The sequence below is a fragment of the Mesocricetus auratus genome, unplaced genomic scaffold (genome assembly GCF_017639785.1).
Source record: "Mesocricetus auratus isolate SY011 unplaced genomic scaffold, BCM_Maur_2.0 Super-Scaffold_6723, whole genome shotgun sequence".
NCBI lineage: Eukaryota > Metazoa > Chordata > Mammalia > Rodentia > Cricetidae > Mesocricetus > Mesocricetus auratus.
Genome location: NW_024429183.1, coordinates 392,561 through 514,456, shown reverse-complemented (window position 1 = coordinate 514,456; position 121,896 = coordinate 392,561). Strand labels below are relative to the sequence as shown.

General features: G+C 46.2%; 6 protein-coding genes across 10 annotated transcripts in view; 5 read left to right on the top strand and 1 right to left on the bottom strand.

The window, feature by feature from the left end:
- Window positions 1–521: 521 nt before the first annotated feature.
- Window positions 522–33,101, top strand: Tcf25 (transcription factor 25). The gene is given in 20 exon segments (XM_040735108.1): window positions 522–664; window positions 666–827; window positions 8,759–8,920; window positions 10,151–10,225; window positions 10,917–11,035; window positions 11,915–11,980; window positions 17,261–17,343; window positions 18,419–18,549; window positions 19,676–19,775; window positions 20,716–20,809; window positions 22,136–22,228; window positions 22,354–22,459; window positions 24,452–24,611; window positions 25,834–25,921; window positions 26,498–26,656; window positions 27,915–28,005; window positions 28,673–28,752; window positions 29,964–30,036; window positions 30,399–30,512; window positions 32,460–33,101. Coding segments are annotated over 20 exon segments (1,995 nt in total). The 5' UTR covers window positions 522–634; the 3' UTR covers window positions 32,469–33,101.
- Window positions 33,102–33,432: 331 nt separating this feature from the next.
- Mc1r (melanocortin 1 receptor) lies at window positions 33,433–39,888 on the top strand. Its single transcript, XM_005073162.4, has one exon. The coding sequence runs from the start codon at window positions 36,645–36,647 to the stop codon at window positions 37,596–37,598; it is 954 nt and encodes a 317-aa protein (XP_005073219.1). The 5' UTR covers window positions 33,433–36,644; the 3' UTR covers window positions 37,599–39,888.
- Window positions 39,889–40,672: 784 nt separating this feature from the next.
- On the top strand, window positions 40,673–50,363 carry Tubb3 (tubulin beta 3 class III). The gene is made up of 4 exons (XM_005073161.4): window positions 40,673–40,823; window positions 46,855–46,963; window positions 47,721–47,831; window positions 48,938–50,363. Exons 1-4 carry the CDS (start codon window positions 40,767–40,769, stop codon window positions 50,011–50,013), a joined length of 1,353 nt encoding a protein of 450 aa, XP_005073218.1. The 5' UTR covers window positions 40,673–40,766; the 3' UTR covers window positions 50,014–50,363.
- A 9,615-nt stretch (window positions 50,364–59,978) lies between these two features.
- Window positions 59,979–79,174, top strand: Def8 (differentially expressed in FDCP 8 homolog). Of its 4 annotated transcripts, none has more exons than XM_005073163.4 (13): window positions 59,979–60,072; window positions 63,176–63,233; window positions 65,187–65,320; window positions 66,356–66,453; window positions 69,665–69,814; window positions 70,981–71,122; window positions 72,440–72,604; window positions 73,600–73,727; window positions 73,858–73,971; window positions 75,339–75,419; window positions 76,187–76,327; window positions 76,485–76,594; window positions 77,414–79,174. In XM_005073163.4, the coding sequence occupies exons 2-13, from the start codon at window positions 63,226–63,228 to the stop codon at window positions 77,514–77,516; spliced, it is 1,374 nt and encodes a 457-aa protein (XP_005073220.2). In that variant the 5' UTR covers window positions 59,979–60,072; window positions 63,176–63,225; the 3' UTR covers window positions 77,517–79,174. The 4 variants fall into 4 exon arrangements, with proteins under 4 accessions (XP_005073220.2, XP_040591030.1, XP_040591025.1 ...); XM_040735091.1 differs by lacking the exon at window positions 59,979–60,072 and adding an exon at window positions 60,412–60,474; XM_040735093.1 differs by lacking the exon at window positions 59,979–60,072 and adding an exon at window positions 64,354–64,536 and having other exon boundaries at window positions 63,178–63,233.
- Window positions 79,175–82,577: 3,403 nt separating this feature from the next.
- Window positions 82,578–112,395, top strand: LOC101844656 (AFG3-like protein 1). Of its 2 annotated transcripts, none has more exons than XM_040735075.1 (17): window positions 82,578–82,750; window positions 86,448–86,535; window positions 87,206–87,280; window positions 90,117–90,211; window positions 91,230–91,379; window positions 92,536–92,604; window positions 93,446–93,570; window positions 94,359–94,629; window positions 98,329–98,466; window positions 98,676–98,829; window positions 100,480–100,587; window positions 101,290–101,415; window positions 107,775–107,885; window positions 109,411–109,526; window positions 110,391–110,591; window positions 110,668–110,862; window positions 111,031–112,395. In XM_040735075.1, the coding sequence occupies exons 1-17, from the start codon at window positions 82,613–82,615 to the stop codon at window positions 111,247–111,249; spliced, it is 2,379 nt and encodes a 792-aa protein (XP_040591009.1). In that variant the 5' UTR covers window positions 82,578–82,612; the 3' UTR covers window positions 111,250–112,395. The 2 variants fall into 2 exon arrangements, with proteins under 2 accessions (XP_040591009.1, XP_040591015.1); XM_040735081.1 differs by lacking the exon at window positions 82,578–82,750 and adding an exon at window positions 84,437–86,273.
- A 2,502-nt stretch (window positions 112,396–114,897) lies between these two features.
- Dbndd1 (dysbindin domain containing 1) overlaps window positions 114,898–121,896 on the bottom strand; it is a 10,011-nt gene continuing 3,012 nt past the window's right edge. Inside the window, 3 exon segments of the mRNA XM_005073167.4 lie at window positions 114,898–116,038; window positions 118,502–118,642; window positions 119,403–119,552. Coding sequence (XP_005073224.4) covers window positions 115,881–116,038; window positions 118,502–118,642; window positions 119,403–119,552 — 449 coding nt within the window. The 3' untranslated portion in view covers window positions 114,898–115,880.

The window sequence follows — 121,896 nt, the reverse complement described above, 5'->3', positions numbered from 1 at the left end:
TTCCGTCCACCTTATGCAGAGGAGATATGCAGGGATCTGTCTCGAGGAAGTCCTCGGTTTAGACTGTTTATTAAGGCAGAAACTGTCCCTTTGCAGTCTAGTAGTAGTGTGAAGGTGGGGAACATAGGGCAGGTGCCAAGGGTAAGCTACGCAGGCAGGGGTTCGGGACTTGGGTCGTCGCCCTTCTGTCCTATCAGAACAGTCTGCGCATGCGGATCGTGGCAGTGTGCGCACCTGCCCTCACTCCCTCCTCACCTTCCCCCACCTAAAAGTCCCCCTGCCCCGCCCGCCCGCCAGCCCGCCCCGGGAATCACGTCAGTGGCCTGCAGAGTTCTGAGCCTGCGCGTTCCCACCCGCGTCACAGCCAGCTATCCGCAATCCATGCACCGCGAAAGCTGAATAAATACTGCACTACAGTCGGAGAAGCGCCGCCGCTAGGGCCCAACTCTCGCGAGAACTCTCAGGTCCACCCTCGCACCTTCTCTGACTCCACGGGTAATTGGGAGGAAGTTCCGGAGAGCCGCTGCGCGCAAACGCGACACGCCAACCTTGCGCCAGCGCGCCGCAAGTGCGCAGGCGCCGCCGCTCTGCTGCTCTTCCTCGTCCCTCTGCCTACATCAGGCTGTCGGGTCCTATGTCGCGCCGGGCCCTCCGGAGGCTGAGGGGGGGAACAGCGCGGCCAGGAACCCCTAGGGCCCGACGCATTGCAGTTTGTCCTCCTTGATGACGATGACGCGGAGGAAGAGGGACCAAAACAAGGATCGGGTGGCCGGCGCCCCGGGGGCGCAGGGAAGGAAGGAGTCCGTGTCAACAACCGGTTCGAGCTGGTGAGGAGCTGGGCAACCAGAGGGGACCGTGTGGGAGGGGATGACGTCATACGAAGGGGGCATAAAGTTGAGTCTAGACTGCAGGCGAGTGGGCGGAGTGAAGGGACTGCGCTGCATCGGGGAGGGCGGGTCTTCAGTAGGGTGGGTGGGGTGACGAGGCTGTGCTGAAGAGAGAGTCGGGGTGGTGTCGAGGGGCGGGGTTCCCCATCCTAGATACAGTGGAAGGTGGGATAAAATGCCGAGCGAAGGGGCTACTAAAGGCTTGGGGGGGCTGCTGTCAAGGGGTTGAGCGATAGGACTTCGCTGCAGTACAGGGCGTGTCTCAGGCCAGTGTGGAGAGGCGTGGTGTGACAGGGGCATGACAGGGCCGTGACGTCAGGGCGGGCGGGACATGACATCTGAGACAGCTAAGGGGAGGGGCCAGCAGGGATGGTGGAAGATTGGGGTTCAGTTCGGTCTAGGCTTCAGTGAGAGAGTGGGGTTGTGCTGTCTGGGTAGGCACTGTGGTGGGGAGGACACGGCTTCATATCTGCGACTTGATGGGGCTCTCGATTCTCGCTCTTTACAAACATTTCGGTTTAATTGTCACAGCGCTTCTGTCTGTCCCAGAAAGTTGTACCTAGCTCATCCCTTGCAGCAGGTCTCTGACACAGAAAATGTGTAGCAAGCACTCTTGAGTCCCATAATGTTTCTCCTTAAGACTGACTGACCGTGTCTGCAGTGCTGTATGTGTGTGAGCTGTGATTCTGACTTCGTGTGCGGGCAGATAAGTCTCCCTTGCTCATTTTGTGTCTCCAGCGTGCACATATGGTAAGGCTTCAGTGGCCATTTTTGAATGGGTGAAAAGTTATCTGAAAGTCCTTTGTAATAATCTTGCAGTGGGTTGGCTCCAGCCCTTTTTTCTGCTGACAAGTTTAAAAGTCCATAGCAAAGGTATTGAGGAGTGTGGGAAATGTCATAGACCTTTTAGAAGTTTGATTCAGAGATTTTCAACCTCTCCAGGAAGGAAAGGGAGGGATTCATTGTATAGTCTGTGGTGGTGGTGGGACTGAAGTCTCTCCTTGGTTCTGTCAGAACTCTTCTACCTTCTCTGGTGTCCAGCCTGAAAGTAACTCTGTTTCTTGTTCTTTCATTTTAACTTTTTAAATAGGTTTCCTTCCCACCCACTCCCAACCCCCAAGAAAAGGTTTCTGCCCTCCCCACCACAGTGCCTACCCAGACAGCACAACCCCACTCTTTCACTGAAGCCTAGACCCAACAGCCCTAACTGTCCTGGAACTTTATAACTTTATAAGCCAGGCTGGCCTCCGCCTCTCAAGAGATCTGCCATACCAGGCTATTTTTTTATGCTTGGGGTTTTTGGAGTTTTTTGGGGGGGGAATGAGGCAGGGTTTCTATTTGTAGCCCTGGCTATCTTGGAACTCAGAGATCCACCTGCCTCTGCCTCCAAAGTGCTGGGATTAAAGCCACAGGCCGCCACCTTGTGGCTATGTTTAATTTTAAACACACAAAATGTAGGGGTATATGGGATGGAGAGATGGCTCAGCAATTAAGAGCATTGACTGCTCTTCCAAAGCAGCACCCACATGGTGGCTCACAACCATCTGTAACTCCAGTCCTAGATGACCCAACACCCTCCTCCCTCCTCTGTGGGCACTGCATATACATGGTGGTGCACAGTCGTACAGGCGAGCAAAACTTCCATACATGTAAAAATGAACATTTAAAAAAACACACACTAAAATAAAGCATTAATGGTGCCATCTTTTTGTTGTTGTCACACTGTAGACCAGGCTGGCCTGGAACTCACAGAGATCAGCCTGCCTCTGCCTCCCGAGTGCTGGGATTAAAGGCATGCGCCACCAACACCCAGCTAATGGGGCCATCTTAAAAGAAGCAGGAACATGGTGGCTTTATCTCATAATTAAAAAAGTTTAAAGGAAATACAAGTAACCCTTCTGTGCCCATTGCCCGGCTCCCAGTTGCTGACATTCAGTCTACAAGTCTTTAGTATTATTTCACTGCCTTCACTCCAATAGGTGATTTCAAAGCAGGTCTCAGGCATCACATGTTTACCCTTAGCTGAGTCTTCTTGGTATCTGGATCCTCCCTTGACAGCAATGATGTCAGCTCTCAGACCTTGGGTGTCTGAGACCACTGGCCCTAAAGATGGTACAGCTCTCTGCACTTCTTCCTCCTGTGATCATTTTCTCTTCCTTAGCTCTTTACAACTTTCTACCTTTAGCCTCAGCTCTCTGTTCCTGCCCTGCCACTCTCTCAAACTGTTCACCTGCCTCTCTGGCTGCCTTGCCACTTTCGGGGGGCCTAGGTTGCTCACTGCTCAGCTGCTTCTTTCTCTATCACTGGCTTAGCCCACATTACTAAAGTAAGCAAGAAAGGGAGCTGGAGAAATGACTCAATGGTTAAGAGACTTGCTGCTTTTCCAGAGAGGATTTGGGTTTGGGTTCAGAGGATCACCTACAAATCAACCAAGGCTTGTGATAGTAAAAGTCAGATACAAACTGAAGCAATATTTCTGAGGCTGCACTTTTAGGAGCCAGCTGTGGTCATAGTGTAGTTTTTTTGTGTCCCCCCCCCCCCAGGCCTCTGGAATGTTCAAAGGAATATTGAATGTGGAGTCTGCCTTACTGTTCTTTTCCTCAAGGCAGCTGGGGGAAGAATGCAATAATCGCCAATTAGAGAATCAAAATGCTCCATCCTCCAAAGTCTTTGCTTAGTTATAGGAAAATTAGCATCAGAGTTTGAAGAAGTTATTAACATTCATAGAGATTCTGACTGATTTTAACGATGTCTAACGTGTCAATGCCTGGGGGCGGAGTGAGGTCCCTTGATCTGTCTCAATTCCAGGTGCACAGAGAGACTTTACCACTGCCGTTGTTCCTCTACATTCTGTTCTGAATACACAGCTGATAGCTCTCCTTTCCCAGCAGTTGTCAGGAGCCAGGTTTGTGCAGGACAGCTCTCCCCAGCCTCATCTTTTCCTAGTCTTGCTCACTGTGCTCCCTGACCTCCTTTGCCTCCCGCTCTGGCTGCAGTCCCCTTTGTTGAGATACTCACATAAGATTACTCTCACCTCCCATGGGCTTGCTTGGGTGTTGTCCTAGTAGTTGTGTCTACCCTTGCCATCTGACTAGAATTACAACAGTCCTCAATCACATTCCTTTTACTCTGTTTTTTTGTTTTCTTCTTCTTTCCTTTCCCCTTAGCAGTTACTACCAAGCATACTATACTATTCTTTTTGTGTGTTTGCTGATTGCCTTCCACTGTTGGAATGTAAGTTTCTTGGAAACATAGACTTTGTTGCTCACTAATGTATCCCTGCTACTCAGGATAGCGTCTGGCACCCAGCATGCATGCCAGTCCATGCTGATGTTAATAAGACAAATTACTTTAGGCATGTATGCAAAGCTGTGGAGTCAAATGCACCTAGATCTGTGTCCTGGCTGTCCCTTTTTGTAGTTGAGGGAGCTTGGACAAGATACTAACTCATGGGGTTGTCATTAAGACTGCATAAACTCATGAATGCAGTGTGTAGCATATATTGGGCTGGGATCAGCCCTCAACAAATGTAGATACGTGCTGTTTGAAATGGAAGGGGACAAAAGAACTCTCAAAACACATTACTGTAAGTGGTTTACTTGGATATATTCCTAGGGGTTGATGATGCCCTCCTTGGAGAAGGAAGCAGGGCCACTCCTGACTTTAGACTAGAAATCATCTTTACCATTTCAATAAGAAGAATTTTTAAAAATCAGTTTATTGCTCAACATAGTAGCACATGCCTTGAATCACAGCATTCAGGAGGATTTCTGAGTTAGAGGACATTTTGATCCATATATCAAATTCCAGGCCAACCAGGGCTACATAGTGAGACCCTGTCTCAAAAAAAACAAAAAAGAAATGAAAAATGAAATCAACTTATCCAAGTTATATAATAAAATATGTCTACTTGAAGCATCTAGTATGGGTTTGACATTTTGAGCTGTGTAAATTGCTCATGCTTTAGACATCTGATATGTGCGCATTTGTCCTGGCCCCTTGCTCAGACCATGCTTTTGAGAGTTACTCAGTTTTGAATATTCATGGTTTGTTCTTTCTAACTGTTGAGTAGTAGGGTATTCTGTTTGTTTTGTAGTGATGGGGATTGAACCCAGGGTCTTGTCCATGCACTACCACCACGGCGGCCACACAGCTTTCTTTTTTACTTTTCTTTTAAATATGGTCTCAGCCGAGTCATGGTGGCCCACACCTTTAATCCCAGTTCTTGGGAGGCAGAGGCAGGTGGATATCTGAGTTTGAGGCCAGCCTGGTCTACAACAGAGTGAGTTCCAGGACAGCCAGAGCTACCCAGAGAAACCCTGTCTTGTGGAGGTAGGATTGGGGGAGTGGGCATGATCTCCTAGGCATGGTGGCACAAGCAGAGGCAGGCAGTTCTCTGTGTGTTGAGGCTAGACCGGTTTACACAGTGAGTTCTAGGATAGCCAGGGTCACATGAGATTCTGTCTCAAAAAACCAAAAACATATGTACTATATATATAGATGCAATATATAATATATATGAACTATGTAAATATATTGCTTATATATTTATGTTATTTTATATTATATTTGTAATATATAGAGACTGACATATGCCATATATAGATATTTTTGTATTTATACTATATAATATAAACTATTAGATATAAATACAAGTTTATTTATATTAATAAATACTAAATGTTGGGCTGGAGAGATGGCTCAGAGGTTAAGAGCACTGGCTGTTCTTTCAGAGGTCCTGAGTTCGGTTCCCAGCAACCACATGGTGGCTCACAACCATCTGTAACGAAATCTGGTGCCCTCTTCTGGTGTGCAGGCAGAACATTGTATACTTAGTAATAAATAAATAAAATATTAAAAAAAACAAAAATAAAAAACAAAACAAAAAAATAAATACTAAATGTTTACATATAAAAGTATTGTACTTATATACATAAATATAAAATATAGGTATAAATAGTATATATTATAGTCTATATTATGGTCTTTATATAGTATATGTTATATATATTTGTATATACTATGTGGGGGCTTGAGAGATGTCTCAGTGGTTAAGAGCATTGGCTGCTCTTCCTGAGGTTCTGAGTTCAATTCCCAGCAACCATATGGTGGCTCACAACCATCTATAGTGGGATTTGATGCCCTCATCTGGCATAAAGTTGTACATGTAGATAGAGCACTTACATACATAAAATAAATACATCTTTTTTAAAAGTTATATATACTGTGTGTGTATACATACATGTGCATACATATAAACATGAATGAAAAAAGACAAAATTAGCTAAAAAATTGACTTAGTTGGGTGTGGTGGTACATGACAGCTAATTCAGGAAGGTTGATGTTCGTTCAAGGCCAGCCTTGGTTTATAGTTGGAAGCTGGGCATTGGTAGCACACACCTTTAATCCCAGCACTCAGGAGGCAGAGGCAGGTGGATCTCTGTGAGTTCGAGGCCAGACTGGTCTACAGAGAGAGGGTACACAAAGAAACCCTGTCTTTAAAAAAAAAAGTTAACATTTTGGTGCATAGTAATTTCATTATATTAGAACAATATGTAAATCTTTTCACTAACCTCATATAAACCTGAATGAGCATGTTTTTCCCTCACAGCTGCAGATTATGAGGAAAAACTTCACGTGACTGCCCTTTGACACGGGTTCCAACTATAGGGGTTCTCAGGGCCACCTTCCAGGTTTAGTACATAGTGAGAAATAAGAATTCATTTTGTCCTATAGTTATAAGTTAAGCAGGGAGCATTACAGAGAGAGTGACGCACCAGACACAGTGCTTGCACTGTTGTTGCAGGTGGGCCTCCGATACTTACTATGTCCATGACCATATGCATGGAGCATTCCCAGCCAGGGAAAGTGACCTGAGCCTCCATGGTCAGGTTTCTTGTCTTGTTTTTGGCATCAGGGTTATAAGATGAGCTGGTTACACAGTATATTGGTGGAGTTCACTTGAATGGGGCTTTACTGTGTAGCTCACATGGCTGACCTGGATCTGCAGTGCTTCAGGGGGATGAGTTATTGGCTTTGGATACCCGCATTAGATCTGTTGCTACCATCTGACTTGGGCTCAGGCCCCTGTAAATCTTCTGGTCAGTGTGGAAGGAATCCCCAGTAAAGAAGACATTACTGTACAGAATGACCAGAGGCTAGATGTTAACTGCCCAGAAGCCAGAACAAAGGCCAGGCCTTTATTTGTATGGGATTAAATTTATTATTACATATCTATAAAGTGAAACTAAATTCTTTTTTTTTCCCCTTTGGGACAAAGTTTCTCTGTGTAACAACCTTGGCTGTTCTGGAACTTGCTTTGTGGCCAGGCTGACTTCCAACTCACAGAAATCCACCTGCCTCTGCCTCTGAAGTACTGGGATTAAAGGCGTGCAACACCACTGCCTGGTGGAACTAAATTCTTATTGCCAAAACAGTGCATTCAACAGCATAAGGGTAATGATGCACATGTTCATTTTTTTTAAGATTTATTATTTTTATGTGTATGTGTACTTTGCCTCGTGTGTGTGTGTGTGTGTGTGTGTGTGTGTGTGTGTGTGTGTGTGTGTGTGTGTGTGTGTGTGTGTGTGATGTTTGCCTGGTGCCCACGGAGGCTGGAATACTGCTTTGGCTCCTCTGGAACAGGGTGACTATAAGCAGACATATAGATGGTGGGACTCAAACCAGTACTCTTAACTGCTACATTCTTCCTCTAGCCTGTTTTCATTGTTTTTGTCCTCCACCCTCGTAAGCTATCATTAGCAAGATTTGCATAGTGAATATTTCCATTAGGAGAGATAGAATGTGTTAGCGTTTTATTTGTGAGAGTTTTTCCACAATGAAAAAAGAAAATATCTGTGATGTTTCCTGGTGTCTGCTCTTTTCTGCCTAAACACAGACAGCTGCTATTCCTGATTTCCAGGTATATAATCCCTCACCAGAATGAAGAGTTCTGTTGGCTTCCTTCTGCCAATTTAGAAAGTAGCTTCTCTTTCAGCAGCCTGTTATAGGTATTGGGATACCTGTCTGGCAAATCTAACAGAGTTAGAAATAGTTTATTGAGCCGGGCATTGGTGGCGCACACGCCTTTAATCCCAGCACCCGGGAGGCAGAGGCAGGCAGATCTCTGTGAGTTCGAGGCCAGCCTGGTCTACAGAGCGAGTTCCAGGACAGCCTCCAAAGCAATACAGAGAAACCCTGTCTCGGAAAACCAAAAAAGAAAAAAAAAGAAAGAAATAGTTTATTGAGGCTGGAGATGGCTCACTGTCAAGAACACTGGTTTCTCTTCCAGAGAACCCAGGTTTGAGCCACATGGTGACTCATAACTATCCAGTTCCAGGGGATATAACATCCCCCTCTGACTTCCATGGGCACCAGACATGCATGTGGTGCATATACGTGCATGTAGGCAAAATATCCATAACATAAAAAAAGGAAAAAATTTAAAGTTGCCTTTGGAAGGTCATTGTGGTTTGGGGATTCTCAATGTCATGCACCATTCATATACCTTGGGCGCTCTGACTTAGCGAGAAGTCATTTACCAGCTCAGGAATGTGCTGGTGCTACATGGGTCAGATACTCCTTCCTTCTCACTACCTCACCCTGGCCCAATTCAGAGTCCTCTCCATTTTTTTCAGGGGGGTGGTTTGAGACAGGGTTCTCTGTGACTTTGGAGCCTGTCCTGGAACTCCCTCTGTAGACCAGGCTGGCCTTGAACTCACAGAGATCTTCCCGCCTCTGCCTTCCAAGTGCTGGGACTAAAGGTACGAGCCACCACTACCCGGCAGCCCTCTCCATTTTCTTCTCTTTAGTGTGTCCATGTACACTGGACTGTGATGCTCAGCTTTCATTTTCTTGTCTTCTTTTTCCAGATAAACATCGAAGATCTTGAGGATGACCTTGTGGTAAATGGGGAGAGATCTGACTGTACCCTGCCAGATGCTGTGTCATCAGGGAACAAAGGAAGGGCTCAACGTGGAAAACCAGAAACAAAGCAAGATGAGGACGTGGCCAAGGCAGGGTTTCCAGAACAGGTATAGGGGATCGTATGGTAATGGGATGACTGAGGCATGTCAGAGAGAGACCCAAGGTGCTAGCAACCTATAATCTGTACTACCAGTTTCTTAGGTTCTTCTGAGTGTGAGTTTATCAATTGTCTGGTTGCCCTGAGGTTTCTATGGAAACCTGAAGGCCAGTAGTAGCCTCATGGGTACCATTTAGAGTGTCTACCTTCCTCTTTGGAGAGCATCTGTGTCTGATCAGAAAACACAGTTTGGTAAAGCCTGAGTTCTCACAGAAGGACTTGGCTACAGTAGGTATTGCAGGAGAGCAGAGGTAGGATTCACTGTGAGGAACCCCGCCCCAGTAAGTCCCCATCTTCAGGGTGGGTGCAGCACAGCATACAGTGGTTAGCAAAATGAGGAGAGAATGACAGTGGTCAGGTGGCTGGATGGTCCTGTGAGCTGTATCTACTGTAGGTCAAGGGAAGTCCTGAAGCACATCAGAACTGGGTATGAGAAAGGCCATGCCCACTCTTGTCATTGGGGAGGACCATGGTAGGTGTTTCTTATTGCAGGAACACTAGTGGATTGAAAGGACTTGAAGATGTAGGAGGAGGAATGGGAACTACCATACTGGGAATTAAACTTGTTTCTTTTTTTTTGAAACAGGGTTTCTCTGTATTGCTTTGGAGGCTGTCCTGGAACTTACTCTGTAGACCAGGCTGTCCTCGAACTCACAGAGATCTGCCTGCCTCTGCCTCCCGAGTGCTGGGATTAAAGGCATACGCCACCAACGCCCGGCTGAACCTGTTTCTTAAATTTTTATTTATTTGTTTGCTTATTTATTTACTTATTTTGATTTTTCAAGACAGAATTTAAATTTTTTGTTGTTGTTGTTGTTGTTTTATTTTTCAAGACAGAGTTTCTCTGTAGTTTTGGAGGTTGGCCTGGAACTCACTTTGTAGACCAGACTGGCCTTGAACTCACAGAGATCTGCCTGCCTCTGCCTCCCAAGTGCTGGGATTAAAGTCATGCGCCACCACTGTCCGGCTAAATTTTTTTAAAATTCAGAATCTCACTATCTGACCCTGGCTAGCTTGGAACACTCTATATAGACTAGGCTGGCCTCAGACTCAGAGATCCACCTGTCTGCCTTCTAAGTGCTGGGATTAAAGGCATGCGTCACCACGCCTGGCTGTTGTGCAGTTCTTAATGTTTCTGATTTTATTTCTTTCCATTGATTTAAATGTCTCCTTCCATTAGTCTAATACAAGTGGCAAACTCCGAAAGAAGAAAAAGAAGCCAAAAAATAAGAAAAACTGCACAGGAGAATCCTCGGTATGTTGTCAAACAGGCTGGTTCCCTGGCTTTTCTGGAGAAAGTTTTGTTTTATTGAGCGCTTTGGTTGTGTCCCACTGGGGTGTAGCTGAGAGGTCAGGAGAACAAAAGGGAAAATCACTTAGAAGTCTTGCTCTGTCATATGCTCATGTGCCCTTTGCTCTCTGGTTGTCAGACTCCACTCTTGGGTTTTGGGTTTTGAGGTGAGTGTTCCTTCTAGATCTCTTCCCTGCTCAACTTACTTTTGCCTTACCCTGATGGCTTAAATTGATAAGAGTGTAGAAGCCAACGTGAACCTATCATCAGATGGTACAGACCTGTTGGTGCCCCATGTTCTGAAAAGAAGTCATGGCTTTGTTACTCTCCAGCGCAGGGTCATGACTCAGCTTACCGAGGGAGGTACGATCCTCTAGAGGATTTAATGTACTGTTTTAGCCTGTGATTTTCAGGGCCCTCTGAGTCTGTGATTCCAGCTCTTCTGGCTTTCTCTAGTGAGACATGTCTCCTTTCTGAATGTATGGCAGCATATGATCATGTCTTTTAGGAAGTATATCAATATAATCATTCTTTTTCAAAATACATCATTTTGTTGCTGATGGTTATAATAGTCAGAGCTAGGTATGGTGTTGCATGCCTAGAATCCTAGCAGTGAAAGTCAACTTTATGATTAACAGGTTGTTCTGACTTTTAGGAAAATGGGTTAGAGGATATTGATCGCATCTTAGAGAGAATCGAAGACAGCAGTGGATTCAGCCACCCAGGCCCCCCTCCACTGAACTCCAGAAAGCACGTCCTATATGTGGAGCACAGGTTAGCCCTGCCCTCACTTCATGAGAGAAAAGCAATATTTGAAAATAAGGCAGAAGAAAATTGACTATCTTTTTTTCAGCCAGATCTGGTGATACACACTTGTAATTGCAGTCCCAGCACTTGGGAAGTAGAGACAGGAGAACAGGGAGTTCAAGGCCAGCCTGGGCTGCATAAGATGAACACAAAAAAGAAAGAAAATGTACTATATTTTTTGGACAGTGGTAAGGTGTAGGGATGCAGTTCAGTGATAGAATATGCACCTAGTATATAGAATGCCCTGGGTTCTGTTCCCTGTGCCACAAGCTTCACATTCAATTCCTTTAAAAAACAAAATGAAGCAATGTAGTGCTGGGTATGGTGGCTTATGCTTGTAATCCTAGCACTCATTAGATTGAGACAAAGATTCCCACAAGTTCAAGGACAGCCTGGGCTATAGAATGAGGCACTCTGCCTCAAAAACAAATAAACGAAGTTTTAAAAAAAAATAACGAGAAGGAAGAAATACTCATCCATATTTCAGAGGACTAAGCTTTATATATCTTGGATTCTTGAACTGTGTAGAGCGCCAACTCACATTTGGATAATTATCCACACGTTGGCTTTGCAGATACTCGGTGAAACGTAGTTCCTACCATAGAGGTTGATGCCAGCTTTTTGAGAGTGAGTCTCACAGTGTGCTCAAGGCTGGCCGGGACTTCCTGATCCTCCTGCTTCAGCCTTCCAAGTGCGGAGATTACAGGCATTCACCACCCTGCCAAGCTCACTACTAGATTGTTATGTGAATTTGTAAAATTTTATAAATATATACAAGTTAAAATTTATAAAAAGTTAGAGTTATTGTAGAAGATCATGATTTTTCTTTCTAAACTTTTTCCTCAGACACTTAAATCCAGATACAGAACTGAAAAGGTATTTTGGTGCTCGAGCGGTCCTGGGAGAACAAAGGTGAGGCCCTAGTCAATCCATGTTCTTCAAGTTCTGTCAGTCTTTCTCAGACTCTAGAGGGAAGGGAGTGTAGAGGGAGACTGAGGCAGAAAGATCGCCATGAGTTCTTCCCAGGGGAAAGTATTTACATCCATAGTGAACAAGTAGAACTCAGCATTGGGTCTGAAATGATTCAAAAGAAATCATTTTTGTGAAATCATCAAGATTCTCAGAAACTGGGCTCTACCCCTCACGCCTTCTTCTCTAGGGTATATATCATATTTTTACAAAGATGCTAAAGACCTTGTGGTTCCAAGTCCCATTTTTGTGTTTCAGTCAGCAACTAATGTATAGTTGAGGTGATATGAGATGTTGCATCTGTGGTATTTTATTAGTTTTTAGTGTCTGGGCAACACTGTCAGAGGGATAGCATTACAGCGTGTTCCATGATTCCCTAAAGGAAAGGATACAAGGTCTACCTCTGGGAATTTTGTTAGGTAGCACTGTGTATTTTCTCTGCTTCTTTATCAGAATATCTAGAAAGCTTTATCTTTGTTTGTTTATGACAAGGTTCCCTCTGTGGCTCGGAACTTGAATTCTCTGAATTCTGGCTTAGCCCCTCAAGTGCTATGATTGTAGGCTTGTACTGTGAAGGCTAGCTTAACACTGTCTTTTTATTTTTTAATATTTATTTATATTGATAAGATAAAAATATAGCTCTTCATATATGAAAATGTGCTCCGTGTTTGCATGTATGAAAATATACCAGTATGGGGCTGGAGAGATGGCTCAGAGGTTAAGAACACTGGCTGCTCTTCCAGAGGTCCTGAGTTCAATTCCCAGCAACCACAGATGGTGGCTCAACAACTCTGTAATGAAATCTGGTGCCCTCTTCTGGCATGCAGGCATACATGGAGTGCTGTATACATAATAAATAAAATCTTTAAAAAAAAAAGAAAAGAAAAAAAAAATGTACCAGTACATGCAATACCCGCAGAAGCCTGAAGAGGGTGTCAGGTCTTCTGGAATTGGTGTTCCCTACAGTTTTGAGCATACATGTGGGTGGTGGGAACCCAGGCCTTCTATAAGGGCAGCAAGTGTTCTTAATAACTGAGCCGTTTTTCCAGCCCTTAGCATTGTCTATTTAAGTTTCATGGATTTTTTTCCCTGATTGTCAAACAAGTGCTTCTTATGAAAAAAATTAACCAATTTAGTCATTTGACCTTTGACTTTCATTCTCTCCACATCCCCAGGATATTCTAGGATATTCTTTATTATTGACTGTATATCCAGGGGCACATGCTAATACTTGCTGTATACAAGCATGATAGAATTCTGTTGGTCACTGTAACAGCCTGGTTTGCGCATCTGGACTTGTAGGTTGTCATTCTCTGTGCTGTGACACACCAGGGTTGGGTACTTACCCCAGATGCTGGGTTGTGTGCAGTTCTTGGCTGTCATCCCATCACTGCACAGCATTGTGAAACTGAGAGCTGTCTGCTGCCAAGCCACCCTCAGAGGAGTTGTGCAGCTTAGATCCACACTCCACCCAGGGTCAGCCTCTTCTCATAGCAGACAGAAGTTTTGGGGGTTTTGGTGTTGTTTCTACTTTTTTTTTCTTAGACTAAAGTTCACTGATTTTTCACTTGCTGTTTATTCCTACTTACCAAGGGGTTTTTGTTTGTTTGGGCTTTTTTTTTTTTTTTTGAGTAAAATCTCACTATACAGTAATAGCTGGCCTGGAAATTAGTGCATACACTACCCTAACCTGGACTTAGAGAGATCTGCCTGCTCCTGTTCCCCAGGTACTGGGATTAAAGGTATATGACACCATGCCTGGCTTCTTTCTTTGTTTCTTTTTTATGTTTTTAGCATTTGATTTTTCTGACTTTGATGTCTTCTTTTGGGAGCATTGATGAAAAATATTCATACTTTAGGTGTTTTCTTTTGGGGCTGGGGTTATAGGATCATTTGGTAGAGTGTTTGCCTAGCATACTTGAAGTCCTGGGTTTGATCTTCAACAACATATAACCCAGTCATGGTAACACACTCTACTCTCAGCACTTGGGAGGAGGAGGCAGGAGGACCAGGAGCTGCCCTCTGCTGCATAGTGAATTTGAAGCTAGCCTGGAATACCGAACCCTACCAATCAATCAGTCATTCTCTCTTCTACTTGTACTGCCCGGGGCCAAGTTTTCCGTTTCTTTGTATTAGTTACTTTTCCTGTTGCTGTGACAAAATATGTGACAAAGGAAACTAAAGGAGCTACTTTGCTCACAGTTTAAAGGGATTCAGTCTATCATGGTGGGCAAGACATGGTAGCCAGTGTGAGATAGCAGGTTGAGAGAGGGAGGGAGGGAGGGGGAGAGAGAGACAGAGAGAGAGAGAGACAGAGAAAGAGAGAGACAGAGACAGAGAGAGATCCTGGTGCTCAAAATGCTTTCTCCCTTTTCACCTGTTATTGAGTCCAGCATCCCAGCCCCTAGGTTGGTGCTGCTCCGCTCACATCATTCAGGGTCAGTCTTTTTATAAGCATCCTTACAAACATACCCAGAGGTATGTCTTAGTAATTCCACGTATTGTCAAATTGTTAATTGACTCCTGCTCTCTCCCCTGCAACCCTGCTTTGTCTATCTGCCATTTCATTATAGTTTTTATGTCCTGTTTCTATAAATTATAGTTATGATATTAATTAATAATTATATTTCATTCTATATAGTGCTAGGGTTAGATCCAGTCTTATAAATGCTAAGTACACATTGACCAATCTTCAGTCCTGGTCTTGAACTCATGAACTCTTCACTCAGTACTGGTTTTGAACTGCTGAACACTTGGGACTATAGGCAGGCACCACCTTGACCTCGGTTCATTTGTTACTTTTATAGTATTATATTTATTTCTTTAAAGCTTTTAAGTTGGGCCAGAGAGGTGGCTCAGAGTCAGGTTGCCTACTGTCAAGTTCAGTCCTAGAAACTGACATGATAGAAGGAGAAACCAATTCCCCTACTTTGTCCTCCAACCTCCACACTGGAACCATGGCACATACATGCCCACACATGTGTGCATGAATGTGAGCACAAATACATGGATCAATTTTAAAATGTAAAAAGCAGACTAGAGAGCTGATTTAGCAGTTCGGAGTACTTGTTGCTCTTGCAGAAATCCTGGTTCTATTCCTAGCACTCACATGGCAGCTCACAACCATCTATAACACTCTAGTCCCAGGGAATCTAACACTTTTTTCTGACATTCACAGGTATCAGGTATGCTCATAGTACACATACAATACTTGCATACAAAACATTCATATACATAAAACATCCTAAAAAACTTAAAAACAATAGTTTGTTTTTTGTTTTGTTTTGGGTTTGGTTTTTCAAGACAGAATTTTTTTGTGTAGCCTTGTCTGTCCTGAAACTAGCTCTGTAGACCAGGCTGGACCCAAACTCACAAAGATCTGCCTGTTTCTGCCTCACAAGTGCTGGGATTAAAGACATGTGCCATCACTGCCCAGCTGAAACAACATTTTTAAAAAACACAGTCCTTGGCTAGACATGGTGGTGCTCACCTATAATCCCTGTGCTTAGGAAGCTGAAGCAGGGGGATCTCAAGTTCAGGGCCAGTCTAGGCTACATAAAAAGTCCCTGGGTAAAATATAAAATGTTAAAAAAAAAAGTTATTTCCTACCAAAGATTTCTCCTAGAAGCTACAGTGTTTCCCCTTTCATTCTCCACCCTTCCTTTGCTGCTTTGAGGCAAAGCCTGGAGCCTTTTCTTCTTCCAGTAGGGTCAGTGATCTGTTGGGGACCTCATCTTCCTGATGTGACAGTATTTGTCCAAAGCTCCTCCCCAAACCCTTCTGAACATTCCCACTATGTGGGTATGAGAACCTCAAAGTGTTCCTCTGTACCCTAAATACCCCCCTCCAGGAAAAGGCTCACTTCAGGACTAGACAGGGTGGCCTTCCCAGATCCTGTTGGCTTGGGGAAGTTCACTTGTCATGTTATACCAGGAACTGTTTGTGGGTCAACTGCCTGTCTTATTTTCCTTCAAATTTTAATTATGTGTAAAGAGAAGCCTTTTAACTTGTTCCTGAAAATACAACTTGTTACTCATTCTTTTCAAAGTAGCTAAAATTATCAAGGAAGCAGAATAACACATATCCAAACTCAGTCAGGTCAACCCAACTCTTTCCCTCCTGGAAGCAAGACCCTCCTTCTTCCTCCCTGACATCTGTGTCCTACTGGTCACCATCTGATCAGGACGTGGGAAGGTGGGGAGGGTTTGGCTTCTCTTATCCATGCAAGATCTATGTGAGGAGCTTGGCCTCCCTTTCCCTGCAAACCTCAGTGCGTTTCTGTCAACCTAATGTCTTTCCAAAAATGTGTTAGTGCCCTTCAGTGTTCTTCCTTATTGCCATTGCTTCCTTTTCAAGCTTTGCTGTGTTGATGTATCAGTCAGATGTTCATCTCATTCCCCTGCACTCAGCCATAACCAAGGGTTACGTTTGTTCAGCCTGATGCCCAAGGAGGGCCAGCTCATAGCTCACATGTCAGCAAAATACTCTCTGCCTGGCTTATTCTTATTGTTTTATTTTAGAATTTCTTTTTCTTTTCTTTTTCTTTTTCTTTTTCTTTTTTTTTTTTTTTTTTTTTTTGGTTTTTTGAGACAAGGTTTCTCTGTGGCTTTGGAGTCTGTCCTGGAACTAGTTCTTGTAGACCAGGCTGGCCTTGAACTCACAGAGATCCGCCTGCCTCTGCCTCCCACGTGCTGGGATTAAAGGCGTGCACCACCAATGCCCGGCTTTTTTGGTTTTCTTATTTATGCTCCTGCCTTTTTGTTTGAGACAGGGTTTCACTATATATCTTTGGATGTCTAGAGCTCTCTGTGTAAACCAAGCTAGCCTCAAACTCACATCTGCTTCTTGAGTACCGGGATCAAAGCTGTGTGCCATCACAGCTGGCCCAGTCTGCCTTTTTTATCGGACTGTTTGGACTTTGTCTTTTATTTTGTTGTTGCTGTGGATGAACCTAGAGCCTCATGTGTGCTGGGCAAGTTGTCAGAGTTTCACCTGCAGCCTGAATTCCCTTTTCTGATTCTCTGGTTGTGGTGGTGGCTACTCTGTTGTTAATGCTGTGTTCTATCCATCCTTGTCTTTCTGACTAGCCGCTCTACTCACTTCTCTTCTGATTATCTTCCCTGCTTGCATTTTGAGTCTCATAGTTCCCGTGGAGATTAGGCAGACCAGCCTTGTCCCTCTTCACCATGGAAAGAACAACTGTGCTGTGTTCTGTTTCTCCAGGCCCCGACAAAGACAGCGTGTATATCCCAAGTGTACATGGCTGACAACCCCTAAGAGCACTTGGCCCCGATATAGCAAACCAGGTAAGGCCCTGCTGGGTAAGGCAATGTCTTAGATTTTGTACTATTACTCTTAGTTCTTTTGGGCAGTCACATTTATTTTAAATTGCTATGGTTTTCTATTTTATAGCAAGCTATCAAATATGTATAATTTAAGGAAAGAGGGCAGCAGTACAGAGAGGCAAGAGGGCATGAAGTAAATGTCCTCTTTAGGTACTGAGCTGTGTGGAATGGAAGTGTCCAGACACCCTTTCCATGTCTCGATCGACTGGGATGAAAGCCCCTCAGAGGGTAAGGTCAGGGAACTCCACAGTGGTGTGTGTCTGTACTGGGGATAGTGGTGTAGGCCTGCCCTGGCTCTTCTGTGCTGGGGAAGACCTGGAGCTCTGGGCCTGTGCACTGGCGTCTAACAGTATCTTTTGTCCCTGCCAGGCCTCCTGCCTTGCCAGCAAGAACACCTACACGTGCAGGCAAGCTTATTGACCATGTAGTCCTGCCAGACTCTGGCCTTAAGTGGGACCATTTTAGGAGGGAAACTTAGGGGACCAAGAATTACTGGTCCGTTTAATGGAAATTTACCAGGGAGAAATGTCTCTGTATACCCAACATTGTATATAAGGAGCAGAGAAAAGGAGACTCTTGTCATAAATCACCATCACCTGTAGGACCTGGTGCAGTACTCACTGCATAGCCGCTTTGGATGCTAATCCCAGAAACCTGGGCATAGTGTTCCCACCAGGCAGATACATGTGCTATAGTATCTAGTATAGCTCCTAGCCAGCCAAACTGACCTGGCATACTTCCTTTCTGTGTGTTCTCTGGGTGGATCTGAGGAAGTAAAACAGACAGGACTCTAGGTATTGGTACAGCTCATGAAATTTGAGCAGGTCTAAGCACTCTGCAAGAGCTCTTGGGAAGTATCAGCATATAGACTGTATAGAGCTGGCCAAACTGCACCAGACACTTAGCTTGGGATGTGTTCATGAGGCATATTTGTTCCAGGAACAACAGGGGATTGTGACTGCTCAGAGCTGTGGAGTCCTGCAAAGTGCCACAGCCTGGCCCCCAGCACACCCTCCCTGAGCAATATTTCTTCCAGGTCTGTCAATGCGGCTGCTGGAATCCAAGAAAGGCCTTTCCTTCTTTGCATTTGAGCACAGTGAGGAGTACCAGCAAGCACAGCACAAGTTTCTGGTGGCTGTGGAGTCCATGGAGCCAAATAACATTGTGGTGCGTAACCCTGCAGCTTCTGATGGGTGGGGATCAAGCAGTGAGCTGTGCTGGGCCAGGTCCCTCTGTGAATTGTGGGGGGCTTATCTTGAGTTAAATGAATTGGGACTAAAAGAGTATTAAGAAGCAAGGTGAAATAGATACTATAAGAACAAGATGGAGCCGGGCGGTAGTGGCGCACGCCTTTAATCCCAGCACTCGGGAGGTAGAGGCAGGCGGATCTCTGTGAGTTCAAGGCTGGGCTGGACCGATAGCCTCTGAAACAATACAGAGAAACCCTGTCTCATAAAACCAAAAAAAAAAAAAAAAAGAACAAGATGGAGAGAGTTAGACATTGACACCAAAAGTGGGCGTGGTCAGCGACACAGGTATCAAAGTCTCTCCCTACACACCTTGAACTAGATCAGTGGTTCGGCTTAGTCACAACATCATATACCTTGAGTTAAAAGTGAACCATGAGTCACGCATGGTGGTATGTATAAACCTTTAATCCCAGCACTTGGGAGGCAGAGGTAGGTGGATCCTTGAATTAGAGGCCAGCCTCATCTACATAGTGAATTCTAGGCCAGCCAAGGATACATAGTAAACCCTGTCTAAAAAAAAAAAACAAAAACTAGTCAGGCAGTGGTGGCTTACACCTTTAATCCCAGCACTCAGAAGGCAGAGACAGGTGGATCTCTGGGAGTTCGAGGCTAACCTGGCCTACAGAGTGAGTTCCAGTATAGCCTCCAAAGCTATAGAGAAACTCAGTCTCAAAAAGAAGCAAAGAAATAAAAAACTAGGGCTGGTTAAGAGCACAGGTAGCTCTTCCAGAGGTCTTGAGTTCAATTTCCAGCAACCACAGTGGTGGCTCACAACCATTTATTGTAGGATCTGATGCCCTCTTCTGGCATAAAGTTATACATGCAGTCAGAGTACTCACATACATTAAATAAATAAATAGATAGATAGATAATAGATAAATAAAGCTTTAGGGAAAAAAAAAAGACTAAAAACAAAACAAGCTATGACTGTTTCATTGGTGATCATTTTTCTCCGAATGGTACATGGCCTCGTGCCCTCTGGGGCATGTCTGATGAGGGTGCTACCTACAATTTTTCTCTAAAACTATCTTCCATTCCAACAGGTTCTGCTCCAGACAAGTCCCTATCATGTCGACTCGCTTCTGCAGCTCAGTGATGCCTGTCGCTTTCAGGAGGATCAAGAGATGGCTCGAGACCTTATAGGTGAGCCAGCTTACCTGAGTTTGCCACTCAAACCACTCCAGTCCCCAGATAAATGCTGCTTCACGAGATGATAGTGGATGTTTCATGGAGATAGAAGTCACTTGTGTAGCCGGGCGGTGGTGGCGCATGCCTTTAATCCCAGCACTCGGGAGGCAGAGGCAGGCGGATCTCTGTGAGTTCGAGTCTGGGCTGGACCGACAGCCTCCAAAACAATACAAAGAAACCCTGTCTCGTAAAAACCAAAAAAAAAAAAAAAAAAAAAAATTCACTTGTGTAGAATGTACAGTTCATTGTTTTTAGTGTATGCCAGTTGTATAGCCTTTATCACGATCTGTATCTGTCAATTTTAAAGCTCTTTTGTCTGTGTAAGCAGTTCTGTCCTTCAGTCCTAGGAACTACTAGTATACTTTGTCTGTGCTTGAAGTGTAGAGTTCTTGCAAACATGTGGCTGTTGTGTTTGGCTTCTTTCATTTACCATCTTTGTTATCCCTGCTGGAGCATGTATCATACTTGTGCCCTGTTTGTTGCTGCATAATATTTCATCTGTATATAGACTGCATTTTCTGTATCTGTCATTAGTTGATGGCCATTTAGGTTGTTTTCTGGCTTTTGGAAATGGTGTTGCTGTGAATATGCATGTGCAGGTTTTGTGAGGATGCATGTTGGCATACATGTGTGGGTACTTAGTATTAGTAGATCACAGCACCAGTTGTATCTCTTGGTATATGAAGCATTTCCCTTTGGAGCTTACAAATGTATGTTGCAGTAAACATAGAGTCATTGAGGAATACCTGGGAAGTCCTGTGTGCGCCCTCTCTCTTTCAGAGTTCCAGTTACATGACCTCCCTCATTCCAGAACGTTCCTTGTTTTGAGTTGTTAGAGGAGAAAGTTGTAGTCATTGTGTCTGTGACACCCTCCTCTGGTATTTGTGGCCCACAGAGAGAGCACTGTACAGCATGGAGTGTGCATTCCACCCCTTGTTCAGTCTCACCAGTGGGACTTGCAGGCTGGATTACCGCAGACCTGAGAACAGGTGAGTTTGGTTCACCCTAGAGTGAGTAACAGGGGCTACCTTCAAGTCACATGAGTGACTATTGTGAGTTTAATGGGGAACAGGTGATGCAAGACTGTCCCTGAGGTTGGATCAGGGCCCTGAAGATCCAGAGTACTTTCTAAGCTTTGGTGTGTTCACAGCTGAACTGCAGAGGCCTGAGCTCAGGAAACCAGGTATCAGATTGGCCCACAATTAAACCTATTCAAGTTATAAGTGAGCCTGATGAGCCACAGAACAGTGAGAGCTGCAATCATACTTCCCATGTTTTTGGAGGAAAAGCCCCATTCCCAGTGAGGTTAAATTATTGTAGCATGCTTTGCAGTTGTGTCTCCTGATTCTTACAGCTGAGATGAGCACAGATTCAGCTTGACTTCAGGTATCATGCAGAGAGTTCTCTCTTTTCCATGTTTCTCTAAGCCTGCCCACTCTCTGGTTTTAGCCCGTATGTGTCTCCCTTCCTCCCTCATATCTAGCACTCTGCTTCTCTGTATATCCCTGGTCTGCTGTAGCAGCAAGTCCCCCACCTTAGCCACAGCCATTGTCTGTTCTCTTGCACAGAGTGTTGGGTCTGTATCTCTTTCTCTGGGTTCCTGTATATTGCTTTTGTCTCTTCTAGTTAAACTTACTTCTTTGAAACAGGTTTTAAAATTAAGTTACCAAGATGACTAAAGCCATCCAGCTTTATGCATCCAGATGTAATGCTATGACAACTGTTAAAATCTGAACATAAGTTGAGAGTATAATTATATACGTTTTAATTCTTTTTCCTTAATGGTAATCAGTAAACTAGCAAGAAGACAGATTTTGTCAGGTATGGTGGCATATGCCTGTAGTCTTGGCACTGAGAGGTAGGAATCAATCAGGTGAGGTCATTTTTGATTACATAGTAAATTTGATGCCAGCCTGGGCTACATAAGATCTCTTCTTAAGAAATCAGAAAAGAAAAAGAAAATGGGTTTCACATACACTTGATTGTAGCCTAGCATAGTGGCACCTGTGAACAGATTTAGCATTCTAAAGTAGGAAGATCTCTTGAGCCAATATATTCGAGGTCAGACATGGCAGTATAGTCAGACCATGTCTCAGGATTGGAAAGGCTTGATTTTCATGTCTAAGTATATTCATAACTAAATAACAAGAAGCACATACTTCCTCCAGATACACAAGGAATGTTCACAAACACTATATCTAGCCATTTAGGAAATGCTGTCTCAACCCAGAGGGTAGACACAGTGCTGGGCCTCTCAGCTGTTATGCTCTGCTGCTACTCTGTCACCAATTCATGGATAACTGTCCTTGATCTAGGAGCTTCTACCTAGCCCTCTACAAGCAGATGAGTTTCTTGGAGAAACGAGGATGCCCACGTACTGCGCTGGAATACTGCAAGCTCATCCTGAGGTGAGTATTTACTTGACTGCATGGCCACCTTGTCCCCACCACAATGGCCCCAGATCTGTAAAGACTCCAGCCATGACACTTCCTCTGTCTCCCTTGTTCTCCACTCACTGTGCTGCCTCCGGAAGCCTTGAGCCAGATGAGGACCCCCTGTGCATGCTGCTGCTTATTGATCATCTGGCCTTACGGGCCCGGAACTATGAGTACCTGATCCGCCTCTTCCAGGAGTGGGAGGTATGTGTAAGCTGTGTGCTGTGACTTGCAGGTGCGCTGTGTGTCTTCTTACCTTTCTCATCCACACCCTATGTGTTTGAGGGACAGTTTTATGAGAAGATGGTGAAAGCATGAGTCAGAGCTCAGGTCGATCCCAAGGGTCCCCTTCTTTTCTGGCTTCTTCATTAACTCTGCTGCACAAGATCCAGTCTTCCTAGAGGGTATCCCAGCAGCCTTTCAAGAACCCCTTTTCACAGGCCTGCACCAAGTACACATGGTACTAGTAGTGATGAAAAGTTGGGTAAACCCCAGAACTCATTGTGGTCTATGTAAGATGCAACCATGAAGTTAGAGTGCCACATGGGGTTGACACAGGGAACCTCAGCATACAGACCCACATTCTGCAGAAATCATAAGCTAGTCACTTGTGCCTTGCCAGATTTACATGTAACTAAAAATGAAGGATGGCCTGACACCACACTGCTGCCATCTGCCCCAGCTGCTGTGAATGCTAAGTGCACCTTGGGTACCAGACAGCACCAGGAAAGAACATAAGGAGTCTTGTCCATGACTGTGGACATGTGTTGAAGCAGTTTATCGAGCTAACTACCATGCTTTAAGATCAGTTCTGCCAGTCTCCATAATGCAACTGTTAGACAGTTTAAAGGAGTACAGGACTCCCATCCCATCCCTTGGTTGGTTCTTGTCAAAGAAGAGAGGCATTGGGTTTTATGCTGGTTGCTTCTAGCAGGACCTAGTAAGGGAGAAAGGTGACAAGCCTTTGTTTTCTGTTTCAACTTTTGAGTTTTTTTACACAGTACCTATTTTTCCATTATCAAAAAAGAGATTTTTTTCAAGACAGGGTTTCTCTATGTAGCTTTGGAGGCTCTCCTGGCACTCCCACTGTAGACCAGGCTGGCCTCAAATTCAGGGAAATCCACCTGCCTCTGACTCCCAAGTGCTGGGATTGAAGGTGTGTGCCACCACTGCCCGGATGAGATAAACCATTTAAATTACATAATGTTTGGTATAGTTGGCCAGGAAATTTTGCTTTTTGGGATCTGATTTATAGAATCCTGGAGCTCATGAAAGCATGGCTGCAGGAAATGCCAAAGAGGGCTGCAGGTGAGTGATCATTATGGCTTATGTGATTGTAGAATAAAACCAGTTCTTGTAGGGGACAGGGCAGGGGCAGGTACATTGGCTGGCTAGCCTAGACAAATTGATGCTCTTCGGGTATGAAGAGATGCTGTCTCAGAACATAAAGTTATAGAAGCAGAGAGATGGCTTAGCAGGTAAAGGCACTTGAAACCAAGCCTGATAACTTAAGTTTGATCCTTAGAGCCCTCATAGCAGAAGGAAGGAAAGAACTGACTTCCGCAAGTTGTCCTCCAACCTCTACACATGTGCCATGGTATGCATGTCTACATATACACACATACCAAATGAATAGATAAGTAAATGATTTTTACAAAGCTAAGAAGTGAAATAAATGTGTAGAACAATTGAGGAAATACACCCAATATTGACCTCCAGCCTCAGCACTTGTACATGTGTGCATGCGCTATACATACACAATAGAGAAGATACAGAATGAGTCACTTGTCTTCTCACAAACCATAGAGAAAGAAAGGGAAGTACTGAAAAATACTTGTAGGTTAGGTGGCATCAGATCTCACTTTTGCTGACTTTATGAGCTTCCTGCATAGGCAAGAGGCCTGGCTTCCCTGCTTCCAAAGCTGCAAGTCTAGGCAATAGACATTCATCCTTAGTGACTCTGAGGCTCCTGCCCCCTGCTGTAGTATCAATCATCTGATTAAGCTAATTCCTACCCTTCTGTGTCCTTTTGTGTTTTTTATATATAGAAAATGGATTTTCTTCATCCTGAGTTAAGGTGAGAGGCCCATAAGGAAGCAGTTGTGGGACTCACCTGGCATCCGCTGCATACCTGTAAACTATGTGCTTTGTCTTCACACACTTAAGGCCCGGGCTTTGTTTCTTCATCCATTATAGGCTCATCGGAACCTGTCGCAACTCCCAAATTTTGCCTTCTCAGTTCCATTGGCATATTTCCTTCTGAGTCAGCAAACAGACTTACCTGAGCATGAGCTCACCTCTGCCAGGCAACAAGCTTCCCTCCTGATACAGCAGGCACTCACCATGTTCCCTGGAGGTAAGTGCCACCTCTTGTCTGGGGAGGTAACTTTCTTCCTGGGGATTGAGTCTAGATCCAGCTCTCCCCATACTTAATGGAAAGATTGCATTCTCTTAAAGGCCTTAAAGACTTGCTGTAGTTCTAGTTAGATAGCTAATCTACCTGCTTTAGTGAGCCTACTACAAGTTCAGTGAGGTGTGAGAGGTGAGAGGAGGGAGGGACAAATGTCTTCTCTGGAGTTTAGTTACAGAATGGGAGAGTAGGGCATTTTCCAGATCACACAGTATGTTAAATGGTCTTTGGTTCTAGAGGAAAAAAGCAGAAGTAGTATCTAGAAATGCTTGAGGCTAGCCCAGAGACAGTTGAAGGGCATTGGCTATGAACAGCCAGGAGGAGGCCCTGGTGTACTGCCCAGGCATTCTCGAGACATGTGACCAGGAGAGTAAGGTGATTACCTTCCCAGATCTTTCCTAAGAGTGTACACAAAGTGACACTGACATAAGATTGCTGTGGGGCCAACTTCTTCTCTGTTAGAAAGTTCCAGAATTGGTACCACATTGAAGATTCTGAGTTCTTTAAGCGTTGGCCAGAACTTTGTTTACAAACCAGACCTGAACAACCTCAGGCAGAAATAGTGCCTATTTGCTGACCAGTGAAGGTCAGTTCCATTAGAAGCTGCCTGTGCCCTCTGTGGTCTGATGTAGCTACTAGTGCTGACGAGGCATAGACTGGTAGTCAGTTCATGTGCTGTACTGCTGAGCAAGCACTACCTTCTCACAGGATGTTGCAGCATGAGCATGTCCCCAGGAAGTCACCGGGAAGACTGTGCTGTGTTCTCTGTTTAGAGAAGCCAGCACTTCAGTGAACATCACTACATGCAAGGGGAGCCCTGTTTTGACCACCAATCTGATCCTGGTCCCTTCAGAGTTAGCTCTTGCAGGGCACAGGCAGCCCCACTCTCTCTAGTATACCTTCATGTCTAACCTTCATATGACCAAAACAACCAACCTTGGAGGTGATAGGCATGTCTTCCTTGGATGCAGATGAAGTAAGAGTCAGCAGGGCATGCATATACTTCCCCAAAGTTCAGAGGTATCTTGGAGCCTAGTGTAATGCTAGTCAGAAATGACTCCTTGACTATCCAGCTTCTTTTACCTTAAGAACACTTAGTAGCTGGGAGCTGGAACAAGGACTGCAGAATACATGGACCCTTTACTTCTTGTTTGCTTGTATTTTGCAGCTCTTATGCCATTGCTAGAGTATTGCAGTGTGCGGCCTGATGCAACAGTCTCAAACCACCGCTTCTTTGGACCAGATGCTGAGATAAGGTAAGGATGTGTTCCTGTAGGCACTGTTCCCCTCACCCTTAAAGGAAGAGAGGAGCCTGTCCTGGAGGACTACTATCCAGCTGAGGAAGCCCCTAGAGCCCACATCCATGTACAAGACATCTCACCTCTGGGACAGGTGAGCAGCCTCTAGTCTAAAAAATGAGGTTCACTCATGATCATTACTATCATTAATTTTTCCCAGATTTCTATGTTGTTACATTTCTCATAAACAAGAAAAAAAAAAACACAGAAAAAAAGAACAATATGTATCGTGTTGTGGCTCCCACCCTTCCTACAGGCTCCTAATCAGCAGCCGTAAGCCATCCTCTGGTACTGTTCCACACAGGAAAATATACTCATTCTTGTGTTTTTCACATTTCTGTCAAGTGATTTGTATTACTAAGCTCAAGCAATAAAAAGTGTGCTCAACCACTACCCAACCCTCAGAGGGTAGACTATCCCTGGTCAGTGGCCAAGAGGTAGCCTCCTTTAGTCTGATGCAGGAGACTTTTCCTGGATATCCCTTTGCCCACCATAAAGCACTGCCAAGGATCTACTTCCCTTGCTTTTCCACAGCCAGCCCCCTGCCCTGAGCCAGCTGGTGAGTCTGTACCTTGGAAGGTCACACTTTCTTTGGAAAGAACCTGCCACTATAAGCTGGCTGGAGGAAAACGTCCGTGAGGTTCTGCAAGCAGTGGATACTGGGGACCCTGCCGTGGAGGCCTGTGAGAATAGGTGAGCTGAGCCTGACAGGTAAGCCGAAGAACCTAGCTCAGGTAGGGCAACTTGCTGGCACAAGTCCTTTCTGTGTCTCCTCCTGAGTCTTTATCATAGACAAGGAACCTCTGATTTCAGCTTGACTTTGAAGGAGCCACCAGGAGGTGCTGGGCATGGCTGGTGCTATTCATATAGAGATTTGAAGGGCTGTGTGGTTGTTATGTGCCCTGGTGTTTTTGTTTAGTTTGTTTCTGCTTTTGTGCTCTATTCCCGTATTTGCAATCATGATTGCTTTTCTTTTCTTTTTAAAGATTTATTTATTTATTATACAGTGTTCCGCTAGCATATATGCCTACGTGCCAGAAGAAGGAACCAGATCTCATTATAGATGGCTGTGAGCAACGGCTGAGAATTGAACTCAGGACCTCTGAAAGAGCAGACAGTGCGCTTAACTTCTGAGCCATCTCTCCAGCCTTTCTTACCTTTCTTGGCAAAAACTGGAGCCAGGGCTGGAAACATGACTCAGAGGTTAAAAGCACTGACTGCTCTTCCAGAGGTCATGAGTTCAATTCCCAGCAACCACACGGTAGCTCATAAACATCTGTAATGAGATCTGGTGCCCTCTTCTGGTGTGCATGTAAGCATGTAGGTAAGCAGCCCTTTTGCCCAGTTGTGCCGTTTTGCTCATGGTCCTCATCAGCATCTCGGCTCTGGGGGCAGCTACAGCCAGGCTGGCCTGTTCTGAGGGTTCTGTTCTGTCCATCTCCCTGATCCATGGAATCAGGAGGCCCCATGTTAGACATCTAGACTATGTGAATATTGGAGAAGAGGAAATACTATTGCTTCCAGCCCTTGCAGTCTTATAAATACTGTCTGGGCTACGTACTTCACTCCCTGCACTGCTTCTCAGCTCTGTGTCCAGCAGGAGGCAGGCTTCATACAGTAGCAGTAACGACTGACACACTCCGGAATTCCATTGTGGACACTTATCTCGTGTCTCACCAGACTACCCACAGCTCTCCTCATTTTCACTTCATGGATGAAGGGACCAAATTGCAGACCAAGCTAGTAGACTTTGCTTTCAGAGTCTACTCTTACTTCAGGGCTATGAGCTAGTAGCACAGCTTCTACCTGAGAGTGAGGTGGGAGGTTTTACCAGAAGTGGAACAAGCCAATCCTTGCTGGATCTTTCCCAAGGTGGGTATGAGTGACTTGGTGTTTTACACTCTGAGCACCAGTTAATCAGTTCATCTGCTGCTATCTACTCTTGCCTCAGGCGGAAGGTGCTGTACCAGCGTGCACCCAGAAACATCCACCGCCATGTGATTCTCTCTGAGATCAAGGAGGCTGTTGCTGCCCTACCCTCGGTAAGAGATGGATGCTGAAAATGGGGGCTTTGTGTGTGCTAGTCACAGTATAGCTACCCACAAATTGCCTGCATGCCAGGCAGCTGGAACTCGTACAGAGAGCTCTTCTTCTCAGTCAGCTTCTCTGGGCCTTCCTCAGTATCGTTGCCTTGGTGAGCTATTTCACCAGGGCATCATGCTCTGTGATGCCTAGCCCTTCCTCACATACCCCTGCAGCAGTTACTTCACATAACTGTGTGCCCCTGCAGGAGAGCCTTGGCTCTGCTTTCACAGATCCTGTGTTTTCTGTTGGCACTCTGGGGGGGCGAGCCAAGGCTGGATCAGTTGGTGAAGCAGTAGCTCAGTGGAACCCAGTGGCTGTCCTCCCTGACCCATGGTCTGCAGTCAGGCCAGTCATTTGTGACATGAATACAGATGGTAGCACACCTATGGGAAATCCCTACATCCCACTGCCTGGGGCAAAATATCATACACGTTCCCCCTGACTATCCTCTGGGAGAGACTGTTCCACTCAGACCTAGTTTCTTGGAACAGAAAACGGCCACTTCTGTCAGGTGTAGAGGCTGCCACCCAGCAGATGGGTCAAGTCTAAGTTGAGAGCAGCTGAAGCTTTGGAAGGCAGAGGCTGCCAGCAGTTCTCCAGAATCTATTTTTGTCCCTCCTAAAGGATGTGACCACACAGTCTGTGATGGGATTTGATCCTCTGCCTCCCCTGGATACCATCTACTCGTACGTCAGACCAGAGAGGTACCTTGTCTGCTTTGTTCTCACACCCACAAACCCTGTTTGGTACTTTGGGGCTGACTGGGGCTGCCCTTACAGATTAGGAGAAAAAAGGCAAACACAGGCTAAGGGGCCAATCTACTCAGGAGTAGGTAGGGGAAGCACAGTGTAACTTGGAGCTTCCTCTGAATCCACCAAAGGTCCGACCACTTCCCTTTAGGCTTTGTAGCACGTATGGGAAGCAAAATAAAGAGCCACCTCTGGCCTGGTGCACTATACAACGGACATCAAACTTGGAACCTAGACATAGACATTGGGTCAAATTTGCCTATGAACCTGTGGGAGAAAATGACAAATAATGACATGCCAGACCAGGAAGTGAAAGTCACCTGCTTTGTAGAAAGATATGTCCCAACCAGACAAAGGATGGCAGCTGGTACTCTACCATGTGCAAAAACCCTTTTCTAAGAGCAGTGTAAGGTCCAGTGAGCACTGAAGGAAGGTCCATGTGGCTGAGCCAGGAGAATGAGGTAGTAGGTCAAGCATTGATAGGGAACATGCCTGGTTCACAGGCTGCCATGTGCATTTGGGCAGTTTTTAGAGTCTGGGTCATGAAATAACTCATTTCCCTTTCCTCCTAGCCTTCACAGCTGCCTTACCTGGGTCCATTGCCTCCACAGTCCATTTCAAGAAAGGAGCATAGGCCATCTAGACCTTGGCAAAACATATTGAGTAGAGTGACTGCCATTTAAGGTTTTAGATTAAGAAGAGAATTTTCAGTGGTTTCAGAAACATTCTGCTCTGCTCTTGTAGTCCCCAGAATAGAAATGTGATGATACTGTGCAGTAGAGCTGTGCTGCATCTCCTGAGATGCCCTGACTTTTCCTGTCTGCCTTTCTGTGACTGCCTATGCCTTCCCCAGCCTTCACATGCCGTAGTCATCTAGCCTTCTCTCCTTGTGACCCAGCAGGCTAGGTCCTAAAGAGCCAGCACTCTGGGACACCTTACTTCTCCTTTCCTCATTGCTCTTGGGTGTCCACAGCTCCACCCTAGGCGGGATAATAGTCATCACTGCCCACCCCAGATCCTGATCTGCAGTTTAGGACCCAGAGCTTTAGCTCCATTTAGAGGCTGCCTGTCCTTAGCAGTAAGGAGACTGGGTAAGGACAGCTGACAAGGGCTGAGACTCCACAGTGCCTGTTGACCTTCACTTTCTGACCTTTTATAATTTTCAGACTGAGTCCAGTCAGCCATGGAAACACAATCGCCCTCTTCTTCCGGTCATTGTTGCCAAATTATACCACAGAGGTATGTTGATTGAACACATGGGTCTTTCCCTCCCAAGTTGCTATGGGCAAGTCCGGCTCAGGGTGGAGGCAGGATGGCTGAGACTGTGCCTGCCTGTGGTGCCATGCTTAGGAAGTGGGGGCTTAGCCTGCTGAAACTGCAGAAGCTGTTCCAAGGTGAGTAGCGTGAGGCTGACAGATGGTCAATAACGTGGTAGGTTGGCCATGGTTAAACATGTACATTTGGCTTTTTAGAGCTTCTTCTGGGCAGAGACCTTGGGAGGGGACAGGCCCAATCTTGGGGCTTGAGCTGCCTCAGACTACTAAACCCCGGGTCTCAAATCTATACAGACAGCCCCCACTTAGATATGTCTCATTGTTCAGGGGGAGAGGCTGGAGGAAGGAGTGGCCAGGGGTCCGAACCGCAATCAAGGCTTGAACAGGCTGATGTTGGCCGTACGTGACATGATGGCCAACTTCCACTTCAACGACCAGGAGGTGCCTCGGGAGGACAATCCTGAGGGCGAGGGGGACTGGGACTGACTGTCCAGATGCTGTGCAATTATGTTCCTGATTCTTTTCTGGTTGGAATTAACCAGTTCCCTGAAGTAGAAATGCTGACCATGTCATCTACCCGTGTCTTTTGTTTTCCCTCTAAATGTGAGTGGGTTATGCTCTGCTGTGAGTGAGCTTTTCCTCCAGTGTCCTCAAAAGTAGTCCAGGAGCAGTGAGCCCCACACCGTATACATCTACCGTGTGCCTCACACTTCCAGAATTTGTAACATAATGCATAGGAAGGGGTTATTCCAGAGTCTTTAGTGCAAGGACCCCACATGCTCCTTGCTAGAGGGCAATGAACCTTCCACACATGCTACACCCAGTATGTTTGCAGTGGTGGGGATCAAATCCAGGGCCTGGCATGTGATCTATCATTAAATGATAGTCCCAATCTAGGAATTTTATTAGTAAACTCAGGGCTGGAGACTGCTTGTTTAGTATGCATAGAGCTCAGCATTTGATCCCCAGCACAACGCAAACCAGCTGTGGTAGTGTTCATCTGTAGTCTCAGTACTCAAGAGGTAGAGAGAGGGACAAGAGGAACTGAAGTTTAAGGTCATCCTCTGCTACATTTTAAGTTCAAAGCTATATGAGACCCCATCTCAAAAGAAGGGGTTGGGGCATGAGGTGCCTGGAATTGAAAGAAACTCTAAGAAGCAACTTTGAGGCAGTAAATTTTCCTAGACAGGTCAGGGATGCTTTACAGAGTAGAGGGTGTTTGATCTAGGATAAGTGGGGAGCCATGACCAAGAACCCCAGTCCACTGGCAGGAGCAGAGGCCACAACCAGGCAAGGCCAGAGGCTCATGTCTCAAGCTTATTGTGGAAAGATTCAGGCTACTGAGATGTTGTAAGCTATGTCAGGTATCTCTGGGTATCCCTGCCCATCTCTGCATGTACTGGGGGAGGTACTACCATGGCCTCTAGTCTGCGAGATGGCCAGTGGAGTCCCTCCTAATTCTTGGTCCATTGATCGCTTCCTGGGAGTTCAAACGTTGTTTCAGACATCACTGGATGCATCTGGTGTGGACAGATAAAGCATGCTTCAGGAGTGTCCTGAGGGCCATCTAAATGGCTCAGTGAGTACAGGTACTTGCTGCCAAGCCTGATAATCTGTGTTCAATCCCCAGGATTCATATGATGGATGGAGAGCACTAACTCCAGAGAACAACAGGAGTAGGTTGTCCTCTGACCTCCACACATACATTGTGGCATGTGCACACCTATACAAGCACACCAAATAAATGAAAAATGGGACAGTTTGGTGGTTCAAAGTACTTACTGTGCTTGGTGCTTTTGCAGAGGATCAGGGTTTGATTTTAAGCACCCATGGCAAGTAGCTCACAAGCACCCATAATTCTAGCACCAGCATAACAACATGTAGCTGAGCAGGGGCCTGGGTCACTGTCCCCTCAGCAGGACATCAAGGGCTGACTTGTATCCATCTGTAGTCAGCCTAAATGTCACAGCCCATTTCTAAGTTAGCCATTTGCAGGGGGGGGGGTTCTATGTCCAACGTATGTGCCTGGTGAGAGGTCACATGTCATGAATTGGTGCTGCGTCTCTGTTTTTTCTCCAGCATGAGTTGGCAAAGCCATGAAGTCTGGATACAGGTTCTTCTGTTTGTGCTCATGGGTCAGCAGGGGCCTGGGGAGGGCAGGCCTGAGGGGCTTAGCCCCACACCAGTTGCCTCACCTACTCCTGGGTTTGGTGGGAGATCTACACCCAGTCCCAGGGAGGGTACTGTTGAGATGGTCCTAATTCAATGTCTGAATCCAAGTTGGAGTGGCCTCTGGTGAGTTTCAGCTGAGGGGAGGAGGGATTGGGTTTGTTTTCTGGAAATAACAAGCAAGCACAGAAAACCTGGCATCCTGCCTCTTCCTTTCAGCAGCTGTAAGTCCATCCAGATGAGGATATGATATCTGGAGCTGCAGCAGCTATTCTACAACCACGAGGCAATGAACTCCAAAATGAAGAGCCAGTGTACTAGGAACAGTGAAGCAGAGGATGCCCTAGGCCTTCAGGAAACTTCCCACCTCCAGGCCTGTATCCTGAGAGGCCATTAAATGATCGGCTTCAGAAGTGTTGCTCAGACTTAAGTAATTACAACTGAATCCATTTCTAATGGTGATAAATAAAAACCAGTCATTCATGTCATCTGCGGATCATCAGGAAAAGTAACTTTTTGAGACAGGGTCTCAATGTATAGCCCTTGATGGCCTAGAACTTGCTATGTAGATCAGGCTGGCCTCAGAGATCCGCCTGCCTTCACTTCCCAAATGTTAGAGTTAAAAGCGTGCACCACCACACCTAATCTGCATGTCATCTCCAGCTTTAAAGTCTGCCCTGCCACCCAGGTGGGAGTGATAGTGTATCCCACTCCTCCCTGGACCCAGTCTCAGCAAGACTGCCTGCCTGTGTGCTCCTGTGCAGAATTGTTGGTTATTTGTGCATTTTCATGTAGTCAGGGAGAAAACCTGTTTGCTGTCTCCCACAGAAAGTTCAGAGGAAATGAATGACTTTCAAATGACGATATGGTGACATAGCCTTTTTAACTTTTCTTTTATTGTGTGTTTGAGTGTTTTGCCTGAATGTGCGTCTGTGTATCATGTACATATATTGCCTACAGAAACCGGGAAAGGGTGTACAAAAAAGAATGTTGGACCCCCTGGAACTGAATTCACAAACAACTCTTGTTTTTATTGGGGAGCAGAGGAGGATGGGTTAGAAATGGTGTGTGTGTGTGTGTGTGTGTGAGAGAGAGAGAGAGATCCGCCTGCCTCTGCCTCCCAAGTGCTGGGATTAAAGGTGTGTACTACCACTGCCCGGCTATCACAAACAATTCTTAGTCACCAAGTGGGTGCTGGAAATCAAACCTGGGTCTTCTGGAAGAGCAGCCAGTGCTCTTAACTGCCTAACCATCTCTTCAGCCCCAGGAATGGCCTTCTTGAGAAGCTGTAACCAGAGCCAGAAGGGACGCACTCACGCTGCCCAGGGGTTTTTGGGATCTCCTAAGGGAAGCACTGAGCCTCTCCCCTGTGTCTGCCTGATGGAATGCAGGCTGCTCTTTGCATTGTGGACCGAGCCACATAGCTATTCTGCAGGTAGTGTTCCCTACTAGGTAGGTAGTCACTCCTATGTGCCATTTGTCATGTACTTCTCCCAAAGCCACTGGAAAATCAAACTTGAGGTATGATCAGGCTCAGGGCACTCAGCTTCATCCAATCCACACAGTCCCAAGACTAATTTTGCCATCTCCCCACCACAGGGTAGCACAACTGGCTTTCCCAGCTCTGCCTTCCTATTTCCTTCTCTGGAGATTCTAGTTGTTACTTTGTGCTTCAAAATGAATCGAAAGGCGTGGTCACCTTCCTCTCAACACCCCTCAGCAGGTTGCCAGAAAGGATGTGGCTGCCTGTGCTAGAGACTGTCCAGTTTACCCATCCTTTGAAGTCAGGCTGTCTGCAGGGTAAACTGTGGTTGTCTCAAAGACTTCATTCTGAAGCCAGAAATACCAACCTCTCTGAAATGTGACGGCACAAAAAGTTAGGGCAGGGGGTACTTGCTCTTTCATGTCCCAGAAGTGAAAAGTGGCCTGCCCAAAGTGCCTGGGCATCATGTGGCTTTAGGGGCCAGCCATGGCATAGACTCTCAGGCCACCACAGTCATGGCCCTGCCCACCCCATCAGACCTGGGGCCCTTTTCAGCTATAAGCAGAATAAGGCCTATGAATGTGGTAGTGTGAGCCCTTCTGTGAGGCTTGGGACATTCAGGGCACCCAGAGTCACTTTCTCATGCTATATATCAGTAACACAGTACACGTGAGGGTGTGAGCACAGTTTGTGAAACAGGCCCACCAGTTTGAAAGTGGTTTGGCCAGATCTACTAAAACTGAAGATTGACCTCATGCCTGCATTGTTCCATTGGTAGGTATCATTTAGCATAAGCACATGCCTGTGTCTGCTGGTGATATCCTGTGAGATCTACCAACAGCACTGATCAGGATAAGGTTGGCCACAAGCTGCCAAATGTCCAGCATGAGTCATTCACATAATGGACACTAGACAACCTGAATGCTTTAGTTACCCAAATAACAAGGGGGCTCTTAGTGTGAACAAAGAGTATAAATGGGAAGATTCTATTTCATGTAATGTTCCAAGATAGACAAAATTGATAGTGCTGAGGCCAGGAAGGCCCAACGTAATGGGTGTAAGTTATATTTTATTGATTTTGGGAAAGTAGTTCTGACCATGCTCAATTTGGAGTGTGTCACTTTTATATTTGTCATTTACTGCAGGGTTGAGTGAAAGCAAAAAGGTAAGTACAAAATCCAGATGTAAGAAATGACTAACATTTGTTAGTGGATGCTCACATAGTTCATGTGTGCTTTCACAGTGGCTGTGAAAGGTATGCATGCACCTTATGACCAGAGGTTGCCAGAGTAGGCAAGAGAAAGAACAGACTCAGCTGGGAGTGGTGGCTCACACGTTTAGCTCTGTTTTGGGCCAGCCTGCTCTACCAAGTGAATTCCAGGACAGCCAAGGTTATATTATAATGAGGCCCTGTCTCCAGAAAAAAAAAACAAAAAACAAAAAACAAGAGTGGGCTTTTAACACTGGTATCACAAACACTGAATGTGCATTCCAGCTAATTCCTGCCTCTAACTCTACTGCTGGCTTTCCTACCTTATTTTCTTCACCTGTATGTGGAAGGGAGCATATTTTGCGGATGAGAAGGTTCCATGGAGAAAGTCCAGCAGCAGCTAGAGGTGGGTTGATACCACCCCTGCTTGCTGTTCTGACCACTATGAATAGTCACATGCCCAGCTGCTGGCCCACAGAGGCTGGAGACAGAAGTCTGCCCTGATGTGGTTTCTGGCTCCAGGGCTGGCATGTGTCCCACAGCGGAAATGGGGTTTCTCAAGGGAAGGGTTGTGCTGCGGGGAGAGGAGGGATCCATGAGCATGAGAGACGATGTGACTAAAGAATGCTGGTGGATGGCCTCAGGACCCCCTCTAGTCAGTCAGCTCCCAGGAAGTGACAGCTTCCTGCCACACCCAGAACTGTAGCTAAAGGAAGCTTTAGCAAGGTTGGGGCCTTGAGGGACATGGAGTGCCACTGGCCCTGCCAGAGCTCATCTGAGCCCATTGGTATAGGGCTCTTGTCTACCTGAGCCCTGCCTGTAATTCCTGCAGTTACCACTGATACTGAAAATTCTCGGTCTATCCAGCCTTAAATTCAAGCTACCTGGAATTCAGTGGCTGAGTTGGTGACATGTGTACATGTCCTCTGTTTCAGATAGAAGTGTCACTGCTCTTGGCATGCTTCTAATTGAGAATGGTGGTGAGGGTGGGAGATAGGGGTGCCTAGTTCACACCCTGTGATTGCCCAAGGCAGAGCAGCATAGCAGAGGGAGGAGGTTGAGGACAACTCAAGAAAGTGACTTAGAGATAGGTTTGGAGATTTAGGCAGGGCTACACCTAGGGCAGGTCCTGAAAGGGATTTGGCAAGTTGACAGGGACTTTGAACACAAAGGGAGATGCAGTACCCTGTGTTAGAGTCTGGAGTTAGGTTTTCCAGTTTCTCAGTGCAGCTTATGCCCCCTAGAGGCAGTCCAGGGTGCTGGGGCACATGCCCATCATGTGGCCACCCTCAGGGAGAGGGGCTCTGGGAATGAGTTAAAAGATTCAGAGAAAGGCTCCATTCTTCCCCTACCCTTGCTTGGGGGAACAGGGGGCCAAGTTTAGAAATGTTTATCTGAGTCACTTCCTGGGAAGAGCAGGGAGAGCAGCAGAAGGCTAGGCTCTGTCACACTGGTAGTGAGACTCCATGAGCAGAACTCAGGGCTTTAGCCAAGAAGCGTCTAGAGTCGACCTGTGCCATGCCTAGACTGACCTGTCCAGCCAGAAAGGGCAAGTGTGAAGAAAAACTGGAGAGTGCCCAGATGGAAAGAGGCAGGTGTGAGGACCATCAGAAACCCCTGATGACACCATGAGCTGAGTAGGACGCAGGAAGGCTGATACCACCTGGAGCTGAAGCCTCCACTGACTGTTTCCTACTTCCTGGACAAGACTATGCCCACTCAGGGGCCCCAGAAGAGGCTTCTGGGTTCTCTCAACTCCACCTCCACAGCCACCCCTCACCTTGGACTGGCCACCAACCAGACAGGGCCTTGGTGCCTGCAGGTATCTATCCCGGATGGCCTCTTCCTCAGCCTGGGGCTGGTGAGTCTGGTGGAGAATGTGCTGGTTGTGATAGCCATCACCAAAAACCGTAACCTGCACTCACCCATGTATTGCTTCATCTGCTGTCTGGCCCTGTCTGACCTGATGGTGAGTATAAGCATCGTACTGGAGACTATTGTCATCTTGCTGCTGGAGGCAGGGGCCCTGGTGACCCGGGCTGCTTTGGTGCAACAACTGGACAATGTCATTGACGTGCTCATCTGTGGCTCCATGGTGTCCAGTCTTTGCTTCCTTGGTGTCATTGCCATAGACCGCTACATCTCCATCTTCTATGCACTGCGTTATCACAGCATTGTGACACTGCCCAGGGCACGACGGGCCATCGTGGGTATCTGGGTGGCCAGCATCTTCTTCAGCACCCTCTTTATCATCTACTACAATCACACAGCCGTCCTGATCTGCCTTGTCACTTTCTTTCTAGCCATGCTGGCACTCATGGCAGTTCTGTATGTCCACATGCTCACTCGAGCGTGCCAGCATGCTCACGGGATAGCCCAGCTCCACAAAAGGCAGCACTCCACCCGCCAAGGCTTCTGCCTTAAGGGTGCTGCCACCCTTACTATCCTTTTGGGAATTTTCTTCCTATGCTGGGGCCCCTTCTTCCTGCATCTCTCACTTATCGTCCTCTGCCCTCAGCACCCCACCTGCAGCTGTGTCTTTAAGAACTTCAACCTCTTCCTCAGTCTCATCATCTTCAGCTCCATCGTTGACCCCCTCATCTATGCTTTTCGAAGCCAGGAGCTCCGCATGACACTCAGGGAGGTGCTGCTGTGCTCGTGGTGAGCACAGAGGTGACTTTTGGTCTCATGGCCAGGGTGCTAGGCAGAGGGTGACAACGATATCCAGTAGCCTGTATCCTGTGAGACCACAGCTACTATCGTCCCTTTCTGATCTCCATTTGTCCAGAGGTGGACTAAATGAACTTTAAAATAGAGACACAAACTGCCTGGGACCAGGAAAAAGGGTAAATGTGACTGCAGGGGTCATCCAGGATAGCTGTGGGAAATGGAAGAAGCCGGGGGTGGGGATTCTAGCTCTAGGCAAGGGTCAGACCACATGCTCCTGAAGAGGCGGTCCCTACCTCCGCAGAGCTTCACCTCTACCTACTGACTGGGCACCCCCCACCCAGCTCTTCAGGTCACTCAGACTGGGCCCTCTATTACTGGGATGTCTGAATTGAAAGAATGACAAGAGCCATGCAGGAGTGCTCCTACTGGTGAGGGCTTCTGGAAGGGGAATTCGTGACCAGGAAAATCCCAGCCATAACCATGCGGTAGGCTGCTTAAACAAGTGAGGCCCGTCCTCATTAAAGGACCAGAACTGCAGAATGTGCATCTTGCATGAGAGATCTGCCCATTTGCATTGGGGAAGAGGGACTGACCTAAAGAGTAATTGTAGCCTTTAATCTCAGCACTCAGCTGATAGAATCCCAGCACCTACTCGGCAGGTGACTCTTGGTGAGTTCATCTACAAAATGAGTTCCAGGCCAGCCAGGGCTGTTACACAGAGAAACCCTGTCTCGAGAAAAAAAAAAATGTATGGCTCATGGGAATTCCAAAAGGTGAGGACCCAACTGCTCACCTCCAACAGGCTACGTCAGCAAGTGCCTCTGGCCTATTAGTGACCACAGGCTGTGGTTCTGAGCCAGAAAGCAGTTGAAATATTAAACTCAGGTAGAGCCTCATCACTATCTTCCTAAACTCTGTCCAGAAGTTGCTTGAAGTTTGTGTGGGAAAGGGGTAGGGAGAGCAGTCAGGATAGGAAGAAGGGAGTCTCAGAAGCCACAGCTGCCTGCCTGAATTAGGAATCCACAGCCTGGAAGCACACCAAGTATCCTCATCGGGCCCTCTTGGCTTACTCTACGAACTCCAGAAAAGCAAGGGGCTGCAGGTTCAAAAGCCTCCACTTACTCTGTGGTGACGAGATTGTCGAGGCTCCTCTCAGTGCAGCCATGCACTGCAGCAGGACAGCAGAGTCTCAGCCCCGGATATAACCCATCTGTAACCTTGGCCAGAGCCTGCCCCTTTCCTGGCCTCATTCCTGTAGCACCTTCAGCCATGGCCTACAAGGAGCTGCCCTGAGGAGCCTATAGTATAGGATAGGCCAGGCCAGAGGTTGGGATCTGTTTCTACCCAACACTGCCCTTCTGGGAGGGGGTGGTGGTGGCAGTGCTCTGCCAGTCTTGGGAGGTATTTAGAGTAGATCTCTCAGGATAGAGGAGGATGCCTAGGAGCTCATCAAGGGTATCTGAGTGCCTGGGAGTGGCACATGGGGTGTACTACAGTTCTTGCTGCTGTGTAATGGGCAGATCCCCAAGCTCTTCTACTGCTGCAACCTGGAATTCCTACTGCAGAGTCTGTCTTGGGTCCCCCAGGATGCTAAACACGCCACTGTCCTCCTTCCTGGGGTGGCCTCACTCTGAACTAATATGCCCTCAACCACCTCTAAGACTGGAAGTGGCATCAAGCCAGACCCTAGCCACACTATCAGCTCCAGCCCTGCTGGACTGAGGTTGGAAGCTGGTTCCCGGCAGGGCCAGCCTTTGCTGGAAGATAGGACCATGAGTCAGCCTTTATCCTGGCACCATTATTCTCTGGGGACACCGGGAGCTGGCCTAGCCTGATGTCATCTGACAGGGAGGCAGTCCAGACTTCAGGATGCTTCCAAGCATCTTCCCTGTCCAGACAAGGAGACAGAGCCAGATGCTCACCCAGGACTTCTTGAACCAGGCCAGCTGGAAACCAACTACAGAAAGCCACATCATGGACACATTGTGGGGGAGGGGCATGCCTTGAGAACAAAAGACCCATTTCTAAACTCAGCTAACTCAGAAGCTTATCCTCAGAGAGGACTTGTGTGCCCAGCCACTCTATCCAGCACGCCCATGCAAACTGGACAAAGGCATTGGCAGATGGTTTTTAGCTGCCCTTGTGATATGAATGTTGTTTTGGACCATGCATTTGTGGTAGTACTGTCTCAATCTTTCAGAAGAATTTCTGTCATTGAAATATCAAAAGGTCCTCGTAAGATGTCGCTGACCCTATATGAATATTAAATCAGTGTTGTATGTGAACACATTGTATGTCCTCTTCTGACCATTTGACTCTTCCTCCCAATGGGCCCCCTCCACACAGTCTCCTTACCTAGGTAGCTCCAGTTCACTCCATGCCCCCTCTTCACACCCTCACTTGTACCAAAAGTGAAAGGGAGGGTACCAATGACAGCAGGGATGGTTCAGACAGAAAACACTGCTCGGTGTCTTCCCCTGACTGGCTCATATGTCCTTATGTGAATTTCCACGCAGATATTCATGAAGCAGGGTTACTTGCCAGGTACTGTGCATCCTCGCATCCCAGGTACATCTGCACCCACACACCAGCCCTTTGTGGAGCAATCGGCTGGTAGCCCTCTCTCCTCCAGAAAACAGTGACCTCAGAGTTGGAGCTATAACCCACCACCCTCCTGATTTTCGTTCCCAGGTCTGCACAGCAGTATCAGGGAGGCTCCAGCTTTCTCAGCCTGCCTCACCCCGAAGGGTCCTGCAAACTCAGAGAATATGGGTCTTGATTCTTAAGCACATGAGAGTAAGAAAGAGCCTTCTCACAAAGCTGCAGGGTGGGGATGGAGCTGGGACGACATGGGGAGGGCAGCTACTGGGGTGGGGCACTGAGGGGCCTGGGTTCTATTGTCCCCAGAGCCGAAGGCCCTCCAGTGGCCCCTCCTCCGAAGGCGCGGCCAGACATGCTCCGCATTGTGCGGGCGGATCTCGATGCGTGGTGCTGATGCTGCAGAGCCTGCCGCATTCTGCGGCGGCGCCCCAGCATTGGTCCGCAGCGCTGACATCAGCTAGCGAGGGCGGGGCAGCCTCTTATAAGAGGGCGCGGCAGAGGCCACAGATCCTCCGCAGCCCGCTGTCCGCCTGCTTCTCGACTCTAGCCGTTTGAAGTCAGCATGAGGGAGATCGTGCACATCCAGGCCGGCCAGTGCGGCAACCAAATAGGGGCCAAGGTGAGGTTGGGCGGTCCGGTATCCTGCGTCCCCACGAGTGCCAGCCCCAGGGGGTTGGGGGGTGGGGGAGAGAGAGGCTGTTCTGGGAGCTGCCGGCGGAACAAAGGGAATAGTCCAGCCCCTCGCCTGGCTCCTGGGACCCCGGGATCCCCAGTTAGCTCCCCTCACTCTGCTCCGCGCCCAGGTTGCTGCGGACAGCTAGGGGCAACCCTTCTGACTCTTAGCTTCCATCCATTCTGCTCACCCCCACACACCATGGCTCCAGCAGGTACAGAAGATATGGTTGGGGGCGCCGACTGGGCGTGGTCTTCTTTGAGACAGTCACTTAAGTCTTGAGTAAGATGGGTGTGTCGGGCAACTTTGGGTGGGGCTCTCCCCTAAAGCCATAATGACTGTACATGCCTGAACCCCCACTGGAGAATAGGACGTCTCCAAGGAGCCAGGCCGCCCTCACATCGTCAGCGTTGCTCAGATCACCCTCAGCTTCCTTGCCCCACCCTGTTCCTTTGTTGGAGGGACTGGCCTGGACTCCGATGACCTTGGTCCGGAACTGAACTCTCCCTATCTGTACAAATCTCCCATCTCTAACTGTGCCCTCCCTAGGCCTCCCAGTCGGGACTGAACACAGAACAAAGCCGACTGCAAGGATGGCCGATATTTCCCCTCTATTGTCAGCCCACCTCCAGGTGTAGAACTGAGGGGGGTGAGAAAGGGTGTTGGTGCAGTGACTGTGCATCCCTGCTATGATTAGTGAGGTAGCTGTCCTGTTTCCAAGTCCTAGGAGGCTGTTTCTTACTCAAGGTCACACAGAAAGTGGAAGACAGAACCTCTTGATCCCTACAGAAGTCCAGCCTGGGGTTGGGTTGGGTCTGAGTGGGTGGGGTCAGCTGCCTCATTCTTCCTTCTGAACTATTGTTTGAGCTCCATATGTGAGATGGAGCTTTGTCCAGATGGATGCTGGACATAGCTCAGGGATGGTGTATAGTTAGTTCCCAAAGGAGGAGATGGGGTAGACAGGTCCTGGAAGGGAGGGGACGAAGCAAAGATTACCTCTGGAGGCTGTTACCATAGAAACCAGGCAGGAACAAAAAGCTAATTATCATGGGCTGGGGCAGTCACGTGGCTGACATGTAAATTGCAAGTTTGGCTCTAGGGTGGAGGATCTTCTAGTTAGGGGGGAGGGAAGCAGCACTAGGGAGGCACCCCAATCACAGAGAAGACAGCTGTTCCTATTCTGGAGGGGAGCATGGGGAGGGGTGCATACAGGGGAAGCTAAGGCAGGAGCCTCAGATCAAATCAGGGCTCCTGGGGTAATCACTGACAGCTGCCCTGGCCTGAAGGGAGGGTGAGGGCTCATTAATGTGGTCACAGGTGCCAGGCTTTCCCTGAACATCTGCTCCTGCAAAGGCGGGGTGGGGGGTGGGGGTGGGGTGGGGGGTTGCAATCCTAAGGCCTGTTTGGTGACCCTCCTGTGCTGGAACTGATGCTGTACTATGCTCCTACAAGGACTCCTGTTTAGCAAGGGCCTAGAAGTCAGGGCCACACCCAGGCCCTGTCCATCGGAGGCGTGTGAGCTGTGGAAGAGGCCTGAGTGCTGGACTGAGCTGGGATTTGCTCTGTTTCTCAGCACTATGGCCCTTAGGTTTCCCCTTTTGTATTCTTTTGGGGCTTTTGCTGTTTCTTTTGTCTTTTTTAAAACTTAGATGTTTGTAAATTTTTGAATAGCTGATCTTTTTTAACAATGCAAATAATGAGTAAATTATCTGGGGAGGGGTGTCTTCCTTGTCCATTGTTTCCCTTCATAGTAGTCAGCACAAGGCATTTTAGCAGTTTCCATCCAGCCCTCTGCCCTAGAGGATCTCACAGAGACCAGACTGAAGGGCCAGGCTCTGTGGGGATTTACCTGCTTAGCATCTGCCCCAGGCAATATGAACTTCCTTGGCCAGATTTACTTCCTATTTTTGTAGCTGGCTTTAGGGTCCCTGGTGCGAGCTGCAGTGGGGAAAGTTTTTCCCTGCCACCTGTAGGAACCGAGAGAGTGGGTACAGGAGGCAGGTTTTTGTTTTTGTTTTTGTTTTTTTGCTTATTGGTCCTTGGGTGGTGCCTCTCTTAGCACAAAGGGCCACAGGCTTTGGAGAAGTGATTGGGCAGAGGTGTGGGTGGAGTGGAGACAGAAAGAGAAGTGTGAGGCCAGGAGGAAATGCTTGGAAGCAGCAGAATTGGTGCATAAGTAGTGCATGTTACCACCTCCTGCGAGTTGAAGCCCTGGGTCTGGTGCATTATTATACCTGTGAAGAGTGTGGTGTGGGCGTCACTTTCCCTTAAGGCTGAAAAAGATGAAGGTTCTAGAAGTTGAGTCACTTGCCTTGGATCACACCATGGATTTGAACAAGGCAGAAATTTTAGTATAGGTGTATGCAGATGTGTCAATGTGGTTGGTGACATGTGCCCCCATCAACAGGAGCAGATGTGACTGGGCCACCCTTATTGTTCCCTTTGCTGGGACCTGAGAGCCTAGATTCATTCTCCTATAAAGGAGTTCCCTAGAAAATGTCCTTATGGTGCCTTTGTCTACTCTTCTTATCTGTGCCCCACCAGCTGCCTAATGCCACTACCCCCCATGCAGGATCCTTTGGAGGGTGTGACCCACCTGAGAGCCAATGGTCCTGGTGAAGGGGGTCCTCAGAGTTCTAGGGGAATTGAACATCCTTGGGGGCTCTTGGAGCTCTCTGCAGGAGTCATGAATCACAACTCTGCTTGCACTCATGTTCCACTACCCTGAGTCTCAGGGGCCTACACCCCAAGTGGGTCAGCACCTCGGACAGCAGCACCGTGGTTTGAGGGCTGGAACCTGGGGTCTAAGAGAGGCTGAACCAGGGTGGGTTTAGATTGGATTCACAACACCTGGTGGTTTTCTGCAGTGATGCTACTTAATGTAAATAATTATATTGGTTTAATTGAAATAATCATATTCATTTAATTTAAATAATATTATTCATTTAATTTAAATAATTATATGCATTTTCTTATTTTCTATGTAGTAATATTTTCTTATTAGGTTTTATTTTATTTGTGTTATTATATGTTAGCCTCTCAATATGTAGTCCAGACTGGCCTTGAACTCATGATCCTCCAGCCTCAGTCTTCTAAGTATTGGGTTTACAGCTCTATACCATTGAAGCTGGGAATAGTTTATTTCGAATTTCATTCTATTACTTTTAATTTACAAAAACAATTGTTGATGTTTTTCAAAGAAAAACTGAAGCACTGGCTGGTGATGTAGCTCAGCGTTAAAGTCCTTGTTTGTTTAGCATGCAAGAGGCCTTTATGTTTGATCTCCAGCAGAGTAAACAAAGCAAACACTGAAATGCTGTAAGAACTGAGCATGCTGCTGTACACTAATACGAAGTACCAGCACTGCAGAAGCTGAGGCAGGAAGATTGTTAAGATTGCTGGGGCGTTGGTGGTGCACGCCTTTAATTCCAGCACTCTGGAGGCAGAGACAGGCGCATCTCTGTGAGTTCGAGGCCAGCCTGGTCTACAGAGCTAGTTCCAGGACACCCTCCAAAACAATACAGAGAAACCCTGTCTCGAAAAACAAAAAACAAAACTAAAAAAAGAATTGCTTCAGCTTGGGTCATATATCAAGAACCTTGTTTCGGTTTTTTGTTTATTTGTTTTTCTGAGACAGGGTTTCTCTATGTAGCTCTAGCTACTTACTTTATAGACCAGGCTGGCCTCAAACTCAGAGAACTGCCTGCTTCTGCCTCCCTAGTACTGGGATTAAAGGTGTGCACCACCACTGCCCAGCAAGACCTTGTTTCAAACACACACACACACACAAACAAACCCAAAACCAATATAATAACAAAATAAGACCTGCAGATAAGGTAATCTATCATTTTTAATTTAAAATTTGTGTGTGTGTGTGTGTGTGTGTGTGTGTGTGTGTGTGTGTGTGTGTGTACACATGCTTGGTGCAAATAGAGGCATCATCAGACCTCTGAAACTGGAGGTACAGATGGTGTGAGCCACCATATGGGTGATGCTTGGAACTGAAACTGAGTCTTTTTTTTTTTTAGATTTACTTATTTATTATGTATACAGTGTTCTGTCTGCATGTATGCCTGCAGGCCAGAAGAAGGCACCAGATCCCATTACAGATGGTTGTGAGCCATCATGTGGTTGCTGGGAATTGAACTCAGGACCTCTGGAAGAGCAGCCAATGCTCTTAACCTCTGGGCCATCTCTCCACCCTTCTTCTTCTTCTTCTTCTTCTTCTTCTTCTTCTTCTTCTTCTTCTTCTTCTTCTTCTTCTTCTTCTTCTTCTTCTTCTTCTTCTTCTTCTTCTTCTTCTTCTTCTTCTTCTTCTTCTTCTTCTTCTTCTTCTTCTTCTTCTTCTTCTTCTCTTTTGTTTGTTTTTTGAGACAGGATTTCTCTGTATAGTCCTGCTGAACTTGAGTCTTCCATAAGAACAGCCATGCTGGGCGTTGGTGGCGCATGCCTTTAATCCCAGCACTCGGGAGGCAGAGGCAGGCGGATCTCTGTGAGTTCGAGGCAGGGCTGGACCGACAGCCTCCAAAACAATACAGAGAAACCCTGTCTCATAAAAAAAAAGAACAGCCACGTCTCTAGTTCCATTGTTTTAAATTAAAAATTAGTACAGCTGGGTCAGTGTCTCACACTTTTAATCCCAGGTCTGGGAAGGCAGAGGCAGATGAATTTTTGAGTCCAAGGCCAGTCTAGTCTACAGAGTGAACTCTAGTACCACCAAGACTACACAGAAAACCTTGTCTTGAAATAAATAAATAAATAAATAAATAAATAAATAAATAAATGCTAACGTGCATATGACAAAAGTCCAATGGCACCAAAGGGTAAACAGTGAAAATTCTCTTTCTCTCAGCCCCAAGACATCCAAATATAGACAAGCACATACAGACTGTTTTCTAACCTGCTTTCCCACATGGGTCAATCCTTTTCTCCACATGACTCCTAGGTAGAGGCCTTTTGTTTCTCTAGGCCTTTATATCATTAACTTATCTGCAAGTCATTCCTGCTCCTAGCAGTAAGAAATAGGCAATGATGTAGGGTCTCACAGCCAAAGAGGTCGCTGCTGGCCTGGTAGCCTGTGTGCCCTGGTGAAGTGTTTTCCTGTCTATAGGCCTTGCATTCCCTGGGTCCCAGGACTATGTAACAGTGGTGATTATCTGCCGAAGCTGCTTGTATGCTCTGTGCAGATTAACTCTGTTCTCACAAGAATCTGTGTTCATGGAGCCAGCCCATTGTACAGAAGACACCAAAACACAGCAAGCCCTTGTGGGGCCACTGTGAACTCTGAATCTTAGACCATGCTCTGTGCTGCCTTGCCCTGCTGAGGTGGTCGTGGCAATGTGTGAGGAACATTGCAATCGTGTGTAAGGGGCTCACTACTGAGTGTCACAGCTCGTGAGCCGATATTCCTGGATGTTGCCAGGCTCCTAGATAAGGTGCAAGACCTCAGACAAGCCATTATGCTGCTGGAGACTCCTGGGGCTTTTCTGCAGATCCAATTGTGGGTTACACTGCCTGAGGTCAGTGATAGGCCAGGCACCAGTGGAATCTGGCAGTGTGCATGGCTTGCACTGGTACTGAGGGTCACATGTAGTGACTGAGAACCTGATGCTGGACCTGACCTGTATCCTGCTCTACCACCTGCTCTGGGCAACTTTCTAGCTTTTGTGTGCCTCCAGTTAATTCCTGAAAAGAAAGAATAAAAAGAACCCCAGGAGATATCTGCATTTCCCTACAGGTGCAGAGCTGGCTAGAATCTGTTGGTGTGGGCTGAGTCCTAGTGCACCCTGGGGGCCTGGTAATGTTAGCCAGATAACACAGAGTAGGTATTCATTTTTATTCTTTCCTAAAGCCTAATGCTGGGCCTAGTAGGGTCCCAAAGTTCTACTTTTGCACTGAGGGCTTTAAGACTTCAGAAGAGAAAAGGTCTACTAGGGTCACAAGTGCCCGCTGAACTCTTTCTTCTGTTCTCATACAGTTCTGGGAGGTCATCAGCGATGAGCATGGCATAGACCCCAGTGGGAACTACGTGGGAGACTCAGACCTGCAGCTGGAGCGCATCAGCGTGTACTACAATGAGGCCTCCTGTGAGTACCACTCCACGTCCATCCTGACCCTGGCAAGAAGGGCCCCTGGGTAAATTGAGTCCTAACATCCATTGACTAGAGGCTAGCAGGTATGACTGGAAATGAGGCACACTATAAGAGTTACTGCCAGCCGGGCGTTGGTGACGCACGCCTTTAATCCCAGCACTCAGGAGACAGAGGCAGGTGGATCTCTGTGAGTTCGAGGCCAGCCTGGTCTACAAAGTGAGTTCCAGGACAGCCTCCAAAGCTACAGAGAAACCCTGTCTCGAAAAAAAAAAAAAAACCAAAAAAAAAAAAAAAAGAGTTACTGCCATGGAGTAAGATGCAAATGTATTTAATGATGGTGATTGCTGTGAGTAGTCCATCGATAGGCAGGACTTGATCCTACCTGTCCTAGGTCAGTCATCACACCCACGACCAGGCCAGAGCTTACCATGGGTTCATGCCTATAATACTAGTTCCAAAGCTGAGCAGTGGTGGCGCATGCCTTTAATCCCAGCACTTGAGAGGCAGAGGCAGGTGGATCTCAGTGAGTTTGAGGCCGGCCTGTTCTACAAAGTTGAATTCCAGGACAACCAGGACTGTTACACAGAGAAACCCTATCTCAAAAACAACAACAAAAAGCAAACAAACCAAACCAAGTTCCAGCCCTTAGGGTGAGAGCAGGAGTCTGGCAGGCTGAAGGCAGGATTTTGGGGGAAGTAGATAGATTCCCCTGACTCTTTAACTCACACCATTGAATCTTCTCTCCTCTCAGCTCACAAATATGTGCCCAGAGCCATCCTGGTGGACCTGGAACCTGGAACCATGGATAGTGTGCGGTCTGGGGCCTTTGGACACCTATTCAGGCCCGACAACTTTATCTTTGGTAAGTTCCTCTGCTCCAGACTCTGATGACAGAAACCTGGGCCTGGCAAACCTAAGTCAACAGATCAAGGCAGAGTGCCTGAAAAGGGGATGAAGTCAACCATTCTTCACTGGGACCTGGAGGGTGAAAATCACTTCCCATTTTACTATGAGCATTGGAGGTCTAGATGAAGGATTCTGTGTGAGAAATAATCCCTCTCGACATTTTACAAAGAATGAGGACAAAAGTGGGGTCTCCAGAGGGCTCCAGTTTATGAGCATGTGTCAAGAGGCCAGCGTGTCCTTGAGTCTGTGCCCAGTGACAGGTCCTCAGTGCTTACACAGTCTCACCTCACTTCTGCTTTCAAACTCAGCACCTTGAGCCGGTAAAATGTCTCAGCAGGTAAAGGGGCTTGCTGTCAAACTTGGTGATCTGAGTGCACACCCACACGTGTACATATTCTCTCTCTTTAAAGAAACAAAAGTGTTGTTTTTAAAGACTGGCACTCGAGCCGGGAGGTGGTGGTGCACGCCTTTAATCCCAGCACTCGGGAGGCAGAGGCAGGCTGATCTCTGTGAGTTCGAGGCCGGGCTGGACCGATAGCCTCCAAAACAATACAGAGAAACCCTGTCTCGTAAAAACCAAAAAAAAAAAAAAAAAAAAAAAAAAGAAGAAGACTGGCACTCGACTAGTGGGTGCCAGTTCTTAGCCAGTCCCCAGCCACAATAGATGCTCAGGATTTCTTTTTATTTTGGAAAAGAGGAGTATTTGGCTTAGAGGGGTGAGGAGAGTAGGCAAAGTGGCTGAATAAAGGACAGCCTTCATCTCCCTTCAAGGTCTGAGCAGACCACTGGGAGGAAAGGTGAGCTGGAGAGGGACATCCTTGAGCGAGACATAGCAAGCCCTTGCCTTATCCCAGATTCTCCCTACCCTGTTCCTAGCTTCTGCAGCTGAGATGCCCACAACTCAACCGTGAAACGCAGGAGGAATGAGAAGGTGTATTAGCACAGCGTGCATTTTATAGACTACAGGGGAACCAACTTTCTTCTAGAGTGTTTGGCAGGACCTAGAGGTCTACACTGCAGACCCCTGAGCTTTCCTATCACCTGCCTCTTCTGTCTCTATAGGTCAGAGTGGCGCTGGCAACAACTGGGCCAAGGGGCACTACACTGAGGGCGCAGAGCTGGTGGACTCAGTCCTGGATGTGGTGCGGAAGGAGTGTGAGAACTGCGACTGCCTGCAGGGCTTCCAGCTCACGCACTCACTGGGCGGCGGCACAGGCTCAGGCATGGGGACCCTGCTCATCAGCAAGGTGCGCGAGGAGTACCCTGACCGCATCATGAACACCTTCAGCGTGGTGCCCTCACCCAAAGTGTCCGACACTGTGGTGGAACCCTACAATGCCACCCTGTCCATCCACCAGCTAGTGGAGAACACTGATGAGACCTACTGCATTGACAATGAGGCCCTCTACGATATCTGCTTCCGCACCCTCAAGCTGGCCACACCCACCTACGGGGACCTCAACCACCTTGTGTCTGCTACTATGAGTGGAGTCACCACCTCCCTTCGATTCCCCGGCCAGCTCAATGCTGACCTCCGCAAGCTGGCTGTCAACATGGTGCCCTTCCCACGCCTGCACTTCTTCATGCCCGGCTTCGCCCCACTCACAGCCCGGGGCAGTCAGCAGTACCGTGCCCTGACAGTGCCTGAGCTCACCCAGCAGATGTTCGATGCCAAGAACATGATGGCTGCCTGTGACCCACGCCACGGCCGCTACCTGACGGTGGCCACTGTCTTCCGCGGGCGCATGTCCATGAAGGAGGTAGACGAGCAGATGCTGGCCATCCAGAGTAAGAACAGCAGTTACTTTGTGGAATGGATCCCCAACAATGTCAAGGTAGCAGTGTGTGATATCCCACCCCGAGGGCTCAAGATGTCATCCACCTTCATTGGCAACAGCACGGCCATCCAGGAGCTGTTCAAACGCATCTCAGAGCAGTTTACAGCCATGTTCCGGCGCAAGGCCTTCCTGCACTGGTACACAGGCGAGGGTATGGATGAGATGGAGTTCACAGAGGCCGAGAGCAACATGAATGACCTGGTATCTGAGTACCAGCAATACCAGGATGCCACAGCTGAGGAGGAGGGTGAAATGTATGAAGATGACGATGAGGAATCCGAAGCCCAGGGGCCCAAGTGAAGTTGCTCACAGCTGGGGTGTGGGGCCAAGTGGCAGCCAGGGCCAAGACAAGCAGCATCTGTCCCCCAGAGCCATCTAGCTACTGACACTGCCCCTAGCTTTGCTTCCCACCAGCTCATTAAGGCACCCTAGGGCTACCAGGTGAAAGTCCTTCAGTATTTATGGCTGTCCCACCCCACATGAGTCCACTTGGCTCTGTCCTCCCCATTTAGGCCACCTCTGTATTTGTGTTGCTCATTTGTCTCTGTTTTATTATGGCTCCAGGCCTGATGTTTTATGGTTGTTTTGTTTTTTACTGGGTTGTGTTTATATTTGGAGGGGGCATACTTAATAAAGTCACTGCTGTCAGATCTCTGTCTGGTCTTGGAGAGTTCTTTTTCTTTGCCTTTGTCTGCCCTCTTTTTTTTTTTTTTTAAGATAAGGCAGGGCTGATAGCCGGGTGTTGGTGGCGCACGCCTTTAATCCCAGCACTCGGGAGGCAGAGGCAGGCGGATCTCTGTGAGTTCGAGACCAGTCTGGTCTACAGAGCAAGTTCCAGGACAGTCTCCAAAGCCACAGAGAAACCCTGTCTCTAAAAACCAAAAAAAAAAAAAAAAAAAAAAAAAAAAAGACAGGGCTGAATTGTGTGTGATATAAAGATATAAATAAGGTTTATTTTGGGGAAAGAGTAGTTTAGATTGAGAAGGGAAGAGAACAAGCCCTTATCTCCTAGGCTGGTGCTAAGGTTTGCACTAAAAGGGTCTCATGTTGTATCCTAGAGAGTCAGGGAAGGGAACTAGAGAAGGAAGTTTGCTTAGTTTAAACTCCCATCCCAGAACCCCTGGCACATCCCTTGTGACTCAGGAAACAGCTCTTCCCATCACCCACAAGGCACAGGCTAGAGACACCGTTCCTGTCTCCCATGGGGGGGGGTTCATCTTCATCTTTCTTCCTTCTGTCTATGCTGTAAGCCATATAAGAAGCTGAAGTCTGGCCAGGCGTTGGTGGTGCACGCCTTTAATCCCAGCACTCAGGGAGACAGAGGCAGGAGGATCTCTGTGAGTTCGAGGCCAGCCTGGTCTACAAAGTGAGTTCCAGGACAGCCTCCAAAGCTACAGAGAAACCCTGTCTGGAAAAACCAAAAAAAAAAAAAAAGAAGCTGAAGTCTGAGACTTGAACTGGGGAGACAGGGAAGGGAAAACTGTTGAGAAGGCTGGGACTTGGCCTTTGAGAAGGCACTAGCTGGGGACAGGATCCAAACACTGGTTCCATGTCCCCCCTGGTGGTGGTTTCCCATAGCTTCAGAATGCCTAGTATCCAGTCACACAGAAAGTGTGCCATTGCCAGAGATCCTTGCCCAGAATTCTCCATCCTCCTCAGGGAGAAGACTGAAACCCAGAGAGGCCAACTGTTCAGAGGTCCATAGTGAGTGTGCACAGCTGGGTGAAGGCAGAACTTCTGAACTGAGCCTCTCTGTTGCCCATTCCATTATGGTCAAGGGTGTTGTCAAAGCTTAAGCCCCTACTCTCTGCTTGGTAGCGCCCCGCAAGAATATGGTATACACAGTACCTTCTCACAACCTCTCTCTATGTGTTCCTCAGCCATAGGTACTGAAGAAGATAGACTGGGAAGCTGCTAGCCCTGGCTTCAGACTATAAGGGTAACATGTCTCCAGCTCTGGCCCTGATGCAGGGTCTAGAGTTCAACAAAGATAAGTAAACAAAGGACAACACTGTGCTGTCTCAGCTGTGGCTGTGAAATAAACTTCCCTAAAACTTAGTGAGTGATCTGACTTGAAATCTAAAGCAACAATTTATCCTGTGTCAGTTTTGTTTGTTCATTTGTTTTTGAGACAGAGTCTGTTTATATAACCCTGGCTGTCCTGGAATTCACTATGTAAACCAGGCTGGCTTGGAACTCACAGAGATCAACCTGACTCTGCCTTCCAAGTGCTGGGATTAAAGACTGGCAGTTAAATTATGTTTTACTTCCTGTAATGTTGGTTGGTATAACTGTAAGGTCCAACATTTCACTTGTGGTCCTTTGCTGGGATGCAACCAAAATTGTGGTTCTCTTTTTTCTGTGGAGGCCTGTGCATAGTTACATTGTCTTTCCAAGGTGTGGTGGTCCTCTCCTTGGACTTCTGTTGTCATTATGAGGTGAATGTCTTTGCTCTATGTACTATGCACTCCCTAGCTGACGGGAGCAAAAGACAATAGGTCTATAAGAACATGGGAAGCAGCCTCCAGAACTGAGCAAAATAAGCAAATCCTCCTTACTGAACAGCATAACCACTTTCATGAAGTGATACTCCAGAGGTTAGGGCAGAAACCTGCTTGGTTCTCAGAGAGGGCACTATACTGGTGGAAGCCCACACACCTGAAGAGGCAGCACACAGGTGTCCATTCATTTTTAGGTGACTTCAGCCTGAGCCACCCAGTCCCCCAGGCAGGAGCAAGAATGTGCATACAGCATTGACATTTAGTGTCCCTGTCTACAGCAAAGGTACACCTCCTGTCAGGAGTCAGTCACATCCTGAGAACTCGTGTATATACTAGGGGCTTCTATTTCAAGTCAGTAGGTTATTTGGGTGGTCTGTTATATAGCATAGATAGTGGACTGTGAAATCTCTGGTCTGCTTGACCTTGGAGCTCAGTCTGCCAGCTCCCTTGGTGTTCTTAAGTAAAAGGTGGGGCAAATCTAGAAATCAGCCCCAAGTTCATGTACAACCACCAAAGGCCAGACACTGCTTTTTTTCTCTTCCCATGGTGAATGTAGTAGAAATGGCAGGTAGCAAATTCTAGCTTGTCATTTCCAGTGGTAGGGTGATTTAGTGTGGTTAAAGTTTAAAAAAAAGAACAGTGTGTGATGATGCATATCTTTAATTCTAGTACTTTGAAGACAGAGGCAAGAGGATCTCTGTGATTCAAGGTCAGCCTGGACTACCTAGGGAGCTCCAGGGCATCCAGGACTATACAGACAGACTCCATCTCAATAAATAAATAAATAAATAAACAAACAAGTAATTGCTGGTGTGATGACAAATACCTTTAATTCCAGCACTCTGAGACCTGTCAAAAGAAAGAAAGAGAAGAAAAACAGAAAGAGAAGACTGACTAAAGATATGACTGCCTTCACTGGGCAGCTGCCCGCAAGCAATAGAAAGGGGAAGTGCTGTATGAGCCCCGGCAAAGAGGCTTGAGCAGGAAAGGCTGCAGGAAGTGGAACTGAGCAAAACACCAGACTGGTCTTTGTTCTTAAACGGAGTCTCACTATGTAGCCCAGGCTGGCTTAGAACTCCCTATGTAGCCCAGGCTGGCATTGAACTCACACAGGTCTGCCTGTCTGTCTCCCAAATGTTGGAATTCAAGGCATCACCAATGCTTTTGGCAGGTTGGTCTTTGAACGTCCTGATCATGCCATGTGATTGATGTTATAATTGTCCTATTTTGGAAAAGTGACTTTGTGCGTGTGTGTGTGTGTGTGTGTGTGTGCACGCGTGTGCGTGTGTGTATCTGATGGATATGTGCCTATGTGTGATTGCACACGCATGTGTGGGGGTTAGAGCTTGAAGTGTCTTCCTCCATTCTTTTAAATACATTTATTTTATTTTGTGTGTATGAGTGTTTTGCCTGCATGCATGTGTATGTGTCGTGTGTGCCCTGCTGCCCTGGAAATCCAGAAGAGAGCATAGAACTCCTGCAACTGAAGTTACAGACGGTTATGAGCTGGCAGGTAGGTGCCAGGAACTGCACCCCAGTCCTCTGGAAGAACAGCCTGTGCTCTTAACTGCTGAGCCATCCCTCTCTAGCCTCTGTTCTTTCCCCCACCTTATTTCTTACTTTTATTTATTTTTTTCCCCACCTTATTTCTTGAGACAGGATCTCTCACTCAACCTGGGACTCAGTCGATGGCTGACCAGTGATTTCTAGAGATGTGTCTGCCTCAGCAGCCCCAGTACTGGGTTATGAACCCACAGCAATGTCAGCTTTTTATGCGGGTTCTGGGGAGCAATTTATGTCCCCACTTTACCAACTGAGCCATCTCCTGGACAATGGGCAACTAGCCTGTTTTTTAAGGTCCTGTTTGGTTATGTGGCCCCTCACTTCATTGGCTGTTGTGTTCTTGTCTGTAGGAACTTAGCCCAGAAAAATGGCTTCTTCCATTTGTTTTGGTTTTTGACAGTCTTATTATGTTGCCCAGGCTGGTCAACGGTCCCAGAGTTCCTCCTGTCTCAGCTTTCTTATAACTTGCTACTACAGGCAATGATCTCTTTTAAGTTACAAAGAAGTGATGCCTTTAGATTTTTGGACATAAAGAAATAGATTGAGCTAGGCGGTGGTGGCTCATGACTTTAATCCCAGCATTCAGGAGGCAGAGACAGGCAGATCTCTGAGTTTAAGGATAGCCAGGGCTATACAGAGAAACCCTGTCTTGAGAGAGAGAGAGAGAGAGAGAGAGAGAGAGAGAGAGAGAGAGAGAGAGAGAGAGAGAGAGAGAGGGAGAGAGGGAGAGGGAGAGGGAGAGGGAGGGAGAGGGAGGAAGGGAGGGAGGGAGGGAGAGGGAGAGGGAGAGGGAGAGAGGGAGGGAGGGAAAAGAAAAGAAAGTGGTCACACAACTCCTTGATCAAGATAGAAGCTCCAAATACAGCTGGCAAAAATAGAAAGTGCCAGCCTGGCAGTGGTGGTGCAGGCCTTCAATCCTAACACAAGGGAGGCAGAGGCAGGTGGATCTGGGAGTTCGAGATCAGTCTGTTCTACAGAACGAGTTCCAGGACAGCCATGCTACACAGAGAAACCTCTTGAAACAGATAGACAAACAAGAAAGAGAGAGAGAGGGAGGGAGGAAGGGAGGGAGGGAGGGAGGGAGGGAGGGAGGGAGGGAGGGGGAGGATAATGAAAGAGAAACAGGAAAAAAAGGAAGGAAGGGAGAGAGGGAGGGAGGGAAAGAAGGAAGGAAGGAAGAGAGAGAGAAAAAGAAAGAAAGAGAAAAAGAAAGAAAGAAAGAAAGAAAGAAAGGGAGAAAGAAAGAAAGGGAGAAAGGAAGAAAGGGAGAAAGGAAGAAAGGGAGAAAGGAAGAAAGAAAGAAAGTTCCTGCTTCAGAGCGAGTTCCAGACTGCCAGTAAGGTAGGCTTGCCCAGGCAGAGCTCAGCCCACGGCTTCTGTTCTTACTCAGGCTTTGCCCCAGGCTCCACCCCTGTAAATCCGCCCTCTTGGGCTTGGATCAACCCACTCTTTCGCTTCCATTGGCTCCACCCGATGGCCCCAGCACTCTGGCCTTTTGATTCGCTTTCCAAGGACACGTGTCCAACCTCAGCATTGCGGAAGAAGGCAGAGTTTCATTTGGTTTGTCCTGGGTTGCCTGGTGACGGTCGTGCTGAGTCACTGCCACAGGAGCTTTAGGAGTTAAATTGAACAGTAATATTTTCAAGGGAAGGCGTGGCATGTCTGTTGGAGCATACACGCCCGTTCTTAGGGCCACTAGGAGCTCACTGAAAGAGGTCAAGGAGGCCAGAGTTGCTGCAGCAGAATCGATGCCTTAAAGAGTTGTGGTTGCATGACCTGAGCAGAAGTACCTAGTAGTTTTGGAGAGTATTAGTTCAAAAATTGGCGCCGGGCGGTGGTGGCGCACGTCTTTAATCCCAGCACTCGGGAGGCAGAGGCAGGCGGATCTCTGTGAGTTCGAGGCCAGCCTGGTCTACAGAGTGAGTTCCAGGACAGCCTCCAAAGCCACAGAGAAACCCTGTCTCAAAAAACCAAAAAAAAAAAAAAAAAAAAAAAAAAAAAAAATTGGCTGGGGAGAGTGTCTACACCCAGAGTAACAAACTCCTACGACTTTTGCTAAGCTTACCTCTGAGTTAAGAACAACAAGATTTGCTCCCTGCCAGGTGCTCTCCTTGAAGGTTCTAGACTTAAACCTCATTAATGCTTCATAACCACATTGCATGCATGTTGTAGAGATCCGCTTGACCTGACCATGATGGGGACTTAGGAATTGCTTTTGCTAAACAATGGACTCCTGGCACTCTGGAGGCAGAGGCAGGCTGCTCTCTTTCAGTTGTTTTGAGAGACCAGCCTGGTCTGCACAGTGAATTCTAGGCTATACATAGTGGGGCCCTATTTCAAACAAACACCGCCCCCAAGGAACTCCTCATCTGGGCCCACAAAGCAAGCTAAAGGCCTGGTGTTCCTGCTTGGTTTTTCACTGGTCTCCTTTGTCTTAAACATTTATGTCAGACATCTTCATAACCCTTAGTCATCTTAGTCACTCCAGGAATACCTGCCCCCAAAGGAGTTGGGAATGTAGTTTAATTGATAGGGTGCTTGCCTACTATGCAGAAAACCCTGGGTTTGATCCCAGACAATGCAAACAAAACAAAACAAAACCAGAAATTTGTAATCTCATTTCCCAGGAAGTGGAGGTAGGAGGATTAGAAATTCAAGGTCATCCTTAGCTACACATTTAGTTAGAGGCCTGCCAGCCCGGGCTACTTAAAACTGTATAAAAACAAACAAAAATTTAGAAAAGGTGCTGGAAACTCTCCAGTCATGGCTGCAAACTTGCAGACACCTTGGCTTCCAGCAGCAAGAGTAGCAGCAGCAATTCACAGATCCCCAGATGAGAGCATCCCTAAGCAGTAGCAATTATTTTATGGGAGCCCAGACTGTCTCCTCAAGCAATAATCTTAGCCTGCAGACCTAGAATTGAGGCAGTGATCACCCAGAGTACAGTAACTACTCATATCTCCTACCTTTCTGTTCCACTTCTTCCTTTGTGTAAACTGGAAGCTTATGTTCACATTCCAAAGATGAGCTGAAGTTCTTCTAATTCTCTTATTAATACCATTATATTAATTAAAATCCTTTACTGTCATATTTATTTATTTATTTGTCTGCTTGGTTTGGCTTGGTATTTTTCTTTTTCTTTTTTTTTTTTCAAGACAGGGTTTTACTGTGTAGTCCTGGCTGTCCTGGAATTCACAGAGATTCACCTGCCTCTGCCTCCCAAGTGTTGGGAGTTTTGTTTGTTTGTTTGTTTTTCGAGACAGGGTTTCTCTGTGGCTTTGGAGGCTGTCATAGAACTAGCTCTTTTAGACCAGGATGGTCTCGAACTCACGGAGATCTGCCTGCTTCTGCCTCCTGAGTGCTGGGAATAAAGGCATGTGCCACCACCACCCGGCTTCAAGTGCTGGGATTAAAGGTGCCTGGCCTTATTTTATTTTTGAGTCGTGGTCTCATCCAGTACAGATTGGCCTTATGCTTATGGCAATCTACCTGCCTCAGACTTTAATTCAGGGACTACGGATGTGAGCCACTGGGCAGAAAGAAAGCTTATTCATTTGTTTGTTTGTTTATTTATTTGAGACAGGGTATCACCATGTAGTCCTAGCTGGCCTGGAATTTATAGAAATCTGCCTGCCTCTGCCTTCCTGGTGCTGGGATTAGTGTGCACCACCACACTTGGGCAAGAGAGACATTTCTTTAAAATGCCATCCTCAGGCCAGGCAGGTGTGGTGGAGTGTGTGGTCCATTTACACTCCCCCATGTCTCCTTCTGTCCTTGGGGTAGGGAAATAGGACCCCGCTCAAAAGAAACCTCCCCAGCAGAGGGTGGCTTTAGTTAGAGATGTGTGGGAGAGAGCAAGCAGACTCCGTTGGAAGAGGGAAGATATGTAAGAGGAAAATGAATGCTGACTGGGGACTGGTGAGAAGGTGAGAGGAATCAGAGCCATGGATTGGAACCACCTGGCTCCAGGAGCGAGGGTAGCAATCCTCTGTGAAATCTCTTCCCGGCTTGTACTCATCCACCCTCCATACTACATCAGAGGACTCTTTTAACAACAAAATCATAGCCAGACATGGTGGTTCACATGTGTGATCCCAGCTGTAGGCAGAGTTTTCCTGTCTTGGCAGCTGTTTCCCAAATAACCAATGCTGAGGCTTAATATGAATTATAAATGCTTGGCTGATAGCTCTTACACTTAAATTAACTCATATTTCTTATCTACGCTTTGCCATGTGGCTTGGTACCTTTTCTCAGTATGGCATGCATGCCCGTTTTGTTCCTCTGCCTCTCCTCGAGACCCTCTGACTCCACCCCTCTTCCTCCTAACATTCTTTCTGTTTCAGGCTATCTTGCCCAACTTCTTCCTGCCCAGCTATTGGCCAATCACCTTTTTTTTTTTTTTTGCAATGAGAGCAATACATATTTATAATATACAGAAGGATTATTCCACAGCACCAACCATTTGGTAGATTGAGACAGCCTGGGTTACATAGTGTGTTCCAGACTAGCCTGGGCTACAGACTGTGCCTCTATCTCAAAAAAAAACCAAACAAATCTCTTCACGGCAATAGAAACCCTAAGTAAGACAGACATCATGACTGTGGTAACTCATATAAAAGAAAGTATTTGATTGGGGCTTACTTACATTTTTAAGGGTTTAGTCCTTTCTCATTGAGGTGGGGAGCATGGTGGCTTGCAGGCAGACATGGCGCTATGAGAGGTAGCTGAGAGTTCTACATCTGGATCCACAGGTAGCAAGAAGAGAGAGGGAGACACTGGGCTTAGCTTGGGCTTTTGAAACTCCAAAGCCCACCCTCAGTGCTCACTTCATCCAACAAGACCACACTTACTCCAACAAAGCCTACCTCCTGATCCCTCTCAGGTAGTGCCATTCCCTGATGACCAAGCATGAAAATTTAGGAGGACATGGGAGCCATTCTTATTCAAACCACCACAGTTTTCCCTTAAAAAAATTATTTCTAAGCAGGGAGGTGGTGGCGCACACCTTTAATCCCAGCACTCGGGAGGCAGAGGCAGGTGGATCTCTGTGAGTCTGAGACCAGCCTGGTCTACTAGAGCTAGTTCCAGGACAGCCTCCAAAGCCACAGAGAAACCCTACCTCGAAAAACCAAATATATATATATATATATATATATATATATAGTTCTGAGACAGGGTCTCATGTAGTTCCGAGTAGCCCTGAATTCTCATGTAGCTAAGCCTAGTCTTGAACTTCCAATACTCCTATCACTACATTCTGTGGAGTAGTCTATCTGCTAGGGAGACCGTTTTCTACTCAGACCATCCTCATGTGGGGGTTCAATTGTTCCTGGGCCTGTGTGACTGGTACCTTTGGGCCCAAGCACTGGTCTAGGCCTCCAGCACTGAGGAAAGAACACAAAACGATTGCCTGTAGCTCCTAGCTTTGGGGATGAGGAAGAGACAGTAAGTACAAATGTAAGAGGAGGGATCTCAGACAGTGATGAGCATGTTAGGGAAAGGGCCATGCCTTTCAGAGATCTCTGCTGGAAACTGAGGATGAAGACATTCGGCTGTCATTAGAAAAGAATGTTTCATAGAGGCTGAGCTGGAGAGGGCCCTAAGTATGGGCCTGGCCTGTTATGGGAGAAGAAGGAGGCTGGTGAGAGAGCTGGGAGGCAGACTTCTTCCCCGGGACACTTTCAACTGCTGGGCTTTAACTTGAGGGAAGCTGAGGATGGTGAGGATGCCGTGGCTGTGGTGGTTACCTTGGAGTGGGGAGAAGAATGGCTAGTCCTGGGCACTGGTGAAAGTCAGGCATCACAACGCATCCGGGGAATGTGATCAGGAATGCACTACAGTTTGACTAGAGGTGGGAATGATTTACCTGCTATTAAAGAGGAGTGTGTGTGTGTGTGTGTGTGTGTGTGTGTGTGTGTGTGTGTTGTTGTTGTTGTCTCAGATAGGACTTCTCGAGCTTGAGATGTACCTTAGGTGTTGCCCTGGTGGTGTCCTGGGGACATTTGAATGTCAGTGTTGGAGTTATGGGGACGTTGAGGGGTTGCCACTGTGGAGCCATTCGCTTGAACGCAATTACCAGGGGAAGAAAGTTTCTCAAAGACTCATGGCAGAGGCAAAGCACTCCATGGCTCTGAGTTGGTAGACTTGGAAGCACTCTAGTGAGCCAGAGGGGCCACCGGTGTCATGAACCTCCTGGCCGCAGGCGGCAGCAGCGGGCGGCGGAGCCGGTACAATGTAGCAGCGGCAACGGAGTACAGTGTAGCCAGCCGGTTCGGTACAATGTAGCGGCAGCCAGGTAAGCGGCGGAGCGGCCTCCGTAGGCGACGGGTGGGTCTGGTGGGGAAGCAGGCAATGGTACAGATCTCGGCACGTAATCGTCACGGGCCGAACTCCGGGATCCAGTCTCTGTCGCGCGCATCTAGGGAGCAGAACTGGCAGAGGCCTCAAGCAAGACGTCCAGCTCCCGGCTGCCGCCTGCTGGCTCTCCGCTTTGTGCAAGGCCTTGGTGGCCTCATTGGTTCCCGCATTACGTGGGGGCAGAGCTTAACATCCACAGATGGGGACCCCCACCCCCCCAACCCCCAGGGTGGAAGTCAGAGGCTGTGTTTGGGGCTTCCGACCTAAGGACCAAAGGGCTGTCCGCCCTCTTGCGATGCTGGGCTTTTTCTGAGCCTTCGGTTTCACAACTATGAAATAGGTGAGGAATGTCGTACAGACCTGCCCCAGTGAGGACAGGAGCATTCTCAGAATGAATTCATATCGTAATGGGCAGAAGTGTGAGACGCGCTTCTGGGGTGGCTTCCCTGCACCTGCTTGGATAGTTGAGAATGGTTAACACTGGCCCTGATTGGTCCGTATTTCCTGTCCATCCTTGTTACAGAGATGAGCTGATAGGATGTTTTGTCCATTCCCAGGGCCTCCTGTGGTCCTTGCACTAGCGTTTTTTGGTGGTGGAACCCACAGTAACACATGGGAGGCAGGCTCTTGGTATCAGGAACACTTCCTGGACTTCCACCTAGTACTTCTGATGCGACCACAGATCCTCGATCTTTATTCTGAGGATTTCAGTTGTCGAATTGTGTTTATTATCTGCTTTAGTAGAGGGCTCTGCAGGGGTTTGATGGAAGAGTTTTGTTTTGTTTTCTCCTTTCTTGAATCTTTTCTTGAGGCCAAACATGAATTCTGGGTGCAGAACTCTGTGAGGTGGGTGGGGAAATAGGAGATGGTGTCATACTCAAAGCCAGCTGTTGCTTCCAGCAGCCTGTGCTGGGATGTTTGTCTATTTGCTCTCAGTTGTCAGGGTAATATGATTCTCCAAACTGGTTCCAGACAAACTAGGCAGACAGGACAAATGGCTCCGTTGCTTAATTCTTCCCTTGCTTTTGTTCCAGAGCCGGTGGTGGCAATGACAATCAGGAAATGGATTAGGAAACCATTTTCTTGGGAAAAGTAGCCTAAAGGAGGGTTGCTGGCAAGTATTCTTGCCAAGGTCTTTGTGCCCCTCTGACTATATTCTAAAACATCAGGAGATTTCCAGGGAAGGCTTCTGGGAGTGGCTCCTGCATTCTCCACCCAGCTCCTTTTAGATTTTGCTGGTCACCCCATTATGTCAGTGATTGCTCAGCAGCAACTCTGGTGTCACCAAACTACACACTCACCCTTCCCTTCTACCTTGGACTACTCCCCAGCTTCCAAGCAAGAGAATAGGGCCATATATTGATTCATTTTATTTATTATTATTATCATTATTGTTGTTATTATTTTGGTTTTTTCAAGACAGGGTTTCTCTGTGTAACAGCTCTAGCTGTCCTGGAACCCACTTTGTAGACTACACTGATCTCAAACTCACAGAGTCCACCTGCCTCTGCCTCCAGAGTGCTGGAATTAAAGGCATGCACCACCAATGCTGGGCTTGGAACTTTTTCTTCTTCTTTTTTTTTTTTTTTTTTTTTTTGTTTTTTTGAGACAGAGTTTCTCTGTAGCTTTAGAGTCTGTCCTGGCTGTCTTGGAACTTGCCCTATAGACCAAGCTGACCTGGAACTCACATAGATCCACCTGTCTCTGCCTCCCGAGTGCTGGGATTAAAGGTGTGTGCCACCACCGCCAGCCTGAAACTTTTTAATTAATGAATTTAATCATTACAACAATCCTGATACTAGACCCCATGGAGATTGTCTCAGTGGTTATAGAAATGAAACCAGCCTCTGTGGGAACTCTTTTTTTTTTTTTTTTTTTTTTTTTTTTTTTTGGTTTTTAGAGACAGGGTTTCTCTGTGGCTTTGGAGGCTGTCCTGGAACTCGCTTGGTAGTCCAGGCTGGTCTCGAACTCACAGAGATCCGCCTGCTCTGTGTGAACTCCTAGGCAGAAGTTTTAATTGCAAAGAAGTGAGTTTGAGAGAAAGGAAACAGCTGGTTTTGAGAAACTCATGCTGCCAAAAGAAAAACATGAAAGCATTTTATTGTTTTTGTTTGTTTTTTGGGGAGGGACGTAGAGTTCGTTAGTCATTAGACTTTCTTCTTCTTTTTTCTTTTTGGTTTTCTGAGACAGGGTTTCTCTGTATTGTTTTGGAAGCTCTCCTGGAACTCGCTCTGTAGATCAGGCTGGCCTTGGACTCACAGAGATCCTCCTGCCTCTGCCTCCCGAGTGTTGGGATTAAAGGCATGCACCACCACCACCCGGCGAGTTTCTCATTTTTAAAAGAAATATCTTTCTCATTGTTGGAGGGGATTTTCCCATGTAAGATGGAGATAGATGGCCAGTTTTTCCTTTGAGGCCTCCTATCATTATCCTATGCTTGGTGGAGTTTTCTCTTACAATAAGAGAATGGGCAATGGGTACATCTGTAGAGTGCTAACAAGAGGGGAGGACCTGGGTGAATAACAGGCTTTATGGATTAAGGGAATGAGAGTCTGTCTCTTTTCCCCCATGTTTGTCCCTATTACTGCTTAACCCTTCATGGTACTATTATAATTCCTCTTTTGAGACATGAGTAATTGGGAGCAGAGAAAGGCTGTGTGGGTAGCAGAGCTGGTATTTCGGTTGAGTCTGTTCATCTCATCAATATGAGGTGACTGGAGTGATCTATTAGAATCTGTTTTGGCTGCAAGAAACAGAACTCTCTCTTCCAATAGCAGTGCTACAAGCAAGTTTGTTTCTGCCTTACTTGACTAAAACCTAGTGGTGAGCAGCTCTAGGCTAGGTGGAATTGCTTTAGATCTTATTACTTGGCAGTCCTCATTTGTGGCTTCTGTTGTAGCTCAAGGTGGTTGTGCCCGTTTCACCCATTACATCTGCATTCCAGACAGAGGAGGAAGGTGGAAAAACAATTCTGAGAAGTCCTGAGTGATCTTTCTGTTCATGCTATATTGATCAGAACATATTCATATTACCATGCCTAGGTGCAGGGAAGACTGGGAAGTCATGTGACAATGATGACTCCTCGCTCAGGATGAAAGGGTGAGTGAACACTGGGATAATTTAATCTCTCCTGCACTCTGGCTGTTCCTTAGGATTTTGGGGAGGTGCTGGGCATTAGTTGGGGACAACTGACAGTAGTATACTGTGTGACTTACCCAAAGTCATCAGCCCAGGGCACCCGCATTCCCTTAGGTCAGTGGTTCTCAACCTTTCTAATGCTGCAACTCTTGACTACAGTTCTTCATGTTGTGGTGATTCCCCAACCATAAAACTATTTTTGTTGCTACTTCATAACTTTAATTTTGCTACTGTTTTGAATCATAATGTAAACATCTGATATGCAGGCTGGGCGGTGGTGGCACGATCCTTTAATCCCAGCACTGGGGGGCAGAGGCAGGGAGATCTCTGTGAGTTCAAGACCAGCCTGGTCTACAAGAGCTAGTTCCAGGACAGCCTCCAAAGCCACAGAGAAACCCTGTCTCTAAAAAAATAAAAATCAAAACAAACAAACAAACAAACAAACAAAAAACTGATATGCAGGATATCTGATATGTGATCCTTGTGAAAAGGTCAGTCAACCCAACCTTAGGCCTTAGGCTTTCTGGTAGCAGTTGGTAGTTCTTCTCACTATCCCTGAACAGAGGCAAAGCCGGGAGAACTTGACCTACTGGCATTTGGAGAACCTGACTCTGGAGAGGGCCTCTGCCGGTGTTGAGAGGGGTCATTGGTACAAGTTCCCACTCTGCATAGTGAGGACTGAGCAGGGCCAGTTACTCTGGACTTAGAGCTCTTACTTTTCTTTCAAGAGAAACTGCATGGAAGGAGTCACAGATTGTCTTTTAATTAAATTAAATTAATTAATTAATTAATTTTTTGGTTTTTCAAGACAGGGTGTCTCTGTGGCTCACTTTGTAGACCAGGATAGCCTGAATTCGGAAATCTGCCTGCCTCTGCCTTCCAAGTGCTGGGGCTAAAGGCGTGCGCCACCACCCCTGTTGTGCTTAGTGCCTATGAACTAATTTCATCAACAGTGTGACCAACCTCTGGATGAGGAAACAGAGGCAGAGAGAAGCTGTGGAATGTGGCCCAGCTAGATAGGTGGAGAATGCATTCCAACTGCTTCTGTTTTATTCAGATACAGCCCTTCCCTTTTTGCCAGGAGCCACCATTTGTATTCCCAATGTGGGCTGAGCTCTAGGGAGGGGAAAGAGTGCCAGTGATCGTAACTTCTGACAAGCGGGAAGCTAAGCATTTTCTGCTACATGGGATCCCAGGGCAGGAAGCTATGGGAATAACTCAGCTCAAGTGGTTCTGAAGCAGGACTCGAGCACGGGCCCAAGAGGTACGAGCTGACACTGGAACCTAGATGCATTGCTGGGGCCAGGGAAGAATGTAGGTAACTCCACCAGTAGCAGGACAAGGATGGGCCTTTGATTTGGCTCCAGAGAATTTACTGGTGAATACTCTATCAGAGATGGTATTTTTGGGTGCTCTGATTTATATGGAACACCTCAAGTAAGGGATCGGGAAGGAGGATCCAGTTCCAAGAGGTGTGTCTCATAGGAACAGGCTAGCAGCAAGGGCCTGGCTGGACTGGGGCCGAGTGAGAAGTTTGCCATTTGAGGCCTAGCAGAGAGTCTACTGACTAGCTCCAGAGCTAGAGCCGTACAACATCTGGGCCAAAAGAGCCCCTGCACAGGACCAGGGCCTTGTATTCCAGACTTTGCGTCTGGCACTCTGGAATAAGCCTGTACCCTTGGACCAGTTCTCATCACTGGGGGTTCTTCTGAGAGTACACTGCCTGTGGAGCCTGGTTAGAGGTAGCCGAGGTGGCCTGTGGGTAGGATAAGGATTCAGGCTGCTTTGTGGGGCTGCCCTGCACTATCCCCTGGCCTCTGTGAAGTGAAAGAGACAGGGAGCACTGGAGAAAAGGGATAAGCCATGATGAACCTGGGGCCTGGACACTCATCTCAGCCATGCTGGCCCCTACAGGTGGGATGCTATGGAATATGATGAGAAGCTGGCTCGGTTCCGGCAGGCCCACCTCAACCCTTTCAACAAGCCGCTTGGACCAAGGCAACATGAACAGGAGCCCAGTGAGAAGGCCCAAGAAGTCATTTCTGAAGGTGAGCACTGGTGCCGGGTGAGGGCTGTGTAGACTGACACCTTACGTCAGCCCTACCACTCTTTCTGCCTGTGGCCCTTCCCATGGGGTGGGCAGTCACTTTCCACCTGCTCTGAGGTTCTCTTTTGTCTTCCTTACTAGAATGAACACTTTAGGGATCTGAGTCTGGAGAATCACTGTTAAGTTCCAGGGCCTCACACAGTATTGCTTAGTGAACACTTGAGCAAACTCAGAGCCAAGATCTAGGGAGAAGAGTCCAATGGGTAGAATGTCTGTGGATAGACCCTCATCCTCTTGGGATCATAAAGGGAACAGAGCAGTCATTTTGATAAGGTAGCTAGAGTCTTGGGACCAGAGTAGTTGATAGGGTGGCCTGAAGTTCACACAGGACTTAATGAATTTTGTGATTTCTTTATTTAGAGATTGAGTTTCTTTATATAGGCCAGGTTGGCCTGAAACTGAAACTAGGGGTTCCGAGCTGCTGGGATTGCAGGCATGTATGGCCACACCCAGTTTAGGATGTTTCTATAATGCTGTGGACTTCTCTGAACACTACCCTTTATTGGTTCACAAGTTTTTTTTTGTTTTTTTGTTTTTGGTTTTACGAGACAGGGTTTCTCTGTTTTGGAGGCTGTTGGTCCAGCCTGGCCTCGAACACACAGAGATCTGCCTGCCTCTGCCTCCCGAGCGCTGGGATTAAAGGCGTGCGCCACCAACGCCCGGCTGGTTCACAAGCTTTATGTTTGTTTGTTTTTTAGCAAAGCATCTAAGAGTCAGACTTCCTACAAGGGGATCAGAAACTGGAATCCTTCGCTTGTCATTTTGATTAGTGCTTTCTGGTCTCCACAGTGAGACAGAATCCTTTACAAATGCCAACCAGACAAAAGCAGACAGCTGACTAGTGCCTGGCTTTCCCCACTACCTCCTTTCTGTGGGATCCCCAGCACCTCTGGCTCAGTTCTCTCCACCCCTGGGTAATGAGAAAGAGGCCACGGGTGGATCTTTTACCACTTTCATCCATGTCCCCTTGCTACAGAGACTCTGCCTGAGCTGCCCGCTGGGGAGCCTGACTTCCACTACTCTGAGCGCATGATGGATCTTGGCCTGTCTGAAGACCACTTTTCCCGCCCTGTGGTAAGGTTTGGAGTCTAGACCCTTACTTAGGTGTTATCCTCATCACAGCACTTTCAGGTGGCTAGTGGTTCAGGCACACTCATGAGCTGGGGTGTAGCTTCCTTTCTACCTAGCCACTATAGTTGGGCTCAGTGACTCCCAAGTCAGCCAAGTCTCATGGGTTTCAAATCTGAAACATACATGGCACCTGACCCTCATCTTCAAAATCTGAGAATCTAGAGACAGCTTGGGGAAGGGAGGTGGGGTTCCTCTTTTATTTATTCTTACTTATTTGTTTGTTTATTTTGAGGCAGAGTCTAACCATATAACTTTGGCTGGTCTGGAACCCACTGTGTAGATCATGCTGGTCCTGAATTCACAGAGATCTGACTTCCAAGTGCTGGGAATAGGAGCATGTGCCTCTATGCCTGGGAGTTTTCATTTATTTATGTGACCTTTGAGCTTTGTTCATGCAGATGGATGCATACACCATATATGTATATATAATTTTTTCCCAGATAGGGACTCACTATGTAACTCTGACTGTCCTGGAACTCACTATGTAGACAAAGATGGCCTCAAACTCACTGGGATCCACCTGCCTCTGCCTCCCAAGTGCTGGGATTAAAGGCGTGCATATATAATTTTTATACATGTGTCTGTACACACTAAGGATTATACTGAGAGCCTCAAGAATGCTAGGCAAGAACTCTACAACTGAGCTGTATCCCCAACCTTAAACCCCTCTTTTATAAGAGATTCATTTTGTGTGTATATATGAGTGCCTGCATACATGTGTGCCTGTGGGGCCTGAAAATGGCATTGGATACCTTGGAGCTGGAATTACAGGCAGTTGTGAACCCCTATGAGGGTACTGGGAACTGAATTTAGGACCTCTGCAAGGTTTTTCTCTAAACATCATTTGTCTGTGTAGCCCTGCTGTTCTGGGGCATACTCTAGACCAGGCTGGCCTCACACTCAGAGATTTCCCTGCCTCTGCCTTCTGATGCTGGGATGAAAGGCGTGTGCTGCCGCCGCCGCCACCACCACCACCTCAGGAGCAAGTGCTCTGACTGCTGAGCTGGCACTCCATCCCTCACACTCCATTTTTAAATTAATTCTTCCTAAGTTTGGAAAGCTAGCCTGAAACTTGCTTTTTCTCTTTTGGTTTTTCGAGACAGGGTTTCTCTGTGGCTTTGAAGGCTGTCCTGGACTAGCTCTTGTAGACTAGGCTGGTCTCAAACTCACAGAAATCTGCCTACCTCTGCCTCCTGAGTGCTGGGATTAAAGGCGTGCACCACCAACGCCCGGTTGAAACTTGCTTTATAAGCCAGGCAGGTCTTGAATTCTTTTGGCCTTCTGTGTCAGCCACTCAAGTATTTAGATTATATGCCCATGCCATCAAGCCCAGAAAGTTTAGTATCTTTTTTTTTTTTTTTTTTTGATTTTTTGAGACAGGGTTTCTCTGTATTGTTTTGGAGGCTGTCCTGGAACTCGCTCTGTAGACCAGGCTGGCCTCGAACTCACAGAGATGCGCCTGCCTCTGCCTCCCGAGTGCTGGAATTAAAGGCGTGCGCCACCACCGCCCGGCCAAGTTTAGTATCTTTTATAACATGTCTTACACTTCCTTTTAGCCACAAGAGCTCCAAAGAGGAAGGAAGGGTACCACTACCTTTCTGCCTGGGTCTTTTGAAAGTCCATCTTGTGGAAGGAGAGGTATAGAGTCAGCTGACACTTCCCCACCCCCCCACCACAGACCGGCTCTGCAGTCAGAACCTGGGAGTAGAGCATTCTGGGGCCTTGACTAGGCTTGGAGCTTTTGGCTCAGTCTATGAGAAAGCACTCAGAAGTGCCGAGTCTGGGGTGAGTGTGCATCTTTAGGCTGCATCGATAGTGTCTTAGCCGTTAAGCCAGAGGCCTCTTCCTCATTTTCTCAGCTTTCTTTTTAGAAATGAAATGGCATGGCTAAAAAAGCTATTGGATTCAGATTTCCAAAGAGGAAGTGTATATGTATGTGTGTAATAGTGGGGGTCTCTGGCGTGCCTGATAAGCACTACTTCTGAGTAACACTCCCAGCCCTTAGGAATTACCCTCACCCCCACTCCCACTCCCATGAGACAGGGTTTCTCTATACATAAGGAGGCTGTCCTGGAACTGGCTCTGTAGACCAGGCTGACTCGAGACTCAGAGATCCACCTGCTTCTGCCTCTCAAGTGCTGGATTAAAGCCTGTGCCACCAGGCCTGGCATTTAAAAAAAATTAATTGTGAGTTTGGTGGGTGTGTCTATAAGAGTACGTGAGCTTATGTGTGTGACGCGAGTGTAGAGGCCAGGTGTCCTTTATTGTTCTTCACCTCTTTATTTATTTATTTATTGAGACAGGGTCTTGCTATGTAGCCCTGGCCGACCCGGAATTCATTATGTAGATCAGCCTGGCCTCTAACTCACAGACACCCACTTGCCTCTGCCTCACCTGCTCTGCCTTACTTATTTAGTTTTGAGACAGAGTCTCTTACTGAATGAACCTGCAGCTTACTTGTTCAGCAAGACCAGATGACCATGCCATCCCAGGCACCATCATCCTGTTTCCATTTCCCCAGCACTAGGTTTATAGACGTGCTCTGCCATACTCAGCATCTTATCTGTGTGCTGGGGATCCAAATTCAGATCCTCATGCTTGTATGGCAAGCACTTAACTGATCCTCATCTCCCAGTCCCTTGTTCTGTCTTTACGACAGGTTCTCAAGTAGCCCAGATTGACTTCAAACTTTTTATGTGATTGCTATGTAACTGAAGATGACTTTTGACTCTTCTTTTTCCTTCCTACTTTTGAGACAGCTCTCTAGCCCTGTCTGTCCTCCAATTTTATGTTTAACCCCTGATCTCCCTGCCTCCATTTCGTCTGAGTAAGATGATCAAGTGAAGTTTATTTGGTGCTGGGGAACAAACTCCTGTATGTCAGGCAAGCATTTTATCATCTGAGCCACATCCCCAGCTGCAGAAGTCATCTTTTGAAAAGTCTCCTGAATTTAGTGTTCAGAGACCTGTGGCTAGATCGGTCCAGCTAGGAGCAGGGAGCATGAGTGGATTCTTAAGTGTTGCTAGCTCTCCTGGGTCTTAAGCAAGTTTTATCTGAAGTCTGTTGTATGCCTAACTACTCATGGGACAGGGCTACCTTCCATGGGAAGGAACTTCTAGGTGTTCATCTGACTGTGGCCTTCCAACCTGGGTAGGGTCTTTTCCTGGCCTCTGATGTCCAGCAGCTGCGGCAGGCCATTGAAGAGTGCAAGCAGGTGATTCTGGAGCTGCCAGAGCAGTCAGAGAAGCAGAAAGATGCTGTGGTGAGGCTGATCCACCTCCGGCTGAAGCTCCAGGAGCTGAAGGTGGGTGCGGACCTGCTCAACCACAGACATGCCTGGAGAGTGGCTGGAACTATGGGAGGCAGGAGGACAGGATGCTGTCAGTCTTCTCTGTTCTCTGAGAGGCTGAGGTAGGAAGAGAAAAGCAGGGGAAAGTGTAGGCTAATTCCTTCCCTGATAGTACAATCCCTCTTGATTTCGAGGGACAGAAACCCAATCCTAAAGTGCTTAGAGCAAAAGGAAGATTGCTTTATTAACAGTTTGAGGGAGGGGTAGCTTCTAACAATGTCGGGAATCCTGTACTTTTTTGCTCTACTTTGTGTTGAATCCACTTTCAGGTAGGCATTCGGAGGTGGCAGGTATGACCTCAGCAACTGATACCTGTCTTTCCACACATTTACTTTCTCTGTGTGGGCAGGAGGTCACTCATGAGTGATTGGTCAGGCCTGGGTCACAAGCTTAGGGAACATTCACAGTAATTGACTACTCCTGGGTTATGTGCTTATCCCGGAAACCATCACAGCCATTGGTTAGTTTTGTGACCACCCACTGAAGCAAGTGTGTGGACAACTCTTTGAGTTACATGACCTGGGAGGAGTGATAACCTCAGGGTGTCAACAGGAGGCAAGAGTATATCATAGAATCCAACCCACACAAGTTCAGGTGTAGTCCCAGTCTGTTTTTTGATTTGACTGTCATTGTATCCTTTGTACTGACTCTGGAAGTTTTAAGTGGAATACTCATTAGGAAATAGGTAAGAATATATATGGTAGTAAGCATATCCCAAGATACACATATAGTTTTTCTCATGAAAGAAAACCACCGAGTTGGTTTGGGCAACAGCTAGAACTATATTAGAGCCTTAGTTACTCTGCCAGATCCTGAAGGGAGTCCAAGGTCACCCTACCACAGCAAACAGAAGGGCCAAGGCAACATTCCTCCTGCTTACAGGCCCTTGGGTCTGTACAGCATTGGATGCAAAGAGGCTGGGAAATGTTGGGTGTGTTCTTGGGGGTTGGTACCTAGCCACAGTTCTGTTGCTAAAGGGAGAAGGGGAACATGTATTTGGGCAGAAACTCAAAATCTCTATTACAGGCAGTTCCTGGAAGGCATTTGCTGAGTTTCTCTAATGAAGGGAAGGAGCTACAGCTTAGCTTACCTATGACTTTTCCATTGTTCTTCCCCTATAGGATCCCAATGAGGAGGAACCCAATATCCGGGTTCTCCTAGAGCACCGCTTCTACAAGGAGAAGAGCAAGAGTGTCAAGCAAACCTGTGATAAGTGCAACACCATCATCTGGGGCCTCATCCAGACCTGGTACACCTGCACAGGTGGGCCAAGACCAAGACCCACTCCTATGTAATCTCTGCTTCCAGACGTGGGTCACGTTATAGTGAATTGTCCAGAGTGTGCTGACGACTAAGCATTGCTGTACACTGGAGATAAGAGGGGCAGAGGAGACCAGCATGCCTGCCTTCACTGGTCTTGATTCTAGACCTGAGCTGTTTAATATAGTGGTGATAAATTACAGAAGGTGTTTAAAATTTTTAAACATTTTTTTTGGGGGGGTGGGCTTTGTTTTTTTGAGACAGGATTTCTCTGTGTAGCTTTGGAGCCTGTCCTGGAACTTGCTTTGTAGAATAGGCTGGACTCAACTCACAGAGAGCTGCCTGCCTCTGCCTCCCCGGTGCTAGGATTAAAAGTGTGTGCAACCACTGCCTGGTGTTTGAAATTCAAATTCACTTGAGTTGAATATGTAAATTAGTTTTATTATCTACTTTACAAATGCTCAGTAGCCACATGAGGATAGTACAGAGAGAATATTGCAGAATGATGGTGCTGTCTGTATGAGAAACCAGACTAGGAAATGCATGGTAGTCAGACAGTGCTAGCAAAGGAAAATGGAAAGGGAAAGGTATTTATAGGGGGTACAGTGGGTACTGTTTTTGGTAGAATGAAAAGACTCATGACAATTTAAGCAAGCACTTGCAGGTCAGGGCACAAGCCAGGAGTATTATTTAAGGAGGAAGGATGTGGTATGGGTGAATCTTATATGTAAAGACCCTGTGGTTGGTGTGTGTCTATTGCCTGTGAGGAAAAGTACCATGTCTAGGGGAGGTATAATAGAGGTACAATCAGAGGAGAACAAGGGCATTTCTTTTTTATATATAGTGAGGACTGTCTGTGGGTGCTGAATACTTAGACTCTGGTTGCTAAGTTGAGCTGGAAGGAAGAGAGGATTGTCTCTGATGAAGGTTGAGTTGTGTGAGGAGTGGTTGAGGTCAGTGCTGGCTGCAAAAATAAATGAGGAGTCAGAATAATGCATGCTGTAGTCTCAACCCCAGAAGGACAGAGGAGATGGGAGAAGACAGTTGAGATTAAGAGAGGAAACTTCATTGGATAGTTTGGGTTTGGTGGATGCTAATGGCAGGTTGACTCTAGATGTGTGAGTCATGATTAAGAGACAAAGCTTGGATCCTGAGACATGAGGATCTTTGAGATCCTGAGCCACTCAGTAGTGCAAGGAGAAAGTCTTGAGTTGATGTGGACACTGTAGGGGAGCTGATGTGTGTGAAGCAGTCCAGCGAAAGGTCATCCTAGTTTGTCGATCCACACCACAACTTTTGAGAGATATTTTCCTACTGCAGGGTGTTATTACCGATGTCACAGCAAGTGCCTGAACCTCATCTCCAAACCATGTGTCAGCTCCAAGGTTAGTCACCAGGCTGAGTATGAGCTGAACATCTGCCCCGAGACTGGGCTGGACAGCCAGGACTACCGCTGTGCCGAGTGCCGTGCTCCCATCTCTCTGCGTGAGTGAAAGACCCCGGGGTCTTCTCCCAAGCCAGGGAAGAACAGTGGCAGAGCTGATCCAGGAGGGGCACCTGGCTGGTGTGTGAGAAGCTGTACTACAGCAGCTGAGTAAAGGCCTAGGGCCAGTGTTGTCTGTGTGCCTTGTTTTGGGGTCATCATAAAGGTGACGCCTTGATTTGGGGTCATCTGATGTTACTGGCATTCCTTCAGGTCCCATAGAAACAGATGGTTTCTTTTTTTTATACATATAGTTTATTTTTATTTATTATGTATACAGTGTTACAGTGTTCTGGCTGCATGTATCCCTGCAGGCCAGAAGAGGGCACCAGATCTCATTATAGATGGTTGTGAGTCACCACCATGTGGTTGCTGGGAATTGAACTCAGGATCTCTGGAAGAGCAGTCAGTGCTCTTAACCTCTGAACCGTCTCTCCAATCTGAAACAGATGGTTTCTGGCTGTTTCGTGACTTGTCCAGGTCTCTCCAGTACTGATCTCTGATCTCTGGCTACAGTGCTTTTGTGTTCCCATTGTCACAGAGAGTCCACAAAGACAAGGGCTAGGGAAAAACATGTGACACAGCACTGGGGATATGATTCAGTGTAAAAATGCTTGCTCAGCATATATAAGGCTCTTGGTTTCATCCCAAGTGTGCAGAAGAAAAGAAAATGAGAACTATACAATAATCACATTCTAGAGATGGAAATTTTAACTACTATGAACTTGTGGGTCCCTCCAGGGGTTCTTTCTGTCTTACTCTGTTGTCTCATTTTGCTGGTGAGTAGACAGAGTGCTGAGACACTGGGATGGCTGTGGGCCTCCTGGGTGAGAATGGGTAAGTCAAGTCTGGGGGGCAAGGGACCCCTAACTCAACTTACTTATTACTGCAGCCTTGGTGAGGAAGGGTGAACCACATGGTGTGAGTCCTTGGGCAAGGAAATCAGACCTTAATCCTTAATAGCTACCCTGACCTTGTAACAACCTGGCCCCCACAGGAGGTGTGCCTAGTGAGGCCCGGCAGTGTGACTACACTGGCCAGTACTACTGCAGCCACTGCCACTGGAATGACCTGGCTGTTATCCCTGCACGAGTGGTACACAACTGGGACTTTGAGCCACGCAAGGTGAGACTTGTTTGGAGGGTTTGGAGACATGGTGGTTGTGAGGGTGTGGAGGGAGAGCAGGGAGAAGGTGGGCATTTTTTGGTCCCAGCAGTCATAGCTCTGCAAGCTGGTCACTCAGCTACTCTTGCAGGTGTCCCGCTGCAGCATGCGCTACCTGGCACTGATGGTATCTCGGCCAGTGCTCCGGCTCCGGGAGATTAACCCTCTGCTGTTTAACTACGTGGAAGAGCTGGTGGAGATCCGGGTGAGGCTGGACCTGGTTGGGGTGGGGTGAACTTGTCTCCCCATGGGAGGTCTGAGCAGAGAAGGTGTGCTGTTTTCACAGGCTCCTTGACTGTCTGTTGGATCAAAAGTGTTACAATCATAGAGTCAATGTTAAATTCTCTAATAATCTCATTGAAAAAGCAGAACTTAGGGTGGTGGCTCATCCCTGTGATGTTAGCATTAGGGACCTGACAGGAGGATCGCTGGTGTGAGGTCAGCCTGAGCTAGATAGTTAGAGAGCTGGTCAGAAAGTGGGGGTGGGGTGGGGGAGAGACTGACTGGATGGTTAGAGAGCCTGTCAGAAAGTGTGTGGGGGGGGGAGAGAAAAAGAGAATTTTTATTCTATTCATTTATCAATCAGCTATCAGCTATCTATTTACCTACCTGGCTGGGGAAGTAGTTTGGCTGTTAGAATGCTAGCTTAGATGCAGATTAGATGCAGAAAGCATTGGGTTCAATTCCTAGCATTTTATAGATAATCTGGCATGGTAGAACATGTGGCTCAGGCTGACCTTGAATTTGATGTATAGCTGAGGTTGGACTTGATCCCTGATCCTCCTGTCTCTACCTCCCCAACAGCAAGTTTGTGCTTCTACACCTATCTAAGTATATTTTCAGCCCAACAGAACCAAAATACTATTACAATATGCAACCAACATACAAAATTGTCAAGATATTTTATTGTCTGTGTGTACTATAATTTTGAATTCTAGTATGTACGCTACACTTACAGCAATCCAAGTGAAGACTAGACATTTTCAGCAGCTCTATATGGCTTTGGCCACTCCTAGGTGGAAGAGTCAGGGTTGAGGTGAGAACATGCTGTAGTTCGGACAGGAGTTGATGATGTCATGGGCAAGGTAGTAGAAAGGACTTAGATTCTGTGTTTTAGGGAGGGGTCTGAGGCAGAGCAAGGTGAATGGTCGAGGCCAAGACATTGATGAGTGTTATGGAATCTGCCTAGGATTTTGGCCCACTGTGTTGGATATGACTTAGACTATCCTGAGGCAGTAGGATGGGCTTACCACTTGTCTGTGGGACTAGGTGAAGTGGCATGAATTGGAGATCTCAAGAGACATGTTTAATGAACATCAAGATCCTATGTAGCCCAGAAACTGATTTGCACTTGAAGCTGAATAGACCGCTCAAATGTAGGACCATTTTGTGGAATTTGAGAGCACCTTCCCCAGACCCTACTGACCTTGCTGTCACAGTATAAGGATAAGCCACCGTGTGAGTGTGGCCCCTATGAAGCCAGTACAAAACCAGCCCCTTAGTCCTACAGAAGCAGCCACAGTGTCACCAGTGTGACATGGCTGAGATGTCCACCTGTTTCTGTGTCTGCAGAAGCTGCGCCAGGATATCCTGCTCATGAAGCCGTACTTCATCACATGCAAGGAGGCCATGGAGGCACGACTTCTGCTGCAGGTCTGACTGCGAGAGGGGCAGGTCTCAGAGAGCCAGGGTGATAGGATATTTGATGCTCAGATTCTTCAGACCACTTAGCAGATGGATATGTTATACTTCTAGAAGGCTTCCAAACTTTTTATTCTGGGAATGTCTTCCCTAATAAACTGTCAAATATTCTACACACAGCAGTGTTCTCTGATCTCAGTTTGGGAATCAGATGTGCAATCACTGTGTTTAGCCTTCATGGAGGTGGCCTTGACCTATGCCTCCTTAGCCAGGTTGAACAAAACACAAGTTTTAAGATTCATCTACTGCTGTGCATTAAGTAATCTCAGACACTGTTCTAAATTATGGGAACAGTGAGCAAAACAGGCCCTTGGAGAGTGACTGCTGGGTCAGGAAGGCAAGGAAAATAGCAGTGTGTCAGGGCGTGACACTGCACATAGAAGAAAGCAGGGCAGGGGTGGGAAGGGTTACACACAGTCCAGGAGCAGGAAGAGGCATAGATGGCAGGGGAAAGCTATGGCGAAAGTGAGGAGCACTGAACAGCCATTGTGGCTGGAGGGGCATAGAGGTATGTGAAATAGGGGGCGTATAGATCAGGAAATGTTGCCCTGGCTGTGTCTTCCCTTTGGCTTCTCCAGGCTCTTGAGGTCCTTATTCAGACACCCTATGAAACTTGTGGTTTTCACAAGAATCCTGGACTCTGAAAACAGGAGTGGCCCTGGGTGGGGAGTGGGGGACCTTTCTCTGAATTTGGGGTAACACCTGCTGGGTCTTGGCAGCTCCAGGATCGGCAGCATTTTGTGGAGAATGATGAGATGTACTCTATCCAGGACCTCTTGGAGGTGCACATGGGCCGCCTCAGCTGCTCGCTCACTGAGATCCACACGCTCTTTGCCAAGCACATTAAGCTGGACTGTGAGGTGAGTCTCCCCATCCCCTCTGTGACCATGACTTTATCTAGAGGAGACTCTTAGCTGTTCTGTCCACCAGTCCTCAGGGTCAGGATTGGCCAGTGTATTCCTGGCTTGAGTTGGCATTTACTTGTCAGTCATTAATAGTGATCACTTTTTCCAACAGCGGTGTCAAGCCAAGGGGTTTGTGTGTGAACTCTGCAAAGAAGGTGACGTGTTGTTCCCTTTTGACAGCCATACATCTGTGTGCAACGACTGTTCAGCTGTCTTCCACAGGTGGGTGTGGCCTCTAACTCACTCTCAGGCTAAATACTTGGGCTCCTCCCTGCCTTCTAAGCAGAAAGCCTTCTCTTGTCCTTGACTGCAGCTGGTCTTGTGGAACCAGGAGAAAGGATGTAGACGTTTGGGCTTTTGCTGTCTGGTTTTCAGAGCCCTTTGCTGGAGTTAGGTCCTGATGTCTACATCCAAATTAAAAGTTCCATTAAGGGGCTGAGAATGTAGCCTAGCACGCATAAAACCTTATGTTTAGTTTCTAGGGTCAGATGGGCCCAAACCTGTGCTACCCTTCATGCCTGAAGAGTAAAAAGTTTAAAAACCAAAAAAAAAAAAAAAAGAGTCTGCTAAGCCCTATTATACTCTGACACCCTTTGGGAACCAGGGGCAAAGCTGCATTAGTGTATATAAATGACGGAGGTGGCTGAATAAGTATGAGCTCGGAGGGCTTGCTGCCTAGCCTAGTTACTTGAGTTTGGTCCCTGAAACCCACACGGTAGAAAGAGAACCACCTCCTGCAAGTTGTTCCTGTCTCCCATGGGTGTACTGTGGCACATGTGTGCCTACCTTCACCTGTGCAGGTACAGACATACAGATAACAAAAGCTTACAGCCTGAGTATGACTGTTGGAAGCCTGACTCTAGTGGAGGCTAGCACCTATGTACCAGGCTTTGTGGTAAATCATACTTGGGTGCAGATTCTGCTCTGCTCTGTGGTTGTGAGCATTTCTAAGCTTGATTGCCTGTTTGCAGGAAGATATTGAGAGCTAGCCCGGGATGTGAAATTTTCTGTGCAGAACCCATCCTGTCTTTCTAACCTCAGGGACTGCTATTATGACAACTCAACCACGTGTCCCAAGTGTGCCCGGCTCAACTTGAGGAAGCAGTCATTATTCCAGGAACCTGGTCTGGATGTGGATGCCTAGAATGCTGGAGGAGACACCAGGCACTATATCTTCCCCTCTGGCTGTCACCTTGCTGGTATTGCCAGCCAGGTGTTCATTCTACTCTGGAAACCCTGAGTGCATCTTTTGGGCCAGAAGGAAGGAAATGACTAGCAGCCACCAGGACTCTCATTCATTCCCCTGGTGCTTGCTGAAACTTGGAGTTCTATACCGGGCTATTTATTGGGTGTGCTGCTACCAGGGATCAGAATGCTGCTTCTGCCCCACCGTAGGACTCCTTAGATAGGGGAGCCCAGGTATGACTTCCCAGGAAAATGGGAAGGCACTTTACTACAGCACGGAGTCCTCCAGTCCTATACAAGCAATCCTTCTAGGCCTTAGAGAGGGCTCTGCTCCTGTGTACACTACCCTGGTCAGAAATTCCAGTGAGACCAGAGGAGGCCTCCTGACTGAGTTTTATCTCTGCTGTAATAATTTAGGTTCTACTTAGAGGCTCCCACTCCTCTTAGCACCTTGTCTCCTTAGGGATTCAGGTTTTCTCTGACTGGGGCTATTCACAACAGTGTCCTGTGGGCTGTCTCAGCATCCTGAGAGTCATCCTCCTCCTTAGTCTGTCAGCCCTGTATGTTTCCCTGCCCTCCTGTACAAAAGGGTGGGAAAGGATCTGGAGCTTTTCTTGGTATATACACCTGCTCCTGCGATAGCCTAGTCCATTTTATCCTGGTGCTCTGAGCTGGGCAGCTAGGGACTCATCCCAAGGAAGAGATCTCAGGCTCCAGTTACATAGGTGGGACTATGTCCTGGGAACAGGTTCAAGGTCAGTTTAGCTGGTCATTTATTGTTGGCCTGTGTGGCATTTGGGGGACCAAATTTTCCCACAGAAGTTTGTATTTTGCTTAAATATGGCCAATTACTGAGTTTTGATTTAGGAGCCTGAGACCAAGGGCTAGGAATATTTGCTTAAGAGAGACCCAAGCTTGGGGTCTATGGCCCAAGCAAGAAAGTTCAGTTTTTGGAGGTGGGCATGACCTACAGCTTTCCAGTGAGGCACATTCCACCTCCATGCACACCCCCCCCATAAACCCTATAAGATGTGTGGAGTCAAGGGGATCTCAGAATATGGCTTCTGTCTTTCTTACCTAGGAAGTGGAATTGCTTATATCTGCCCCTTTACTCCTTGCCTGTGAATGGCCATTGACATACACAGGTGGTGGGCAGAGGCCAAGGAGTGTCACAACTTGGGTTTTCCTCACCTTCAATGGGGTACAAGGGACACCTCAACTAGCAGATGAAGCTTAGCTTGCCGGCCTATTGAGGGGTGGATGGACATACTGCCACCTCCTCCTTGCCCCTCTGTACCATCAGGTGGCTTTACTCTGGCTGTTTTTTGTTTCAGTTTTCCCATCTAGAAAATGGGGAAAGTGGAGTTGACCTACCTCGGGGTGGAACAGTAAGGAGTCCTTTGAGTGTGATGTGGGTCAGCAGTAGGTCCCTCCCTGCCTTGCTTCCTCTTTGGTGTTAAAGAGGTTCTTAAAACCAAATGCCATTTGCCTACACCCCAAATCTTTGTGTTTCTTACCATTGTATCACATTTCTGTCCTGTGGTTATTGACCCTTCCGGAGCCTCCTGTGTAATCAGCATCACGTGTTCCCAGCTATAAATCAGTGTCTAAAGAAAATGTTACTAGTCTGATGTTTGTTGAACAAGGGTTGGGCCCCCTCTTACAATACAATATAACCTTCTTCTGCAACACCTCTTCTCTACCACCGCCTTCCGGATGATGCAGATTCTCATAGAATCATTTGTGGGTCCTTCTATGAGTTCACAGCTTGGTAAGAAGAGTCTAGCCAGCTAGGTGGCAGTGGTGACACACACCTTTAATTCCAGCACTCAGGAGGCAGAGGCAGGCAGATCACTGAGTTCAAGGGCAGCCTGGCCTACAGAATGAGTTCCAGGACAGCCAGGGCTACACAGAGAAACCTTGTCTTGAACCCCCCAAAGTAACAATAATATAATAATAATCTTGCCAGGCATAAAAGCCCATTTGAATGGCTAACACCTATGGATGAGTGGTATCCAGTGGTATCCTGCATAGAGCCAGGCTGGCAACAGGGAGACCCAGTCATAACTATGTCATTGTCCCAGTCTCATTAAATATGGGATATCTACACTGGTTTATGATGAAGCAGAGTTCATTGACATACAAGCCAGTTACAGGTTTAGGAAAACATCTTGCCTTCCCTATTTCATGGACTTGAATATGACATTTGGGGATAAATAATATTTAGGGGATTATTGGAAGAAACATTTATAATGGTGTCAGATAAGGCCTGAACCTGTTCTAACAATGTGTAGAGAAATTTCCCAATTTTTCATGGTCTTCATTTGGGTGAGATGGGGATGCTCTCACACACACATGTACCCTTGGGGTTTAGGTTCCAGGAATTTCACATGTACTTGGCATGCAAGGAATGCTCTATAGTAGGAGCTTTGTTTCTTGAAGTCCTAGATCATCTTATTTACTTAAGTATGAGACCAGACAATTGTATAACCATGGCAGATTCAGCAAGAGTTATACTCTAGCTCCTGGGGATATTCATTGATTTTTTTTTTTTTTTTTTTGGTTTTCGAGTTTCTCTGTGGCTTTGGAGGCTATCCTGGAACTAGCTCTTGCAGACCAGGTTGGTCTCAAACTCACAGAGATCCTCCTGCCTCTTCCTCCCAAGTGCTGGGATTAAAGGCATGCACCACCACTGCCCAGCATCATTAATCTTTATAAGACAGATGTAGGAAAAGTGCCATTATTGCAGTTCAAGGCCATTACCTTTGTTCTTGAATAGTGGTTTTTAATGCCCTGGCTTCTCTTTCAGTATGTCTCCACACGGTTGTGTACCCCGGAAATCCCAATCTTGAAAGGTAGAGAAGAGAGTATCCACAGTCAGTGCTCAGCTAGGGACATGGAGTGGGATAATGCTTTATGATTTCCCCCAAATAGGACACATTCAAACAATTCAATCTTCATCGGCTAGTATGCTGCTACCCTATGCTAGAGAAAGCCTGAGAACTTGGGGTTATTTCTTTCCTTCTATTGGCACAGCCAAGAAGACTCTGGGTTGAGATGCATGTGCCTCTATAGTTCAGGGACTGTAACCACTACACTTGGGATGTCCTCCATCTAGGAGTGGACAGCTCCCTTTCAGGTTTCGAGTATTTTGTTTTGATGCTTTTATTTTACAATAGGCAAAACTTCCTATTTGCCCATTTTCTCGATTCCCTAAATGTTAGCCTTTTGCCTTGTTCACCTTATTTTTATTGTCTGCATGTGCACTCATGAGCATGTGTGTGTGTGTGTTAATCATTTGTTATTGATTTTCAGATATTTTCCCCTTCTAAATTCACATTATATTACTCTAGAACATTACTTTCAGAGGCTGGAGAATTGGCTTAGCAGTTAAGAGCACTAGTTGTTTTTGCAGAGGACTTGGATTCAATTCCTAGCAACCACATGGCAGATTATAACCATATTTAACTCTAGTCCTATGGGATCTGATGCCCTCTTTTGAGTTTTGGAGGCATCAGACATGAATGTGATACACATACATACATGTAGACAAAATATTTATACACATAAAATAATAAAACAACAAACCTTTTTTTTCCAGCAAGATGTAGTGGTATACTTTTAATTCCATCACTTAGGAGGCAGAGGCACATGCATCTCTAAATTCAAGGCCAGTCTGGTCTATGAGTTCTAGGACAGCTAGGGCCACACAGAGAAACCCTATCTCAAAAAACAAACAAACAAAACCCCAAAACAAAATAAGTATGTAAACAAATATTTCTTTTCATGGCCTTAATTCAGCTATCAAAGGAAACTAACATTGATATTAAGGTCTTATTCACAGAGCTTGATGTGGTAGTATACACCTTTAATCTCAGTATTCAGGAAGAAGAGGCAGGCATATGTCTGTGAATCTGAGGTCAGCTTGGTCTACATAGTGAGTTCCAGGACATCCAGTGCTATATAGAGACCCTGCATCAAAAAGAAACAAAGAAAATCTATTCACACTGGGGATGCAGCTGAATTGGAAAAGAGCATGTATAGAGATACATGCATTCAGCCTTGGGTTTGATCTCTAGCATAAACTGGGCATGGAGGCACATGACTATTATCTAACACTCTCTGGAGGTAGAGGCAGGAATATCAGGAGTTCACAGTAACCTTGGCTGCATAAATATGTCTGAGGGCAGCTTAGACTATATGAAACTGTCAAAATAGAAACCATTTTGGTGGCGCACGCCTTTAATCCCAGCACTCGGGAGGCAGAGGCAGGCAGATCTCTGTGAGTTCGAGGCCAGCCTGGTCTACCGAGCAAGTTCCAGGACAGCCTCCAAAACAATACAGAGAAACCCTGTCTCGGAAAACCAAACCAAACCAACAACAACAACAAACCAAAACCAGAAACCAACTCGGGAGGCAGAGGCAGGCGGACCTCTGAGTTCAAGACCAGCTACATAGAGAAACCCTGTCTCAAAAAAAAAATCTCCCTCCAAAAAACCCAAAACAAAGCAAACAAAATACAACCCATTGCCTTTACTCTTGCAAGCCCATTATATTCAGCTGGCAAGTCAAAACTGACGTGGCTGTATATACCAATCAGTTAACCAGTCAAAACTAAACAAAGGTCTCTGATGGGGAACAATGAGGCAAGATGTGTACCAAACAGTTCCGTTGTTTACGAGAGTTGGAAGCACGTCTAACTTGGACGCGAAATACCGGGGTGCACCTCTAACCCGTACACCCACGGAAGCAGACTCTGAGGACCCGCCCAAAACATTGGTGTGGTTGACAATGCCAAATTTAAAATACGTCTAAACGTTCCTTAGTGCCTAGGTCAAGTTGGTAGCGGGCCACGGGTCATCAGCCATCAGGCAGCGCAAAGTGACACTCCTGTTGAGGATCTTTAGAAGTACGGTTGCGAATCTGACACCTAAAAAGCGGGTCCCAGCCAATGCTGTGGCCTGCTGCGCACGCGCGCACACAGGGGCGTGGCGCACTATGACCTGTCTGATGCGCTTGCGCGCGCCTAGGCGGCGCGAGGTCAGGGTTGGGGGGATGTTACTCCGGCTGGTGGGGGCGGCGGGCAGTCGGGCCCTGGCCTGGCCTTTTTCCAAGTTGTGGAGATGTGGCGGCTGCGCTGGAAGCGGCGGGGCCGTCTGGAGCAGCGTGAGGGTCCGAGGCATTGCTCAGCAGGTGAGCAGGGAAGCGTCCTCCACAGGTTTCAGGCGGCGTGGTGGGGGCTCCACTGGACGTCGTAGTGACGTCATCTGCCTGCGGCTGGGTCGGGCGCAGCCGCTTCCGGATTCCTGCTTCAGGCTCCACCAGAAGGAGGAGGGAGAGGGACCGGGACTGGGAGAGGGGAAAGGGGAGGGGAAGGGGGAAGGGAGGTGGGCAGGGCCCTTTTAATAGGGAACATAATGACTAGGCACCGGTGGTGCGCTTAGTGGCTGCAACTGTGGGCGTATCCTGTCAGAACTCCTAAGGCAGGCCCGTACAAATGCCTAAATACTAACACTGCCCACTGCTGATCCTAGCACGTTAGGGTTTGCAATATATCTTTTAGGTATTTTTGGGGAGTGGTGGTCCACATTTAAAAGGTAAACTCCATTCATCAAAGAGGTGCAGCTCTTAATACTACGCAGAGAAATATGGCCACATGGGACTCCTGCCATGGATTCTTCATTCTTCGTTCAACCTTATTCCATATTTTACCACCCATTACATAGAGTGTGCGTCTGCTACTACAGTAAGGAGGGTCCCTATCCCATACCTTATACCTCATGGAGAGTTATGCAGACGCATTTTCCATCTTCAAATAGATCAGTCTGTGTTATCAGTCATCACTGTTCTTCCTCAACTTGTCTTTGCTTCTGTTGTTCCCTCTTTTGTCTTTTTTCCCCTGAGACAGGGTTTCTCTGTGTAACCACCCTAGCTGTCCAGTACTGTTGTTGCCTCTTAATATGCCAGTAGTATTGTGTAACTTTCGATGAGCAAATGTCTATTTACACCCCCCCCCATGGGGCACTCGTGACAGGTCCAAGAAATGATTCCATTCCTCTAGCTTTGTGAACCAAGGAGTTTATTGCACGGGGGCTTCGGGGAAGAGTTACTTACAGGAGTGAGTCAGTCAAAAGCAGCGCCACCATTAAAAGGTGCACACATAGACAACAACCCAGGGACAAACTGCATTCCTGGAGCTCCCTGCAAAACCTACATTCAGTGCCATTCAAGAGGGTCTCATCTCTCCAGCAGTTGCTTACTGCCTGTGTAACGTTGGGAATGGGCCTTGTGAACCTTGTAGTCTCCTGAGCATAAGGTTTTTTAGCATCTTGGGTTTTAAGAGCTTGCCTCTTCCTCCAGGATAGGATCTTTAGATTTGGAGGAAGCCGCCACACAGACGGGTTGGGAAAATGCCCACAGGTTTGTTTCTAGCACTGTCAGTTGCAGACTTGTTTCATGTTTGGTGTCGCAGATCAGTGTTGTGGCGATTAACCTGTGGAACATCAGTCCTATTGTGTGTGTTATAGATTGTTATTGCACAGACAGTCTGAGTCACTGAACAGCTGTGGGCCTGTGTCTCTGTGAAAGAAGTAAGTGGAATGGTCTTTGAGTTGACTGTGTCACTTTTTATGGGTAAATAAATGTCTCTGCACCCTAGACAGAGAGCACTGGCAACAGACCAAAGAAATAATGTTGTTTGGTACTTGTAGGAGGTGTGAACAGATGTCTACCCAATCCAGATAGGGATAGGGAACTGACAAAAGTATGGTTAGCACTGAAGTGAACCAGTGAATTTTATTGGAGTTACTTACAGGAAGAGAAATGACTCAGAGACAGATGCATCACCAAAGCCCATCCAGGCATGGGATGCAGCTCACAAAAGCTGGAAATCTGTAGCATACTGCACAAGTTTCAGGTAGTTTAACAGGTTGGAAAGTGTCCCATTTCTAGTGACTTGGTTGGTTTGAGCCTCTTCCAAGCATCTCAGCTGTCTGGAGTCTTCTAGGCAGCTTGGATGGCCTCTGCTTCATCCAGGTTGCTAGGCTACTCTGCTTCTTCCAGGCAGTCTATCTTTATTATGGTTTGTCTTGTCTGAGAGTGAGTCTAAACAGTCTCTGATGCTTATGTATTTTGGAGAGGAAAGGGCCTGGTTGACTATGGGACTCACTGCATGGAAGTTAGTCAGACAGATTTTGCCCAGAATGTCCTCAATAGTTAGCTTAAATTTCTAAATGAAACTTCATCGTTTTTTTAGATCAGCAAGGCTCACTTCAAACACACAACCCTTGAGGCCATAACATACAGTTTTAGTTCTCAAGGCATTTTCTCTCTTGGACTGGCTCCATTCCCTGTATGCAGCTTTCCTTGGCAGGTATCTCACGATACTAGATCCCTAGCCTCTTGGTACCTCTAACCCAATCCAGGCTTCACATTCACAGCTTCACAAAATGACCTCTCAGGATTTCTTGCCCTCTTGGGGCCTTCATGTAAGCACTGCCCTACCACATATTGTCTGACTTCAGCATCTCTCCCTAACTGCAGAGGAAGATTCCATAACCTCTTTACTCATGTATGCTTCATGTATCTATTGCCAAGTTTAGCTACTACCATGGGGTGAGCCTTGGCCCCTCCAATCACATTTTCAGCAGATTTGATGTGTTTTCCCTTTCTAGGAGCAGGAAATCCTTTTACAAGTTGGAAGTTTAGCTGGTTGGAGTCTTGCCCTCCCTTTATTCCAGTGCAGATCAGGACATACACACCTTGAACTCCTTATCTCTTTCAGCCTTAACTCCAACATTATATTTCCTGGTGATCTTTTTCTTTTCAAATTGTGCATTTGCATTTCTTTCTTGCCCTACTTGCTTTCTTTCATTGTAGATTTGCATAAGGGTGATTTTTAATAACCATCTGACAAAGTCAGTATTAGGCTGTCTTGAAAATTCCTGCACCAAAGAAATTCTCATTACTTTCTAATTTAGCCTCAGACAGATTCTTAGGATGAAGGCAGAAGGTGGCCACATTCTTGGCCAAAGTATCACAGAAATGACTGCCTCTAGCCTAGGTGCTGTTAAAGTCCTTCCTTCCCTCTGAAGCCTCTTGAGCTAGGCCTCCATATGGCTTTCAGTGCTTCTGTCTTTAGACTCCTACTAGGATGGCCCATTAAGCTCTGCTTAAAACATTCAATCAGTTTTCTAGTTCAAAGTCTTCCAAGTTCCTCAAAAACAACAAAACAAACAAAACAACGACACAGTCAGCTCTGCCACAGCAGTAGCCCACTTCCTGGTACCAACTGTGGTCTTAATTAGGTTTCTATGCTGTGATAAAACATGGCCAAGGCAACTAAACAAAAGAAAAGTGTATTTTCAGAGGGTTAGAGTCCATGATGACAGAGCAAATGCGTGATGGTAGGAACGACTGAGAGTTCACCTCTTAGAGCTGAAAGCAGTAGGCAGAGAAGACACTGGGAATAGCACAAGTCTTTTTCAACCTCAAACCCTGCCCCCAGTGATACACCTCTTCCAACAAAGCCACACCTCCTTTTTTGTTATTTTCGAGACAGGGTTTCTCTGTATAGTCCTGACTGTCCTGGAACTCAACTTTGTAGGCCAGGATGGCCTCAAACTCATAGATAACCTGGATCTGCCTCCTGAGTGCTGGGATAAAAGACACGTTCCACCACTGCCTCGGTGAATGTTACAGCTATAAAAAGTTCTTTGTGAGTTTTTACAGTTAATTTAATTAATATTTATTCTATTTGAATATCTAAGTAGGTAAATAAAGTAACAAGCCCATGTCTCCGTCCGAATTCTGTCCCTTGCATCCTGTCCTGGCCACTGTGAGAAGATGCTGTGTTGCATTTCAGAAATGGCCTAATCATCTCTCCTTTCAGTGTCATCAGGGGATGTGCTTGCAGCAGCAGGCTCTGCAGGGAAGACTGACTTCGTTTTCCCCAAGGCTGTGTTCAAAACCTCCCAAAGGTACTGTACTTCTCTTACCTTTGTTAGCAGCATAAAGTTTATAGGACTAGTGTAACTTGCTCAGGGTGTCTCCCACAATGACTAGGCAGGTGACAAGGGGACATGACAGCTGGAATGCTCCCTTTATCACTTTGGTATATCATTGACACTGGTGAAAGTGAAACTGTCTCAGAGGATATTACTAGATGAATCTTTTGGGAGGTGTGGGAATTCATTTTTGTGTCTGCATAGTTGATTATGAGGATCCAGCCTCAGGTTTGGAAAGTAAATCAAGTAAAGTCGCTACCTGGAACACAGTGGTCTATTTGGAGCCCTTCAGAGCAAGCCAAGGACCGGTGCTTATTTTTCTAAGGAAAGGGATCATACTTATACAAGCATTTGGAGACTTCTGTATCCAGAGAGTAGAAGAAATATTCCTTAGCTCTCATGTCTGTGTTTGCACCTGGGGCTACATGTTGCTTTGATCATCAGGTAAGAAGAAAGTCAGAAAGGAGAGCTAGCTTACTTTCTTAGCCAGATTTGCTGTATTGCTGCTTTTCTGAATGTGTATGTTTTTTTTGTTTGTTTGTTTGTTTTTTTGAGACAGGGTTTCTCTGTGGCTTTGGAGACTGTCCTGGAACTCTGTATTTTCTTTTTAAAAATACTACAACCTCTCCATTTTGTCCCTAAGGGTTTGAGAAATTTTTTAAGAATAAGAAGAATGGAAGAAGTACAGACCCAGGAAACTCAGTAGCTCCCAAAAAAGGTAAAAAGGCCAATTTGATAAGTCAGACTGTCAAGTTTTACATTTGATTATTTTAGTTGATTTTTAAAAAAATTTTATTTTATATGCTTGAGTGTTTTACCTGCATGTGTATTTGTGTACTATGGGCATGCCTGATGCCCAGAGAGGCCGGAAAAGGGCACCAGATCACCTGGAACTGGAACTACAGTTACAAGCTGCCACATGGGTGTTGGGAATTGAACCTTTGTCTTTGGAAGAGCAGCGAGTTTTCTTAACTGCTGGGTCATCTCTCCAGCCCCCCCCCTCTTTTTTTTTTTTTTTTGGTTTTTCGAGGCAGGGTTTCTCTGTATTGTTTTGGAGGCTGTCCTGGAACTCACTCTGTAGACCAGGCTGGCCTCGAACTCACAGAGATCCGCCTGCCTCTGCCTCCCGAATGCTGGGATTAAAGGCATGCGCCACCAACGCCCGGCTTTTCCAGCCCCTTGTTTGAGGTTTTTTTGTTTGTTTGCTTGCTTTTTGTTTTTCGAGACAGGGTTTTACTATATAGATGTGGCTGGTTTATAGCTTAATATATAGACCAGGCTCTTCTCAAGCTCATAGTGATTTGCCTGCTTCTGCCTCCTAAGTGCTGGGGTCAAAGTTATGTGTTATCATGACTGGCATGTTTGAGTGTTTTTAAAGTATTGACTGATGTTGGAGTTTATCTCCTTGAGAAGGATAAACCAGGAAGAAAACATGATTGTCTGAAGTGGATCTTACCCTTTTTTTTTTCTTTTTTTGCTTGTGAGTGCTGCCTCCTTGTTCCTAAGTCACTGTTTCTTGTTTTGGCCTTCATCTCTTACTAATTTTTTAGCTTCTTTGGATTGGACCTAAGCCTTGATGGATCTTTTTTTTTTGTTTGTTTAAATTTTGTTTTGTTTTTTTCCAGACAGCTTTTCCCTGTGTAGTCCTGGATGTTCTGGAACTCACTTTGTAGACCAGACTGGCCTCCAAGTCAGAGATCTCCCTGCCTCTGTCTCCCAAGTGATGGGATCAAAGGTGTGCACCACTACTGCCTGGCTTTAACATTTTTTAAGTTAGGTTTTTAATTTTTTTTAATTTTTTTATTTTAATTTTAAATAGCTAGGTTTTTAATTTTATTTCATGTGTTTGGGTGGTTTTTGTGCTTGTATGCCTGTGCACAACTGTGTGCCTATGCTGGAGGGGCCAGAAGAGGGTGTCAGATACTCTGGTAATGGAGTTACAGATAGTTGTGAGCCACCATGGAGGAGCTGGGAATCAAGCCTGGGTCCTGTGTAAGTGTATCCAGTGCTCTTAACCACAGAGTCATCTCTCTAGCCTCTTATGAGTCATTTTTAAGTTGTATCTCAGTTTGGTGATTTGGATGGGTTTAACAGTTGTGTTTCACTGGCTTAGGTACCTATGAACATTAAATAATAAGAAACACATATAAGCTAATCAAGAGGTATGGTGGTATATCTTGCTACCATTTTTCAAGACTCATGTTTTGTCTGTAAAACTTGCATAAATATTTATCTCATTGATTCATGTTGCCATTTCTGGTGTCACTGTGCCTTTTCTGGACTTGTATGATATTGTTGGAGTGGCAATATGTAGAGAAGGACTTGTTCTGACCTAGAACTTGTATGAATATTGCAAAAGGAGTCTCAGGAGACTCTGCTTCCTGTTATAGTCCATAGGTCAAAAATGTACACGTGGGCCAGGCATAGTGGCACATGCCTTTAATCCCAGCACTTGGGAGGTAGAGGCAGATAGATCTCTGTGAGTTTTGAGGCCAGCCTAGTCTATATAAGGAGTTCAAGACAACCAGAGTTACATAGTAAGACCCTGACTAAACAAGAAGAAAAAATATACCCATGGCAGGTTTTTCTGCATATTGGTATGCTGTTCTTGAGAGCAGGTAATGTGCATCTTGATTCTCTTGAGAAGGGATTTGCCTGTGTCAGCTTCCCTCATTTTTTCAGCCACGCTATTTTTAGCATCCCCCCCCCCAAATTGCTATTAAAAATTAGGACTGCCTGGTATGGTGGTACATATCTGTAATCACAGGAGGCTGAGGCAGGAGGATTGCAAGTTCCAAGTTAGCCTGGGCTACATAATAGAGCCCTGTCTCAAAAAAATAAAAGCAAACAGCTTATGTTTGAAACTCACAAAGTAAAATTTAAGTGATTTTATATGTATCTGAAGCTACTTTTCAGCAATATCTCCCAGCTTCTTCTTTTTCCTATTTATTTATTTGGTATGCCTATTTGTATGTACAATGTGCATATATGTGTATGTGTTTGTAGGCTAGAGGTTGATAATGAGTATCTTCTTCAATCTTGCCACTTTATTTTTAATTTTTTAAACTACATTTATTTGAGTGTGTTTGTGTATGTGTGTGTGCATGCGAGTGAGTGCATGTATCTCTGAGCACATGTGGAGGTCAGAGGACAACATGGTTCTTTCTTTCCATCACTTGTGTTTCAGGGATGAAACTCGGGTTCTCATGCTTGGCATTGGCAAATACCTTTACCCGATGAACCATCTCACCAGCCCTCCACCTTATTTTTTGAAGCAGGTTCTCTTTCTGAACCTGGAACTTGCTGGGATCCTCTCGTCTCTGCTGCCATAGCTCTGAATCTGCAGGAATGCAGGCAGCTGTATCTGGCATTTAACATGGGTGCTGGAGATCTGAACTCAGATCCTCATGTTTCACAGCAAGCACATAACTGACTGAACTACTTCTCTAGCTCTTTTTCTGTTATTTGAATTCTCTTTCTCTGGAAAATTATATATACTTCTTTTCTTTTTTTGTTGTAATATAAGACTTTTCATTTTTTTTTTTTAATCTCAGAATCTGTAGAACCAAAGAACGCTGGGCCTGGAGGAGATGGAGGCAAGAGAGGAGGGAAGCGAGATGACTTTGCCTGGTGGAAACGGATGCAGAAGGTTTGTTTGTATCTAAAGATCAGAGCCAGACATGCTGTCACTTCTCTCGAGGGTGTGGTTACTACAGAGCTAAGTCTTTGAGTGGTCTTTCTCTTACTTTGTTCCTGCTCTTGGACAAAATTACTGGGTAGTTTGATTTATTTCTTGTTTGTTTTGGGTTTATTGAGACATGGTCTCCTAAGTAACCTTGGCTGGCTTAGAATTCACTGTGTAGCCTAGGCTTATGGTGAACCTCCTGTCTCTGCCTCTGAGTGTAGGAATTTCAAATGTGCACCACCATGCCCAGCTTAGACTGTGTAATTTGTAAATAGCATATATTTATTCACAATTGAGAAGGCTAGAAAATATATGGTCAGAGTGCTGTTGTGTCTAGTATTTGTAGAGGCTTTGGTCTCTGTTTTCAAGACTTCATTCATAGTGTCATCTATACTGCTTTTCCATAGAGGAATAATACTGTATCCTTATATGACAAGAAGGAACAAAATCCATCCTTAAGACCTTTAATGTTAGCACACATATTCCATATATGAAGATGGCCCCATATGACTTAATCATTCCCAAAGGTCCCACCTCTTTAATGCTTTCACTGTTGGTGTTGATTTTCAGGGTGGATTTCTGAGGGACCTAGACAGTTCAAAGAGTCTAAGAAATTTTTTAAAATGTGTCAAGACTTAGAGTCCAAGATAAGAGAGAACCTTCTGCAGGGCATGGTGGAATACGCCTTTAATCCTAATACTCCAGGGGCAGAGATAGGCGAAGCTCTGTTACATTGAGACTAAGCTAGTCTATATAGTGAGTTTCATTTTGATAAAGAAATTGTCATTTTCATGCTGTCCAGAGGATCTGAGTTTGACTTACAAACTGCCTGTAGCTCTAGTTCCATGGAGTCAAACTCCTGGCCACAGGCACCACCTTTCCTGGACACATCCATGTAAATAAAAATATGAAAACATTTTAAGCAAAAAGTGAAACAACTTTATTTGTCATTTAACTAGAAAACATGTCTTTTCTTCCATAGGGGGAGTTTCCCTGGGATGACAAGGATTTCCGGAGTCTGGCTGTTTTGGGGGCAGGAGTGGCTATGGGATTTTTATATTTCTATTTTCGAGATCCTGGAAAAGAGATCACCTGGAAGCACTTTGTACAGTATTACCTAGCCAGAGGTCTGGTGAGGAGATTTATAGATTGTCTTCTTGGGAACGAAAATGCTATGCAGGAGGTTTACAATATACTGAAGGATCTGTGAGCTCTGGGATGGGCTGAGAGACAGGCTACTGTGTGATTGAGTGCTGAGCAGTCTATGTGGGGACAGGAACAGTTCAAGCAGAACAGTGTCAGGCTTGCTCTCTGGTTGGGTGGAAGCTGCCTTAATACCATGTCCTGGCATTATCAAAAGATAAAAAATTAGCTTGTCTTTTAAAATTTGGCTCTATCCATTCATCTTTGAATTTCAGTCTCATGTCTGATTGAAAACTTTTTTCCCTTTACTGTACCCCTGGACCTTGCTGGCCAGCCCTGGACTTGTGAGACATTGTCTTGTAAGAGGTTCTTGGTAGCTCCCCTAAGAATAGTGGGGAACAGAGCTGCTGCAGCCCTTCCCTGCATATGACTCTGCCATATATGGGTGCTGAGGAGAGTGAGACAGGTGGGCTGAGTGCAGAACAGAACTGTGGATGAATCGTGTCTGAACTCAAGATTTTACTGTATTGTGTATGAGAGACGGGTTGGTGGGTGCAGACACTTGCTACACAAGCATGCATGAGGATTTTAGTTCAAATCCCCAGAACCCGCATAAAAGTTGGATGCATAGCAAGCATATCTGTGATCTTTGTGCAACTATGGGGAAATGGGAAACGGAGAGAGGAGAGTCCCTGGAAGCTTGTGTGCCAGGTAGACTGGAATATGCAATGAAGAGACACTGTCTGGAACTAGTCTAGAGGTGAGGACTGGCCCCTGAAATAGAAGTTGTCTTCTCATGTCCACATATGGTTGCACGTGCATCCGAATTCATACACATTGAATACTAACAGATTTTATTCATTTGTCAGTATAAAACTGACTTGTATTCTATTTAGGGTTTTAAAGTAGTCTAGTATGGGGCTCAGATGTTCCAAATTTAAGAGACTTCTTGAGCTCTTTATTAAAATAAAATAGATTGATATCCCAAGCTTACCGATCCAAGAGAACAAGAAACTAAAACTTAGAGTGGGCTGTGGATGGTATGTTGTCTTTAGGATGTAGGTGTGCTCATGACTACACTGCTTATGGTTGACTTGAATATCCTTACTGCGTTGACTGTTACTACTGTTTTATTTTTTTCCAAGGTGGATCGGCTGGAAGTTGTGAACAAGCAATTTGTGCGTGTTATTCCTGTTCCTGGGACAACATCCGAGGTGAGGGGTCGATTTAAAGCCAAGTGTTCAGATACCTTTTGTTGTTTGTTTTTGAGACAGTCTCATTTTAGCTCTGGATATCCTTGAACTGTATGTAGACCAGGCTGGCCTTAAACTGACAGAGATTCACATGCCTGTCTCCCAGGTTCTGGGATTAAAGGCATGTGCCACCACACCAGATCACTTTTTGTTGTTGTTGTTTTTGTTTGCTTGTTTGTTTTTCGAGACAGGTTTCCCTGTAGCTTTGGAGGCTGTCCTGGAACTCACTCAGTAGACTAGGCTGGCCTTGAACTCATAGATATTCTCCTGTTTCTGTCTCCTGAGTTCTGGGATTACAGGTGTATGCCACCACTACCTGGCCACTTTTTTTTTTTAAAGATTTGATTTTTATTATTTTTAATTATGTGTATGGATGTCTGTGTGAGTATATGCACAGATGCCTGCTGAGGCCAGAGGTATTAGATCCCCTTGGAGTTGGAGTTATGAACCTACTGACTTGGTTGCTGGGAACCAACTTTGGTCTTCTGCAAGAGCAGTGCATATCCTACTTGCCAAAATTTGTAAGGAAAGAATAAAAAGACAATGGGAGAATTTGACTATTGTTGCAGCATTTTATATTTTGTCCAGAACTTAAAACCTTGAAGTTTTGTGTGCCAGAAATGAATGAGCTGCTGTTTGCCTAGTTACTCTTGGAGCTAGCTTCAGGAAGGGATTGGATTTGTCCATATCTGTCAGAGCTAGGGAGAGAGGCTTGTCTTGGAGAACACAGATGTGGATGAGTGTGTCAGCATTTCTCTCTGGGACACAGTGGTAAGCCTAAACTTTCTCTTGGTCTCTGCAGAAGTTCGTGTGGTTTAACATTGGTAGTGTTGACACCTTTGAGCGGAACCTTGAGTCTGCTCAGTGGGAGCTGGGGATTGAGCCCACCAACCAGGCTGCGGTGGTCTATACTACTGAGAGTGATGGGTGAGTTCTAGGGATGCGGAAGTCCTTGGGAGGCTCTAGTGTAGGACATTTGATTCTTAACAAAAAAAACACAAAAATTTGGTGTTTAACCTACTTGGGGGTATGCTAATTTTTAAAAAACATATTCTAGGCATCTGCTAATATTTACACTATCAATACTTAAAGAATATTTTGGTCTGTTTTTATTTTTAAATTTTTTTTTGTTTGTTTTGAGATGGCCTCACTCTTAGCCATCCAAGTCTCAACTCTTGAATTTAAATGAGTCTCTTGTCCCAGCCTCCCAAGTGTACATCATTGCACTGACTTATGTCTCTTTATTGTTAAGAAAATGCCAGGCAGCCTTTAAAAAGTTGTAGGAAAAGTAATCATATTAGGTATTGATATCTTTGCTGAACCAGAGTCTTCTGAGGAAAGCATATGGCTCAGACTCTGTCAGACTTATTTGTTCTGTTGTTGGGTGGGTCAGGGCAGATGTAATGCTATTTTAAAAACTATCCCTTTTGTATAGAGAAAGTTTTAGAGTGGTTTGCTCTTTTTCTGGGTAACAGTGGAACTGCTGACCTTTCTCTATATATCTTTTTTTTTAAAGATGTATTTATTATATATACAGTGTTCTGTTTGCAGGTGTGACTACAGGACAGAAGAGGGCACCAGATCTCACTATAGATAGGAATTGAACTCAGGACTTCTGGAAGAGTAGCCATTGCTCTTAAGCGCTGAGCCATCTCTCCAGCCCCCCTGACCTTTCTCTTAAGTGAATATAACATTGTTTTCTTTGATTTTTGCAGTTCTCTTCTCCGAAGCCTAGTGCCCACCCTGGTCCTGGTTAGCATCCTCCTGTATGCTATGAAGAGGGGTCCGATGGGGACTGGCCGTGGTGGGCGAGGAGGAGGCCTCTTCAGTGTTGGGGAGACAACTGCCAAGATCTTAAAAAACAACATTGATGTGCGATTCGCAGATGTGGCTGGCTGTGAAGAAGCCAAATTGGAAATTATGGAGTTTGTGAATTTCCTGAAGAACCCAAAGCAATATCAGGACTTAGGAGCCAAAATTCCAAAGGTATTGATTTCGGGAAACAGTGATAAAATCTCGGCTCCAAGTTGAAGTACAGATTGCTGCTATTTAGAAGAGACAAATACTTAACAAAGTTTATTGTTTTCTTCCTTTAGTTTGTATTTCTGTTAACCACAATAGAGGATGGAAATAGTGCCTGCAGTGTAGAACATTAAAAGTCCTCATGTTTGATTGGTGAGATGACTTATGCCTATAGTTCTAGCACTTGTTTGGTCAAGGTAGGACTAGTGAGGGTTCAAAGATAGTCTAGGCCACATAGTGAGTTCATGGCTAGCCTGTGCTATAGTCTAAAAGACACAGCTCAAAAGTCCCACATTTGTTTGTTTGCTTGTCTTTTAAAGTTGTGATCTCATCTACAGTGACCTAATAGTAATCCAGCATTCAACTCCAGATACAAGGTTTGTTGTTGTTGGGACAGGGTCTAACTGTGTAGCCCTGGTTGGCCTGTGACTCATGTGTAGACCAGGCTGCTTACCTCACAGAGATCTGCCTGTGTCTGCCACCCAAGTGTTGGCATTAAAGGCATGTACTGCCATGCCCAACAGAAACAGGGTCTTAGATCTTTTTCAGGGGGCCAGTGAGATGGCTCTGCTGGTAAAGGCATGTACCACCAAGCCTGTTATGCCAGGTTCGATCCCTGGAATCCACATAATAGATAGAAGAGAGAACCTCCTTCTGTGACTTGTTCTGTGACCTCCACATGTCCACATGTGCCCATTAGAAAGCAAATACATTAAACTGAGTGTGGTGGCTTTGTGGTGAAGGAACTTTGCCACCAAACCTGACTGCCTGAATGTCCAATGTCCATCTACATACCGTCCTGTCTGTGTGTGTGTGTGTGTGTGTGTGTGTGTGTGTGTGTGTGTGTGTGTCCCTGGTTCTCTGTGTAGCCTTGGCTATCCTAGAACTACCTTTGTTTTCCAAATTGGCCTCAGTCTTTCAGAGATCTGCCTACCTCTGCTCTCCCTAGTGTCTGGGATTGAAAGTGTGGCCCAACACTACCTGGAAACAGCCCAGGTTCTAATCTCTGTACCCACATGCCATTTTTACATGGTGGAAGGAGAGAACTGAGTCTAGCAAGTTGTACTCCGACTTCCTCATATATGCCATGGCTTGCCAACCTCACCCCCCAAATATAACTAAATAAATGTAATAACTTTTAAAAAATATTTTTAAGTTTCAGGCATAATAGTTTCAGGCATTTAAGTTTCAGGCATAAATTCAACTTAAAATTAAAATGAAGGTGTGTTATAAAGATGTGAATTTGCAATCTTTTTTTCTTCAAATGTCTGCTTATATGAGTGAGTGTAGGCATGTATGTGTCTTAGCTTAGTTTCTTTTGCTATGGTGAATATCATGACCTAAAGCTGCCTGGGGGAGGAAAGAGTTTATTTCATCTTGGACTCCAAGTAACAGTTAATGAAGGATGTTGGGGCAGAGCTCAAGCAAGGCAGGTACCTGGAGGCAAAAGCCATGGAGGGACGCTGCTTACTGGCTTGTTCCCCATGGCTTACTCAGCTTGCTTCCTTATATAACCCAGGACTGTTTGCCCAGAGGTAGCGCCACCCACAATGGGCTAGGCCCTCCTGTAAAGAGAAGCTTTTTCCTTGAGAGGAGCCTTCCTGCCAGCCGGGTTCCAGAGCCGCATCAGTCCCAAATAAACACACAGGAGGCTATATTAATTATGAAGCTGTTGGCCTTTGCTTGTTTCTTACTGGCTAGCTCTGACTTAAGTAATTACCCCATAATTGTTAATCTAAGTATTTCTCTTACCAGAGAATAGTTCCGGACTTCCTACCCCATGGCGGTTACATCTCGAATCTCCTTGTGTTTCTCTTACCCAGAGTCCTTCTGGACTCCTAGTCCCTCCTATCTAGATTCCCTATTGGCCAGACAGTGCTTTATTGACAAATGCACAGGACTTCCCCAACATCCTCCCACACTAATCATCAGTCAGGGAAATACCCCACAAACTTGTCTATAGGCCAATCTAATGGAAGCATTTTCTCTGTTGAGGTTCACTCTTTCCTGAAGGCTCTTTTGGGTCAAGGTGACAGAGCACTAAGCAGCATAACCTGCCACAGCACATGTGTGAAGGTCCTAGGACAATCTCACTTTTAACCTTGTTTGATACAGGATGCCTTGCTATTTGCTGCTGTGTATGCCAGGCTACAGTTTCTGGGGATTCTCCTGTCTCTGTAAGAGCACTGCTATTGTGCCTGGCTTTACATGGATTCTGGGGATTCCCACTCGGGTCCTTGGCTGCCTGGCCTCAACAACTGATGAGCCCCCCAAAATGAGTTGTGTCCACCCTTAAACCAAAGGCTATGAAGCTGGACAAGCTCACTGGCTTTCAACAGACAATTGTGTTTCATTCCCAGGTGGCTGTGTCAACTGATAACTGCTGTCTTAGAGAGCATTTTGACAATAATCATTAAGGAAAGCACTGTGGGCTGGGCGGCAGTGACACATGCCTTTAATCTCAGAACTCGAGAGGCAGAGGCAGGTGGAACTCTGTGAGTCTGAGACCAGCTTGGTCTACAGAGTGAGTTCCAGGACAGCCTGGGCTACACAGAGAAACTCTGTCTCAAAAAAAACAAACAAACAAAACAAAAAAACTCAAAGAAGAAAAGAAAAAAGAAAAGCATTCTGGTTTTTTGAGCTAGTGGACTCCTCCTAGACCTATTCCTGCAGAAGATAACTCCTCCAAGTTGGGATCTGGTTATGGGAGTTATCTTTTTAGATGCTGTATCTGTGTGTAAACTATGGTGTGTATTTGTGTATATATCTCTGTGTGCACTTGTAGGGAGGTGGTAGGCCAGAGAACCACCTTAGGTGTCATTTCTCAGGAGCCCTCTGCCTTCTGTTTTGAGACTAGGTCTCCATTGGCCTGTAGCTTTTCAGTAGGCAAGGCTGGCTTATTGGCCATTGAGCCACTGGAAATCAACCTGTTTCTGCCTTCCTAATAATGTGATTACAAGTGTGATTATCTTTGTTCCTGGCTTTTTTACATCAGCTATAGAAATTGAACTCAGATCTTTATGCTTTCATGACACCTTACCTCTACTAAGCCGTTTCTCCAATCATGCGCATTAATTTTTTTAAAGATTTTTATGTATTTTGTATACAGCATTCTGTGTGTATGTATGCCTGCAGGCCAGAAGAGGGTGCCAGATCTCATTATAGATGATTGTGAGCCACTATGTGGTTACTGGGAATTGAACTCAGGGCCTCTGGAAGAGCAGCCAATGTTTTAACTGCTTTGCCGTCTCTCCAGCCCGCATTAATTTTTTTTTAAGAGAGAAGATTTTTTAAAAAATCTTAGGCTCTAGGGGCTGGAGAAATGGCTCAGAGGTTAAGAGCACTGACTACTCTTCCAGAAGATCTGAGTTCAATTCCCAGCAACCACATACATGATGGCTCACAACTGTCTGTAATGAGATCTGGCAACTGGTCTGCAGGCATGCATGCAGGCAGAATACTGCATACATAATAAATAAATAAATCTTTAAAAATAAATCTTAGGCTCTAAAAGTGGTGGATTTGATGAGATTCTTGTTAGTCCTAGAAGTTTCCTATATGTGTTAAGAAACAAATTCCTTTTTAGATCTAAGTAGAAGCTGGGCTTGTTCCCAGTGTGCCATCTGTCCTTCTGGAGAACTAGGTGTCTCTTTTCTCTTGCAGGGAGCAATGCTCACTGGCCCACCTGGTACTGGCAAAACGCTTCTTGCAAAAGCAACTGCTGGGGAGGCCAATGTGCCCTTCATCACTGTGAATGGGTCAGAGTTCCTGGAAATGTTTGTTGGTGTTGGGCCAGCACGGGTAGGTGGATGGGTAACTAGTTATGAAGGTGCCAATACACTTCTTGTCCAGGATTGGTCATTTTGTGTAGTTATAGGCTTTGTGTGGGATGAGCGCTGAGTGTGCCCTATCAGGGAAGTACTGATGTATCAAAGGGAGGGCTCAGGGTGAACAGTTCTTCTGTATGATAGGATGTAAATAACAAAATAGGGTCTGGATTCCTTTTCCAGGTTCGTGACATGTTTGCAATGGCCCGAAAAAATGCTCCTTGTATTTTATTCATTGATGAGATTGATGCAATTGGCAGGAAGCGAGGCCGTGGTCACCTGGGAGGCCAGAGTGAGCAGGAGAACACTTTAAACCAGATGCTTGTGGAGATGGACGGTGAGTGGGCACTGTAGCAGGTCTGCAAGGACTCGGTTTCCATAGGAATTTATATTCGTTCTTCTCTCTCACTATTTAGCTTGACTTGGAGCTCTTATTCTTCCTGCCTTCATCTCTGGAGTGACGGGATTACAGGCATGTGCCATCATGCCTGGCTGATGCATTCTGATTTTAAAAAAGAACGCTCTCAAGAAAACATAAGTAAGAAAGGAGTGTTTGATTCACATAGAGCTGCTCATTGCACAGTGGGAAATTTGTTTCCTACCTTCCACGAGGGTGGGAAATTAGCTGGGGTGAGGGCACCCACTTTTCTTGGGAGGTAGATGTGTATATGAGTTTAAGTGTCCCTGTTGGTGCACATATGATATAGTGGAGTCAGATGTACTCCTCTTGCTCTGGGCCTTGTTCTGCTGATCTCAGAGTGATTCTAGCCAGGGTGTTTTGAGTTAAGTAAAGCTTCCAATGGATCTTTGGCAGATTTTGTCTTCATTTTATCTTTAGGGTTCCTAAGCCCTCTCTGGGTTTGGTTTTTGCCAGGGAGTCACAAAATCAGGTATATTTAGGTGTGGTCCAACTCAGAGAAAGGACACACAGCAAAATTAGCCAAAAGGGAAGGCACAAGGAATGCTCCATCAAGACCAGATGCTGAATCTAGAGTCTTCTCCAGGAACAAGTTGTGATGGCATGTAGGAATTGCCTTAATCCTGCTGCTTTCATTGGGTCAGGTACCCTCTGCTTGGCTTGTGCCAAGATTTTAAACTTGTGGGAGGAAGGCAGGTATTGTGCATAAATAATGTAGTTTGCACTAGTAGTTTGGGCACCAGGAGCCATTGTCAGAGAAAGGTGGCTGAGGGCAACACTCATGTGGTCCTTAAGACAGTCAAGCCAGGCCAGGCGGTGGTGGCGCATGCCTTTAATCCCAGCACTGGGGAGGCAGAGGCAGGCGGATCTCTGTGAGTTCGAGGCCAAGCTGGACCGACAGCCTCCAAAACAATACAGAGAAACCCTGTCTCGAAAAACCAAAAAAAAAAGAAAAGAAAAGAAAAGAAATTTTAGTACCTAAAGGTAAGTGGAATAGGTTCTTGTTATGTTTTCCTCTGTCGGGGACTGAGTGGAGACAATAAAGGAGAGAACACATATGCACCCCTAACCATCATCTTCATGGACTCGCCTTGGATGAGTGTTCCTTGCCTGCCATCACCTGGTTGTGCTTGATGAATCCTTCAAGCCCACAAGGACTTGGGTGGACGGAGGCAGTGAGTCTGACAAGATGGTATCACGGTAGCAGGAGTCAGAAATACAAAGAGACTCCCCATGTTCCAGGCTTTAATCTCATATCCTTGACTCAGATTACAGGGTTCCCTGTTTGTTGAGAAAAGATCTGCTTTCCCACCAGTAGAAACGTACCTTACTCATAGTAGAAGGTAATAGAGCTTAGAGCCAGAGGTCAAGTCTTTGTGTATTGTCTTCCCTAGAATGGGCCTCTGGGGCAGCAGGGCAGGGCCTCATACCTGTTTCTTGGTACTTACAGAAGGATGTGTGGCAAGCAGAAGGGAAATAGAACCAGCATGAGACCTGACTTGGAATGGTCATGCGGAATCTGGTGTTGCCTGGGCTTTCCTCAGATTAACCAGCATTTCTTGTGTTTAGGGTTCAACTCTACCACTAATGTGGTAGTGCTAGCTGGCACCAATCGCCCTGATATCCTTGACCCAGCCCTGACACGACCTGGCCGGTTTGACCGCCAGATCTACATTGGTGAGTGCTTATCATGTAGATACTTGGGTTTGGATCTCAGCCCTCTGAGGTTAAAGGTTTGGATAACTCACTTGCTGTGCTTTTGGAGTTGCTGATTCTGGGTCCCATCTGACAGTCCACATTTTGGGAATAGTAGGTGTGATTTGGCTGTCCATACATCCTTGTAGTGAATACAGGTAAGAGTGGCATAGTCTATTTCTGTTCTCCAGATTTTACTCTCATACAGCCTTATAAAACCTTGATACTTTAGGAAAAAAAGGATTTATCCCTTGTTCTTCTCCCTAATGGTCAAGGATATTCACCTTCCCTTGACGTTTCCCAAGTGGAGCACATTGATCTTGGGTAGATAGTACTTGTGTCCAGGACAGTTTCTGATCACATGGCCTTGGGGGAATAGATTTAATATTGATTAAGAAGTAGGTGTGTACGTGTGTGTGTGTGTGTGTGTGTGTGTGTGTGTGTGTGTTAGTGGTGATTGAACCCAAGGCCTTGTTCATGCCAACTCTACCAGTGAGCTACATACCTATTCCCAAGAAGGTGTTTGGTGTTTTGATATATACACTTTGGGCTTTTTTTTAATCATTTCAACTTTGTTGCAGGCAGGGAGCTCTGCTGACTGTTCTTGAAGTTTTGTGAAGTAATTTTGCAGAAACCCCTTCCAAAAGCTCTGAGAACATAATTTTATATGTCTCATTTTATTAGGTCCCCCTGATATCAAAGGCAGGTCCTCTATTTTCAAGGTCCACTTGCGTCCACTCAAGCTAGATGAACGCCTCACCAAAGATGCTCTTTCGAGAAAGCTAGCAGCTCTTACTCCAGGCTTTACTGGTAAGTGTTTTATTGCTGAGCCACTCATCTTAGCAGATGTCAAGTGCATTCATTAATCTATAGTGACTGGTGGTTGTTAAACCTGCCTATTTTGGTACTGGCAAATGGTCACCTGGTCTGTAGAACTTTGAACTTGAAACATTTCAAAGGCTTCAGATCTTCTTTTTTTTTTTATTTGATTTTCGAGGCAGGGTTTCTTCGAGGCTTTTGGAGGCTGTCCTGGAACTAGCTCTTGTAGACCAGGCTGGCCTCGAACTCACAGAGATCCGCCTGCCTCTGCCTCCCGAGTGCTGGGATTAAAGGCGTGCGCCACCAACACCCGGCTGGCTTCAGATCTTCTTTATCTAAAACCTGTTGGTGCCCGTTTGAGTTTATTGGTTTCTATTTAGACTTAAGTCTTTACTACAGAGGTGGAAATAATGTCTGAGGGTGATCCCCTGAAGAGATGGATCATATCACACATTGATCTTGGCTTGAACTCCCATCTGGCGTGATTGTTTGGTTTTTCCTTTTTCCAAACCTCATCTCCAGAGCCAGGATAATTGTTTCTGTACTAGAGTGGTCTGAACCCCAGAAATGGGCGGGAACCTATGTAAAGGGTTTTCTGACCTATTTGCCTCTCCATAGCAGCCCTTTGAAAACCACGTAGCTACTGTAGCAAGTTGTTTGCAGTTCCTCTACTTCTGCCATATGGTCATTTGGCAGTGGAGTGCTTCACTCTGGGTACCTATAGCATCCTGCTCAGCCCTGGGTCAGGCATGTTCATTCGTCTGTGGTGTAGTGGTGAGAAGTTCTTGTCAGACTAACAGTGAAGGGCTTTCTTCGTATTCTGTCTAGAGTGTCCTTCCTGTCTCATTTTTTTCACCCTTTGCAGAATTCAGGTGTCCATTTATGTGCCCAGCTAAGAAACCAGAGTATGTTGCACAGACTTTAGATTTCCCTGTGAGGATTTTCAGTTTGGAGGACTGAGCAAAAGAATTCCACACTTCCACAATAGGGCAGACTTAGAACTCCTCAATAACTCACTCTGACCCACTTCCACATGGACTTGAGGGTGCTGCTTCATTGAAGTGCATTTCCAGGGCTGGAGAGATGGCTCAGTGGTTAAGATTGTTTGCTACTCTTCCAAAGGACTAGAGTTTAGTTAGTAGCTCCCACAGTGGGTGAATCTGTAACTCTTGCTCCAGGAAATCTGATACATTCTTCTGGACTCCACAAACATATAAGTAAGTAATAAAATAAATTTTCAAAAACAAAGTACTTTTTCTCCCCAAGACTCATTGTACATAAAGGGCATAGCACATAATCTCTGAGAATATCAAGATGCTGGGGACAGGGCTGTGTCATTGTTTCTGACAAAAGGAGCCGTGTAAAGTCCCACATTAAAAGAACTGCTGGTGTGTTTCCAAAGTCAGAGATCAGCACTGTGGTACCCATTGGTTCTTACTGTTGAAGGCTGCTTCTCCCCCTGTATAATTTTGGATTGACTCTTGGCTAGGAGATGCAACTATTTTAATACTGAGGGTTTCCCCAGAAAATAGGCAGCTTAAATTTTTCTCATAGTCTCTACTTATTTTTCACTGCAATGAATCAAAAAAAAATAAAACCAGGTTCTAAAAATTTTGGTTGATGATTTAGCAGAAAATGGCAAAACCTGCAAAGAAGCAGGTATTGTATATTCATAGAGGAAGGAAAACTTAAAGCCCCAAGTAAATACAATATTAAGCATAGTAAGCAATTTTTGGTTGTTTGTTTCATTTTTGGAAGCAGGGTTTCTCTGTGTAGGTATCCTGAAACTCATTCTGTAGACCAGACTGGCCTCAAACTCTTATATCTGCTTGCCATGTGCCTCAAACTCAAAGATCTACCAGCCATCCGCCATCAACCACCTGCAGTTCTTAAAATGGGAGGATGAGAGGGCTCAAACGGATCCCAGTAACCTATATAGTGGAAAGAGAACCACCTTCCACAGTTTGTTCTCTGACCACCATACATACAGTTTGACATACTCCCGCCCATACACAATACATGAATAAATATACTTTTTAAAAATTCTTTAAGCCGGGCGTTGGTGGCGCACGCCTTTAATCCCAGCACTCGGGAGGCAGAGGCAGGCGGATCTCTGTGAGTTCGAGGCCAGCCTGGTCTACAAAGCTAGTTCCAGGACAGCCTCCAAAACAATACAGAGAAACCCTGTCTCGAAAAACCAAAAAAAAAAAAAAAAAAAATCTTTAAATGAAGCCAGGCATTGGTGGCACACGCCATTAATCCCAGCACTCAGGAGGCAGTGGCAGGTGGATCTCTGTGAGTTTGAAGCCTGGTCTACAGAGCTGAGTTCCAGGACAGGCTCTAAAGCAATACAGAGAAACCTTGTCTCGAAAAACCAAAAAAAAAAAAAAATTTTTTTTTTTTCAAATGAAGCTGGGTGTAGTGGCAAATGCCTTTAACCCCAGTACTTGGGAGACTTGGGAGGCAGAGTCAGGTGGAGCTCTGTGAGTTTGAGGCCAGCCTGATCTACAGAGCGACTGCCAGGACAGCCTCCAAAACAATACAGAGAAACCCTGTCTCAAAAAAAAAAATCTTAAAATTACATATCTTAAATATTTTCAAAAATCTAAAAGAAAACATGGACAAAGATCTAAAGGAAATCAGGAAAACTGTTCCAGGAAACAGAGTGAAGAGATGGAAGTAGAGAAAGGTCCAAGTATAAATCTGGAGCTGAAAAGTACTGCTACGTAGAATGTGGCATTTCCTAGAGGAACAGATGATAGGTTTGAACAGACAGAAGAGAACCAGGAAACGTGGGGATAGATCAAATGAAATGTTCAAGTCTGTGGGACAGAAAGAGAAGACAATGGAGAAAAGAAGAGCCTAAGGGGCCTGTGGCAGTCTAGAACCACCTGTTGGACCTGCAGAAGGACAGGATAGAGAGTAAATACAGAAGGGATATTTGAAGATATGATGATACAAAACTTCCCAAACTGGATAAAAGATGTGAATGCATACATACATCCAAGAAACTCAGTGAACTCAAAACTCAGGCCCACAGTATTCTCATAAATCAAATATGAAAACCCAAAGGTACAAGAGACTCTTGAAAGTATCAAAAAACGGGAACAGACAGTTCAGGGGACCTCAGTGATAAACACCTAGCTTCTGTTTAAAAACTGGAGTTCAAAAGGCACTGTTGAGGTGCTGAGAAAACCATCAGTTAAGTATTTTGTGACTGCCAACACTGTCGTTTAAGAGCGAAGGAAAGCCGGGCGGTGGTGGCACACACCTTTAATCCCAGCACTCGGGAGGCAAAGGCAGGCGGATCTCTGTGAGTTCAAGACCAGCTTGGTCTACAAAAGATAGTTCCAGGACAGCCTCCAAAGCCACAGAGAAACCCTGTCTCGGAGGACCAAAAAAAAAAAAAAAAAAAAAAAAAAGAGTGAAGGAAGAATTGCAGATTATGAAAGGCAGAACAACCTTTTCATAGTAACTCTGCCCTGCAAGAAATGAAAGGAAGCGCCGGGCGTTGGTGGCGCACGCCTTTAATCCCAGCACTCGGGAGGCAGAGGCAGGCGGATCTCTGAGTTCGAGGCCAGCCTGGTCTACAAAGCGAGTTCCAGGACAGTCTCCAAAACAATACAGAGAAACCCTGTCTCGAAAAACCAAAAAAAAAAAAAAAAAAAAAAAGAAATGAAAGGAAGCTCTTCAGGCTGAAGCAAGAGGGTGATAGTCAACTTGAGGCCATAAAGAAAAACACATTTACAAAGGTGACTATGTAGGTAAATGTTTTGTTTTGCGTTATAACTTTAAAAAAACAAGTATGTAAAACCAATACAGAGCTGTGTTAAAGACCACAGTATTCAACAATGTTTTCATGCTTATAGATTCCTACAGGGAGGAGGAAGGAGGTAAAAAGAGCAGAATGTATTTTTATGAAAGTCAGAAATGGAAATACTGGTTTCTAAAATTCAAATGGAACTAGCTGTGAGGGCCCCAATAACCAAAGCAATCTAGTAAAGGTTGAAGGACTCACACTTTGCTGTTTCAAAACTTCCCACAGAGGCACTGTAAGCAAACAGTGTGGTCCTGGCAAAGGAGAGACAGAGGCCAATGGAAGAGACGAAAGTCCAGATAGAAGCCTTTACGTCGCTAGTCAGATGATTTTGACAGTTGGGGAAAGAACCAGAAAGAGCCATCTCATCAACAAATGGTGCTGGGACAGCTGGGTCTTCACAGGCAAAAGAATGAGGTTAGACCCTTAACTTTACCAGCTGCAAACATCAATTCAAAATGGATAAAAGTCTTAATTTAATAGCTTCGACTATAAGATTCTTAGAAGAAAATAAGTGAATCTTTATGACATTAAATTGTCAGTGCTTGCTTATATATGACCCAGTGCACAAACAAACAGAAAATAGACATATTGGATACTGAATCTTTGTTTCAAAGGATAAACTCAGGAGAATGAAAAGATAACTCACAGAATGAAAATCATGTATCTGATAAAGGCATGGTATGCAGAATATCTAGAAAGCTTTCATAACAGCCCCCACCCCCCAAAAAAAGAAAAGATATGGTAGCACATACCATGGTCCTCATATTAGGGAGGTTGAGACTTGCTTGGGTTATATATTGAGAACCTGAGATGGACTTAAATATATATTTCTGCAAAATAATGGCTATTAAGTACATTAAAAATGTTCAACCTTGATTATTAGGAAAGTACAAAGTAAGACCACAGTGTGTTAAAACTTCATACCTGGGGTTGGAGAGATGGCTCAGAGATTAAGAGCTCTAGCTGTTCTAGAGGTTCTAAGTTCAATTCCCATCAACCACATTGTGGCTCATAGCCATCTGTAATGAGATCTGGTACCTTCTTCTGGTGTGCAGATATACATGGAAGCACAATGTTGTATATATAATTAATAAGTAATTAAAACAAACAAACAAAACTTCATACCTGAAAGAGTGGGAAAAAAAAGCTGAAAACAAGAGTTGGAACCCCCCCCCATGTTGCTAGTGGGGATGTAAAATGGAAATGGTATAGCCACTATAGAAATCAGTTTGATAATCCAAAAGCAAAACAGAGTTACCATATGATCCAGCAACTCTACTCCTACATGTATCCTCAAGAGAATTGAAAATGTATTTCAGACTTGAACATGCATGTTTATGGCCTCATTATTTGTAATAGTCCCGAAGTAGAACTCAGTCATTTCCAACAATGGATGAGTAAATCAATATATGGTATATACTATGTATAACAGTTTTCAGTTGTAAAAAGGAATGAAATATTAGGGGCTAGAAAGATGGCTCAGAGATTATAGAGCATTTACTCTTGCAGAAGACCTGAGTTGGTTGTTCCTAGACCCACATGGCCACTTACAACCACTACTCCAGTTATGGTCTCCCTGAGCACCAAGCACACATGTGATGCATACTGCATGAGTATTGCATACTCATGAGTTTAAAATAAATAAGATTTGACAAAAAGGGATGAAGTACTGACACATACTATAATGTAGATAGTCTAAAAAATAATGCTCAAAGAAAGAAGCCAGACATAAAAAGCCACATCTTTATATGAATCCCTTCCCCATGATGGTTTATGGTTTCAGTAGAGATCCAAAAAGTCCAAATCCACAGAGGTGAAAACAGACTAGTAATTGATTGGAGTAGGAATAGGAACTAAGTATAAAAGGCACAATGTTTCTCAGCTGATGAAAGATGTCTTAGAATAGGATTGAGGCTATAGTTGAAAACCGTGGTATTGGTGGGTGTTGGTGGCACACTCCTTTAATCCCAGCACTCGGGAGGCAGAGGCAGGCGGATCTCTGTGAGGTCAAGGCATCAGGACAGAGCTGAGAGCTTACATTTTAAACCACATGTTGGAAGCAGAGACACCTATCTGGGAATGGTGTGGGCTCTATTGAAACTTCAAATTCCAACTCCCATTGACACAGGTCCTCCAACACAGCCACACCTCCTAGTCTTTCCCAAACAATTCTACTAACTGGGGACCAAGTATTCAAACATGAAAGCCTGTGGGGCCATTTCCATTCAAACCACCACACATGTCCAGAGACCTGTCTCTCAGGTGATTGTAGATTCTTTCAATACTATCCATCACATTGCCAAGTTTACTATAAGTTAATGTTGTATATGCCTTTATGATAATTGGGTTATTTCTCAATAAAATTACATAACTAACCAGAAACTTTTGCAAAAGTTATAGTGACTGGTGAAGTAATTTCTACCTACATTTTCTGCTGAAGTTTAACCTTTAGATTTTCCTTTAATGAAGTTGATCTTGGTAGAACTTCAACAGCCAGAATCATTGACTTTACCTTCTTTTCCCGACTCAGGTGCTGATATTTCCAATGTGTGCAATGAAGCAGCACTGATTGCCGCCCGCCATCTTAGCCCTTCTGTCCAGGAGCAGCACTTTGAGAAAGCCATCGAGAGGGTCATTGGAGGTGAGCCCACATCCCCTGAGAAGGGACAGACATTTTCTGGATAGCCTAGCATGACTTCAGCATGTAGAAAACCAAAATTTAGACCTAGGGCTCTCCTAGGAGCTTTCATTCCCTTCTGAATTGTATGCAGGCCATTGGCAGGCCTTGGGAAACCAGAGCTAGGCTTGGATGTAGAAGACAGGCAAAGTGTACTTGTAGAGAAGAAGAGCAGAGCTTGGATGAATGATATTTCTAAGGAAAATCTGTGTAAGGTAGGGACCATCCCAGGATGCCTACTGGTTCCGAACTCTCTTGGGACAGCTCTGTTAAAGGAATGAATATTACGTGTTTTCTTCAGCTCAGTCATCTGTCTCCAGCCAGCATACAGGTCACCTGGGTAGTTCATATAGTAGCCTGGAGCAATTCAGCTAGCTGTGCTAGCCAGACAGGAATTGGAGTTTGGTGAATTAAGGGTCTCATAGGGCTCTGAGACTGAGAAGTAATACATTGCTGCTGTTGGCTGGTCTGGTGTGGTTACTGGAAAGGGCGATCAGGTGGATGATAGTATAGATCCATCCCTGTGCTAAAAACTGAAGTTTAGCCAGGTTGGCGGTCATCCTTAGGTTTCATCATTGAGGTTTTGTTTTTAAAGTTTAAGTGTATAGAGTACATGCAAACTTGAGGGCTGTCTCTGTGGCTCTAGTGAGCTAATTAATTAATCCTTGCAGTTGCAGTCTGAGAAGCTCAACACATGATGTTATTCGCTTTTCTTGGTCCTGTACTTGTTCTAAGTGTGCTAACTGGACATTGAGAACATTCCTGCTGCTTCTTGACACATGACAGAAAGTGACCCTGTGCTAAGTTCATTGACTGACAGTGGCTTACTTTAAAAAAAATTTTTAGATTTAATTTATTTTTATGTGTATGGATATTTTGCTTACATGTTTGTCTGTGTACTACATGTGTTCAGTGCCCACAGAGTCCAAAAGTCCACTCTTATGCTGGGTGATGGTGACGCACACCTTTAATCCCATTACTTGGGAGGCATGGCAGAGGCAGTCAAATCTCTGAATTTGAAGCCAGTGAGGTCTAGAGAGCGAGTTCTAAGACAGCCAGGGCTACACAGAGAAACCTTATCTTGGGTGTGTGGGGGTATGTTATCTCCCTTGGAACTAGAGTTACACATGGTTTTTAGCTGCCATGTCCATGCTGGGAATTAAACCCTGGTCTTCTAGAAGAGCATCTAGTGCTCCTAACTTGCTAAACCATCTCTCCAGCTCTAAAAACAGCTTTCTAAAGCAGGATAAGTCAGGTTTGGTTAGAATGGATGAATGGTGTCCCTCCAGTGCTGGGAGATGGGTTTCACTACAGAGTAGAGAGTAGGATGGAGCTGGTGCTCAGGGGAAGACTGATATAGAGGGAGGGTCAGGTTCCTGACAAGGCCTTGGAATGGGATATGGCAGTCAATCCAGACTGTCCAGTGCCCTTGGGGGTTTATAGGTGAACATTCTTCCCCTTTTTTGACTCCTTGGAATGTGGTTTGTAGGCCTTGAAAAGAAGACCCAGGTCCTACAACCCAACGAAAAGACAACTGTAGCCTACCATGAAGCTGGGCATGCAGTGGTGGGCTGGTTCTTAGAACATGCAGACCCTCTGCTGAAGGTCAGTTACTCAAACTAAGTCTGCTGATGACATTGGCAGCCTCTAGGCCCAAGGGCCATCTCTGCTATCAGCGCACTCATAGACATGGCCCTTTTACTTTCCTTTCTCTGTGTTTAGGAGGGAGGGAGGGAGGGAGGGAGGGAGGGAGGGAGGGAGGGAGGGAGGGAGGGAGGGAGGAGAGAGTTTACACGTATGGTGGTCAGAGGTGGGAGCCAGTTTTCTCCTACTATATAGGTTCTGGGGATTAAACTCAAGTGATAAACCTTGGTGATAAGTTCTTTTACCATATGAGCCATCTTACTTTTCAAGAAGTATGTTGGTGTCCAGTTCCTTTTGGGATGGGGAAGCAGAACAGGAGGTATTGGCTCTGGGTGGGGCCTTCCTTAAGTCTGAAGCTTTGGATCTGACTCTGTCAGAGTAATTGGGCATTCAGTTCCTACTAAAGAGTAATTTGAATTTTTTAAAGATTTATTTTATGTCTATGAGTGTTTTACCTGCATGTTTATGTGCACCAGGTGACTTCAGCAGATGAATGTCAGATGCCCTGGAACTCAGCCTACGGGAGTTACAGGTGGTTGTGAGCCATTGTGTGGGTGCTGGGAACTGAACGTGTGTGTGTGTGTGTGTGTGTGTGTGTGTGTGTGTGTGTGTGTGTGTGTGTGTGTGTGTGTGTGTGTGTTGATACACATGAGTGCAGTCCTCATAGAATCCTGAAGTGGGGGCATCTGATCTGGGGCTGGAGTTACAAGATGGTTATAAGCCACCTGATAGGAATGCGAAGAACTGAACTTGGGTTTTCTGCAAGAGCAGCATGTGCTCTTGACCCCTGACCTATTTCTACAGCTCCAGGCTCTTATTTTTCAGGTGTCCATCATACCTCGGGGCAAGGGGCTTGGCTATGCCCAGTACCTTCCCCGTGAGCAGTACCTCTACACACGGGAGCAGCTCTTCGACCGAATGTGTATGATGCTGGGGGGTAGGGTGGCTGAGCAGCTGTTCTTTGGTCAGATCACTACCGGGGCTCAGGATGACCTGAGGAAGGTCACCCAGAGTGCCTATGCCCAGGTAAGGAGCAGTGTCCTAGTGTGACCCTGTCAGTTGTATTGGACACAACTAACCCTAGGCTCTTCCTGTACTTCAGATTGTGCAGTTTGGAATGAGTGAGAAGCTGGGTCAGGTATCCTTTGACCTCCCCAGACAAGGTGAAACCATGGTGGAGAAGCCATACAGTGAAGCAACTGCCCAACTCATTGATGAGGAGGTCCGGCGCCTTGTCAGGTCTGCCTATGATCGGACCTTGGAGCTGCTTACACAGTGCCGGGAACAGGTAGAGAAGGTGAGTGGTGCTCCACTCATAGATAGCCAGGTTGTGGGTCCCAGGTTGGGATATGGTCAGGCCATGCTGGTCTTTGTGGGTCTCTTTAGGTTATGTCCTGGATCAGGACCACTAGTAGTACATCCTTGTCCTGGGCACTGCAGCCTAATGGGTGGCCGTCCTTTTCAGGTGAGCAGGCGACTCCTGGAGAAAGAAGTGCTGGAGAAGGCCGACATGATAGAGCTCTTGGGCCCTCGGCCCTTTGCAGAGAAGTCTACCTATGAGGAATTTGTAGAGGGCACCGGCAGTCTAGAGGAGGACACATCCCTTCCTGAGGGACTGAAAGACTGGAATCAAGGACGGGAGGAAGGAGGCACTGAACGGTGCTTACAGGAGAGCCCTGCATAGCCATGGCCTGTGAGTGGCCACCTATGACCACTGTTGACTGGGAACTGCTCAGCCTTTGCAGAACAGCTGTCAGAGTAACTAAAACAAATTAAAACAAGTGACAACTGCAAACAAATGTTCTAGGTAAGAGCATTCAGAATCCACAGAAGAGGAGCTAGGGCTTGGCAGTATCCAGCCAAGGCAATAGCTAAGGGATCAAAGACCCTGGACCTAGAGGCCTGTCAGTTCAGATAGGAGAGGGAGTTAGACGCTGGCTTCTATGAAGCCATGAGTGCTGTCTTTTTGGGGATTCGATGTGTAGGGCCACTAGCTACATCACACTCTCAGTAGACACAGAACTGATTCAGTTTCCAAGTGTGCTGCCTTATAGCTTGCCTCTGAGGTAATTGCTCAGAGGATAAGCCTTGACCCAACACAGATAAAGTTTGGTGAAAAATTAATGAAAATGTAAGCCAGTTATCAAGGGAAGGCTAGGTTCTTAAGCTGATCAGACCTTCGGAAAGAAAGCCAGCACACCTGCAGATCTCTGGCTAACGAGAGGGAGTATGACCATTCCTGGCTTTGATGGCAACATCAGAAATTTTATTAGTCAGACCTGGCATCTAGCCTTGGGAATTGTCTGCTTCATTGATAGAGTGTCAAATCTCATTCCATTTTATAGCAGTCCTTTCCCCAGCACCCTCCCCCACTTTTGAATCTCTAAAAGGGTTGATTTGGCCTGAGCCCTCTGGCTCTGGTGCTTATTCATTAACCATTTTGTTGTAGGACAGCTCTTGAGTAAAGGAAGGGCTTTGTGACTCCCAAGCCTCCTTGGGCTAAAAGAGGCATCTTTTTTTGTTGATCTGGGATGTGGTGAGGCCTGCACTCGAGACCTTAATAATGCTTGGAGTCCTGGGGTTCCATGAGTGTGTATACTTCCTCCAGGGTTCCCTGGGATCACAGATTTCAGGGGTGTACCATCAGCTGCATCAGCCAACTCTTCAAGTTTGCTCATGGCCCTGGGGAGGAATCCATTTGCTCCCTTGACTTTTTAAAAGTGTATGTATACCTACAGATGTTCATGTATACATATGCATGTGTGCATATGATTACATGTGTCCATATGATTATGTGCAGGCCAGAGGTTAACATAGTATGCCTTCCTCAGTTGCTATCTATCTTGATTTTTTTCCCATTTATTTAGTTGTGCTTGTGTCTGCACATGCATGCCCACAAACACATATGCACCATGGTACACATGGGTAAGCCAGAGGACAACTCGTGAGAGTCAGGTCTCACCTTTACCACTGAGCCATCTTGCCAGCCAATCCACCTTTTTTTTTTTTTTTTTTTTTTTTTTTTGAGATGGGGTCTCTTACTGAATCTGGCTAGATTTGCAGACCAACAAGCTCTAGGGATCCTCCCGTCTCTGTCTTCCCAGTGCTGGGATTACAGGCATACCTTTATGTCTGGCTTTTATGTGGATGATGGGGAACTGTAGATTTTCATGCTTGTGCAGCAAGCACTTTAGCAACTAAACTCTCTCTCCAGCCCTTTAACTGATGTTGCCGGGCTTCCTGGGTGACTAGTCAGGAGGGTGGATGGAGACCTGCTCTCTGCCTTAAACCTTTTTGTCCTTAACTTTTCTTTGGGGCCTGGCTAAAGACCAGACACACTGGTTGTACATAGTATAGGACATTTTATGAATTGTGTTTGCCTCAGAGCCTCAGAAACAGAAATTTTATCAAAGGAACAGACACTTTCAACTTTTGCTGTTTGTAAAATGTATATTACTGAATTTTTAAAAATGTTTCATTTCTAATTGTATTTGTATGGGGGTTTTGGCCTCATGTATGTATGTGAATCGTGTGTGCAGTACCTGTGGGATCCACTGGAGCTGGACCTATATATAGGCAGTTGTGAGCCACCTTGTGGTTGCTGGGAATTGAACCCAGGTCCTCTGGGAAGAACAGCAGTTGCTGAGCCATCTCTCCAGCATTGAATTTTTAAAATCTTCAGGGCTCAATCTGTACCATGGTGTCAACCAAACCATTATTCCTTGAGCTACTTAGGGTCCTGGGGGGTGTGACATTGTAGACTCTGACAGACTCTAGGGTCAGCATTGTTATGGGGTTATTTGTGGTTGCTACATTGGCATATCTGTGGAACTCTTTCCAAAGTCATTGACCAGTGGTGGGATAGGGTGGATGGCTGGGTTGGCCCTGTGTCCCCTGGGCTATTCCTGTGGCAGATCTACATTGTCAGAGCCTGCCATCAGAGCATGTGACAGGCTATGGGGATGGTGAGCTGGACAGTGGGATGTGGAGGATAGGCAGCATATGCCTCTGGGAGACTGGAATTACCACTGACTCTGGTCACTGCTCAGCAGACCACAGTCATCTGCTGCCCTTTGAGAAGATCTGGAGCAGGGCTCCTGTATGTCACAGATCCTGAGGTGGTCACATACTTCTAACCACACTTGGGCTGCACTTCCCATCCTCTTCAGTCAGTGTCCCCATGGAGGTTTGCCACCCCACACTTTCACCTTGTTTGATTCAGGTGTCTCCCCGCACTCTGTCTTTCACAAGTGTCTGGTTAAAGAGCTATAGCATCCTCTTGCTCTGCTGGTACTTATCTAAGGAATCTATTTTCCTGTCTATTTTATGTGACTTACAGGGGGTGTGCCACAGCACTCCTTTTTTCTAGACAGTAGAACAAGTAGCACCATATTGATGCTGCTCTACCTGCCATGGAAACTTGTTAAGTATGCTAGCAGGTAAATGCCAGCAAGAGGTGTGAGCCAGCCATCCTTCCCTGCTCAGAACTAAGAGCAACTAAGGTTGGCAGGGATTCTCCCTGCGTGTCTCCCTCTGAGGAGAGGGGAAAGGGACATGGATGTTTAGAGTGTGTCAGAAATCACACCATTCCCAGGAAACGCACACAGTAGACCTGGCTGCCGACAAGAATACCTGAGGTGACTGTGGAAAGTCATGGTCACCTGAGCCTGCACAAAGGTGGTCACTCCTGGCGGGCTTCATAATCACCTCATTTCACTGGTTACTTTAACAGCAAGGTTTGGGCTTCCCTGTGACTTTTAGCAGAGTGCTCCTTTAGCTCGGACCACCTTTGTTGACAGGAAGAGTTGGTAGGTATTAGTGATCCCTTTTGCTGTGTTACTTTAAGGACTAGAAATCCAGGGCACTTGCTCCTAAAATGCAACTCAAATAAGGACAGCCTAGAACAGTACAGCAGAGCCCCAGTGGCACATTGATATCAGCTAGAAGGACCACTGATCCAAAGATGGTGATACTTTAATCCCACTTAGTAAATGTGCCCCATGGAAGCTGGAGCAGGGAGAGTGGATGATGGGGTAAGACCCTGGTAGGTTGGAGTGTGGCCAAGGGGACACAGATACCATGAGATTAAAAGGCAGCTGCTGGGTTGTGTCCTTTGGAAACCAGGGTTGGTTTTCATTTCAGGATTCAGGCAGAAATAACCCACATTTAGGGGTCAACAGTGCAGAGGCAGAGTGGCTCTGAAGTGGGAGCATCCTGGATGCTGCTCCCACCCTCCAGAAGCAGCCCAGGGCATTTTTCCCCCAGTGGCATTCACTGCAAATGAAGATCAAAAGTCTTGTCTTCCTCAGAAGACAGTGGGCAGCAGGACAGGTTTGCCTGGGGACAAAAAGCAAGTAAACCTTTATTTTAAGACCAGTCTTTGATTCATGGTCAGAGCAGCAGTCTGTTTTGTCTTTGAGCACATGAAAGTAGTGTTGAGCGTGTCTAAACTGAGAGTCTAACATCTCACAGCAGAGTGGGTGGCTAGATTGGCCCTGCCTCCCCTGAACTGCTCCCGAGACAGATCCACAGTGTCAGCCTCCCACTGAGCATTTGACAGGCTATGTGGGTGGTTGAGCTAAGCAATGGGATATGGTACAGTATATGCCCTTATGACAGGAATGGAGACATGGTACTCTGTCCCTCCGAGCAATCTGGGAGTTGTCACTGAGGTTTGGTGTTCTGAAGTAAAGAAGACATGGGGTGATTTCTCAACCTTTGAGCTGTCACATCCACAGACAAAGAGAAGCAAGCCTGGGGAGGAGACTGGAAACAGTGGTACCTGCCCAAGACAGAGGAAGGGTGCACATTTTAAGTCAAGGTGGAAGTTTTAGGAAAGTAACCTGTCCCCATCGCTTGGCTGGACAGCAGAGCCAGCCCATGACTGACCACTGAATCTACTTTGGGCTTATGAGCTCACTAACTGAGGTTGGATATACACCCCTCCAGGTTCCTGGGCAGCTCTCATGGGCTTCGATCTCCATACCTTGAACCTACTTGGAATCTCACTAGAAATAGTCTTGTCTTAGAGATAAGTTTTTAGAAGATGGAGGCCACCATTATCCACTCCATTCCTTCTCATCCCAAGGCAGAGATTTCATACAGTGTCTGTCATCCCTGATTCAGGGTCCAGGAACCAGCTGGACCTAAGGCCACTGGGCTGTGCTTGTGCTGGGGTGCCCAGAGGCCTGTGCCTGGCACCCAGACTTTGACTTGGAGTTGACAGAGTGCTTCTTTTGCGTCAGTACTGTCCTGATTTGCCATCATGGTGGTCTGGCCCAGCCCTTCAGCAACTCTGGAACAGATGGAGTTGGGCTAATCTTCCTCGGGCCCCTCCACAGTGAGGAAAGAGTCCACAACTGTGCCTTTCCGTTCTGGGTCACTTGGGGGCTGTTTCTCACGGTTCTGCTCCGCCCTTGCTTTTGTCCAGGAGGGGGAGCGTAGGCAGCCAGCTCGAGATAGTGGGTGCAGACCTGGTAAGAAAACAGTCTAGAATTCAGTAAAATGGGGGGTGGAGTGGCTGAGCTCTACACTGTGGCTCTGCCAGTCTTGTTGATATGGCTTCTGGATGTACATATGCTTTCTTGGTGTCTGCCACTGTGCCGAAGATTTTATATGATGGACAAGGGCCTTTCTGATGTCCCTAGAGTCAAGGCTAAGTTTTTTGTTTTTTCATTTATTTGGTTTTTTTGAGACAGAGTCTCACTATAGCTTTGGCTGGAGTGGAACTTGCCTCAGACTAGGCTGGCCTCAAGCTCAGAGATCCACCTGCCTCTGCTTCCTGAGTGCTGGGAAAAAAAACCATGCACCATTATGCCTGGCTCAAGTTAAGTCTTGAGAGTATCTGCTTATCCCCTATATGATCCTGATAGGAGGCTGCCAAAATTTTGACTTCCTAAGTGGCTTAGTATAACTTGTTGCCCTGCAAGTCTGATAGTCTGTCCCATCATGAGATTTCAGCTCCTCTCCATGCAGGCTGTATGGGGCTAGAGACACAGTTGGGCTGGAGTTGAGTTACCCACTCTACTTGTCCAGTCACAGCTGTCATGGGCATTCCTGGTCAACACACACTTGCAGGTTTGAGGGAAGGTAGAGCTAAGGAGGGATGCCACCAGCGTTAGGCAGGCAGAGCTCCATTTTACAGGAGAGATGGACAGGAACACATGGTCCTCCTCCATGTAGCTGTCCTATCTCAGGGCCCTCAGCTCCCAATATATATATAGGCCACACCCCCCAACCTCCAGGAAGCATTTTAGCCGCTGATCTGCAGGACCTTGCTGGGGCTGGTGGTACCTTTAGTAAGGATGGTGACTTCCCAGCACTTGGAGGGCAGACAAAAGTAGATCTCTGAGTTTAAGGGCAACAGGCTACATGGTGAGACCTTGTCTCAAAAGAAAAGTGAAAAAGGATGGTAACTGACTTTAATGAGGCCCTTGGTGCATAGTATAGGTCTTATCCCAGGTCATGTGTTCACATTTTGACTTGGGGTGGGAGAAGCTGAAGCTGGTGGGGTATAGGACTCAGTTCCTTTGCTTTTCCTACCCCATAGCACACAGTGGGCAGCTGAAGGTCACATTGGTATATTTTTTAAACATGTTGGAATGCCAGGTGTAATGGTGACTTTAATCCCAGTACTTGGGAGGTAGAAGCAGTTGGGTCTCTGGAGTTTGAAGCCCCTTGGTCTACAAAGAGAGGTCAGCCAGGGGCTATATAGTGAGGCCAGCCATGTCTTTTGTTTTTGTTTTTCTAGACAGGGTTTCACTGTGTAGTTCTGGCTGTCCTAGAATTTACTCAGTAGACAGGTGACCTTTGAACTCAGAGATCTGCCTGCCTCTGCCTACTAAATGCTGGGATTAAAGATGTGCACTACCACCACACAGTGAGACCATATCTTTAAAAAAAAAATCAGCACGGGCTGGAGAGATGGCTCAGAGGTTAAGAGCACTGACTGTTCTTCCAGAGGTCCTGAGTTCAAATCCCGGCGACCACATGGTGGCTCACAACCACCTTGAATGAAATCTGGTGCCCTCCCCTGGCATGCAGACAGAAGACTGTATCTACACAATAAATAAATAAAATTTTAAAAAAATCAGCACTTCTAGAAGGCAGGAATTAGAAGCAGGCAGATCTGAGTTTGAGGTCATCCTGGTGTATATAGTAAATTCTGGCACAGCCAGAACTACACAGAGAAACCGTGTCAAGAAAAATCAAAAAATGTTTTTTTAATTGGAGACTAGACAGGGCAGTGGTGGCACTCGCCTTTAATCCCAGCACTCAGGAGGCAGAGGCAGGTGGATCTCTGTGAGTTTGAGACCGGCCTGGCCTAAAAGCTAGTTCTAGGACAGTCTCCAAAGCCACAGAGAAATCCTGTCTCGAAACCCTCCGCCCCGGAAAAAAATTAATTGGAGACTGAAGGCTTTGTCCCCAGTAAGGATTTGTGGCAAACCCTATGTTCTGCCTATAGGGATTGGAACATCTCCTGCTAGCATGGGATTCAGGAGAGGGTGGGAAGATGATGAGGCTACAGTCTTACCCACATACCTGGCTCCAGATGATAGCACCCCTTCCCCTCCTGAGGTTTAGCCAGTCAGATGATCTGAGGAGGGGCCCAGGTTGGTGAATGTCCCCCTCTCTTAGTGCTTGGTTAACTTAAAACCCACATCCAGTAAGTTATTTTCAGGGAATAATAGCTTTGGCTTTCTGTTGTTCATTTGGAGAAGTCAAGGAGAAGTAGATATGATAGGAGGGAAATTCCTTCACATGTGGGAAATATTGATGAAGAAAGTAAATGAGATGAAATGTGAGGACAAGTACTAAATACATAGTTGGTTGGAAAGTTTTTTGCTAAGTAGGGACCTAAGGGGAGCAGGGGCCCCAGGACTTCCCTAGACCACCTCCTATATGTTCCTATTCCCTAAGCCAGTTTGCAGCCTCACCTGCTGGGGATTCAGTGGCAAGGTTCTCGTCGTCGGAGTCTGCAAAGACTTCGGCCAGCTCCTGGTCAGACATGTCAGTCAGCTCCGTGAGGTCCAGGAGATCAAAGTGGACCTCCAGAGAGGAGACACTGCTCAGAGGCTCTGGGGGTTGCAGGAGACAGTTACCTCTCAGTCTCACCTGATGAGGCGACTAAACCTTAGGGTTTCTTCCCACAGGCTTCCCACATGTGTGACCTGGCACTTTGGGTTCATGTGTGTGTTTTCATACATATGTCCATGCATGTATGCAGGCCAAAGCTGATGGGTATCTAACTCAGTTGTTTGCTGCTTTACTTTTTGAGATGGGGATCCTCATCTAACCAATTTGGCTATACTGGCTGGCCAGGAAGTCCCAGGGATTCTCTTTGTTCCTGCCTCCCCAGTTAATGGATTATAAGCATGTACCACCATGATTGTTTTTTTTTAAGATTTTATTTATTATATATAGTATTCTATCTATATGTACAACTGCACACCAGAAGAGGGCACTATAGATGGTTGTGAGCCACTACGTGGTTGCTGGGGCTTTTTTATTTGTTTTGTTTGTTGTTTGCTTTTTACCGGAGTGCTGGGGATCTGAACTCAGGGTCTTAAGTTTACACTGCAGTCAGTTTACCCATTGAGCCATCCCCTGAACTGGCACTTTCTGTAAAGCCAATACTCGACAAGACCCAGGCAAACCCAAGCCCTAATAGCTCTGCATACTCCAGACTGGAGAGCTTTCTCAGCTCCTCCATTTTGCAGATGGGGTAACTGCATGTACAGTTGCCCATCACTGGGCAGTGTTGCTGCCTTTCAACTCAGACTGCTTTGTCCCCGATGATTGGGGTTCTATGCTGCTGGGTTTGTCAGTGATACTTACGCCTCCTCTCCGTAACCTGCAGGAATCCTGGTGCTGGTATTGGGATGCCAACTTCCTCTCCCTCTGTCACAGGTGTGTGGCAAGTGTCCCCTGTCTCATGAGCTGAAACACTCAGGGCAGCCTGTGGTACCTTGACTTCTTTAACAATCTCTGCAACCAAGACATAGTGTCAGCTGGGCAGTGGTGGTGCACAGCTTTAATCCCAGCACTCAGGAGGAAGAGCCAGGCAGATCACTGTGTGTTCAAGCCAGCCTGGTCTACAGAGCGAGTTTCCAGGACAGGCTCCAAAGTTACACAGAGAAACCCTGTCTTGAAAAAAAAAAAAAAAAGACAGTCACCTGCACACTCATAGGAACCCCCCACATCCCTCCAGGCCTGGGATCTGTGGCTAGTGGGGAAGAGTGTGAGGGCTTCCTGGGCTGGTTCATGGCCTTGGACAAGGATGTGGAGATGCTGCTTTTTCCTCTCGGGCCCTGTCCTCTCTGGGTGACTAGGCAAAGGATACATGAGCATGGACAGATGGACAGACTACTCAGCACTGCAACTCCAAGGACCTCTTAGTATGGGAATTCCACATGAGGTTTGCCAGTGTAAGGCTCTATTGTCTGTATACTGCGGTTTGTCAATGTTTTGGCTGGCCTAGGGTTTAATGAAGGGTGGCCTGTGAGTTTCTGGTTTTCTGTTGGGGACTGACTTCATTATAAAAACCCTCTGTAGTATTTGGACTCAAGTGGAAAAAGTGAAGTAGGAAGTGGCATCCTTGCTATCCCGTCACCCCTCACTACCAGCTCCATTGCAGTGTGGTGAATGTTCTTTTCAAAGAATGGATTGCTTGTTTTTCTTATTTAACAACTTTCTGTTGGAGAATGAGAGTCCCTCAGGGATCTGCTGGGATGGAGACTGTGTGCCTCAGTCCCACACTAGTACTAGTGGTTTCCTTTCCAGTGCTTGGAGCTATTACCTAGTGGAGCGCTGGACTCTCCTATATCTCCATACACAATCCTGGCAGCTTCTCCCATGGGGTAGTTCAGTGTCCCTAGCAGTTACCCTTCATCTCCTTCCCTGTCCCATCCCCCTCAGCAGCCTCCTTGTCATTCTTCACACCCTGCCAGAGATCCCAATAGCTAGTCAGGTGTGTCCCCTTGTGCCTGTCCCTTAAGTTACCATCTTCCCAGAGGAGAGTGTATTTACCTTCCTTGCTTCCCTGCCCTGTTCTCCAGGGCTCTTCCCAGAGACTCCTCTCTGGTTTCTAGGACCTTCGTGGTGTGTCTGACCCCCACCTGAAGGCACTCAGTGTGTAACTGAGTACTGAGTACATCCACATTCAGTGTGGATGAAACCCCTTGTGTGATCTGTGGATCTGTGCTGGGGTGCACAGATGTCCCATGGGATTAGATTTGGCAGCCTGGGTGATGAACAGCGAACACAGAGAAGAGCAGCTGCTGGTGTGAGCCAGAGTTGAACTGAGGAGGCCACAGTGCAGGCTCCCACTGTCGACAGCTGCATGTCAGACTAGCCTGTCTTTCCTGATGAAATGTGTTGGCGGCAGATGTGGGACTGCAGCACCCATGAACACTTCAATCATTTCCTATCGGAGGCAAGGACCTATTGGGAGTATGGATCTCAGATGCAGCCAGGAGCTCAGGAGCAGGGCGATGGGTAGAAGGCCACAGTAGAGTTGAGTGCAGGACTAGTGAACCTCTGAACTATAGGTTCTATTAGAGTGTACTGGGAAAAACTACTGAAGGGTTCTGAACTGAGTGTCTAGCTGTATTTTTATGAGGTCAGTAAGGACCCAGTCCAGGTAGAAGGGAAGAAATACTGCTACTTTCCCACTTCCTTTATTTTCTGGGGTTTTGTGCTGAGATGGGGACCCCATCTAGAACCTTAGCTACATAGCAAGTATGGCCCCTGTCTTGCACCCCTCACTAGAGATCCTGGAATCACATGAGTATTCAGCCCCTGGGACAAGACAACAGTAGCCTTATTATGTCTTTTCATATTCTGTCCATGAAATTTTAGGGTCAGTGAGATACAGTACCTCTTTGTGTGGGGTACCAGGGATCAAACCAAGAACATCATGCACACTAGGCAAGTGTTATCTGTAAAGTCTTTAAAGTATCATCATGTATCTAGTTTTGGTTTTTTCCATCTTGCTTTGGCCTTGTTCCTGTCTTTATTCTGTAAATCCTGGTGCTTTGTTCTAAACCAAATCTGAGGGGGGCAGGGGAGAATGAGGAAGATAGAATTGTCACCAAACTGTCTACAAACAAGTAAACTGACCAATGTTGAGGTTGGCGTAGTGGCTACACTTACAATCCCAGCAGTTGGGAAGTGGCAGCAGGTGGTTCATGAGTTTGAACAGGACAGAGGAAGCCTAGGATCCCCATCTGTGTGTATGAATGAATGAATGGGTGGATGAATGGATGACCCTCATCTCTGTCTGTCTGAATGGATGGCTCAAAGGCCCCACAATAAATGACTGTGCTAAGAA

Bases quoted from the DNA above. Each gene is read 5' to 3' on its own strand.
- Tubb3 (XM_005073161.4), top strand. From the start codon at position 40,767: ATGAGGGAGATCGTGCACATCCAGGCCGGCCAGTGCGGCAACCAAATA. The intron at 46,964-47,720 runs GTGAGTACCACT...CTCTCCTCTCAG, and splicing joins GTACTACAATGAGGCCTCCT to CTCACAAATATGTGCCCAGA. The intron at 47,832-48,937 runs GTAAGTTCCTCT...CTGTCTCTATAG, and splicing joins GCCCGACAACTTTATCTTTG to GTCAGAGTGGCGCTGGCAAC.
- Mc1r (XM_005073162.4), top strand. From the start codon at position 36,645: ATGCCCACTCAGGGGCCCCAGAAGAGGCTTCTGGGTTCTCTCAACTCC.
- LOC101844656 (XM_040735075.1), top strand. From the start codon at position 82,613: ATGTTACTCCGGCTGGTGGGGGCGGCGGGCAGTCGGGCCCTGGCCTGG. The intron at 92,605-93,445 runs GTGAGGGGTCGA...TGGTCTCTGCAG, and splicing joins TTCCTGGGACAACATCCGAG to AAGTTCGTGTGGTTTAACAT. The intron at 100,588-101,289 runs GTGAGTGCTTAT...TCATTTTATTAG, and splicing joins TGACCGCCAGATCTACATTG to GTCCCCCTGATATCAAAGGC.
- Def8 (XM_005073163.4), top strand. The intron at 69,815-70,980 runs GTGGGTGCGGAC...CTTCCCCTATAG, and splicing joins TGAAGCTCCAGGAGCTGAAG to GATCCCAATGAGGAGGAACC. The intron at 72,605-73,599 runs GTGAGTGAAAGA...TGGCCCCCACAG, and splicing joins CCGTGCTCCCATCTCTCTGC to GAGGTGTGCCTAGTGAGGCC.